This window comes from Nipponia nippon, unplaced genomic scaffold (assembly GCF_047370975.1).
Source record: "Nipponia nippon isolate SJK-2023a ecotype South Korea unplaced genomic scaffold, ASM4737097v1 scaffold_1, whole genome shotgun sequence".
Taxonomy (NCBI): Eukaryota; Metazoa; Chordata; class Aves; order Pelecaniformes; family Threskiornithidae; genus Nipponia; species Nipponia nippon.
In genome coordinates this window covers 15,960,922-16,105,100 of record NW_028262290.1, presented here as the reverse complement: position 1 = coordinate 16,105,100, position 144,179 = coordinate 15,960,922, and the positions used below count along the sequence as shown (strand labels likewise).

The 144,179-nt window shown below is 40.1% G+C and overlaps 2 protein-coding genes across 2 annotated transcripts; one reads left to right on the top strand and one right to left on the bottom strand.

Annotated features, from left to right (window-relative positions):
• Positions 1–26,658: 26,658 nt before the first annotated feature.
• EIF3H (eukaryotic translation initiation factor 3 subunit H) lies at positions 26,659–117,552 on the bottom strand. Its single transcript, XM_087747272.1, has 8 exons — positions 117,396–117,552; positions 95,849–96,005; positions 45,194–45,361; positions 43,594–43,693; positions 42,042–42,191; positions 32,104–32,224; positions 29,382–29,514; positions 26,659–26,915 (listed from the first exon to the last, which is right to left on the bottom strand). Exons 1-8 carry the CDS (start codon positions 117,513–117,515, stop codon positions 26,818–26,820), a joined length of 1,047 nt encoding a protein of 348 aa, XP_087603398.1. The 5' UTR covers positions 117,516–117,552; the 3' UTR covers positions 26,659–26,817.
• Positions 117,553–128,046: 10,494 nt separating this feature from the next.
• UTP23 (UTP23 small subunit processome component) lies at positions 128,047–131,926 on the top strand. Its single transcript, XM_087734805.1, has 3 exons — positions 128,047–128,454; positions 130,352–130,526; positions 131,430–131,926. The coding sequence occupies exons 1-3, from the start codon at positions 128,267–128,269 to the stop codon at positions 131,811–131,813; spliced, it is 747 nt and encodes a 248-aa protein (XP_087590931.1). The 5' UTR covers positions 128,047–128,266; the 3' UTR covers positions 131,814–131,926.
• Positions 131,927–144,179: the final 12,253 nt, after the last annotated feature.

Below are 144,179 nucleotides of genomic sequence, written 5' to 3'. Positions count from 1 at the left end.
CAAAAGGGAGAAACCAGGGAAGAGGAGGGAGGATTCAGACAACTTTCTGGTTTTGTGGATATGTGTTTGCCTTGACTCAGCTTGCAGCAGGTTTCCGTCTGGAGCCCCTCAGATAACCTGGGCTCTGCACCCAGCGTGCTCTTGCACATATCAGAAGGGCTGCTAGACAGGGCGTCCATGCTGCAGGCAGCCTGAACTCTTGCCACTAGCTCTAATGCAACAGGGAGACCTCTCTGCAGGCAGAACAACACCCTTCCACCATTAGGTAGCATTGGCTGGACAAATGACTCTTGTATCTTAGCCCAGATCCAGAGCAAGGACACATCATCCATTGCCTTCATCTGCCAGTTGCCCATCAACCCACTTTGCAGATGGGGCATTGCAAGACCATGGGAGTACTAGCTACCAAACCACATCCCTCTGCTCTCCAAGTGAACCAAGAGTTTCCATGAGTTGCCACCCATGGTTTCATTTTTCTTGTGGGCCAAATATTTGTCCGTGTAACAGGATCCCGTACCTCAGCCAATGCATTATTCTGTTCAGCGGGAGAGGGGGGTGTCCGTGCAGGGGGTACAGACCTCTCCTGAGGATGAACCATGGAGGGGTAATGTATCTAGCCCTCTCCATAATGACCAGACTGAACATAACACAGCTCTGCCAAAATAATCACCCCCATGTAAGCCACTCTCTCATGCTCTGTCCAAGTCATTAGGCTTAACTTATGTGGCAGAACTGTTCAGCAAAATGGGAATTATATAGCAATTTATGGGGGCTAGGATGCATATTCTGTCTAATAACTTCCTCCTCATGGAAATTGCCCTGTAGGTATTTCTCCCCCTGCCCCAGCCCTGTCCCTCTGCTGCTGATGGTCTTACCCCTGTTCAGCCTTACTCTCGTGCCCCTTGCTAGGAGTCTGCAGAGATGGCCCCCTCTCCACAGCCTTCAGGATTCATTGCTCCCCCTCTTTGAGAGCTACTCCAGGGAAGCTTGGGACAGATCGTGTGGCAGGACTCTTATTTTTTTTTCCCTTAGTTTCCCATTCTGGCCTTTCCAGAGACAGCTGAACAACCGTAAATAGACCAAACTCTTGGAAGGGAGGAAAAATAAAGAAGAAAGGCAGGCAAGTAAGATGATGACGTGAAGTTATACAGCGTGACCGGGAAGCTGACAAAGAGGTAAATTATATGGCCTTTTGCAGGCATGGCTAACGGCGGTGTGCACACAGCGCCCTGCCTTCAGCTTTGAAACAGCCAACAAGCAGGAGACCTGTCGTCTGCAGTGAGCCGGGCTGAGTCTCCTGTATGCCAGGGGACACCGGCACCACCGTGCCCACTAGCAGGCCAACCTGGGGTTTCCTCGTCTTGCGGCCACAGGTATGCTTCACCACCGTCTGGCTGGCTGCTGCTATTTATTCCACGATTTTCTAAAAATGTGCCTCGACCTAGAAGCCCAGACTGTTGCCAACCTCCTTCTTTAATAAAAGTAACAACAGCAAGGTATTGAAAATCATGAGGCTTTTAGAAATATACAGACTCCTTTATGGGTGAAATAATCTAATAGACAAGCTGTTGTTAATTTACAGCCTCAATTTTCAGACACACTTCTTGAGTCAAAAGTACTTCCTGCTCCATAATTCCTACAGGGACACAGGTGGCCCAAATTGCAGTATACATCTACTGTACATTAAAATGTATTTCGGACTTAGCTTAAACATTTCTGAAATCTCAAGTTTATGTCTAGACTATTTTAATCAGCTAAATGTCATAATAAGCCATATGTTGGGCTTGATAGGTTACATATACCAGCCCTGCTCATAAAGTATCAAAAGGTGTTTTTAAAAAGGAGTCTGTGTTTGTTTTACCAGGAAAATGGTGCTTTTAGTCAGTCGTATCAAACCTACTGGCGAAGTGCACAGGGTCTGACGTAACTGCTGGGAAAGAGGGAGGCCGGGGTGGCCGCGGCGTGGGGGAACAGAGATCGCTCAGTCTGCCCCACCGCCCTGCTCCGGCTCCACTGGCGAGGAGCCGCTCTCCTCCCACCGCCCGCTCGGGGCAGGCGGCTTCACCCCTACTGCAAACAGCTGCCGGCACGGTTGCCCGCATGCTCCATGACCTGCTTCTTGTTGCAGTGTGCTCCTGGGCTTTTTTGTTTTCTGCTGGACCCCTCTACGTAAGAGTGGAGGGCACCAGCCAGATCCTGAGCACCCCTTCGCATCAGGTCTTACCTGCGTAGGAGAGAGCAGCACAGACAGGTTCTCTGGGTTACACCAGAAAGACAGCTTTCACAAATAAAGCTCTGCTATTACTGAATTAAATTAATTAAGCATAACAGCACAAAATCAACCATTCTTTCTCCAGAGCTTTTGCTAGTATAAAACAGCAAAAATCAAAGTCTCTTTCCGCAGCATTGTTAAGCCAAAATACCCAGCTTGGGAAACAACCCATGACCCAGGGATGCCTCGTGCCAAGAGGACAGTTCCCCACCACGTAGGCTGAAAGGGATCCTCTGTTTGCTCTGAGCCGCAGAGGGCCTATGGCACACAGACACGTAACTTGGACTGCCTCCAGCAGCGAGCGGGGATATACATGCACACAAATTCATCACACTGTCGTACGAGATGATTTCCTTATGCAAAGCTGGCTCCCTTCTGGATGCAGAAATTCCCCCTCCGCTTCCAGATGCTGCCACAGGGAGGTCTTGCAGCCCCTCCTCAGGCACCCTGACCACCAGAAAGACTTGGTGGCTATGGGCCATGCCATGCCCGGCATCCCCACAGGGCAGTGTGCCTGTCCCCCTTATCCCATCCCTCTGACAGCCCCGGCTCAGACCACTTTATACTGGAAAAACCACATATGGCCCTGGAAGAAATATGTGCACATGGCCCAGTGGAGGAAATCCCAGGAGTTTTACGGCCAGGCACTTGTCTCTGGAGGTTCCCCTGGGACTCAAGGTACATACAGGAGAGCTTAAGGAGTATTTTAATTATAGACTTTCCTTAGGAAAAAACAGTCCATTCAGTGCACAAGGATCCCCAGGGGCAATACCTGAATTGTGACTAAAAGCAGAGTATCTGTCTGGTTACCCCATCGTAACTCCATGGGATGAGCGATTTGAGATATTAGCTAGAGTAACCCACAAACTGTACCGTAACCCACACACACATTCCCAGTTCTTTGGCTCCTGGGTGATTTTGCCAGTCAGATGGCACTTACTCTTCCTCCTTTTAACAAGCCTCCGGGGCAGAGGATGAGAGGAAAGTCGTCACGCTCTCATTCTGCAAAGAAAGTGTAGTGCCTCTGCAGAGAGTGTGAAATAACGGTCCAGCAGGGTGAAACCATGAAGAAGCAGAGCCTGCCCATGGTATCAGGTAAGAATACCGGCTTTTTTAAAAATATATTTTACTGTCAGTGTCTACACCACAAAACATAAATCCTTACGTGATCCTTTTTTTCAGGATTCCCCTGTTTGCCAGCAGTAAACATCTGAGAGCTGTTTTTATTCCCACAGCAGTTTATTGCTATGCAAATACCATAATTTTCAGTCTTTACAAACAGAGAGAGATCCTCATCCACCCAGTTTGTTACTATACTTGCTGGGCAGAAGGATGTAGTAAAAGTCATGATTCCCCTCGATGTCCAAAGTGGAGTTCCAGATTTTAACTCTTTGCCTGCCTATTCAGACTTAAGGTTATTCTCCCTAATGCTGACTAGTCAATTTGAACTCCAATCTGAAAATCCACCCCACTTTCTCCCTCCCATGTTGACCATCTGCAGAGAAAGTAGTAGCCACACAGTTACTGACCTACATTGTCAGACCACAGAAATTGGTATGACTTCATTGAAGGTGCCGTGCTGAACATATGCAACACCAGGGCGTATCGCCTTAGTTCCAAAATAGCAATTAGTCCATGTTCATGAGCCACAGTTGGTCGTTTCCCTTTCTTGCCTCTCAGTTTTGGTTGCATAAATCCAAGGCCCTGTATCACTGCAGCATGGGTCTGCTCAGCATCTTCCAGTCTGTCTGTTTATGCCTGGCCATGAGGAGCGAGTTTGCTTGCCCCAATGAGCATCATTGGCATGTACCACCGCAGGAAGCGGCGAGTCAAGCTGGATTTAGGTGGCCTCTCAGGGCGTTATTGGTATAGATGGGTCAGCTCCTGCAACACAGGGTACAGAAGCAAATGCTGTAGTTCTGCAGCTCTAGGTGACTTTGATTCCTAATCTGGGCAACCATGAAGCAAGAAGAGAAAGCAGGAAGCAACTAGGAATAAACTGCAAAGAGTAAACAGTATCAACTGAATCAGTTTTCTCAAACACATGGTTCAGCTGGGCTGGGGACATCTAGTTCCCCGTGGAAGCAAATGGTGATATCAAATCAAGGATAAAGAAAGGGATGTGTATCAAAATGCCATAATTTTGTCAATAAATAGAGGCCAAATTCTGTTGTCAAGTCAGCATATATACTGAGTTGTGCCATTGCAATCACTAGGATTATGCACAAGTTTTCAGTCCCTGCTACCTGATAATGCTCTTTCTTGCTTAAACAGTGGCACTGAGGTGAAGATTGGTCCAGGTGGGATCAAATCCACTTAATTAAGACTCCTCAAATGGTTAATGCTATGGTTCTCCTAATTCCTTATATATTCATTATGGAAATGAAGTGCCTTCAGAGACCTCCAGAGTGTGAGTCCTGGCTATATCCATAACAGGGGCCGAGGAAAAGCTTCCAGGTCCAGACACGTAACTCAGCCACAGCCTTTTCTTTCTGTGGGAAGGAAACCCGGGTGTGTAGGTTGGAAGGAGGCTAGCAGTGTCCCCTCTCACCTAGCCAAAGGGAAAACTGGGGCTGTGAGGCACCTGCTTTTTCTACCTAAATTCAGCTCTATGGAGAAATCAGACACTTATTTAGGGAGACCCAGATCCCATTAGCAAATACATTCATCTTTCCTGTCAATTAGATGTACCGCTTTGCTGCCAGCTGAAGGGAGTTGAGCACAGCCATTACCTTGAAGATCAAACTCAGAGTTCAGTCTTGCACCTGAACAGGCAAAGGACACCTCTCGATGCAATCCTACAATTATACTGAGACATCTTCATCTAAACATTTTAATGCACTTTCTTGACAGAAAACATTTTCATAAGAACGTACATTTCTTTTATCATTGAAATGCTCTACATGGGTTGTTAGGGTTTTTTTTCAATTCAAATCCTTGTGTAAAATGTTCCCATTTTTAATCTCTTTCTCATTAAAAGTTTTTTTCTAAAAGTAGCTTTGCTTCCATTTTTTGAGGGTCTTTTGAGATTTCCTTTTTTAAACTTCCAACGAAGATGATATTTTTAACAAGCAGTAATTATAAAACACAATACCTGATAGCTTCCCAGACAGATGGATCACAAGAGAGTGTAATTGGAAGTGGGTAGGAAATTACACCCCTACCATTCACAGATGCCTCTGTTCCTTAGACAGAGACACGTCTTCTGATCCTTGAGAGCTCTTTAATCTAACAAGCACACGGGGAAGAAAATATCCTGCTTATTTCTACATTGAATGTTGTTGACTACAGCTCCGTCAATCAGTGCAACCCATTTCAATTAGGTTTTAGACAGTGGATTTTGACAAATCACTGTCTGTTAGAATAAAGTTGCTATTGGAACAAGTTGCTAAATGGTGTGATGCATTTTCCATTATTTATCCAGTCCTGACTCAAAGTCTCTATCTTTCTGAAATATGTGCTGCAGTTTCATCATAAATTGTTATGTTGGGAGCAGTTTTCATAGTATAAAATCTATGGCTTGTACAACACTAGTCAAAACAGGAGTAAATATTGTAGAGAAAAGCCCCCTGTTTGGAAGCAACTTGGGACCACAAACAGCAACCATTTTTTGATGAGTTTTATGTTCCTAAGTATCAAGGAGGGACACGAGGCTGCTAAGTCACTCAGGCATTTCTGAACATGCCTAAGTCGCATCTGACCTAGGGGTAATCATCTCTAGTGTTTCTGGACATTTTCTTGTTCCAGAAATAACCTGTGAAGTTATATGATAAAAGGCTCACCCACACCCACACCAAAGAGCACAGAGGCACCAGGGAAGCCCCAGGCAGAGACACGAAACCCTGTCCCAGCCCCTCCAGGGCTGTCCCAGGAGAGCATCAGCCCCATGGGCTGCGTGAGACCCAGCACCGCGCGCCACTGCAGGCAGCTTTCTGAGGCACTGCACAGACTGGAGGGTCCCTGCCCTGGAGGACAGGACTCGTTATGGGCTGTGGGGGAAGAGCATTCTGGAATTGTGCAAGACCTATTATAGGATGTTTTGGGGAGGAATCAAAGGCTGGGAAAGGGAGGGACTGATGTGATTTGGGGAGCAATAAATGTGGGAAAATAGAAGGAAAAAGACATAAAAGGGGCCAGCTGCACATAAAAAGGTGTCTGGTCAATACGTTTGTCTGGCCATGCAACAGTCTGTCCTATCTTCTTAAACAGCCCCATTTCTAACTCTTTTCTGGGAGTGGGTCTCTCTTCTGTGTGCATGTGTGCACAAGGGCATCTGAACGCAGCAACTGGAGTGGGGCTGTGGCCTTGGGACCTCACTTGTGTGAGTGCAAGCAACTGGGGAGACTGAAAACCAGTCTGAGCCCAGCTGCTGGAGGGATCCACCTTGTAGATATGAACATCTATATATTCCTACTAATGGACTGCCATCCTGCTGAGCCAGAGAAGAGGACAAGATTAGGTCATTTGTGCCATCTGTGTTTGCATATTTCTATCTGCTTTACTTTGTGTTACGTTTAGGCTGTGCACATAGTGTGCACTCGTGCCTACTGGGAACACATGCTCAGTGTCACTGCTGGCTGGGCCGGGGGACGTGGAGCTGCAGCAGCCTCCCCTCTATCAGGCTACTGGTTTTGGCAACTCCTAACATAAGCCTTGTGGATGTTTTCAGGCAAAGTTTGAAATTAAGAGCCCATTATTCTTAAATGAATTGTCAAACGTCAGACTGAAATAAAACATGAGCTGTGATGGCCATTAGTATAGGAACCTTGGGGAAAGTAAATAACAATACCAGAGCCTCTTAATAAAGCCACAGTATCTCAATTTCCAACTCAGTCTTGAGCTCTTCTAGCAGTGAAAGAGATAGACATGGTATGGAAAATGATGGAGGGAAAGCCAAAAAGCAGGGGAGGTGACATCCTGGGAGGTCTGAAGGGGCAGAAGACAATTAGATCGACGTAAGACGTATTTGTAAGTGTCCTGACCAAGCAGATCAGCCTTATGAGGACCTGGCACCCTCCCAGGCTGCTGACAGCCACTGACCCAGAACAGACGCAATCAGGGAGGCACAAAGCACGGCCGGCAAGCAAGAAACGTGCATGGAAAAACACAACCAAGACCAGAGTGGATCCGATGATGGCATTTCTCCTGATTTCTCCCTTCACCAACACCAAACACATCCAAGAAGAAGCATTTATAAAAATATAATTCACAAAATTAGAAGACAAGGTGGGGGGAGGAGGAATAGAGGGAGTACTGACATCAGTATGACAGACAGACGTGCACAGCACTGCCAGCCCCAATCAGAAACTGGGTCAGACGATCTTTTTTGTTGGGTTGGTTGGTTGGCTTGTTCGTTTGTCTTAATAATAATACCCTGTGGGTTTCCTCTTGTTCACCTTCTGGGTTTAGAGCCTTGAAGTTTTTCACTCAAGTTTTTCTTCAACAAACTTAAAGCATTGCTTAGAAAATTACCTTTTTCTAATACAAAATGAAACCTGAGATTCTTCTACACTCACAGCAAATTACACTTAAAGAAAATAATCAGCATCAAGAGCCACACAAGAAAATTGCTGTACCATCACTTTCCCAAGTGACTACAGGAGAGTCCGTGTTCCTACAAGGCAGGTGAGGAGGTTTCCCCTCCCCATCCCCTCCCTTGGCCAAAAAAATCCTAATTGCTCAGCTGTGAGGGAAGATGTAGTTTTCCTTAGGTATGGGACAGGCAGGGTATGAGGACAGCACAGAGGTCCAATGCTGCCTGCACCAACTCCGCTGCGAGTCATGTACTTGGCAGGGCAGAAGGGTATTGCTCTTTGAGTAGATTTGCTGTTGTTATAACCAGCAATGGGCTGCAAAGTGCCTGAGGCAAAATAGCAGGATCCCTCTATTTTAAGGAATGCGTGTGTACACTGAGTATATAAACCAGATCTGACATCCAAAGCGGCAGACAAAATTAAAAGAAAATGAAAAGAATGCTATTTATGACTGAAAAAAGTCACTTTAAGATTAGGAACAAGCAAAAGAGAGCTGGAGAACTATATAATCCTGTTGCCTTGTCTCTTCCAGTGTTTCAAAACAGCAACAAAAACAGCCACGACATCAATGTTTAAAATGCAGCACATGCCCCAAATGTTTTTACAGTGGCTGTTCACAAGTGGGGTTAAGCTCTACTGCAGTGTAGCCAGATTTATCACTTCAGCCAGTTACCCACAGAACGAGATGTATGTACCCGAGAGATCATGCACTACAGCCGATCAGCCACTCCTGAAAAAATTGGCCTGACCAAACAGATTAAAAGCTCAGCTGCTAAGTGGTAACCTGCTCGCTAATTACCCTTTTCACACACAATAATTGATTTACCTTTTCATTATCATTATCATATCATTGCCCACCTTTCCTGGGCTACCTGCACCCTCTGTTTCTCCAGGAGCTGCCCCACATGGAGGTGGATGCAGGGAGTGGGAACCCACCACTGCTACAGGACTGCCAGGTCTCCACCCGAAGCCACGAGCTGTGCATTAAACACAGGTATACGATGCCTTTCGGAGTCAAGAGCAGCTTTTTCTTACCATTTGCCCGAGGCCTTCCTCACAGGAATTAACGGCAGTTAATGCAGTGATGAAAATTGGGCACTTCCCGCTCCCTGCCCCAGCCATGCATCCTCCTACCAGACCCCCGGTGCATCTGCTGACTCCTCCTTGGAGAAAGATGGGATTTTCAGTTTAAGCTGGTGACCACCAGCTAACACCTACTGACTCCAATGTCCACAGGCTCTCACTGATTTGATGCAACAGAAACAAATGTCCCCCAGCTAACGGGGGGACAGGGCAGCAGCAGCACACAGCTCTCAGCAGGGCAAAGGCACGCAGACACACTTGCCAGTCTCCTGCCAGAGTTTCACCCATCCCCAGGAAGGACCTTGCATTCCTCGTGAAGCAGCAAGCTCAGCAAGCTAAGACCACACTCAGCTGGCCTTGAAGTCCAGCTCCTGTGAAACTTTATTTTTATGTTCACATGGGCTAAAAAGAGAGCATCCATCTTCCAATTTCCTGTCTGCAGCCACTTTGAAGCTGGCCCATATTATTTAAGCGTATTTTTTTAATGTTAAATTAAAAAATTCCTTCATTTAATACATAAAAATTATTACAGATGCTGGAAGGTTTCTAATGTTTCACCTGAAATGCACACGCTAGATTAAACCCTTGGACGCAATGTCTGAACTAATGTAGATCATTGCAAAGAAATAATTGCTAAATTTAAGCTTATACAAGGAAACTGTTCAATGAAGGTGGGTAATTGCAAAACAAGGCATGTAGGACTAGATAGGAACACAGATTCTACCTCAGTCACTTATCAGTATCAAAGTACTTGAGGCAGAGGTGATTATTTCAGGGAATGTATGTAACAGCACATAAATCCTTCATCTATAATGCCTCCGGTGCAGCCAAAGTTCGTAAGTAAGAGTCATTCAGCTCAGTATTGCTCCATGGGGCCCACGGGCAATCCGCAGTCCGTAAGGCATCAGAAGGTGGTCTGTGAACTGATTGCAGAAAAATAATTAAGAAACTAAATGAAAACACACACACGCCATCCCACGCAGTTGGCAGGTGCTTATGGCAGTGCCTGCCCACAGGCATCATTTGCTCCCTGGCTGCTGGTGCTCAGATCAAAAAGGCTTGTTGGTCCTCTGATTTTAGAAGATTGAGAAATGCTCATTTAGCTTCTGTGAAATAGGACAGAGCTGTGACTTCAGCTCCCAGAGCTTGCACCTTCTCCCACTGCAGTTGGGAACGTGCCACGTCCTCCCCACTGTCCCTCCATCACGCAGAAATTACCAGCAGGATTTTCTCTGGCTGGCAACAGAAGTAGGTCCAAGCTGCAAAATCTGCATCTTGAGTCAAATTTCCTCAAAACTCTTCCCCACCCTGCTCCAAAACCCCCTGGTCAGCAACGTTAGCAGGGGGCAGGACTGGACCCTGTTGTGCTGAGCCGCCTGATGGGCAGTGTTACCGCTTCGGCTGTGATGCTGCTTCATCTACCCTCTGCGGGACCAACCCACCCACTGTCCCCTGCCCGGGAGCAGGACAAGAAATGCCCCAGCATTTCCAGTGCAATGGAGTTAAATTATAGCTGGGAGGCTGCAGCCAGAGGGACACGGCTTATCCAGTAGTTGAATAAAAGGTGAAAGTACCCCATTATTTATAAATTTGGCATCCTGACATCTCCAAATGAAAATAAAGATTGAGAAATAACAACATATAAAAGATATTTTAAAGTACTACAGAGCCCACAGTTTTTCAGTGAGCAGTTAGCATGCCCTGCTAGGAGTTATTGGATATGCATGTTTAGCTGATTGATAGATTTTATCAGTAAAGCAGATTTTTCTGTTTCAAGATCTGTTCCAGTCTGCAATTAGGGGCATGAGAATGTTGTTTCCCCCCCAACAAAGAAACCAGCGTCTTATGATTGCTCAGACAGAAGAAAAATGCAGTTCAAGGATTATTTTTTTTTTTAAAATGATCCTTTATTTAAAGAAAAGATGTGCTTTTTTCCCCACCATTTGTGTGCAGAACCAGTCCCTGTTTCTCCTTGCTTGGGGCTAACATCAAAAAATTGCCTGACAGTTTTTCTAAGAGCCAAGAAAGTCAGCTAGTAATCATGTGGGGTTGTGTGGCCAAAGGTACATAAACTGACTTCACATGGGACCCACAGTAGATCAGATTGCATTGGGCGGAATGAAATAAAAAATCCCAGAAGTCTAGTTTCTTTGGAAATGTACCAAAACTGTCTCACTATACCAACCTGGCACATCATATGTAAGAAAGTGACTATTTCCTAGTACAGTATATGGGGTGTTTTATAGAAGTCAAAAAATCAGAATGGCCTTAGTTTGACATCGTAAACACAATATACTTGTAATGTCATTGAGAGACTACTTGTTAACCTACTTGTCCCAAGATTAAATGCTGAAATTGAACACACAGACCTACCTACAGTTTCCCTCCGAGCACAGACATGCCGGAAAAATTTCTTTGCCATACAGCTTGGAAATAATTATAATAACTACATAATAGTAGAAACCACTTCTGTTTAACTCACTGATATTATTTACATCGGCCCAGAGAGTTTACAATGCTGGAAAGGGACCATAAAAGAATGACACCTTCCTGCGCAGCAAATCTTCTCCCTATCTGCATCTCCAGCTATTCTCCTGCTTGCTTTGAAAGCAAGGCTATGTTTGTAGCTACAGCTTATTCTTCCTCCCAGGGGGCTGCTCCCCGCAAGGGGCCTGGGGGAACGCAGCGGGAACGGGAGCCCACCGCTGCCGGGGTAGGACAACGAGGTCTGCAACGAGGCACCTCTTCAGCTTGGGCTGGCATACCTGATGCCATCCAAGATTATTTTTTTTTTTTCCCTTACTCAAGACCAGGCCTGCTACGGCAGGTCTGTAGGTAAAAGGATTGCAGAGGATTAACAGGTGTCTCTATGCAGCTGATACAGTTTTAGCTTCTGGTGATAATGAACCGAAGCAATCTGCTGTGCATTGGGTGCAGTTGTAGGCTTGGCAACAGGGCAGGAGAGAGCGAGCTGTCACTGAAGCCCATGAGCCCAGAGCCACAAACTTGACAAATTCTTAACCTATTCATATATTTAGCAAGATTAGATTATCTTTTTTAACAGGCTGCACCGGGTATTGAAGTTAGTGCATCATTCTTGCTGAATTAGATATACTGTCTCCAGCATAACTCACAGATCACCAACAGCCTGGAGGCAGGGATTATTTCACTTTCAAGAATAAGAAACAATGATAATTAAAAGATGTTGCAGACAAAAAGCTAATATGATTTTATACAAATCAAGTTTTTTTGAATGTAAACCAGTATTTGTTAGGGTTATTTTCTCATAGATTAGCTTGTGAACTCCCAAAGAAAAACACGATGGCTTCACCTCTCATGTGAGACGGCTAGCCTGTTAGAGCTATAAAATATAAAATGAAACAACAGCAGTTAGATGTGATGACGCTTGCTCTAACTCCAGATATTAATCTCCAGGTGTCCATAGGCATGTAGATAGCAAAAAGAATGAGAAAGCACTAGGAAGCCAATAGAAACGGCTGACTTCCTAAGCAGCACAGGACCTAAGCCTAGAAGTTTCTGCCCCCGGCTCCTGCATGCCTAGCTTTCGAAATAACTTTCTGTACCTGCATCCAAGTGAGGGCAAATCAGTCATGCTTGTAGGAGAGTTGCTCCTACAGTCAACGGTTAATAGATGTATGTAATAAAGGTAGCCTTCCTTGCAAAAGTGATCCATGCAACGAAGAGTCTGACTTCTACTTATGACACTTGCTTCTAAAGTCCAAAGGTATTTCCAAAAATGGGAGTCAGACGCAAAGATTTGCAAGCCCTTTTTTTTGCCTTGTATGGTTATTAACATGTAGCAATTAACTCAGTCGCGTTCTCGTTGCTGCCGACTATCCCCAGCAAGCATTACTGGGTCTCGGTTTGTTCTCATCGCTGCATTCCTCAGCTGTACCAGATGTCAGTCCCTTCCTTTCGGAAGGGCTGAAAGCTTATTCCAAGAGAGAGAAAGTCCTCAGCCCCTTTTAACCTCCCCCCATCTGTCTTGGGGTTTTTTCTTTCTCTTCTTATGAAAGGCCAGAGCACTGAGAAGCTTAACCTAGTACAAGGTTATTCAAGTTATCTGCTTGCCATTAGGTATCACTGCGCAGCACTGAATTATTTATTCCAGCTTCCTAGGCAGGTGTGTGGCAAATTTCCATACAGCTTTAATGGGAATCAGATTGCCAGCTTCAAACCCAAATTCTTCATCTGCACCACAGCATGACTGTGAAGTGTTGCTGAGCAAGGGCGGGGTGAACAGCTATGTAGGAACAGACCGCACGGTCACAGCTGGAAGAAGTATGTGGGTCTCACTTAATAAAACTTGATAGAAAATATTTGTAGCTATACAAAAATATCGACAAAGCCGGCAACATGATATGCTTCATGTAACCAACACGATTCTCTCCCTAGGATGGGCACGTACCATATTTTAAAGCTTGATTATCAGTGGGGACTTGCTTTTTGGAGCACGCAGGAGTGCACACACAAGCACCTGCTGGTAGATGCAGCTGGGGGTGGCACAGCTCAGTGAGGATTCTCCTTGCATGCAGACTTGCTCTATTCCCATTTTCAGGTGGAAATTCAGAGTAGCACATGCCCAGGATGAGGAGATGGATCTCATCTGCACATAAAGAGCATACAGAAGATATGGGTGAGCCAGGACAAACCAGGTGGCACCCTCAACTCTAACGTGATCTTGTTGGAGGTACAAGAGGCTATATTCATTTGACTGAAGGTCTGTCTACACCAGAGCAGGTAACCCTGTGCTTCCTCTGTAGTCAGCAGACCTCAGGGCACAAACATCTCATTCGAAAGTAGGTGCTGACGTCTGGTCCCCTGACCGTCGCACACTTCACTGAGAGGTGCCCAGACGACCAGGTCCAACACAGGCAGCAGAAGCCAGCTGAGCTGAATCGCACCATGGGCAAGCAATACACAAGAGCCCTTTGCAGGTGGTAGCCTCTAGATGAAAGCCAGCTTGTGTGGCCTCATCAAAGGGCTTGCCCAGGCCAGCAACCCAGGTGGCATGGCAGCCAGGATCTCGGTGGTACCGGTACTGCTGGATCAGGTCGAGCAGTAGGTGGTTGAGTGCTCCCTGGGTGGAGGCTCCCAGCAACACTTCCCCTGCCAAGGCAATTGCTAAACATTTTTCCTACCCGGTGCACAGCTAGGAAAGTTTTGTGAGGAACTATGGGATGCACTTTCTGCAGAGCACAGCACACACCTAAATGCCCAGAAAAAAAAAAATCTCATTTCACAGGGAAACAACAGAATGGCTTTATTTCTTCCCTGTCAATGTCAAACACGACTCAAAGCCAGATGTTAAAATAAAATAGCCTGATTTTTACTGCCACTACTACTTTGTGCCAATTTGGTAAAAATAAAAACCCCTTAAAAACAACAAAAAACTGCATAGCTCTAGAACCACAAACCAGATCAGCACAGAAGAACAAAAAGTTGGTACAAACTGACAGTGTCTGAATTTGTTTCTTTTAATAGATAAATGTCTGTAATTATCACAAAAGGGGTAGAGCCAGCAGTTTCACTGAAGAGTCCTCGACTGAAGGGTCCTCACTCTCTCCCTAGGCTTGCACAAATTGAATGACTGCAAGGCCAGCGTAGCTGCTTGCCTTGCCAGTGGGGCACCGAGGGATGGCTGAGAAGTGATGGTCTGAGTTATGGATGGGGAGAAAGAGAGCTGGGCCTGGACGCTAGCTGAGTTTGTGATGCCGTAGCTTGAACATGTGCAGGCATACCTTTATCACAGTGGAACAGACAAAAACATTCAGTACAACTGAAATCGCAAAGCTGTCTCAAATAACCAAGTCTTTAAATGAATTTAAAGTACCTCTAAGGTGACTTCTGTGGGTCCAGTTGCCCAGGGTACCATGCACCCTCAGGTGAATCAGGTACTTGGGGGCAACCTGCACCGTAATTACTCACTTAAATGAATAAGAAAATAAAATGGAAATTGAAAGAACAAGGTAAAGTTCTGTTTTGTTTATTATTTCAATGCACAACACGGAATTCAATACCTGCTGCTATCTCATCTGGATCCCTCTCCAAATGAGGTGCTTCAAACCATAACTACCCTTGTGAATTAACTCAGTGAGTTGCATATTGAAAATCGAGTCCAAAAGTGAAGTAGAAGCTCTGCAATGCCATTAAAGCTTATTCAGAAAGAGACTCGCACACAAGAACAGAAACAGCAATCACTGGACAACACAGGATGGTCCTGGGGGATGCGATGAACACGGGGGGTCCTGGTGAAGGGGTTGGGCTCTGGTTTTGCAGATTTAACTGGCAAGGACACACTCTGATTCTTCAGAAGAAAGTGTCATCTGTGAACCAAATTACCACCTGGGAAAAAGTTTCCTATTCCACCAATTTCATTTCCATTTAGCATCACCTCTGCTCAAATCTCTACTTTCTCTCCCCAGCTCACCAACATTGTCCAACTGCTTGCAGTGGACTGCTTATCACTGGCTCCAGTCTGTTCACATTTGTGATTTTTCTACCTAGTTTCAGCTTCCTCCATGCAGCACTCTTCCCACTCAACAACATGAAAATCCACATTTGCATCTGCCTTTAATGTCTTCCTCACATATGGGTATTTCTTCAAGTCCGCTAATTTGCTAGGGCAAGTAAATAGCTCTGCGCCTTTCTCATTCCTCCCCTTTCCTCTACCCCACCAAAAGACTGTCCTAAATGATCCACCCTTTGCTTATCCTCTAAATGATCACCTTTCTACCTGTGCTTTTGAAACATAACCTGTTTCCCAGCTGGCCCCTGCACCCCCATCTCCACGGCCCTCCAACATACTGGGCTGGCCAATGTGCAGGCGCTTGCTTCCCCCCAGTCCTCCCTGTAACCTCTGTGCCCAAAGCACAACACTCACAAAAATCCAAATCTAGAAACATGGGCCTGAAGCAGGTTTTTCAACCCTTCCATGTCAGAAAAGACCAATATTCTCAACTAACTGTTAACCTTGTTATACCCCCTTTATAGAGTTCAGACTTCACTTCATGTTTTTAGCAAACCAGACTTTTTAAGACAACCTGTGATGGGCACTCAGCTTATTAACCACTGTAGGAAGTCTTGGCTCAGAGGTGGCAAAGCTTTTCATGACCAGTATGGACAAAATCGCCTTTGCTGGAAAAAAATAAGAAGTTCAAAAGAAAGGCCATTAGAATAAAACGTCCTCTTTTTTTGTCATCTGCTGTTTGTGATGGATTAGAAAAGGCCCTGTTATTCCTGTATATATCGCCCTTCAGAGACAAACAGGACTCAGGGCTGAAAAGACCACAAGACAGAAGAGCAAGGCAGCCATCCTCATAAGATGGATAGAAGAGACAAGGTACTTGTCGGAGGTTTCTTTTTCCCATGGGACCGGAGCAGACTTCTCTGCCCAGTGCCCCTTGTAGGCTGCTTGCCGTGAGCACACTCCATCCCTTCAGAAACCACCCTCTTTTATAGACTGCCAGACGAGTCCTCTCCTGGCTTTCCCTTCTTCACTCTTCACCCTGCTTGTATTTAAGAGCTTTTTCCCCAAGTGCCACAGCAGTTCATTCCCCGATGTGCAGACGCACCTTCTCCAGCACGAGCCCAGCTTCTGCTGCAGCCAGCTTCCCACCGCACTCGCTGCCCGTAGGGAAGTGCTGAGGACAGCTGGATTTCCAAAAGCAGTGGTAAATTGTGCTGAGAAACAGCATAGCCTAGCAGCAGTTTCCAGCACTTCTAATGAAAAACAATACAGAAATTGGTGAGGCCTAAAAGATTAAAAAAGAAAAATATTTCTCTGTATCAGCCTCCCAATAACTCTCGGGAGATGGGTCCTGGCTTTTTTTGCCATGCTGAGCAATAGAGATGGAGAAAAGTATGAGTGGTCATCTCAGGGCATGGCACAAAAGAGGCAGTTATGATCTTGAGATGAGGATACCTCATTCAAAGGGACAAATAAAGTAATGAATTAAGGTATCCTGGTGGCAAAAGGGCTATTACACATGAAATAAACAACTTTAATGAGGTTGTAACCCTAGATTTATAGTCTCATCTCCATGTGCAGGACTTCAGGTGCGTAACTCCATTAGCACTAATGGGACGTGCACAATTAAAGCCCCACACACCAAGATGAGAGTGCTGCTATTAAAATCAGCCACGAACAAGCTTCAGAGAGGTTCTCCTGTTTAGCTCAGCAGAGCGCTCCAAAAGAGAGATGCTCATTTGTAGCTGATCTGATTGCTTTGCAGGGTGGTGAAGTACGAGCACTCGCCGTGAATTCTCTGTACGATGGATATGAGTGTGTGGATAGTCTGTCTGTTGGGGGTTAGATGTTACTCCTGTCCCTGCATGTTTCCTGGGACATCAGCTCTCCTCTGCCAGGAACAGGCTCTGTCTCTCCAGGCATGGTCAGTAAAAGTCGACTTCAGTCACCGCCACCTCTCGCTTTCAAATTGGGGAGGAGGAGGCACAGACTTCCCACCCCAGACGTACCAAAACCTCTCGCCCCCCCCTCTACTCCCCGGCACATTGTGGGGAACGAAGCACAGGCTGAGCAGAGCAGCTCAGCTCACAGATACAGCCTGTTTTGCCTGCAGGGATCTCAGAGTGAAGGCTGTCTGTAGACGTGCCATGCATGTCTCTGCATGGCAGAGCAGCGTCAAGATACTCCAGCTAGTTAGGATATCACAGCAGTTCAGCAAGGTGAGTTATCTCCGGCAAAGATTCATCCCACTGAACTACTTGCTCCCAAAGCTAGCTCTTGTCTGGCCCATGCCCTGGCATGGCAGGATTTAGCTCTGAAAAAAACCTCTGGGAACTCAAAACCAACATGAAACAGCATTGTATCTTCAATTCTAGACTTTCACAGGGACAAAAAAATTGCCTTAGCACAAACAAAATACAGCACTAAATAGCTCAGTATTTTAAATCTGTAAATGTCTCACCTGTATTTAGGAGTACAGCACGTATTACTACGCCCGAGTGGCAATGTGCCAGCTGAGCCCCTGGGACGCTGCTTGTTTACCTGCTATTTAATAGTGGCACCAGGCAACGATCCCCAGTTGAAAAGGGCAGCAGCTTATATTATCAGGTTTTTTAGCAAGCAAAGCAGACAATATTCTTGGAACAGCTTTCTTGCCAGTGAGCGGTAAAAGCTATTTAAATCTGAATAACGCCACAGCACATCTGAGGGTGATGGAATAAGGTGCAGAGGCTGCAAGCAGAACTACAATGATAAAACATTAAATACCAATATGACTTTAGATATTATATTATGCTCTCCGGAGAGCTGTAATTCTTCAGATATATGAAGCATTCAGAAAAATGGAATTGAACCCTTCATCACACAGGGTTTTTCTTCTACAATATCAAAAATGTAATTTTACCAGAAGCCATGGGGACTCCTATGTTCTTAATATACTTAGATTTTTACAAGCTAACATTAAAATTGACTGAAATGCCATACACATTCTTGTTCACACTTAAGTCTGGTCTGAAAGCTATCCACTTTAGTTTTGCATTGTAATGTCTATATTCTTATATTCTTAATACTCACAGATTTCAACAGTACAAAATTCTGACATGATTCCTGAAAAGTCCATGTTCACACAGAATCCAACAGTTTTACCACCAGCTTTAGTGGCAGCAAGCTTAAGCCCAGAAGTCTTAAATCTGATAGACATTAAAGATGGAGAAAATTTACTGGTTAATCTAATTTAGCTAGCACAAGAACATTCTCTACAAGGCCAAGGTTATTAATGGCAGCACAAGTAGCCGCATTTATGCGGAGGCTACTTAACATTTTCCATTGTAATACTCTGCTTCAGGATAACTTTGAACAATTCAGGGTAAACATTCCTGATGTTAGCTGTCTGACTAATAGGATCTTTTTTGGGAAGTTTTTGCTCAAGGGATTCAGCTATTTCCAAGACTGAGGTTACAGAAAAGAAGAAAAAAAAAGGGGGGGGGGGGGGAGCAGGGGGAGAAAAACTACAGTTTTACATGAAAAGCTCTGGTGCTTCCATAAAGCAGAACAAGAGTTTTGATCATCACCCTGCTCAAAATTCAAAGAATGACCGAGGAGTAAGGCTGAAAAAGAGCACCGAGTACGTCTGAAAAGAAATAACGTGATGAGCTAATTACAGAATTAAGAGACATAAGAAATTAAAAGCAGGTGTTAAGAAGAGGCTAGGCAGAACAACCTTGTCTGGCTGGTAGGGTTACGAGGCTAGGAGCGTTCATCACATCTACGCATTTTGGCCTCAACACTGCTTTGCTGTTTGGCAAGTAGCACAGAAACCCATTAGCACCTCTCTGTGTCAGGTACATGTAGCAGGCAATTGCATTGTGCTGCTGCTTTCCACTCTCTTAGCTCTGAGAGAAGCTAACTGTGCTTTCTATGCAGCCTCAAAACACAGCCGGCACAGCAGTCTGCACAGATTCATGCAATAAAATCTGCTTTACTAAACTTTGGAAATTTGAGCCCTCAAGAGACAGGAAAAACTTGAATTGTCAGTGCAATCTTCATTCAGTTACTCAGCACACAGCCTTTTAATGGCCTAATCATGTACTATTTTCTCCGTAAGATATAACAATCAGGCAATTATACTTAGATTCTCCAAATGATATCAAGGACCTGCTGAGCATGGGCTGGATTGAGCACATGAAGCACTTTAAATGCGTATGACAGACATGGCATCTGTCTTAAGGAGCTTACACTCTGAAAATACAAAAGAGAGAGAATTGCTGCTTATTGCACTGGAGGATTGAAGCGCAGGGACTCAAGGACCGGCTCAGGGCATTTACCCAGATCTACGGAGCCCAGGTTTAGACAGAGGATTCCCCGCTAGGCTCATCTCTGCATTGCCAGGCTGCTGTGAATGACGAAGCAGCTCATATGTTTCCTGTCAAGAAGAGCTGCCTTTTACATAAGGAAATTGTTCACCTATGCCTACCAACACCACTACTTATGCTCTAGTAACAGGAGCGGCAAGTTCACAGCTATTACTTGGGTGGCAGGCAGGGATGGAGACAAGGAGAGCTTGTGGCAGTGGGACACAAGACAGGGACAAGCTGCTTCTCTCCAGGAGTGGTGGTTTCTTCCTTTGGGAATGCTCAGCCCATAGCCCAAGTCCCCTTTCGCCTCCTTCAATGAGGAAAGCCCTCCTACGTTATGTAGGAGAAAAGCAAAGCTTTGGTTGTCCCAAGAGAGGGAGCAGCAGCCGCCTACGATGGGGATGAGAAATTTCAGATAGATGTCTGATTTTTATCACTTTAGTCATTTATTCTAAGATAGCTGAAAGTACCATAAATATACAAAAGAAGTTTCTTCTAATAATGTTGTGATCTAATGAAAATTCCTGTGACTTAAGAAATATTCACACCAATAAATGCTGTAGGATTTTACTTTTATGCCAACACGTGTAATTTGCAGACAGCCACAATCCAGTCACTTCGTGACCATGTAACTGATTTAGTGCTCAATTCAGAAGCCTCTTTTCATCTCATAGATCACTTTATTTCCCTTCTACAGATACATAGAATTCAAATGTCTGGGTATCCTTCCCAAGTAGCAAATTTTCCTTTCAGAGTAGGGATTCATTAAGACGCATTGAAGTTTTATGAAAATCAATTAGCAAACAGGAGAGTTTTTCATTTCCAACTAGCTTGTTCAACTGCAATCTGTGTTATCCACCCCAGGACGGATGCTGGTGGTCCATGCGGACCCAGATCTGCGCAGCTTCCTCTTCACACGCACACCCTGCCATGCACAGCCCTTGATATCAGCATAAGTAAAGGGTTCTGTTGATCTTTTCTAAGGAAACAGGGCTTATGTGGCTACACTGTTGCTTGGACTCCACTCTGATAACTTCTAAACTCATTGGCCAAGTTCAACGGGATGATAGATGGGTGGGCTGAGCCGCTGAGGTCCCCGGGCAGACCTGCATGACACGCAGCCCAAGGGGCTGGGAGCAGGCGGCGATGGAGAGCCACTCGTGAGGCCGGAGCAGAGCTCTGGAGCAGCACACGCTCCGAAGGGGGAGAGCAAGAAACTCCTGGAGGGAGCTAAAGATGTAATGTGGCAGTTGTGTGTAGGAGTCATTGTGAACAGCTATTTGTGGTTGAACTAAAAAGACCAAAAAGCCACAAGAAACCAAGTCCATGACTGCTTGTGCTCACATACATAACTGTAGAAAGTGCTCTTCTATTAACTGAAAGTTGTTGGGTTTTATCCCTGATTGAAAGCCTAATTGCACTAGAAGCCTAGATAGTGCTAGAACATGACTTCAGGAGTCACATTAAAAATGATTAAATTGAATATGACCTTGTAGTCCATGTAAACAACTTGTTAACGTTGTTGAAGCTTGTAATTGCTAATCCTTTTGGAACTAGTTTTTCCATAGCTAGTAACAACGGATTTGCTTGACTACTGTGTTACGTTAAATGTTACGGCAATTAATAAGACCACACTTTTTGCTTAAGGTAACCTAATAAATAAATAAAGATCGATCCGCGTGGAAGTCACACATTTAGTCCAAAGCAGAAACTGCACAAGTGTCACAATCTGTTGTAAGACAGACCAGCCTTGACCATCGTATTGTTTACTACTTCTCCTAAAATATCTAAATGTCACTATTAGACTTCACTTGCAGGCATATTTATTACCACAGCCTGAAACAGGCAAACCTGTTCCCACTGGTGCATTCCAGTTATATGTTTTTCTGCCTTAGATGCAATCTGCAAGTTAATTATTAAATCACTAATGTTAAAGAAGCCAAGTGAAAGATTTGGGAACAAAAAAATTAACCAATTCTGTGACAGACAAAACCTACTTTAAATCCTTCAGCGATTTGTTTTCAAATGTCAGGATATGCAAGCAAGCAAATGCTGCGCGTGGGATGAGACCCCGAACCTTCAATCAGCTGTCAACCTTCTAACCTCTTGGGTATGACTCTCCATCAGTTTTACTGAGATATGAACGATGAAATCACACACTGAATGAGGAAAACAGGACACATTTTTGCATATAAGCCTGAATTTTTATTGCTCAAATTCAGAAGAAGAAAAAGATTAAATTTTGATGCATTGTATGATATGTATAGAACACCACCCTCAGTAATGGTGACAGATTAATAAATTGATCATTTAAACCAGAATGGAAATCCTTGTTGCACACATTCTTCTCATCTTACAAAGCTTTTGAAGTCTTTAGCTGCGTTTCTACTGGATAAATACATTGCTACCCTTCCTTATTTATTTTACTGACACCCTAATGCCTTTTAATATCATTGTAAAATGGATCTGGCCATTTTTCCTCACATATAAATGTTTGCTTTAATTGAAATAAGACCTTAACTTTTGTCTCACTAAGGAGCCTTTTGCCAAAGCTGTTGTTTTTAAAGACATCCTCTACAGCTCTGCGCAATTTGCTACTGCTCAGCGTATGATGAGTTGTGTCAACAGCAATCTGGTCTGTCAATTAAAAGATCAAAAAATAAAACAGGCCCAACCCTGTGTAAACCTCTTTCCAGTTGTAAAGTTGGTATGAAAAGCTTTTGAATCACTCCTTCTGGACTAGTCCCAAGGAGCAGCACCACCGTCTCCTGAGCAGTGCCCAGGCATTCAGTCCCCTGCAGCTGAAGACCAGGGGCATGCGAAAGTGGAGCTCAGGGCCGTACCTGACACCTGAGCAACCGAAACTTCCACCATGAATCTGATGTTCAGCTCACAAAATTTAAAACATCTTTCCAGTTGGAGACAAAGTTTTCCAGAGGAATTCATGGGAAAGTAAAGCACATAATGACAGAAGGCATTGGATTTAAAGCAGCATGCTCTTTTTGCTTAAAAGTCAACAAGCTGTGGGTAAAACCTGAAGAAAATTAAAAGGAAGTATGAAATCCAGGGGAAGAAAATGCACAGGCATGGAAAATCATGAGGGACATATCTTTCACCCCAGGGCTGGCAAACTGGATGAGAAGCAGTTCTACAGAGAGCAATTAAATTCCTCTTACTGCACACATTGCACATATTTTGGCTGGTGATATTATTTGCATCACCAGCTCCTAACGACTTCTTAACAGAGCACCAGGAGTCCTTTGACTTCCAAGTGAGAACCGTTAAATAGTGCTTGCTTCTAAAAGATGTCTCAGATTGTCACCAGTGATTTGGCGCATCAGAGATTCATCAGAAGGCAAAAAAACAGGCAATACTGACCAACAAGATGAACGAATGACTCTGTGCTCAGAAATTTGCAAAGCATAAACACAAAGACATCAGATGTTCTTTACAAGCGTTATTGGTTGCCACTGCCAATCCCATCCAATGTCTTCGTTACCACCAAACAGGACATCTGCAACCTCGCCCAGACCTTCTCTACTCTGCACTCCCTGCAGTTGTTTGCACCTGGACAAGCGCTACCCATTCTCACCTGGCAGTACCTTAGACTCACGCTGTTCAGCTCTGCACACAAGTCCAAACTTTGACAGGATGCTGTGGAGTAGAAATTCAGCCTCTAAAATGCTTAAGTATTTGGGGGAACATCATGTGGCGCTGAGAAGAAAAAGGATGCGATAACCTGTGTAGAAGGGGGGAAAGCCCCCCAGGTTTCCTCCATGTAGGCAGCCAGCAGCAGAACGCTTATAGTTTGGATGGAGTTTGGTCCAACTTTGAGAACAGCGAAAGGAGAATGGAAATAGCGCATCGTATCTTCGTGTCAAGATAAGGGCACACCAAGTATGTTTGGGTCACAGAAAAGCTCTCCCATTTAGTTTCATTTTCATTAAATATTAAGGATTATTCTCTGACAACAACTGTGGCAGTTAACTATATCTGAGGAATTACACTTATTTTTTTAGTTAAGCAAGTAGATGGTCCAAAGTTTAGCATCCTTTCCTATTGCCTGTCCTGAAGATAACCTCAGAGCTGTCAGTATAACCAGACACATTTCAGACTGTTAGAAAGGCTCAGAGACAAACCTATTCCACTTTGCGTTGTGATCGAGTAGGAGCATGCACCATCCATTCCCATGACTCCTCAGCGACGGTGTTACCTTGAACTACAGGAGCACTAACTTTCTAACTATTTCTGCAACACCAAGTTGCATCCACCTACCTTACACCAGCAAAGCCCTTATGCTTTGTCTACAGGTGAAAAGGGAGTTGGTGTAAGTACTCCTGTAAGTAGGCAGTCATGGCACGATGACCAAGGTAGTGCCATGATTACGGGAGGTGGCACCTCACATCCCACACAGGCTCACATTATCAGTACAATCAGTGCGTTTCACAAGTAGCAGTGGAACAGAGGCAGTAAATGTTACAGCAAAACTAGAGCTATACTGGTGAAGATCCCAAGTATTGACCAACTAGAAGACATACCGTTTTGCTTCAGCATCAAAACTAAAATAATCATCCCCTTTTTTCTCCTTTCAAACCTCACTTTTGAAAGATTTGCACATCTAGCTTAGAAGAGTGGCCTGTAAGACTCATGCCAATTAGAGCTGGATTCCAAAGTAACATGTTCTCTTACAAGGATTATAGTTCTGCACAAATAAAAAACAACTACAGAACAGTTAGCACAGTCCTGGATGGTTAGGAGCGTGACAGGAGAGACGATGGCTAGATGTGGACTATGTGTATAACTAACAACTGCAGGGAAGGTTTTCCCTTACGTGCACGTTTTGTCTCCTGTGTCCACAGGCATTACCTGTGGACACACGATGGAGATGGCACCACGGGCAGAGGCCTTGCTTGCCTCTGCAATGACAACAGGCTCGCTGACCAAAAAAGTTCTACCTTCTTTACACGTGATTCTTAAAGACTCTAATGTCACTACATTTTTATTAGCATACAGAAAAGCCTTTCACAGTCAAGAAAGGAGAAAATATGAGTAGTGCTATGGTAATTAGAAATGGAAAGGACACGTCTTATGGTGAATGAGCTTCCAGCTCACTCACATCAGGAAGAAAACATGTAAAAGTGAAGTTCCAGGAATACAGAGGTAGTGAGGAAAGCTCACATCGAACCCAGCATGGAGACGCAGCCCCACACCTTTTAATTCCTAATCTCCACAGCCGTTGATTCTCATTTCTAGACCAACAGCTTCAACATACTCCACCTCCCTTGCTCACGGAGGCTTCCTCTAATTATTTCCACCATGACAGAAGGCCAAAGTGTGATTCAGAACAGAATAGTCAAATCGCCTCCAAAATCTACTTACACCTCACCACCTTTTATATCTCATTCCCCTGTCTGACACAGATCCATACCTTTAGAAGCCACAAACCTCTGCTGAAGTCTTCCATATTTCTTCATGGATTTTAATCGACATTTAGCACACTGGACCTAGCTAAATTCACCGATCTCGTTACAACTCCAGCACAGTAGAATATTACTGCCCTCTTTCTCACATTTACATCATCTATCTTAAAGAACTAATTCAAAACACACAGCTTGTTTTTAACCCTTCCAAGTATTTATTTTGCTAACACCGCCTTTACAGACCTTCTAGTATGTGTAGTGTTACTACTGCTTCCTTCTATATACAGTCACTACAGTCTTCTATTCCCAGTTATCCAGAAGATTGTTTTTTTCTATCTCAAATATCTCATCTTAGTCTAATTATCTGCTCCTACTTCTGTTCCCTGGTGGTTATTTTGGTCTTTCAGAAAACTAGAAAATTAACACAGTTTGAATATTATTTGTATAGGAAATGAAACTCAATCATGTGGCACTGTAGCAGGATACTTAACTAATCTTTGATTTCAGAGAAGTTCACTGTATGAAAGCTAACACAAAGGTACCCAAAGTTTCCAAGGCAAAAGATCAGACCGGCAGTTTGCCAGATATGTGAGGGCTGAACAAAATTTGCATCCATATTTACATAAACACTGCAATCACTATAGCTTAGACTGGAAAAAAAAAAAAGTTTTTCGTCTAACCTCCAGTTTTCACACACTTCTGACTTTCCAAAACATTCACCTTAGAGGCTGAAATATTCCATGCTAGGTCTGTATTTAGAGGATGTTATTTATTTTAAAAGACCAAACCACACTCCTTCAGCCATTTTAGGCTCCCAGAACTCATCACACAATGACATGCAAGAAAAAAATCAAGAAAAAAAAAATAAATCAATGACAGTAACATGTGTGAGCTGCCACTAAACCTTTAAATTAACATTCTTGTTAAAAAGATAAGTAGCCTGAGTTCAGGAATAAAGGCACATCCAGATGGCAAAGTTAATGCAGAGTACGTATGGTGTCCATTTACACCACACTAGCCGCTCCAGGTTAGCTACTTCTACGGTTTCTGTCATGAAGACTTCAGTAGCATCACTGGATTTCAATCCAGTTGGTGGTGGCAACAGAAAATAGGAACACAGCTTAGCATGAGATGGTGGGGATCGGTCTCCACATAATGCTAGTTTTGTATGTTCCAAATGTGAGGCCTATGAAATATTTGTGATACGGAAGGCCCATTGCACCAGACTGTCCAAACAGATTAAAATAAAAACAAGCAACTGCTCCAAGTGAGTAGCACATTATGGTTGTAAGTTCTCAACCAAAACTGGGAAATCTTAAATTTCTTCTGTGAAGTCAGCTATACTGAACATTTGTAATAATTTGTTTTTATTTGAGATTCCAAGTTAAATAAAACCTGTATTATTTGCTATGACTAAACATGAATAACTGCCAAACATTTAGAAAACCTGAGTGACCACAGAAAATTCCAGTCCGATAGGGCCAACAAATAAGGAAATACTAAAACATCGTTAAAATTTGCCTTTATTTTTCTTACAGGAGAATTCTACACAAACCAAGGTGACACTGTTTTACAAGACTCTCTTTCCAATATACTAAATTTTCAAGAGGATCATGAACAGTATAGAACTGAAAGTCTTCCTGTTGAGGGCTACAGCAAAATTTCTTCAGTTGTTGTAATCTTGGAGAGCCTGAGCCATGAAAAGCTTGCCCAGGTTCTGTGCATTGAACTCCTTAATATTCTGGCAGTAGGTATTAATTTGACCTGTCAATAGCAAAGAAGAGTAAACCCTTGTCAGTTTCAAAATTCAGAAAGACATCCTAGAACATCACTTTTCAAAAGCCAAATGTGCATGAATTATTCAGGATTTACAGAGAAAAGCAACCAGAACAGCTCAACTACTCTACACTTAGGAATTTTACATTTTCAGTATTCCCAAATAGGTTTGGGAAGAAGAATAAACTAAACTAGCAGAATAGGTAAACTGGTATGCTCAAAATACCCTTAAGTTTCCTACAATTCTATTATGTACAATTTCTGAAAATATGTATGACAATAAAAAAAAATAAACAATTCTTGCTGCTGTACTGGAAGCTTAATAACATTAATTGTTCAAGTTAGTTGCTCTAAAAATACTACAAGACTGAATTTCAGTTCTGTTCTTATGCATCTGCTGTCCCTATTAAAATACGTGTAACAAATATTTTTCAGTAGCAGATTGAAAATTGTGGTACTCCTGTTTGACATTTTGCTAGCCTTTTTTTCCACCTAATATTTCACTTTCTTAGCTATTTCAAAAATTATCAGAGCATGAAGGCTTGTCAGTGCTTTACAAATCAAACGTGCCCATCAAAACATTTTTATACATGCACTGCTACAAGTTATTTCCCTTGTTAGCTAGGAATAGCAAAACATGAAGCCAGTTTAATCAAAATTAAGACTGTTTAGAAGGCCAATAAACTCTCAATTTAATGCTCTATTTGAAAAGTTTTTAAATGCCTCAGAGACAAAAGAGCTAAGTTTTATTCTTTATCCACAAACTTTACTTCATCTAAGTTGAAGTGGATGCTTTCAATTCTTCCCCTGACTATGGTAAAAGAACAAACAAAGAGAGCGCTTTGGCTGAAAACTGTTTTTTTCCTTTAAGTATAATAGTTTTCAATTCCTCCTCTTGTAAGAGATGATTCATCCTAAGCTATCACTTTCATAAAACATACGTGTACACACCTACACACTTTTGTTGCATTCTTAAGCCATGCTAAAGCTGAACGTTTAAATACTTTAATGCTGCTAGGATTCACTAACTGGTAAAAGCTATCAAAACAATAGTTTTTTAAAGACTCTGGAAGGAATAATAAATCAAGAACATTATTTCTTCTAAAAGCAGCACTTATTAGCAGTGTGAAACACTATTAATATTAAAATAATAACCTCTTGGTCACTCCAAAATTTAAGAGTGGTAGTTCAAATTAACTTTTTTTATGTCAAAAGCATTCTTTTCTGTACCCTGAATTACCAGGACTTTGGTTTAATTTTCTCTCAGTACAAAACAAGGTGACAGCTAACTGATCCAAAAAGCCTGCTATAGTTAAACAATTAGCTTTCTCATTACATGTTCCAAATTTAGATTACTTAGCAGGGCATCTAGGTTTTCTGCTCTCTGTTGCCACTGTAAGGTCCCAGATATTTTTACCCTTCCAGGAGGCAAAGGACAGGCACTGACTTTTGTCCCAAACTGTGGCTACGTACTGCAGCATACCAGTAAACTCAAGAAATTGGGGGGAGGGAGGGTGGGGACCTATACCTATGCTTTGTTCCCATTTACGTTTTCATTCACCTTGAGGTGCAGGAAGATGGGGATAGTTTCCCTAAAACTCTAGCCGTAGAAATCAAAGAAAATATCCCAATTCAGTGCGAAATAAAAAGTAAAATCTTCCCAGCTGCTGCAACAGCCAGTTCAACACCTAGGGATGTTATCAGTAACTTAGGGCTGCAGGCAACTGCTCTGAATCAGTAGTTCCAGCCCAAACAGCTTATTCCTGCCTCTTGTCTGTACAGCCCCCGAATTTCTGCAGTTGAGGGAGGAGCTGGGGTATGAGTGCAGAGAGCAGCTTACTGACTGCAGTAGTCACTACATCCATTTGTGCAGAAAGTCTGCTCCGTGGGGCATTCCTCCAGGTCTCCTTTAAAATCCCATTTCACCCTCTCAGAATGGAGCCAGGAAGAGGCTCTGGCTGCTGCTCCTGCCCTTTCCCATCAACCCAGGAGGCACAGACAGTCAAGCAGGAGCTAGGTACCATGGGAAAATAAGAAATAAAGGGAGAAAGTCTCCATACATCAAGATTAAAGCTTTATGCAGCCATTCTGCATTCTGCCGTTAAACACAGTGGCTTGCTTTCAAAAAATTACATATGTTCGTATCTGCAGGGGTAACATGCCTCTGTTACTTACCTAGATGGTTTAAAATTCTTCTATGTGTGGAAACTTACTTTCTAACAGAGGCAGGGACTGCCTACTAGCAATAAGATTGTTTTTCTTGGCTACTTTTTTTTTTTAAAAACACTTCAGACACGAGGGACAGTATTTAGAATACTACCAATGCCAAAATATCACACCATAATAGCAAAGCTAATGAAAAATTAAGATTCTTTCTAAGGTAACAACTGCACTTTTTCCCAAGGTAACATTCATATATGAAAAGATGAGTTGAAGAGGCTGCTAGAACATTACCTGCAATAAGGAGTGACTCCATTCTTGGAGGTGGCTGCGGTGGTTTGAAAAGTTTATTGATGTCCTCCTCAGGAAGAGGGGCTTCTCCTCGGCTTTGACGCTGTATATTTTCTTGCTGACGTCTCTGCTGGTACTGAAAATAAAGCAACAGAAACAGAATGCAAGAGGACTTCCAAAGCAGCAAAAAGTTTTTGTTTTCAGATGCTCTTTACCTAACCAGCAAGTATGTTTTAAAAATTATACCTATTCAATGCAATCCAGTTTATTTCAAATAATGCAAGTGCAATTCACAGTTTATTTCAGTTCACTGGTAACAAGCATTTCCTCCCCAAGTTGGCACCTTAAGTAAGTGAGGCACTGGAAAATTATGTGGTATTGAGGTGGTGGGGTTAATTTTTAAATTTTTTTCATAGAGATAAATACTGTATCTGATAGAAAGAATACAGCATGGTAGATAAAGGCCTCCATTTCCCCATGCAAAAAAGGAAAACAAGGTTGGAATATGTAGGTATGAGAAGCCATTACCTCAAATAGCTGTACAAACCAGAAATATTCAATTTTATGCAAGTTAAAAGGTCAAAACAATATTAATGTGAAAGGGGAAGAGAACTTGATTAAACAAGGTATTTTAAGCCAAAAAATATTAACTCTAAACTGAGAACAAAGTGGTGGCTGAAACAAAGCACAATGGTTCATTTTGCCATTCCAGTTATTTAGATATTCTGCCACTTTGATGCCATTTCTTTGTAGGTTACCAGAGCATATACTAGAGTAGCAGTTTGTAGAAATTATTCTGCTATAAAAAAAATCAGATTTGTTTTCAGTGCTTCCCTTTGCCATGCAGATTGCTCAAACTTTATAAAAATTAAGGCAGACCATTTGTTCAGCTATTGGATAAACATTTGTTCTTGCAGAAGTACATGCATTCAAAAACACATATGTGAGATTTCATACTGTATGTCACAGCCAGGAATTAGTTGTAAGGTTTGTCTATTGAAGTCCTCATATTCAACAACAACAACAAAATATCTTTAAAAGAAACAGACCAAAGAGTACAGGGTGTTTTCTCTCACTTACTTAAATGTATCTGTGCATAAGAGCCTGAAAACAGTTCATACTTGGTGGCATACTCAAATGAAGTAATTTTTTTTCCAGTAGTAGTGACAAATACATGTTTTTGGACAATGTTAAAAATAAAATTTTAAATGCCCATATTTGTATGTGAATTGCATGTAGTTTCTTCTTTCTTTGCATTACCCCATTCACTTCTCAGCAGTCTGCCTATTATTCTCTATTGAAACGGCTTGCTCTTAATCACAATTGCTCTGTTTTAAAAATGAAGTTAAGACCACTAACTATGCTACAATGAGCCACTACTAAAGCAGCTATAGTTAGTAAAGAAATTAAGTGAGACAGCATGGAACCTACTTTGCTCTGCTTTTCAAAATAAATAGATCCCCTTTTTATTAACAAAAACCTTTGAAGTGGATGCCATCTTTCTATTCAAATTAGGCAGCAAAGGAAAATACATTTTCTGAAGATAACATGCATGAAGCTTCTATGTCCTCAGGAATTACAAAGCCAGGAGAAACCACTGATCATGTGCTGCCTCCCTAAAGTACTCCTTGTTCAAGCTACACTTCACTTAAGTGAAAAAAGCCAATTTTGATTTTAAAAAAAGTCAGTGATGAAGAATGTCACATGGACCACAGGTGCTCTTTTTAATAATTAGCTACTTTGTGTAGCAATACCTGCAATATTTTATCTTTAAAGTGGCCTGGCCCATTTTCAGTTGGCCGATATTGAATCTTGTCATCTCTCTCCCTGCTAGATTAAAGAGTTCAAATTTATTTTTCATGCAGGTACTTCTTGAGTAAGCAAGTCACTCGTTAACTTAATTTATCACATTAAGTGTGTTGCGTTCACCAAGATCTGCAGGCTTCCAGGCTTTTAAATCATTCTCGTAGTGCTTTTTTCCAATTTACCAGCATTCTTCTATAATTAGACACAGTATTGCTTTATCAAATGCAGCAACAGCAAATAAAATAATACCATCTCCAAATCACAGATTGGTTGAGGCTGGAAGGGACCTCTGGAGGTTGAGGTTGGAAGGGACCTTTGTCCAACCCCTCTGCTCAAGCAGGGCCACCTAGAGCCAGTCTCCATATTCAGTATTCTCTAATCAGACTATTTTGGATTTTAAAGAGGCCCTTTGGCATCAGGAATTAAAAGTCGGCATCACCTGATCAGTATCACTATCTACTAATACAAAACATTATTAAAATGTCATTTCCGATCAGAGAACAGTCCACTGTCTCTTAAATATGGACTATGTTTCTTTATTTCTAGATGCATGACTACCTGTGATGGTATTAAAACGCAGGTTTTTTTGGAACAGTTCACTTGTAGTTTCAGCTCTTTCATTTCATTTACTAAACCTCTAATCCCTGTGTCCACAGCATATTTATCAATGATTTTGGTTCATCATAAATCACTAAGAAACATGTAAAAAAAGCAAAGAAAGACCAATCCACACTACATGTCAGCAGAAGTGAATTTGGTAATTCCCCACTGACTAGCACATTTATAAATCTACTTAATGGATATGTTTCTGTAAGAATTTTATCTTGTTTAGATCCAAATTCATCTGTCTTGGATAACACCACCCAAACCATAATTTGTGGAAAAAAATCCTCTCATTCAGGTTTTCCATGTTACCAACCTGGTGTTTCTGCTGCTGCTGTTTGCTCACATTCCTCAAGTAGGTATTGTATTTAACAATGTCTTGGCTCATCTCATCCACTCTGTCCATCAGCAGCTGCAGACTCTTCCCTAGGTGATTACTGAAATACAAGAAACATTCATGAAAGATTGAATTTATTTTAAAAAAAAAATTTAAAATTCAAAATTCATTTCAAGTCACTTGACCACCATTTCTGCACTAATGGAACAGTTTGCAAATTTTTAAGTTCCTAGTTATCTTTGTTCATATATTTATTTGATGATACTTGACATGGCATCTCCTCCTCTAGCATCTTTGCCACATTGCAAACATCATATTTAAGTGTTTTGGTTTTTGCAGGGAACCTCATAGTTACCAAAAAAAAAAACAAAAAACAAACAATGCCTTGTGTGAATTTACTGATATTCCAGATGCAGGTCAAAGGTTTAAAAGAAAGAGTCTGATGCTTTTGTGACATGCAACCCCGAACAACATTCCAGGAGATGTGTTCGAAGAGTTTGGTTTCAAGTTGCTGCTAGCTTTTTCACAAATATTTAACTATCCCTTTGCAGGGATAGTTAAATATTCTTCAGAACTCCATCTCATTAACTAGTCTATCAAACCATGCCTGGAAGTTCAGCAGACACCGCTTGATCTTCGCTGTTGAGAGCGAGTGTTGCATCCAGTGCAGCCAGCTCCACATTCCATACCATAGGCAACATGGAAGCAGCTAGGCTGGGCGCGTCCAGCTCCAGTTATGCGATCTACTGCCTTGGCCAGACAAATGCAGTCTGTTAAACAACTTTTATTGTAACCATTTTTAGCAATGGATTTGGTATTTTGCAGGAACGTTCAACTTAAGGTATAGCTTCCAAGTTAAAGTTTTGGAAGTTTTTAGGTTGGTGCCCATGGAGACGGTACTCATCCTAAATTGTGTTTACAGGGTAGTACAGTCAAAGAAGGATACTTACTGCTCTCTGGTGATCCCTTTGATCAGAAGCTAGTTTGCTGGCTCTGATCTAAGCCTCACCCAGTCCTACCTGGCCGAAAACCAATGATCAAAAAGCTAAACTCCATCCTTCTCAACTGAAATCCACTACTACTCATGAGAGTTTATTTCAAAGAAAAAGTTTGGTGCACTTCTATGTCAGAATCATATCCTTCAGCCACTGTTTCTCCATGTTATCTGAAATTCTTTCTGCGTTTTACAATGCATTCCCACCATCCTAGAGCCTATGTTCTAGGGAAACTCTAACTGGAAGAAACAAGCATAAAGTGAAAAGGGAATCATACATGTAATACTATGCATATCGCTTTTTTAAGTGTAAATTATTCCCCAAATCCATAGAACTCCTAGCTGGACACAGAAGCTGGTAACGTACTGACGCGCTTGAGGATACCTGCTGAGAATGTAGCTAAAGACACACTTATCTCCGAGTACTAGGACAGCTATTTCATAGCTGAGCTGCCTGCTCACTGAACAAAAGGCTGTATCAGTAACTTCAGACCACAATTTATTTACAAGCCAGGGTTTTAAATTTCAGTTACATACAGGAGCAGATGGTGAGGAGGACTTCAGCTATGCAGCAGCAAGAAAGGCGCCACTATAATAATTATTTTTAAACTTCTTGGGGTTTTTTTGGTTGAGCATTTCAAGCACATGATATTTAGAACTGTGGAACATTGCCATGGCTAGGGGTGTGCATATTTTCAGTTTTTTATAGAGTTTATATTATACAGAGTTAGTGTTAGAACTGGATATTATCAGAAATGCCTATGTAGGTACACACTAATAGCCTTGTAGGGTATGTGGACATCAGGAATACATAATTATTTTACAGATAGTGTCCATATGAAATATAGCTGGTTACAAAGAATGATTTTATGTGAATCTCTTTGGGACCAGCTTAGTACAGCAGAATACAGAAACAGAGAGTTATTGTTAGAAGTTGCAGTAATATAGTGTTTGCTCTCATTGCCAGGGAAACAAAAAGCTAAAAACAGATAACTTAAACAGATGTGAACTGAGACATGAAGTGATAAGTACGCTGCAAATACAGGACCAGCTTTTTCCTCAGTTCTCATGTGGCTGATAACCTTTTTTGCTCCATCTCTTAAAAAACAGAAAGACCAATAGGAAGTAATTTGTAAGAATGTATATAATACAATGTTTAAGCAAGTTTTTTTTCAGCTGAAGTTTATTCTGGTGAGATTTAGGAAGTTAAATCGCATTGCTCCAGCCCATAAGACTGATCATACACTTATTTAGCCCAAAGGCTCTTTTAGGAACCTCCTTACCTTGTGCACTCCCCTACAGCAGATCTCAAATATCACACTGCTAGGTACCTAAATGCCCCCTATGCATCAATGCGGCTAAAAAAACTAAAAACAACAACAACAACAAAAATGGGGGGGGGGGGCGGGGGGGCAGTAAATGCTGCTCACATCCCCATCAAGGCTCACTTTCCTACAAGGCTCTGCAACAGTCAAACATAGACAACATGGAGCTCAGCACTTGCATTTGTTGTTGTTCTGAGGGCATCAGCAGTAACAAAGAAACTGCATTTTTAATGGATGCATTTCAGTCAGCTGATTCAGCAAAAAAGTCAATTAAATTGACTTCACATTTAGATTAGCGAGTAGTGTAGACCAACAGGAACAGATCTATAAAGCAAAACAGCTGGTGCTGAGAAACCAATGTCCACGCTACATGTGTTCCAGGGGAGTTTCTTGTCACTAGTTCTGACGTGGTCCAGTGATCTGAAGCCCATTAGTGGCTGAAGCACAGTAGGTAGCCTCCTGAAGCCTGTTTTCGGCTTAGTTTCATCTGAAACAAGTCAGGTCTGAGATCACTCAGTGGTGATGATCTGCACACACTCTTGAATTGAACTAAAAGGCATAGCTCCACCTTAAGATAGCACCAGGAGACCACCACACCTCAGGTATTGTCGTGGGAGAAAAATATCAGCTGCAGAATTGCTATCATACTAAGCAGCAGAAAGAATCATAGAATCATCAAGGTTGGAGAAGACCCTTAAGATTATCGAGTCCAACCGTTAACCTAGCACTGCCAAGTCCACCACTAAACCATGTCCTCAAGCACCACATCTGCCCATCTTTTAAATACCTCCAGGGATGGAGACTCAACCACTTCCCTGGGCAGCCTGTTCCAGTGCCTGACTACCATTTCCGTGAAGAAGTTTCCCTAATATCCAACTTAAACTTCCCCTGGCACAGCTTGAGGCCATTTCCTCTCATCCTATCGCTTGTTATTTGGGAGAAAAGACTGATCCCCACCTCGCTACAACCTCCTTCCAGGTAGTTGCAGAGAGCAATGAGGTCTCCCCTCAGCCTCCTCTTCTCCAGATTAAACAACCCCAGCTCCCTCAGCCACTCCTCGTAAGACTTGTGCTCTAGACCCTTCACCAACTTCGTTGCCCTTCTTTGGACAACGCTGCAGCACCTCAATGCCCTTCTTGTAGTGAGGGGCCCAAAACTGAACACAGGACTCGAAGTGCGGCCTCACCAATGCCAAGGACAGGGGCACTATCACCTCCCTGGTCCTGCAGGCCACACTATTCCTGATACAAGCCAGGATGCCATTGGCCCTCTTGGCCACCTGAGCACACTGATGGCTCATGTTCAGCTGGCTGTCAACCAACACCCCCAGGTCCTTTTCTGCCAGGCAGCTCTCCAGCCACTCCTCCCCAAGCCTGTAGTGTTGCATGGGGTTGTTGTGACCCAAGTGCAGGACCCGGCACTGAGCCTTGTTGAACCTCATACAGCTGGCCCCAGCCCAACGATCCAGCCTGTCCAGATCCCTCTGTAGGGCCTTCCTACCCTCCAGCAGATTGACGCTTCCACCCAACTCGGTGTCATCTGCAGACTTACTGAGGGTGCACTCAATCCCCTCATCCAGATCATCAATGAAGAGGTGGAACAGGACCAGCCCCAACACTGAGCCCTGGGGAACGCCACTTGTGACCAGCCGCCAACTGGATTTAAACTCCATTCACCACCACTCTCTGGGCTCGGCCGTCCAGCCAGTTTTTAACCCAGAGCAGAGTGCGCTTATCCAAGCCGTGAGCAGCCAGTTTCTCCAGGAGAATGCTGTGGGAGACTGTGTCAAAGGCCTTACTAAAGTCCAAGTAGACAACATCCACAGCCTTCCCCTCATCCACTAAGTGGGTCACCTTGTCATAGAAGGAGACCAGGTTAGTGAAACAGGATCTCCCTTTCATAAACCCATGCTGGCTGAGCCTGATCCCCCAGTTGTCCCACACGTGCCATGAAATGGCACTCAAGATGATCTGCTCCATGACCTTTCCCGGCACCAAAGTCAGGCTGACAGGCCTGTAGTTTCCCGGATCTACACATGGGGACTGTGCTCTCTTTTGGGAAGAAATATAGATAATAAAAGGGGAAAAAACAGAATGGAGCTTCTCCTGCAGTCAGGACAGTCAAAAAATATCTGTCATGTGGATTCTTACACATCTAATGAAGAAATAAGCTAATGTGAGAGCACTCCTTCACCAGAATTGTTATTAGGATCACTCACCTGTAGTTAGTGACCTGTAAAACTTCCAGAAATTTATCATTTGAGACTTATCTGTGTAGCTTGGATAACATAATCGAAAATGCCAGAAAAGGACAAAACACACACAAACTTTCAAAGGGAAACTGTCAAAGTCTGTTTAGAAAAAAAACAGACTAGAAAGTATAGCCTGCAAAGCAATTTCTCATGCTGTGCATTTTTGCCGTAACAGCCTTATACTTGATAGTGTATAATCCTTCACCCAAAAGGGCAGATATGAAATCAAGTCCTTGACACATGGATTACTTCTGATTCCTTGTTTAACAATTATCAAATACAAAGGTCAAATAATTCTGAGGGTAAGAAGTAGAAACCTGTGAACAGAGTAGCCTAATCTGCAGATAAGAGTCATGGTCCTTTGTCTTGTTCTTCCCACTGGTGAGCCTTGCATTTGGCGATGTGATGGTCTAGCACTGACAGAAGGAGAAAGCAATAACTACACATTAAATAAACTCATGGATCCCTCACTACATGAGGGCATCCCGCTAGGATACGGATCTGGCTAAGAGACCCGAATGCAAGCCTCCCTCTTCCTGAGGGAATGCTCGCACCACCAGGCCCTCCCTTTGTGGATATATTTTAAGGAGAGCAAAGGTGTAGTTTGCTCTGGCCAGCAAAGCCAGTTTAAGAGGTTCCAGCCCCAGCATCTTCCTGCCTCTCCCTCCCCCTTTGCCCAAGGATTACAGCACTCTCAGCTGTATGGATTCAGCTGTTTGCGTGGGCACACTTCAAACTCTTTCAGTGAAATAGCCTACTGTAAATGCAAAAACACCCTCTGTTGGGGTTTCTTTTTTTTAAGGGAGGCTGAGGGAAAGGCTGGAAGGGAAGAGTGGCAGCCTGACTTTTTCCACCAGACTATTCCACAAAGCTATTTGTACAGCCATATTCTGAAACAGATGATGGAATAAAAATCTTTGAGGGTGGGAAGGGTGCAGAGATGAAATGGGGGTAGTGGGGAGGAATGATGCAAGCAGCTGGGGCTGGAACCTCAAACTGGCTCTGCTTCTGTAAGATTCATAATGGGGAACTACACATGAAGCCCACATTTACTTCAGCATCTTTAATCAGGACAGGACTCCAGACACACACTCGCTAAAGGTCTCAAACACCCAAAATGGAGCATCGAGTCAGACACCAAAGCTCCAAAGAGAGGCAGCAATTCGCATCATTCTCAGCTCATGTCCTGCTCATTAGTTTTAACTGTCTCTACACACAGCTCGTGGGCCTCTGCTTGCACTTTTGGAGAAGCCCATCTGCCTGCGCTGCCCCAGGAGGGAGCAGAGGCACCCAGCCTCCAAGATCTGAATCACTGTGCTGTACCCAGCCACCTCATTTTTGTGTATAACAATTCTGAAGCTGGAGGTGTCCAAAAAAGACAGCCCCCTAAAGTTGCCTACCATCACTATAAATGGATCCCCTCACTTACTTCATTTCATTTTGCTTGCAGCCTGGCTAAGGAAGACGAGAAAAGGAAGCAGCAAAAGCAAGCGTAAGAAAATGCTCTATCTGCTGCCCTGTTTCTCCACTTTCCATCAGCTCTGCTGAGGTCCCTCTCTCAGAGTCACTGGTTTTTGGGAAAGGTGCCACCCTGCGCAGCGTTCCTCCTCCTGGTGGGAACAGCTTTGGGTGGATTAGAGAGGCACTGCTGGGCAAAGCACATCTTTTTGATTAAATATCTCTAAGGAACGTTCCCACTGCTTAGCAGAACTTGTTTACATCTCAGCATTTCAGCCCGAGTTCAACCTGTGCTCTTTTTAAGAGGATTTTGTTTGAATGAGATATGTAAGTCAGGAGTCTTGAGCTCCATTCCCTTTTCTACTCTGACTTTGATGTGTGCCTTTGGGCAACACATTTACCCTCTCTGTGTCAGCTTCCCCCATCTGCAAATTAGAGATTTTCATAATTATCTTAATAATCCATTGAGCACACTGAGATTTCTGAATAAGCAGTACAATGTATAAAGGTTAATATTGTTTTCAAGAGCCAGAGTAACCCTCCTTATGTCACTTTTGCAAAAATACTGCATCTGATGTTTGAAAAATATATCTGCCAAGTAGATGTTACTGCAGTAAATGTTCAGCACATGTTTGCTTCTACTGACGCACACTATTAGAAAAATTGCTTGAGACAAATTGAGATATTATAGAACAACCCTATTATGAAGCTAAACCACAAAAAAGCTTTTTTTAATTTAAACTAGATCATCAATAGAATAGGGAAGAGATGGATGAGAATGGGAAAGTTGGTTGTAATTATTTCTCTGAAGATCTGGAACATTATCTGACAGGATTTTAATTCTTGAGTCTCTATCAAAAGACTGGCAGTACTCCAAGGTCTTCAAGACATTTTGGTCCTTAAGGGTAGCAGGAGGATAACAGTTTGAGCAAAAGGCCTTTACTTGCTATTACTTGCTAGCCTTGTGCTATTCTGCCTTCAACTTCTTTCCCTAGAATATTCCAGTCAATTCAGATTTCACAAGAGAAATACAAATTTATGCCCAAAAAAGTAAACTACTCTATACAATCATCACAAATGTACTTCAAAAGGAGAAAGGTATTAAGGTGCAAAGTACCTCAAGTAGGTACAGCTTCAAACTCAGACAAGGTGGGTGGCTGAACATGTGAGAATCTTGATGAAACAAACTCTCCAGAGGAGAGCTACTATGGGTAAATAATTTCATTGCCAAAACCATTGCTTCAGAAGATTAAAAAAGGTTCAGGGATGCTCCCAAAGGACCAAAAAAACCCACCCAAAACACTCCCCACCCCCCAAAAAAGTAGACTTAAAGTTACTGCCAACTAATTCTACAATAGTAAAGTTAAGTGAGGAGGATATGCACCAAAATTAGAAGTTGATACTTGAGATGTTTTAGCCACAACTATTCAAAGACAAAAATAAGGAAATGCAAAACGAAAGTAAAACTCCAGAATAGTGTGGGTTTGAACTCCCCTACTTCAGGCAATATATTCTTTGACAGAGTAATCTTAGTTGTTGAGTTCAAGTAAAAACTAGTTAAATACTTCAGCAGGCAGTATAAGTCACCCTACCTTGAATAAATGAGCATCAAAATGTTTTAATTTGCCAGCTGAGTTATACCAATGTAAGATATCACTGAATGACCTGCCTCGTAGCTAAAAACGGCTATCAAATATTTAAAAAAAAAAAAAAAGAAGACATAAAAAGCCCTGCAAATAAACCCATTGGGGTAATTTCCAACACTTTACTCTGCTTCAAACAAAACTAAGCACCTTAAGTTCCTCAAATAGACCAGGTGAGCCAGAAGAATGCTGCCAGGAAAGTCAGTTCAGGAGACACTAATTCAGAAATACCTCTGAAAACTGTTGAATCTGTTGAATTAATTCCCCATTAGTGGGAAATTCTAGACTTCAGTAAGCTCAAGAAATTACTGCCAGTATATAGGATAGTAACTGTGTAAGTTCAAAGAAACACACTTAATTGAAAAGGCACTTTTAACCAGGTTTAGCAAGAATCCAGTTCCACCTGTGTCACTATCAAGAACAGCACTGCACTGCTCCAAGAAAACACCCACTGAAAAGGAACTTAGTGAATCAAAGACAAAAGTTCTCCTTTTTTCCTGTTGTGAAGGATTCCTAAACACAAACGATGGCGTTTCCTTTTTCTTTTGGGCTCACGTTTTTCTTGTTCTCTTCTCATCTCATTTACTGATGTGAGGACAAACACAAACGCCTGTCTTGCACCAGACTATTAACACCATCATTCCAGAAAGGAAATTAATTTGTACAGTTCTTATCTTTTATCTTGAGTCAGGGCAATGGTATGGAACAGTTACTACGTAAGATGTAAAGCTGATGAAAAACTTCAACTGTGATTTGTGATCTGTTCAAATTAATTTCCATTTCCAGAATTGTATCGCATGACTGGCAGCAACCTGCGCTAGGATCCAGAGTGCTGGGTAATCCCAACCCTTTTTATAGGAGCAAACCCACAGAAACAATCAAGGACAATGCTGTTAGGTCACCTGGAAACTTGCTGTATCCTCAGCACGGTCCTCCTTTTCACAGTAAAGTGGCAGAACTCATGAGGAATCACTGTCATCTCCTACATCCAGTGCCCACCCTTGCCTCAGATGGTAAAAGCTTTGACCAAGGAAAGAGCCTAACAGAAAGCCTGCAAAGTCAAGCAGACTGAACATCTCGGCAAAAATTCTTCACTTTGTTAATTCCAAGGTGCAAACTCGTAACTTTACTGGACAAAATTATTGACTAAGTATCTCTTGTGACATTTGTAAATTCCCTGGCAGAGTTCAACCCTATACCTGTTCTCTCTTGACCAATTTCTCTAAAAGCTATCAGATCCCTCAATACATCCACATAAGCTCAAGTAAAGAAAACAGTGGAAAATTTCTGCTAACTCAAGCAACATATGGACCACTAGCAATAGGGATCCATTAACGACAGCCTTACATGATGGGGGGGAGAGAGGAAAAAAGGAAAAAGAAAAGAGGCCACTAGTATTCAGCTAACTTGGTTGTCAGAGGGGATCAGAATCTTGGCGGACAGTATCTTGACGTAAAAAGAAAGTGTTACGCCCCAAAAACCTATTAGTGAATACATCCCAGTTTCTACGTGCAACAAGATACTGCATCATTTTGTGTATCTCGTTATTTTGGTCAGCCCAATAATAATCCAATTAACTGTACTGTCTTGCATAAGATTTAAGCACCACCAAATTTCTGATCATACTGCTAGAGGTCATGCCCACTTTGTTATCATAAATGTATTTTCAAGGCAGAGTGCTACAAGAACAAAAAGTTATTCTTAGATGAAGTTCTAAGAAGATCATTCTAGAAACTCTTCAACAATTTCTGACATCATGAATGCTGGCTGTCCTGACAATCAGTCTGAGCATTTTTGCCAGTTTCTCAGATACAGGCTTTATAATTTTATTTCATTTTCAAATGTATCCTGCTACCAAAGTAGAACAAATGTGATTTATTTTTTATTAAAATAATTTATAGAATTACTTAAGGAATATTTAACAAAACAAATTGTTGGTTTTGGATCTATTTGTCTGAATGCCAGTATTTTCTTGAAGAAACACACACTACTGAAAAGATTTTATGCTTCAAGCAGTACAGATATACGCATATTACAGATTGAATTTAGTCCTTGAATCTAATGCTATAGTTTTACCATGCAGTTTTTCCTTTAGCAAAAGAACATGAAGGGTAAAGTCTTAACCCCATTAAAAGTCAAGGCAAAGCTTCCATGGACTGTAATGAGACTGGGATTTCACCCAAGGTGTTAAACTGTGGTTTGGGAAAGCGAATAAAAATACATCCATTATTGTAACAAGTACTTACCTGCTAGCCAGACTGAGCAATTCATGTCTATCGGCTACTGCGGATTTCTTTTCCAGTTCCCACAACATCACATTGATCAGGTATGAATTCTTAATTACAATGGGCACTTCTTCAAACATGTTTTCATAAGCAATATTTGCTTTTTTCAAGCTGTGAAAAAAGTTTAAAAAATATTAATATAATCAGTAACTCTCTTATTCTTTTTGTTGAATTGTTGCTCCAACAACAATTGGCAATTTTGTAAAAACTCTTGATTTTCATAGTTCCACAATCAAACAAGAGTCAAGTTTTGGTAAGAGAGCATTTGCATGGCAAAACCTCACGTTTACAAAGACTAGGAAAAGCTGCTCTAGGAAAAACTCTCAGAAGTCAAGCAGCCGCTTTGCTTGCTAATACATTAGCCTCCAGCAAAAGACTGTACTGACAGGATTAACTCTGCCCCTTCCAAGTAATTTTACTGTTTTCCCTGCCATCGGGGTTTCTTAAATAGAACTGAACGGTTAGTTACCACATGACACTGAAATACCTTTAAAATCATAACTACTACAATGAAAAACAATTTCCCCAATAGCTGAACAATTAGAATTTTTACTGGCCAAAAATTAGATTGACAAAATAGTGTGTGTGTTGGAATAACTAAATTCCATGGTGGATATTAAAATATAAATTTCAAGTGTATGTTTTTGTTTTACAATATAAACACTATTGTTATTGCTTTGTAATAAAGTAGACAGTAATACCTTTCATAAAACCTGGAAATAAAGGCATGATTTTAAGTTTCTGTGGAAACATATCTTTAACTTCTTTGTATGCATATTGGATTTTGGAATAAAAACACTTGCTTTTTGCCTCCCTCACCCCCCCCCCCCCTTTTTTTTTTGGTCTAAGCACAGATTTGTTTGTTCATCATGGAAATGTTACGTTTAGACACCAAGCAATGAAATTATTCCATTTTTCCTCAGCGAAGAAAATTTAACAAGTGCTTGTGCTTTTGCCCTTGAACACCAAGCTGTTTGAGGAAAAAGATGACAGCTAAGGCCTACATCTATTGCAAGCGGCTAATCTTTTGAAACAGAGTAATTATCCTACTTTACTCCAGAAGATTGTGTCCGCACAGGGGAGTTAATTTGGAATAAATACAGAAGAACAGCTATTCCAGAATACCTGTTCAATTTTCCTTCTGGAAAAAAGAAGCTTAAAGACAGACCAGCTATTTCCCATTCTCCATTTTTTTTTTTTTTTTATATTTTTGACTCTGTTCCCAGATACAGCTATCTTCACCATGGTCCTTGCAGCCAGCCTGTTGCCCGTCTCCAAAATCAGTTCAGGTTCCCCCACTTCAGCCCTTATTTAGGTGCCCAAAGACAGACTTTCATGCCTTCTCAGCCCACTGTATCTGTGCACGTCTATCACTACTCATATATAACCAGTTTCCCCAGCACACACTATTACATGAGATTTTAAAGTACAGTATTTCATCATCCCATGTACCCTTCTGCCTCCCAAAGAATCCGGCAAAACCTATGAGAAAACATTCTTTTAAGTTACTTACGCTTCTGGAGAGAAGTCTTTTTCTTTGCAAACTTCCATCAGTTTGGGAGTCAGCCTATATGCCTTTAGTGACAGAGACCCTTGGGCAGTCTTAATGGGATCTATAATTAAAAATGGAGAAAGTGTATTATTACTAACCCCAGATTGCCTTTTTTTTTTTTTAATATCTGAATGACAAACAGGAGGAAAATAACTAAGTAGTCATATTAAAAAAAATTAAGACAACCAACACAGAGAAGACACTTTATGGAAGTAAACCTATTGTACTGAAATGTAAAATACATCCAACTATACACAGTGAAGCAAATTAATAAACTTAACTTGGAGAACATGGGGGGATCTAGACCCATTCTACTCACAACATTATTTCTCCATTAAAGGTTTAATTCACATTTTCTTTTCTTTTGTATGAACTATCCACAGAACTTATGTAAGAGCTACCTCATTTAAATAAAGATTTTTCCCTCCAGTCATTATGCAGTAAATTAAAATATTCCTTAAACTACATTTTACACAAAGAAATTGTAGTTTTAGAGTAGCAATAAGCTAATTCAGATCAAGTTGCCCTGCTGCTTTGTGCATAATAATGTAACTGGTATATAAAAACATTAGTTTTGCCTTGACATACTCTACTGAATTTAGGGGGAAATTTTCTAAACACACTGTTACATTCCTAGGACAAAGAAGCTTAACACTTGCAGCATGATAACGGCTGAAGCATGCCAACATGAGAATAAAAGCTGTGTTAACATTCATGTTGTCTGAAACTTAACACAGTAAAACTTTTACCAATCGGTGATAAAATGAAAACCAAAATAGACTGAAACAAGTGGAAAATTCATCAAGGTCTGATGATGCAATGTTTCCAGCCAATATAAGTATACTTTAACAACTTGTTCTTTACTGTAATCCAATTGTTAACATACTGAAACAATTTTGGGGCAGCTCATAAGATTGATCGTATTCATTAGTATTTTTTCTGACAGATACTCAGGACGTTACATTTACTTCTCAGCTGGAAACTATATGCAAGTCTGCCAGATATGGCAAACTGTGAGTGTTTGGGGAGGGGGAGGCTATAAAGCTGTTAAATTGCCTACGGTTCTGATACAGCACAGAACATCTGGTCTGGAGAGCTTGAGGAAACACCATTAAATAGGCAGAAAAGAAAAAAATCTTTGTGCTAAGAAACAGTCCAGGTTTTGTATGCTTCTGTCAGAGGTATAAAAAAAACTTGGCAATTCGTGCGATGATTGGTCAGTCACGTACAGAGCCAGACACGCTAGCAAGCGGGGTTTGTTAGACATCTGGTCGGGTTCCACCAGCCCCTTCGACGAGGGAGGGGAGATGAAGGAATAAAAATGAAGCAGCTACTCCAGCATTCCAAAACGTACACATCAGGGCTCTGATAGCAAGAAAAATAAACAGAAAGAAGGAAACCCTGTCTAGACTTAGCTGCTGCTGAGGCTGCCGTAGACACAGGGTTGGTATTTACTCGAAAAGGCCTGCCAGGCTACTCTTACAGGCAAAAGACAGAATACAAAAATAGTAGTAATAATATTAAGAGGGGAAAAGAATAATAAAGGAAACCTCATACTAACCGTAAATGAGAACTACAGACTCCTCAATTGCGTGCTGGTAACTGAACTGGGAGTCCAGGAGGGCACGAGTGACAAAAGAGCCATAGTATGTGGACTGGTACCAGCCAACATGAAGATGATCAATGTTTACGTGGCGAAGGCTTCGCATCATTTCCATCTGGTATTGAACTAGATTAAATAAAAAGTATGGTTAAAAAGTAACCTTACACAATCTGCACTATTTAGAGAGAGAGCTTGATATTAAATGAGTAACTTTTATTTTATTTTATTTTCATTTTTGCAACTGTGTAGAAGTTTGTTTATTCACTGCTGGACTTTCTTCATTAAAATCCAGAGCTTCCTCAGAGAATGAGAGTAAGGCTAGCCTAAGTAAGCAGACTTTTTGCAGCTGCAGTTAATTGCTAAAGTGATCAACAAACTGTTACACGTCATTTACAGTGCGTATTACCTTGCTCATTCATAAAAAAAATTTCTGATACTGGGTTTCATTAAGCAGTAACATTTTACCATCTAGTAACAAAGAAATATTGTGATTTAAGTTGTAATACTGTCCGGAATTTGGAATCAAAAGGAGAATTATTTAATGAGTATATGAAATAGAAGACAAACTATTTATGTCTTTGTCACAACATAAAACTGTATTTTCAGTATTAGAGTGTGGGGGACCAGCCATAGCTGTCAGATTTGATTGCATTTATCTTCAATTTTTCAACACTCTTTCTTCTTTTTGGATGTATATAAATGCATAAGTATGCATGTATGGATATATTATACATAATATACACACGTATTTATATACAGTAAGTTACCTTAGACAGTAGAGAACATTTTTTGTCAGGCTTTTTACAACAACAGCTGTAATATTTCATTGTACCAACGCATAAATTCTGTTTCTACTAAATGCTTCATTCAAACAGATTGCCTTGATGGAACAGAATTCTGTTCAGGAATGTTTAACATAATCCCATCGAGCAGATCAACACACCTTATCACTTATCAGACCTTTTAAACAGACAGACACCGTGCCTGCTGGTTAAATTTAAGGAAACAGATTTCAGTGTAATTATCAGATGAACCAACACTCACAGCCCACTGATAGGAGAACAAATGCAACAATGCTACACAATTCTTAAGTTTTGTCTGCAGCTGCAAAATTTACAAAGATAAAAACCAACCCCCTCCTATGCATTCATTTTTGTTAATTTTTTTTCAAGGCTTCTACTTGCACAGATGAAAATATGATATTCATTATAAAAGAAAGCAACATAAATTAATTAGAGGACAGAATGTGCTATGTTTTCAGACCCCACTTCATATCCTTTCAAGAGAGAAAAAAAATCCAACCATATTCTTTAAAGATATGAGATGTTTTTCAAGATTGGACAAATATTTTTCCAACTTATCCACCCTTACAGCACAAACTACATTCTGCAGTCTGCTGGCCCTTTCCATTGAATTGCCATCTTACTGATTGTATTTTGAAAGTAATCTACGTACACTTATATAAACCCTTGCAGACTTCTTCCATCAGCATATGTTGGCGCTTGCATTCTATTTCATAATATCTTAATAGAAATGACTCGCAATTTGTGTTTCATCCAGGACACCATGATAATACAGTACCCCAAAACTAACAGAGCAAAACCATCCAGGCTACAGTCTGAAATCTCATAATACACTGTAAGAAAAGAAAAGGCCTGCACCATTGGGCTGTCTCTAAGCCAAGGCAAATCTAAAGATGCCACTACACTCTCCAGGACAGACAGCCAGTAGAAATGATCAAGCAGCTACTTTAAAGTCCGTATGAAAACCTTCCTCCTTGCCAGATCAAAAGAAATTTTAATCCTGCTTTCATTGCACAACCTCCAGAAATAGTGGCCAGTTTCAAGCATACTCCTTATACAGCAGCCCCGACGCTTTAGCAGGTAGCATCTCAACGTTTCTCACAAAAGCAAAGCTAAAATCTAGCTTGTCAAAGAAGCTCGGTCCTTAAACTTAAAAGGCTTTTTGGGGGAAGATGTTAAGTTTCTAAATTTTACATTGAAAACATAAAGAACATAGACCTCCCCCAGAACAAACTAAAAGACTCCTGCTGTGACCATGATTTTGAATTGAAAAAGTATATGATCCATTTATTAAATGTAGCTAGAATAAACTATTTTGGTTAAAAGAAGCTATTCAAAGATATATGTGTGTGGAAAGCAAGTAAGATTTGCTTTTGACATGATGTCCTACAACATGCTAAAACATGAAATTATGATTAGATCCTTTCTAGCCAAATGAAGTCATGAAAAGGAAAAACTAGAAAGGGATTTTCAAAAACAGCTGAAAGAGAGAAAACTTTTTTTGAGAATGAAATTAATGTGGATTTTTAGATAGCTGAGCTAAACTGCTCCTTGCAGTGGCAATTCTCTTGTAATTGAGAACATTGTCAAAGCAGAGGTGTCATGTAACGATGGGAAAAAGATACTTATATATAGATTCCTATGAAATCATGTGATTGACCCATTCAGAGAATTTCTCCCTTAAGAGGTGTAATGTTAAAGAGTGGGAATACCCTAAGAAAACATCCACATCTTTTACAAACTCGAATAAAGGTCTATCATGCTCTTAAAAGTGTTCATCCGAGAGGTAACAGGTAACCAAGTTCCAAGACAACTTATTTTCTTAAACATGGTATAACCAGCAATATGTAACTGAACTTAAGTGTAAACCATGTCGTCTAGAAGAAAAAGGACTCACTGAAAACCATCCAGATCTCAAGTCAGCAATTCCTCCTCTCATGACTGTTAGCAGTTAGATGATAATGAAGGCAATAGCGGAAAAATCTCAAAGAACCAATAAAGCATCAATAGCTAACATCTCTGCCTTGGGAAAACAACTGCAGAAATTAAAACATGATGCAGTCCCCACCAGGGAGAAATGGAAACTCTTTTAACCAAACATATATATTTTATAACATGTATTAGTAGCTAAATAGCTCCAACAAGCTGCCAACTTGCACAAATGGATAACAGCCCCCAAGTTGCTTTTGTTGATATCGTTACCACTGTTTCTTTACATCTTTTGCCCAGTTTACAGAACATCATCTTTTTACCTAGAAGTTTAGCAGAGACTAGGCAAGAGCTCTCTCCTTCTACCCAGTCCTCAATCTGCTAGGACTTGGGATGGTCATGCACTTCTAGTGATGTTTCAAGTCACAGTCCCTCCCAAGCCATGCTGCAAAGGTGCCACTAAAAAGTGCCACTAAGACCGAGAGTGCCCAGAACTCAGGTGAACAAGGAAAAGGGCAGGGGAGCAGCCAGACCAGGATGCTTCCCCCCTCTCCCCCCCATTTAAACAGTGTACCTATATTTTTAAGCAAATTATTTCTTCAGGAGTGTCCTTACGATGAGAAAAGCCAACCGTCATGCTTGCACTTCTCGGTGTGCTTCTCACATTGAGAACACACAGCCTGTGTCTCCTGAGCCATCGTGCACCTCCTGAGCACCTCTCTGGGGTAGATATTTTTTTTAGCAGAAGATTCTCTCTTTTGCTATTATTTTAAACCCCCTCCTTTCTCTAAAAGGACAATTTTTTTGTTAGTTTGCAAACAACTAGGGGGGGAGGGGGGAATTAGTGCAGCTAGAAAGTGTTACTATAATTTGTCTAAAGCAGAAAAAGTGCAAAACTATACAGTATAGGTGTTCTGCTTGAACGTGACTGACTTGTGTGAATTTGTACTAACAAAATCCCTTGACTGAAAACAGTAAACCCTATTACAGTAGTTTGGTGGGTGTTTTTTTACCCTGAATTCAACTACATTTTAACAAACTTGTTGTAAAAGATTAAAGAAAATAGTAAAATAAACACTTTTTGCTTTTCTAAAATGTACTGGCAACATTAGAAACTTTATCTGGGCTTTAACATATAGGAGGTATATACCCTACCTTATCAATAAAAAAAATAACATACGCTAAATTAAATAATAAATCAGAGACAAGGCCAAGAACTGAATACTAATGTGATGACCCTGGTCAACACTAGGACAACTCGGCCACGTTCTCTCAATACCTTAAAATATCCTTGGTCAATAACTTCACTATTTGAAAACCTAATTTAAGAATAGGTCAAATCAATGAAGGCACTGAAAAAAGGAAAAAAAAAAAAAAGGTCCATCTGATAATTTTAAAATGCAAACAAGTCTAAGACACCAGAGTTTACAAGTAACTGGCAAATTCACATCCTTCTTGAAATAACAGCTTATTTATAAAACGCTTCCAAAACAAGCGTTCTGGTAGCAAACTGATCCATGATGCGAGTTTATTTATCGCTAAAACTGTGTTCTTTTTATTTCTTTATAAACAATTCATTAAAATCCAGCTCTCAGGAGGTCACATATCAATGTACGTGTTGCCAAAATGTAGTCCCTAAATAGTTATCATTACCATCAGACGAGATGCATTTCAGCCTGGCCACATTCAGACTGCCGGTAAATATTATGACATGTGAAACTCTGATCAAAGATGGCCTGGAGGCAATACATTTGATGGCACCTCAGATGCTCAAGGCCTTAATTTCCAAAACATATTTCAAGTTGATACGCCTTTAGAAATCTGGTTTTAAGAGCAGCAACCAACACGTCTCCTAAAAAGCCAAGCCCCACCAAAGTGGAAGAATGTCGTACCCGGTATCACGTGCCGTAGACTGGACAAAGGCAGCAGGACCAAAGGGGGTAACAACCAACTCTATGTTACGAACCACTAACATCTGCATAGCCTTCAGTCTGGATTTCACAATTAAGTGTTTGCCTTGACTTGCGTTTCACACATTTGTCCTTAAACTATGAGCTCAAACAAGCAGAAGTTCCACATGTCTTCATGAGGACAGGTCACTGGTTCAAGAACAAGGCAGACCTTTACTGCTCCCGCACTCACAACAGCCTCCTCAAAAAGACTCTCTGGAGCATCTGAGGACAAAGACTGTTTCCTCGCAGAATCTTGGGCATCCAGAAGACAGATGAACTAGGTGTGTCACTAAAATTTAGTCAAGACTGGGCATACTTTCCAAGGGACACAAGGGTCCTTCAGAAGAAACAGCATCCAACCGCTGCGCTAACACTGCTCTGAATTTAACTGGCAACATGAACATGGCAAATTTTGGTTATTCTGGCCAAACTATATTGAAAAACAGCTAAAGTATTCCTTTTATAGCACCGCTGCTAATGTGGATAGTATTTTTAAGGCAATAATTTGTCTCTTTTGAAGTGCTACCATGTGGTAGCATGCGTACTGAACAAGTGCTATACACTACATGGTACTTTTTAGCAGCACAAAAAATTCTGTTTTTTCTATACATATTAAGCTTTGCCAAACCACATGTATGCTTCAGACAGTATCTTCAATGACTAAAACAAGTTAGCAGATGCTAGTTCAAGGAACCAGCGTATGCATTTGAAAAGAAGGAAAATTGATTTATTTAATTTAATTAAGCACAGAGAATTATGGAGACAACAGATTAATTCGTTTCCCTCCACACACACAATCTCAATTAATTGTCTAAAAAACTATGAATCACAATGACTGCATCTATTGATAACAATTCCATTTGCGAAGATACAATTAGTACCACAACCAACTTCTTCTGGTTAAAAAATACAAATAAAAAGGATGGGCAAAGAAAAACAAGAATTCACAGTTAATCCCGGCAAAGGCAATGTTTTATCTGAAAAAGCCTTTAGATGCTGCTGAAATGTATTTCTTAAGCTTAACTGTGCAACACATATGCATGCACATATTTGCAGATTTTTATCTATATCCAACCCCCTACACACTTCTCCCAAGACAAATGCACAAGCTCAGTAACTCAACAATTCTCCTATTCAGGGAGAAAAAAATTAAAAGTAAATATTGCCTTCCTCAATAATATTCATTTCCTCCTCTGAAATATCAAGTCAGTGTTACAAAACAGTACTCTATTTTATGCACTTTTGCTATACTGGGCTGAAAGCACCTGATCTCCTCTAAACTTGGAAGCTAAGCAGACCAGGGCCTGTGAGTAGCTGGATGGGAAAAAATCACCTGAAAATAGGCAAAAGTCCAAGAGTCATAGTCAATCATAAGACCACAAAAACAAAAGTGAGTCAAAAGACTTAATTCAACTCCATTTTAATTGCTAAATTCAAGGATGAAAAAAAGGGCAGAACATATTTGTCCAAAGTGGATTAAATTTTTCTTAAGGAATTGTGGTATTTTAGTAAGTTATTTAGTAAGTATTTTAGTAAGCAACTGTGGTGGAAAAACGGCACACCATCTGAAACGTATGCTTTACAAATCTGCATTTTCTTTATAGACTATGGGATAAATTGAAAGCAAATCTGTAGCAATCACCTCCATCTATGCCACCGATGCTACTGCTCTAGTAAGAGCAAGCCCAACTCTCTTCCGTGAGTAGATGCTCATTACAGCAACTGAGACTTTGCTAGTGTCTTAACACTTTCTAAAGCAAAAAGTCCTTCATTTTTTGCGAAAGTAAGGAAGAAACAGAAGAGGGAAAACTCTAAAGTAACTATTCATTGTGTATGCTCAGTGAACTCATTAATTTTTAACCTTCATCACAATTCAATGTTAGTTTTACTACAGCACTGTGTGATACTGTGCTCTACAGAAAGAGGACGGGATACCCAGAGGAGGTATCACAATCAGTAGGTGAACAGTGAAAAGTAACAGGAACATAATAAAAATAAAACAACACGTTTGGAGTGCTTCTGTCTGGAGATACTTACCTAAGATGTAAGCATGTATCTCCAGACCGTCATTTATTAGCAGTTTAGACAGCAGTTCCCCATGCGTAGTCTCCGCCGGAGTTGATGATGAGAGGCTTGGTGGCACGGGCAGAAGTAACTGTCCTGGAGTGTGGGACACCTCAGCAATGCAGGCAGTGAAAGCCCGTCACTACCTGTTGCTTTACAAAAGTGGCTCCAAGACACGGGCCAGCACAAGGACATACCTCCTACCAAAGCAGGGCAAGATAGGAAAGGGTAGCTCTGTCGCTGGTGGGAATAAAGGAGGATGAGGACAAGTTTTCAGAGAAAAGGGGTAAAACAAGGGAATGGGGAGGCACGGGGATGTGCGTGACGGGACAACGGGAAAGCAGCAAATGGAAGCACACCACTTCCTGCACATGTGCTGGCACTCGCCCAGCGTGTTCTGACAGCAAGCTTGGGGCTCTGGTCTAAGCACACAACCACGGAATTAGGAGACAATCAAACCCATCAAGCTATCATATCATTTTATTAACACAGGAGCAAACACTCAGATAAGCCTTTGGACAAACTCAAGATGATGGAAACTTGTGCTGTTTTTAAATAAACACACCCAAGCCTCAAGAATAGTCTAAAGAAGATGGGCAAGACTGTCAAGATAACTTGCAAAATTTTCTTCTAAGGTATGCAACATTATTCCAAAAGACAAAAGCATTATAGTAGTATCTTCCAGAAATATTAAGAGACTTGAGTCTTCTAAAAAAATTTTTAATTCAGAAATCCATTTTAAACTAGCATCTTGAAATTAAAGTTGAAATCAAGCAATATAATTTCACTATTTTGCTGACGATGATCTTTAAGAAGCAATTACCAGAAGAAAATGCAACGTATCTTGCATGTTTTCTGCCATATATTTGGAGTAGTTTTCTTGGCATTTATATAGAAAGTTGCATCTTTACAGTATCTTACAAACACTCACCACTGAATCCTCAATCTCCTCCTATATGGCAGGTAAACATTATCCATATTTAAGCATCCATTTGGCTGACTACACTACTATTTTTATGTTGACTGAAGATGGATTTGATACAAGATTAAAATCTTTATCAAGAAAAAAGTTTCAGTAAGCCTACATTATCATGACAGCAGTAAATTATACTACTAAAAATGCCATCTGGGCAACTTAATTCTTGCTTTCCTTGTAAAACAGCAAGAAGATGCTATCTCATTTCCTAATAAACATCAAACGCCTAATGAAAGCAGCAAATGTTTTCTACTAGGAACGTATTCCCATGAACTTCAGCACCTTGAAGCCTTTACTGATACAATTTTTGTCCAATGAGTATCATTCTAGCCACTAAAATGCAAAGTAGGATTAAAGGCATGAAAAAGAATCAGCACAATCAAAAACCAACTGTATGTTGAAGTAACCTCATATCCGAGTAAGCGCTTCCTTTAAAAAAAGGAAAAAAAATTAAAAATTTTAATAAGATTTCTTGAAGTTTCTTTATTGGCCATTGATTTTTGCGTGTTTACTCTAGTGAGGCTACACTAACAGCTAAAAGCTCTTTCTTCACAAAATATTATCAACATATCTACCTCAATGCTACAAGTTACAGAGCAATTAAGCACACAATAACACAAGAATGTGTGGTGAAAATCTAATTCCTTTCCTACATAAATGTCAATCAGATTAATGTATTTTTATGAAATTTTATAGTACGTAAATACATAGAGAGGTTATTAAATTATCTGGAAAAAAATTGGAAATGTTTAAAGATTAATGAATTACACGGTCATTTTTACTCACTTAATTTAACACAGACTTTCATATTCAACAATTTGAAAGCAGAATGGGGACAGACACTGAAATGGAAACAGCTTAGCAATCACTGCACTTTGAAAATCAGTAATGTCATACAGTATGCATCACAAGAAAGTCAGTCTCATTTTGTTCATAACTTGTCAGTAAGTGAAGAAAAACAATAATGACTTCACATAAGGGGTTTGGGGGCTTTTAAATCCCCCATCTCCCCTTGAAAAGCAGAAAAAGATTTTTCGTTTTTTGTAAAGCTTCCAAGTTTGGCTATCTTGTACCACTCCTAGTGTTTGCTTTGCAAAAATTCAAAGGCCAAGGGAAGAAGAGGGACATCTTCAACAGCTTACTTAAGGCCAAAACACCTACCTTGTCTTACCAGATACAATGAAGGAAGCGGTTTTCTGACGCCTTGGTATTAAGTATCCACACGTCTGTTTTGCAGAATCTCTCACACCATTCTTAAGTTTCAAGCTCACAAAATGTGGTCCAAACACTGAAGCAGACACAGCCCCCATACAACAATTTTCCTGAATTGTCCTTATAGTACATCAGGATTCATTAAAAGAAAAATCATTGCTACAGACTGTTTCTGTAGTTGAAAATTACACAAACTATTTGTTTTCTGTGACCTCCATCAGACCATTATGTGGGGATAACACTGTTAAACATTTGGCAGGGAGAATCCGTCAAGAAAAGTTCTAATTTTTGGCAAAACAGAAGGACAACACAGTAGCTACCCCCATAAACACATATCTTTTGCATCAAAATTAACACAAGTATCTAGCTTTAAAATGTGTTAAGTGCACTTGGAAAAAAAAAAAAAAAAAAGACAAGCGTGTCTTCAGCCTCAGGCTTACAGCTTCTTCCATCAGGGGCCTACTTGTGCAGAGCAAGATCTCCCTGTGCACCAGTGTCGTGGTTTAACCCCAGCCAGCAACTAAGCACCACACAGCCGCTCGCTCACTCCCTCCCGGTGGGGTGGGGGAGAGAATTGGAAGAGTGAAAGTCAGAAAACTCATGGGTTGAGATAAAGACAGTTTACTAATTGAAGTAAAATGAAATAGAATGGTGGCGGTAGTAGTAGTAATAATAATAATATAATACAATAATAATATACAAAGCAAGTGATACACGACACAATTGCTCACCACCCACTGACAGATGCCCAGCCCGTTCCCGAGCAGCGATCGCTCCCCTCCCCCGGCCAACTCGCCCCAGTTTATATAGTGAGCATGACGTCATATGGTATGGAACAGCCCTGTGGCCAGTCTGGGTCAGCTGTCCTGGCTGTGCCCCCTCCCAGCTTCTTGTGCACCGGGCAGAGCATGGGAAGCTGAAAAGTCCTTGACCAGTGTAAGCACTACTTAGCAACAACTAAAACATCAGTGTGTTATCAACTTTATTCTCATACTAAATCCAAAACACAGCACTATACCAGCTACTAAGAAGAAAATTAACTCTATCCCAGCTGAAACCAGGACAGCCAGGAAGGCTTGAAGCAGTTAACATCTACTGCTCCTTTAAGGAAGAAAGGACGACTCCACACAACCCCCAAAATTCACATTAGTTTTACAAAGTCTACCAGTTTTATCTAGCCCAGGTGCTGTTACTCACTGATCAAACAGCACTAAAATGCTGTATTAACTTTCTTTTCAGTAAGAATAGCACTTAACTCTCACCCCTCATTTAAAGCAATAACTAGGAGCTTTGTATAACACCTAGATGAACACAATGTCACAAGGACATTTCAGCATACCTCTTTACAACACTCTTAAAACACGACCTCACACCTCTCCGTAACACATCCCATTGAGCAGGTAGCCATTTAACTGTCCATGACACAAAGAAAGACTGAGACATCCCATCCAACTAGCTTAGAGAGCAATGATTAAACCGTATGAAAGCTCCAACCAAGGGTAGCTTCATTTGGATCTCTGCTGTACTACCATTTATGTGCACTCCTCATTGCTATCAGCCAAGTCCTCAAGGCATGAGCAACATAACTAATTCACACAAGGTACGAGTAAGTCAGAATCCAGGCGAAGTCCTACCCAGCAGATAGATGAGAAAACATCTCTCCACTACAAGACACGCGGTCAGCTCAAATGCTTTGCCAAGCATTGACTTTCAGATGAAATGAACCAAGTCCTCCTGCTTGCAGCCCCTGCCACAATAAAAATCTTTACCCTTCTTTAGCTTGCAGACAGAAAGATCTGAGATCGACAGGCTCCTTGCTGGTTTAGTTCTCGAGCTACAGATCCAACCACTACGTGGCAGACAGACATATTCAACATCACTTATTATCACTGGGCAACTCTTTAAAAGAGAGGGAAAAATCAAATTTCGTTATGCTAGTACTGACACAAAAAAAAAAAATCTTAACATGCAGGTTTCTGAAAGGATAACTAAACAACTGCTCCATCTAAACATTTCTATAGATGAAGTGAAAGGCTTGTGTTGCACATGTGGAGGCTGTGAATCCATACTTAGCTGATGCCTAGTGAGAGCCAGAACAGAGTGTCTGAAATAATTAGGGCTGTTTTTCAATATATTAAAATATTATAAGGGATACACATTATACTAGTATTTTATTGTAGCATGTTAGTTACCAAGAGCTGTTCTCAATTCTCTCTTAGGATAGTTTAGAGTTTGTGAAACAACATGAAGAAAACTGATCATAGGGGGGCTCAAGAGTGGAAGACCCTGATTAACATTTTCTAGGGAGCCTGAAGAACAATATTCAATTTTGGAGGAAGAGTAGGAGCAGTGGTTCAAACCTTGTGAAAGAATTTGCCTGCAAGACTCCTAAATTATTGCCATTAGATGACAAGACATTTTCACATCTCATGAAAACCTATGCCTTTTTATTAAGTCCTCCCTCCCAATGGCCATGGCACAATCATTTTGGAAGCTGCTGGCTGCACCAAGAAACAGCAAGTTAAATCAAATGCCGATAGAGGCAGTCCCTTCCCGCATGTGAAAACCAGCCTCCTTTGATTCCTGAAGCCAAATAATATTATGTAAATGTCAACATGACAGGCAATAGCATTAGCAGGGTACTGGAGATGCAAAAAGTTATTTAGTGGCCATGGATGCTGGCAGACAGCAAGAGCTTACAGTGATGACAGACATGACATTCTGACCAGAAAATAGTCATCCAGAACTGATGGCATCCAAATTTTCAACACATCTCATCCCACACAGCTAAGCACCAATGTTAGAAGAAAAACTACGTGTTAAGAATTTTGGAGCTAATCAAATGAGGAAGTATGTTATGCTCCAGTAGGTGAATCCTTGGTTTTAAGCCAATTCCAACAGAGATGTTCAAGAACATCACTACTACATCATTGTACTGTTTCTTTACATGACTGCTGCCACAACAGCTATCGATAAAGTGGCATGTGCAACATTTAATTAGTGAAACAGTATTAAGGTACTTAACATTTTAAAAGCATACGGTTTCAGGCATAACAGTACCTATTTCTAAATAACTCCAATACAATGCTTTAACACAGGGTTAGCAACTTACAACACAGGTGCCCTGGAAAGCCAGCAGGGAGAGTTTGGAAAGGCTCACTGGCAGCAGCTACACCATTTTGACACAAGAACCATGAAAGCCTTTTTTTTTTTTCCAGTTCCCACTACCTTTCTACCAGACTGCTCACTCATTACTCTGGGGAAGAGAAATACAACTTAGCATGCCACACTTTGGGGAGTGGGGGAGGACGACACACGTGTCACCTTGTTTTAACACACAAGAATATTGAAGTACCTAAACAAGCATTGTTTAGTCTTCAGAGGCTTTCCACACAGATGTGAAGAAAGTAAAACCTAGTACAACTAAATGACATTTCAACTGGCCAAGACAGATGCAGTCCAATTGTGCTGCTGCATTAACATTCCCCAAATCCCCAAACCATTTCTATATCAGACTTCCAACCTTGTCTTGGACAACCTGAATAGTTAGCTATTGCAGGTCCCATTTTCTTCCCAGGGAAATCAGATTTCTCCTCATCACTTACTGCTTCCTTGTTTTCACTTATGTGTGTATGTATATGTACATATACACACACATACGGGGGGGCGGAAGGAAGGGGAGGGGAAGAAAGAGAATACACACATCCCCCCTATATTTAAATAAGCATTTAACCAAGAAGAAAGGTGGATACCGTGGTAAATGTTAATGCACATGGCTATACTTTTATATACATGGGAAAAGGGTGTTATAAAGCAAATTCAACAATAAGTAATGGAAAGGCAACTTCTCAGCAACAAACAAGGCACAGAAGCCTGACAGCATGTGTTTGTTCGCAGTATTACAAGGTTCACCTCTACCCACCCCCCAGGAGAAAAAAAAAAAAAAAAAATCCAGCTTATGATTTCATGCCACTGCCCAGATAATAACCTGGCAGTTAGGGAATTCAGACCAAGGTAACTCAAAACAGAAATCCCCATTTCATGGTGCGCTAGTATTGCAGTTAGGAGCTATAACACTGCAAGGTATCTACTGAATGGCATTATCATTGGTATCACTCAGTAGAGTTTCTAAAGCCCAGGCTAACGATAGCAACGCTTGTTGTTAGTATAACTTCTTCAGTGTGTCCTCAAAGAAACGATGAATTCAGGCCAGCTTCAAAAAGTCTGTTCCATATCACAGCAAGAGAAACAATAAAAACGGGAGTGGTTAGATATTTGAGGCGAAAGACAGTCATGCGTTCTCACAAGCAGTCTCTGGCATCTAACAACTTGAGATCATGCACTACGTTCACATGCTAAAGGTATAAAATAATTTAAACAAAACTAAAACCCTCAGCAGCTTAAGAATATCAAATTTAGAATAAAAACCTCGTGGCTTTTAGATCAAGCTACACAAGATAGAGTTAGGGTGAATTTCTCCCCTTTCTACGGCTTGTAACATCATATGGCAGGATTCTGCAAGCCAAAGCTAATATATTTCAGCAACATAGCACTTGAAACTTTTATATCTAAGTGTGGCTTGTTCTTTTAAAGTAGCCAAGAACTAAACTCACACCCTGTTTGAACAGGCAGAAAAAGCACTCTGTGCCAAGGAGGAAGTTATAAACTTAAAGTAGGTTTTGTACACGGGAAACAAGTTGGGAAGCAGGGGACAGATCCACGGCAATCAATTCTCTAATGAGTAAGAGAAAAAGCACAGTGTGATGTGCAGTACATCGGAGCTGGAGGCAGGAGGCTGCGGTTCCACTGCTTGCTCAGCTGAAGGACTCCCTGATGGGGGCTGGACAAGCCAATTCTTTCCATTCCTGCTTCTTCTCTGAAGATTATAAACTCTTGGGACACCATTTACACTGAACACAGCCCCAAAGCAAAACAGCTCCATTTGAGGAAAAGATGAATCATTGAATCACTTGGTGGTACCTATATTTCACTGACTGCCAAAATGCCTTCATAACTAAGTTATATTTACAAACCCAAGTTATAGCTGGAGGAAAAAGGTTCATCAAGATTAATACTACCCAAACAGACTCCAGATAAAAGACACAGTGACGATGAGGCATGCAGGATCAGCAGCACAAAGTCCATCCGGAGGCCAGTCACTAGTGGTATGCCCCAGGGGTCAATACTGGGTCCAATATTCTTCTCTCATCTTCCTTTATGACCTGGGTGATGGACAGAGTGCACCCTCAGCAAGTTTGCAATGATACATAACTGGGAGGAGTGGTTGATACACCAGAGGTTTGTGCTGACATCCAGAGGGACTTCAACGGGCTGGAGAAAAGGACTGACAGGAATCTCAAAGTTCAGCAAAGGGAAATGCAAAGTCCTGCCACTGGGGAGGAGTAACCCTCGGCACCAGCACATGCTGGGGCTGACTGGCTGGAAAGAAACTCTGCGGAAAAGACCCTGGGGGACCTGGTGGACACCAAGTTGACCATGAGCCAGCAACGCACCCTTGCAGCAAAGAAGGTCAACAGCCTCCTGGGTGCATTAGGCAGAGCGTTACCAGTAGGTTGAGGGGCAGTGGTGGGACACATCTGAGGTGCTATGTCTTGTACTGGGCTCCCGAGTACAAGAGAGACATGGACTTACTGGAGAGAGTTCAAGGACAGGCTATGAAGATGACTGGGGGCATCTGTCGTACGAGGAGAGGCTGAGAGAGCTGGGGCTGTTCAGCCTGGAGAAGGCTCAGGGGATCTTATCCACGTGCATAAACACTTAAGCAGGGAGGGGCAGGGATATCAAGAAGGAAGAACAAGACTCTTCTCAGTGATGCCCAATGACAGGATGAGAGGTAACAGGCACAGGAATTCAATTTAAACATAAGACAAAATAAATTTTTTTATTTTTTTTTTTTTTTTAAGAAAAGCTGTGAGGATGGACATACCCCAGATCAGGCTGTCCAGAGAAGCTGTGGAGCCTCCATCCTTGCAGATGATCAAAATCCAAATGTACGAAGCCCTAAGCAACGTGTTCTAGTTGACCCTGCTTTGAGCAGGCGGACTGGACCAGAAAACTCTAGACATCCCTTCTAACCTCAGCTATTCAGTGATTCTATGACTGGAAAAGATGGCTTAGTAAGTTAGAACATGGTAAAGAAACAAATAACTAAAAAAACCACCAAACCTTAATTAAAGTCACACAAAATATTATTGTTCGATTTTTTTTTTTTAAAGGGGCCAAGATCCCAAAAGTTCTGCTACATACTAAAGAAAAATTATGGTGATCTAAGTAATCCAAGTTTAGTTTGAGTAAAATACAGGCTTTTTTTTTTAGAAACAACCAACCATAGTGTGAAATTTCAAAGGAGACTTTTTGTGTTTCAAAAGCAGTTATTTTCATTCTGCATTCATCTTTTTGTTAGTTATTGAAAACGTTAAAAGCAATTATGCAGAGCACTATATAGTTCTCAAAGGATTCAGGCTAAATACTTTTTCAAATGCAAACAAGACACTCGTCACAATAGGTACAAAATCTTTGGTTAACAGCCACAGACTATATTTATTTTAGCCACTCACTGAATGTCAAAAACGCAACAGAAATGGTTTCAAAAAATTACCATGGGTAAGCCAGTCCGAAAATATTTTGTTTCACGAACTGTGCTTAGATTTGCAACTGCAGTTCAATATGGTAAGCAAACATGAAAATACAAAACTGTCAAAGGACAGAAAGGAAACAAAGCCAAGGACTGAATAACACTGAACTGCAGTCAAGAGGACTTGAAAGGAGAGGCCTAGAGAATTCATTTTGTTCAACAGATGGGGAAACATGGCAGACAGAAATACAAATTAAAAAACATCTTAGTACACTGACCATGATCTCCTCTGTTTAAAATTGCATTTAAATAAAAAAAATTGAGAAATACTGTTGCAGCCATCAACCACAAAGTCAGTAAATTATCTTGAATAGTAATATAACCAGAATAAAATCTAGATGAACTGTTGAAGATCCTTTCTCTGCAAGATACTACAAAGAATGTTATTTTCTGAAGTATTTCACTGAAAAACAAAAATTTACATGTGCCACAGATACACATTCATACCAGAAAACAGTTCAGAATAACAAAAGTTTAATGAGCTGAACAGTGGCAACTTTTAGGTATCTGGAAAGGTGATAATTCAGTAAGAATAAGCTCAACTTCTGTTTACTTAAAATAATTAAACTTCCCAATTTATTGTATTTTTATGTATCACAATCACAGTATCAGGTGCCAGCAGGAAATACTGCAAACTTTGTCAAAAGTTCTCTCTGCCTCAGAAGAAAGATGTTTATACCATTCTCAGAGTCTCCAAACAACGACTTATAAACTGCAATTTATGTTTCTAACAATATACTCTAGCAATATACTCAAGGGGACTGAAAAAATAAATTAAAAAATCCTTCTTTCTGTAGGAAGACTGTGAGCCACAGCACTGCTTACTAGAGAGCATTAATGTGTCCACGTAGACACAGAGCTTGTGGTGCGGGCGCACAGAGTCCTTAGCCATAAAACACCAACAAGACTATGTTGGGTGGTAGCATAATAAAAAAAGATTTTTTCTTCTGCAGAGTAAATCATTTCAGTTACTGTTTAGCTTATGAGTCTAAGACACTTTTTCTACAAATAATCTTTCTTGAGTTTTTACACTTAAGAGTTGACAGGTCTTGGAAACCGTGTCCCACTCCTTCAGCGGGTGGAAAAGAAGATTCCATGTGGAAAAGAAGATTCCATGTGGAAAAGAAGATTCCATGTGGAAAATAGCCTCGGCAGAGTCCTGTGAGTTAAAAACACTTGACAAACTGACAATTGTACTACCAAAACCTCAGTGTGGGAGAGCTGAGTCCACAATGGTTTCACAAATCCAGACTTCCACTAGGGACTCGGCATAACCCAGTCCATGGTAAACTATACCATTTCTGCAATGGACAACCCTTCAGTGAGATTTTTAGGCAACTGGCTCAATTAGCTATATGATCACTCCAACACAACTGAAACTTTGCCCATTCCACTGTCGTCTTTTAAAGGAGAAGGCGAGCCCAGGCTGTTCTCTCTTCTCTGCTCCTCTATCCCCAGAAGGCCATGTGGCAATGAAAGTCTATCCTCAAGGCCTCCCTTCTTAGGCGTTACTTTGGAAGCATGAGGAGGAACAGAAATACTACCCTGGACTTAAAGATATGCCAGTTAGCTTTTAAAATAGACTTCCAAATTCTGTTTGGGAGAGCAATTGCTGATCACATCACGCTGGCTCTGGTAGCCAGCTGTTGTTTTAAAAGATAGCTATAAATATATGAAATACTCTCCTGATATTACTTTTCTATGTAAGCAATTGTAGCTGTTACAAGGAGGCTATGTAATTAAGTCCCAAAGGGGAGAGACGTTTGCACAGCCACAAAGGAGAGAGCCACAAACGGAAGAGTATGTACACAGAACAGTCTTTGTTAAGACCCGCGCCGTGTTACACAAGAGTTCACAAACTCTCGATCCGAACTGTTTTTAAAATGACTATCTCTTCTGCTTCTCCTTTCAAGGACAAGAGCAATAAAGAACTTGTTTTCCAATGCTGCGTTTCAAGTGCAAGAACTGTATTCGATCTTTACTTGATTTTGCTAAGTCTGACAACTTTTTCTCCAGAACTCAAGTGTAATATTCTGATCTACAGAACAGAGTCAGATTTAAGTGTTTACTTGGTTCCTACTCCCCTTCTAGTTGAAGTTGACTAATAATTCACCCTAGGGTTTTTAGTAAATTTGTGAATGGGGTACTTCTTTTTCATGGAACCAATACGGTGATGAAAGACAGAAGGTACAGGCAGTGCCTGATGAGCAACACCATTAAATGTGCTTGATGAACAAAACCACTAAACAGACTTTATAGACATTTCACTTGCTGTCCCCTACAATTATCGCTGGTAAAACTTTCCAAAACGCAGATTTGTGATACTCCTGAGCCGTGAGTCACAAGTATTTTTTTTATTTTTATTTTTTTTTTGACAGATACCAAACACACACCAGCTTTAGGACAATCTTGTAACTCAAACATGGCAAGGATAGGGCATGGTTTTAGGCACGTGAGCAGGGTCAGGAGCACAGCAGCTGAATTTCTGACCTCCTATCCTGCACAGAGGCGATGGCCGCTCTGCAAAGACAAAGACAGCGAGCCATGGAAGTGTCCCAAAGATCAATTTCCTTCCACAACTAAAAACTGAATCACCCTCTCCGAGGGATCTTTTCTTGAGATTCACAATTATTACTGGAAATGCTGGGGCTTCTTCAACCAAAAACGATTATTTTAAGCTGTAAACAAAGATAATAAATCGCATGAACTATTAATAAAGAAATATAAAAATAGACAATGAGCTTACATAAACAAACAAAACTTGCTCAGTTTAAGGGTTACATTATCTTTACAAGCAAGCTTAGTGTAAATCAAATTGGATCAATACATGAAATTATAAAGTATCTTGTTGAAATACAGTTTAAAAGAAAAATACATTTAATATGAGACATTACAACGCTTCTTCAGGTTATAAAAGGGTTCCTTTATCTCCAAATACCCATAACATGTTTAAAATACATTCCAAATTTTGATTTCTCACAGTGTTTGATATAAAAAACAAACCAGAAGGTTGCCCTAAAGATAAATGAAACATCTGGTGAAACATGTAATAAGCTTCAGGCTCACATCTGCTACTGAAGTTAGTATTCCCGCACCATAGCTACAAGCTCTATGCAAAGCTCTATAAGAATAACTGAGAACAGGGAGGATTATAGGGAACACATTCCTCAATCTAAATTGATATTTCCTCTTCCATCTGAATCAACATTGTGCTTCCATATGTATGCATTAATGTCCAGTGCTAACCCTCAGTGGAAAGTAATTTCTAAAAGTAAAGTTATTTCATTTAAAACCTATCCTATTATTTTATATCATGAGGGGTTTTAGGCAGCTTTATGCATATGCAACCATTTATCTAGGCATATTTATATACACACATATATATGTATGTATATCTAGATAAAACTAGATATACATACACATAGTTTTCACTAGTCTTAGACCACAAGTAAACTTAAAACAATTAATTCATCCATATGTCATTGCATTTGACAAAACTTATTTGTAAAAAACAAGAGTCGACAGTAAAAGGCATAGTTGCTGTAATTATATAAAAGTGAAGCCCCAAGTATTTTCAAGCAGTAACTGATAAAACTGAATGTAAGATATTTCCTAAAGAATAAACTATGTGTAACTCCTGTTTCTATAAGAAGGTTGCTCAGTATTTATCTTTTTTTACCCATTCACTCCTAAACTTTCAATTTCTTCCATAAACAATGGCAGCAAAATGTTTACATTTAATGCCAACATAAATTGCTTTGTATTTGTGACATTTTAAAAAGACCCTTTTGTGCCACGGAGAGTTTAGAAAAAGGCAGATATCTGCACAGCAGGGAAAAAACCCACTTACATTTTGCAACAGCTGTGAAAGATCAGTCCTCCAGAGTAACTGAAATCAACGGCAAACTGAGAAGTGTTTAGGAAATAAAATGTTTCCATCACCTCATACTATCATTCACTTCCATTAGTACTGATGAAAGAGAGACTGGATTTTACACAGTGTTATAAATGGTAGGAACATTACTGACAGTGGAAACAGAGCTTGGTCACTAAACAATTCTAACATCAAACCTGGGACAAAAATCAGAAGAATAAATACCCTAGTGGGCATTTGGTTAGTCAAACTTGGAAGATGAAGAAGTGATATCCAGACCCAAACTTATTTTTCCTGGATAAAAATTTCATAGTAGAACTGAAAGCGATTAAAACATTTAATGCCATCACAGAAACACTGAAACTTTTCCACCGAATAGACCCCACGTTAACACAAACTGCGTTGCAGAGAACTCTCTCAGTACGGGGCCCTTTTCTCCCACTTACCTTTGCATAATAGACTTTATTATAATAATCGAAGAAGTTTTATATGTACTTAATGCAAGACATGAGACAAAAACAGGGAACAGATTCATGTAATGTGGTCAACTAGGGAAAACAGAGATTAAGAACTGGCCATGGAAAACGTGGTTAAGCCAGTAGTGTCATGATATAAATCATGCACGATACCAAGAATCTATCACGCAGAAACAGAATTGCGATACCAAGCATACCAAATTATTAGGTGTTGATATTAGGCTTGTGTCCTGCTCCTTGACACCCCGCAGAAAAGTGATGAAAGGTTCCAGGAGAAGAATGGATTAAGGAAGGGACCACCTCTGACACAATGAAAACAGAGAGGCAGAGGGGGCACTTGCGTTTTTCGGTTTTAAGAAAAAGCAACAAGCTCCAATTTCTGTTCCAAATAACTGTTGCAAATAGTCTACCTTGCAATGTAACTTCAAAATAGTTTGAAGACAAGTGTGATGCAAAAGCTTTTCGTAACTCAAATCAGCTGGGGGCGGGGGGGGGGGGGGGGGGGACGGGGGACGACACACGACCAACAACAACAAAACAACAGCCAAAAAAAACCCCCAAAACCCAACCAAACAAGTACAAATGAACAAAACATTATTCTGACATGGACAGCCCTATGAAATTTGTATGCTAGGGTCTATAAATCGTTATCTGTTTACACTACCATGTCCATGTACAGCAGTTCGGAGGAATCTCAAGCAAAGTATCATTTAAAGATAAACACTCAGCTAACCTGTCTTCGTGAGCTCAAATTTAGTTCTTCCCTTAATGAGAAACACAACAGTTGCTCGGCTTTCCTACATGATTTGACAAGTAAATCTACAGCTGTAATACAGATAATATTTTGCTCAGGCTTATTTCAGAATTACTGTAGCTGACATGTTATCTAGCTATTTAGCTAAGAGTAAAACAAGTCACCCCAATAAAGTTTACAGCTCTTGATCATTTTATGATAAACTCTCCACTGTGTTAACAGAAAACAGAAAAAAGTAAAAATGGGAACAAAAATTATATTGTTTCATGTTACACTCAATCCTTTACCCCGAATTGCTGCTGAAATGGGTGGTCCCTACTCATTCCTCCTCCTCCTCTTCCTCCAGCTACGTGAGCTGCATCAACTTGTTGGATTCACTCTCCAGCGGATCAACAAACTAATCTGACTCACTTTGTGGTCATGCAATCGCTAGATCCTACGCAAGGGAGGAGGCAGGAACATGCAGCCGAGTGCACAGAGGAGCAGTCAGGCCCCCTCCCATCCCTGGGCTGTTAGATTAGATTACATGTATTTTGAAAGTTCACCTGCAGACAACAAATCACTCCTTCTAGAATGAACAGTATCATAACTAGAAACACACAATCAATTTTTTTTTGTTATACATCATTCAAAAATCCTGTCCTACTAAAATAACAAAGAAGGGGTAAATTACATGTTACAGTTAATTTACCCTTCTTGAAACCATCCAACTTAATCAATACAGTGCTGCTTCCAGGCCACAATATAAATGCCTCTGTTACCTAAGATTTGCTTTGCCAGGGAGTGAGCTCTGAATGACAGATCCTTGAATTACAAAATTTAACAGCCAAGAGGCTGCTGTAAGAACCTATTTAAATTAAACACTACCTGCAAAGGTCTCCCTGTAACAACAATCATTTGCTTCAGAAACGGCAGTGCAATGACATGGTCTGCTCCTAATGTGCGTCTTAAGAAGAGCTATAATTAATTACGAGAATCACAAGAAACTTAAATAGCATTAAAATGATTGAAAGTCATCCAGAATTTACAGAATTCATCAAATAATACATATGTACAACCTTACTTTGTTTTTCACATATGAGAAACTGAAAAAAGATTGTAAAACTCAAAGCAAGAGTCCAGTGACATTAACTGGAAACTTTAATTCACTCAAGTTTAGAATGTGAAATTCGTATTCAAGAGTGCCCTACATACGGATACAGGATTTATGCAGGGAATGATTAAAAAGGAGTGTCAGAATTCCAAAATAATAAATCTTTTCTTAAAAAAAAAAAAAAGTCTTCTGTGTAAAAAGCTGTGTAAAGGTTAGGCATTTGCTTTGTCAACTAAAACAGATATTTTGAGGGAAGCATGTATCAATGCAAGAAGTACTCTAATGATAAAGGAAAGCTCCAAAACAGTTTGAAATAGAAACACATGCAATACAAGACTGCATTAATACTCAAGGTCTCCTGGCTGCTTGGAGTTAGAATTACTGATTTGAGTATTTTTATATAAAATTAAATTATTAGGAAATAGTTGCTCTGAAAAGTTATAGAGCCAACTAGAGTTACGGGGCTTGGAAATGTTGACATATCTTGCTTTAAGTTATTCTGCATTCTTCTCCCCATCCCACAGTGCATGCAAACCACTCCCCCCCATACACATAGCTTTGTGGTGCTGTCGGCAGGTCAAGTAGGATCAAATTATGCAGAGGAAATAATAGTACATATTGTATTTCATTCCATGACCAATTAACATCTACATGAAATAAGTCAAGACAGGAATCAAAGAAAATGTCTTCCCCTCTGCAGAACTCTATACGGACAAGATGGATCACAGAGAATATTATTCAAACTCCAACTGTGAATTGCATTTCTTGTGAGAAAGAGAGAATAGAGATTTCTATTCTTGGGAGACTGGTAAAATAGCAGAACAATTAAAAGGATTGAAGCATATGTTTAATTTTGCAGCAAATGCAGGATCAAGTCCCCAAACTGAGTTTGATCCTTCAGACAGATCACAACAGCATGAGTTCTCCCATAGCACCAGCTAACACCTCCATGCCCTTTCTAAAGAGTGACATCTTTGAGCATCTTCCTATTAAATGACCGCTACTTCACCAGCTCAGGCTTTATACCAACAGTCTGAATCACCTTTTCCCCATTTCTCAAAACCTCTCAGTTTCCTCTCTAAATAGGACAGTTGATAAAAACTAGCCAGTATATTTTCTTCTTCCCAGTTGGCCTTCCTCCTTAGTTTGACATTCCCTACAGTTCATTTTCTTGTTAATCCAAGCAAGCTTTACTTTACATGAAAAATTCCACCTTTGAATACATCCGCTTGTATTGATAGTAAAGCTCACTAAATCTACTGCTTACAGTCAGTACATGGGGATCCTCTCAAGTTCTGTCCTAGACCCATCCCTTAGAGAAGTCATTCACAACTTAAAACACTGCCATTCCGATGTACAGGAACAACAAATAGACAATTAATTGATCCAGTCTCTTGATTATATTTTCTTTATTATAAATCTGACATTTGCTTTCCTTTGGTTTTGACCAGTATACTAATAATTTCTTCACATCAATTCACAAAGCTGATACAGATGGTTCTCCTATACAACCGCTCTAATAGAGTATTAGGAAGACTGGGGTGGAAGGGAAGAGGTGTTATAATTACAAAAATGTAAGTTGATTTGTCCACTTTTGACCTTTGCCTGCCTTTCCATTTTCTGCATGTAAATCCTCACTCGTTACTGACAGAAAGGCTCATTTCCTTTTTGCTATTCCCACACCCCTTATACCCATCCCCATTACCTTTTCATGGTATTTCAACTCAACTTACAAAGAAAAGCACAAACGCTGCCCTTTTTGCTTATGAAGAGTTGTCCAAAACCAGCTGCAAATCTTTCTCATTATTCTTTCAGAAACCGCTCCTCTGTCAGGATGCTTAAGAAAGCTTGATAAAAGTCTATTAATTTTATCAGGCCTATTTTTATACCCATGCTCAAGTTGCTAACACTTCCAAGCAAGGAAACACGGCAGTTGGGGTATCGCACAAATGCAACGTGACCACATTTTAAATATATTAACACAAATAAACAACCTTATAGCAATCCCTTTGGGCCCACCTTTCTAATACAGGTTTTAACTGCTACACCACTGAATGGACACTGCAGGGAGGAGGACGCTTTCCTATACATTTAGGAACTGAAGGACCCATTTACAACTTCTGAGTCACTCCAATGTAATTTACAGGAAAAAGACTGAATTCCGTGAAAAATTAGTGAGCAGTTTTTGAATGACTCTCAAAATCCTCCGAGACACCCAGCTTTTAGGCATGTAAGAAACAGCAGAGAAAAACATTCTTGTGTTTGAACGGAGACAGTTCATTAAACTGGATACTAGGAAGGCTGAGCTACCATAAGGACACAAACAGTAGAATATTTTTTAAAAACTGTTTTAGCATATAACTAAAAAATAAAAAACTAAACCCACACTCACAGATACAGTGCCCTCCATCTCACCAGAACATTAAGTGCAATTACAGTTTAAAACATGCTTAAACAAAGAACTCATGAGGTGTTTTGCAAAAAATCAAAATGCATCAGCTGAAGCACAGTAAAATCTTGATTAAAAGCTAGTAGCTTATTTTAAAGCAAATGGTGTTACACTGAAAGTTTGTTATACCTTGAAAAATAATTCCTGTCTCTAATAAAATAAAAGATATCTCACTTTACCTGCTCTTCGCTTGCATGTTTCTGTGAGGGTGTAACATAGTACTGCCTTATAAACTTGGAACAAAAAATTACCATCTCCTTCAGTAAATACGTTCAACATTTAACAGGTTAGTTATGCACCGCTTTAAATATTTATTTTTACCATTTGTTGCTTAATTCCATTCAGTGGTGTGCCTTTATTGTGGCCAGATCACAGATACTCACCTTCTCATTCTGGGATGAAATGTCAGTTGAGATCGTCCCTACCACCAAATTAGCTACTCTCTTTGAGTTTCTCCCTCTCATAAATAGAAAGCAAGCCTAGGGAGATCTGTCTCGATAGAATAAATTTGGCCTCTGAGATATTGTCAAGGGACATTCACAAGCTACTACCCCATCCTTCCTCCACCTTTGTAAACCGCTCCTTTTGTCTGCAATTGCTTGCCACTTCTGCAGCAGCTATAGCTACCAAGACACCCAAAAGACTACCAGAAAAACCTACGTGTTACTTTAATTTAAAAAAGTCAAAAAAGGAGTCTGAAAAACAGTAGGATTTCTTCTGAACACAGCGTTGAGTGTTGAGTGTGACTCTATTAGGGTTAACTCAATTTATCCCTGTCCTTTCCCTCAATTATCTGAGACTAGTAAAATTTTCAGAACTGGGTAGGTAGCTGTCTTTTTCTAAAGAAATGCTTAAAAATCCTGCTTCAATCTGTCCACTGCAAGGAACAGTGCAGTTACCAGACTTCGTTCACCATCTTTTGTGGAATTTTATACAAAATAACTGAAAATCTGTTGGTTTTTTTTTTTTCTCTCCCCATTAGTCATAATGGACTTACACAAACTACGTGGAAAAAAACCTTAGGAGTCATTAATTAATTACACTTAGAAAAACAACATGTTAAAATATTTCTAAAGATTTTCTTTCCCCCCCTTCAGTATCACAGTAAGAACCACAAGCTTTATTTATTTTGGAATGACTTATAGCCCGTTTTCCTCTAGCTGGTTATAATATTGTGCACTGTCTTCTAATAGCTGTGAAGTATCCTTTTTTTCAGTAACAAATTACACATTCTATTAGCAGGTTAGCTGTTTTTCTTTCTTTTTCAACTTCCTTGAAGGCCATCCAGCTATAGTAATTTACTGCAATTTATTTTCTTCTTACTTGTAAAGAAAATAAAATATTCCTAACAAAAAACAGCTGACAGAACAAACTTCAAATACTGTGACTCTCATATCTGTTCAGGTCTTGTTCTCCAGTTGGTTTTACAACAACATAGTTAAACACCTCGGACAAAATTTTATAAAAACGTGTTTCTGTTGGGGGGAGAGAGCGCACTATTTACATGCCCAGTTTTCATATAAATTATGTTGAAAATAAAATCTGGCCTGAAACATCAGAATACTAGTAAATGTGGTGTGCCAAAAACGCATACCACCATCTGATGGCACCTCAAACAGATTCATCTAGTCATTAACTTCATATGTATCCTGAAGTGACAATATTTTGTATAAACAGCTCTCTTGCTTAAGAAAATAATCTGGTTTTGTTGAGTAGAAGCAAACATCTTCCCTAGCATGTAGGCAGATCACCTTCCAAAACATTTATACAGTACACTAGGTTTTGTAATCTGTACCTTATATGTGTTTATCATGAACTACGGTCTACCACGATGGAGCTCACAATGATGAAATATTTTTGGTAATTTCTAAAAAGCATACAAAGCATGCTCCTCTGAAAAAAAGGGAGGGGGCTGGTATGCTTTAGCTCTTCACATGAAGAACTATTTAATGCTCAAGAAAATAGACATTTCACAGCTATTTCCTTCATTTTTAGAAAAGGAAAGCCATGGTTTAATATGAAGGGAGAGGATTAGTCCATGAAAGCCTGCGGAAAAAAAATTAAAGATCTTTTTTAACAGAAGACACACACTGAAAACAGAAATTGCTATTAAAAAAGAAATCACCAAGTGTTCTAGAACAGATGCCCACATTTTGATTTTGTAGTGTTTATGTAACTGAAGAACTGAAAATCAGATTAGGGGACACAAAGCAAAAGATTGCTATCCTCTTCTCATCCAAAACCCAGATTATTACCAATTTATGGTGAAATACATTCATTGCTGTCAGATGTTCAGCTATTGTGTTACTGGGAGCCACAGAAAAGCCTACATGAAACACCATATCTGCATTTCTGACGTAGTGACTAAGGGAACACAGGTATTAGGTTTTCATATGAAAGTTCTCTCTTTACTTCGGTTAGCAGCAGGAGTTATTTTAAAGAATTACACATTTCTCTCAGTGTCAAAAACTTGCAGGTCCTCAGGGTCTCTCGTGGAGGTAAAACGATCACTTAGCACACGGTTCATCAAATTTCTCAAATGCTGTTCTTAGGCACTGAATCAAATCCCTCCATTTCTAAAATGTAGGAAATAAACTTACCCGTTTTAGTCTTATCTTTACGAAAAGAGAGACTATGCTCAAAAAGAAAGACCAATACTTTGCCTTATAACTTCTACTTCCCATCATCATTTCATTACCAGTAACGCCAAATTACAACTCACACCACCATAAATACATTATTTCTTTGTGTATAAATTCTCCTCTCCTCTCTCTCCACTTCTTATTGCTGTGATCTCTCTTAGCCAATTTAGTGCCCATACTTCTTTCCATTGTCCCTGCTGCTTAAGCTTTGCCTGTTCACTTATGCAACTCTGAGTAAATACAAAAGTAGTAAATTATCATCCTGTAAACATAAAAGTAGTAAGCTATCATCTTCTGCATTTCTCGTAAGCGTTACTCTTTGATATGTCTTGCCAATCCTCTGCCTTTCTATTTACCGGTAGGGACCAGGGTTAATCTATCTAAAATTCTCTCCAAAAGCCTATTAAAGACATTCTTTTTCCCAGTATAAATTGTAGGTAAACATTATCTAGTAGCCCATTTACTACTTAAAATTAATAACCTACTTGGCCTGTTCAAATCCCAGTGTGTAACTGTTTGGCATGTCTCTATTCCTCAGCAGAATGGACTTGTAATACTATTTGACTGCTATAATATCAACTAATTACCACATAAAGTCTTCATGATATAGAATCATATAACTTCCATTACATTATATAAAAATTATTTATTATCAATAAAAATAAGAACATCTACTTCTAACAGCAATGTTTTTAAAATAATGAAACTGCATTTATTTTTAAAGTATAAATTAATAAAATATGATCTTCAAATCAATATTGAGCAGCAGTGAGACTACTACTGTCTTACTCTTCTTGGGAGTGAAATCTAATTAACTTGCACTAAAAGTAGCCAGTTCAGTTAAAAAAAAAAAATCTCCTCCAGGGCTGAATCGTTAAATACTAAAAACTTCATTTCCAGCCCACTGTGAAGGGAAACAGCAAATATGTGTTTCAAATAGGTCAGCTGGATTATTTTCTGTAAAGACAACAAAACTACCTGCAAAGAGGTACGTTTTTGTGGCCATTATTACGATGTGAACTCTTTTGTAGAATAGGCAAAGCAAATAAATCTGTCCTTCAAATGAGCCATCCAAGCTTTTAAAAGAAGTCTCTTCATATTTCTGGGGTTTTCTCCATCTTTTAAAAAGAATTGTGTAAAGCATTTGGAAGGCCCTACTACTTAGCATGATACCAATTTAAAAGAAGGAAACAACATGTTCTTTTGCCAGATTCCAAATCAACTTGATGTCCAGGCCAGGAACAAAGAACAACCATGCTCTCAGATAACAATTTAATAAAATTTGTGGCATCTGAAGTAGCAATCTTTACCTCAGCATGATACTCGCAGGCATCAAATTTAATAAAATGACCCCAATAAAAGTTAATCAGAAGTGTTTAAATGTATTGGCAATAAAACAAATTTTATGGCCAGCAGAGTCAGTTATCTTCTGTGTGACAAATTAACTGAGCACTGAAAATGGGCGATGTATCAGTACCATTTCAAAAATGAAAAACACATGCAAGTCAGTCGGGAGAGAAGCCCCACGCAGAAGGAGCGCACAAATGAATAAAACCCCCACACCATACATTTTGTACTATACAAAAGAGAAAAACAACCAAAGGTATTCATTTTTCTTCAAGACGACCATAACTTTACTGAGGCTACAGCAACAGGTACTCCAGTAACACTTGCTCTTTAATTACGTCCCAAATGCAGAACAAATACCATTAAACACTAGAAGAAAACAGCCACGGTCAGAAGGTTTGCAGGTATACTTACAAGACAACGGATTCATTCTGCTCAGCTACCTATCATGCAAGTTTGAACGCTTACCAATATGAACCTCTGAAATTTGTAACATACCTAATGTGACCCTAATTAACTTTCTTGGAGTTAGGATGATAAGCTAGACTGAGATGGTTAATATTACGTGTAAGCGACACATTACAGCAGTAAAAGCATCATTTTTAAAAACGGCATCACCAGATGCATCTAGCTCAAAACCACTCAACTTGTTGTTTTTTGAACTTAAAGCTGGTAAGTTTTCTCCCTGGAAACAATCCATTACCTTTCCCATCACAACAGTCATCCTTGTGCCATATAAAAAGTTTCTAAAAATTGTACCCTGTAACAAGGACAAGCTTTGTACTTAGTTTCAAAAGACCTCTCTTTAAGAAAATACTTGAATTATGTTCAGCTCTAGTTGCTCTGATTTTAAGGAAGAAGTACTGTATAGCTTTGCTAAATGAGATGCAGATCAGAAAAGTAGAACAATTAAACAGTAGGTTTGGGGTAAAAAAAAAAAAATATGTAAATAACAAAAAATTTGTCTATCTTGAACACTTGACCTTATCATTTTGCCTTGCAGCATGAGATGCATTATTGCCTATTAAGAAGCAGTAGAAAAAAATATCTTGTGAGGCAACAGCAGCTGAAATGAAAGATTAAAACCAATTATCAGTCTTGTCAAGCCTGCAGTATCTTAAGGGAAAGTCCTGTTTGCTTTTTTCTTTTTCTTCTCCGAAGCCGAGGTCAAAAAATGTGTTTTGCTTATTGAGCACATGGCTAATACCAGCTGTCTTTCACCACCTCTCACTGTCCAGCATCTTAAAACCAGAAGAAAGTCGCTACTAACAAGAACTGGTACATGTCATAAGGAAATCACATCTCATGAAGTTGGGGGTGCGTAGGCAGTGTCCATTTTTATCCATGTGCACGTCAAACCAGAATATAAATTGTCATAGTTCCAAAAATATTTGAAGTACTTTTCTATCTTAAGAATTACTACTCTCAGTTGCCCTTCTAAAGGTGGCTTTTTATATATACTAATACAAAGGATGCAGCCTGTAGCACTGTTCCCTAAAAGATAAATCTAATTTTCATATTCCAGCACTTCTTCAACCAAATACTAACATATCCTTTCTTAGCACATACTAAATTCTACTTACTCCTGTCTTCATAACCAGTATAGACAAGCAGGAATTTTATACAGACATGGTTAAAACAATTAAAAACATAGCTCTGATAATTTTATTCCTAACATGAAATAAGGTCGATTAGGAATAAATTATCTGTGAAAGTTTTCTTTGGGCCACAGAGAGGTGCGTTCATACACTAAAACAGAAATGCAATTTTATTTAACACTTCTAAGTTCTAACAGAGAGAAAGCCATGCCTTAACCTGAGCATTACTAGTTAGCAGTGTCTAGCTCACCTAGCATTGCCAGACCGTCACCAGCAATACACACGTTTAGCGAATGAGCGTGGTAACTCGGGCACTACAGGGTTACTGGTTTATGATTTCTCTACGTGACAACAGGGAACATGTATGTTGAAGAGAATGGGAAGAAAGTCAAAAGACTTCAATTCTTTTCATGGTAAAACTCTGCTCTTCAGCATCTAAAAAAGACGGACAAGTTGCAGTGCTTATAACTCACAGTTAAAAGAGCACTTCGTTTCCCTTTCCAACAGTTCCCTACAGCTGCCACCTGTAAGACCACAGTTCAAAGGACCACAGGGAAAAAAAAACACAGGAAAGGAACCCACACAACTGGAGGAGCAAGACAGAGCGAGAATCAGTTACTGCCTTTTGTTTGGGGAAGTTAAGTTTTGTGAAGTTAGACACTCCAAAATTAGCACGAGACAAACTTCACAGGTTTCTCCCACAACTACCCAGGCATCCCAAAGAAGTTACTTAAATTCTTCTATGCATCAGTTTCTTTAACTGTAAACTAGTGATAGTTTACCTCACAGAGAGGTTATGAGGCAATTAACTGATCATAAAGCGTGCCAAGATCCTCAAATGAAAGGTGCTATGCAAGTGCAGGGTATTAATCTCGCACTCCAGGTACAAATCATTCTCTTATCCCACCTTCTACCTAGTGTTGGCAGCTTTACAACCATTTAAACTCTCTACTACATACGTTGGCTAGGTTCCCCACAGCAGACATCTTAGACACAGTGCACTTTTGTGGTTCAGCTACCTACACTTTCCTGCATAAAACAGGGCATTTGGTTCAAGACATCTGCAGCTTCAGGTAGGCTGCCCAAATACACAGCCTGCGAGCTGCATACAGACACCGAGCTTTTGGCGGCGGTACTACGAGATCCATGAAACTTCTGTCAGCTGCATGTAACAGATATGTTGCCGGATACCATCTAACTTGCATAAAAGCTGTAGCGTAGGAGGAGCAAAAGGATCACTGGCCATCTTTACAAGTTTAACTTTTAATTGCATACTTTTCAAAACGTGCATTGGGTCTATAATCAGTTTTAACGCTTAACGCTTCATTCATCATGTTATTTAAATAATATATTAGATGAAGATTTCCCTCTAAATTAATAAAACAATCTTAACTTTGGAGCATGCAGTAACATAAACACTGGAAAATCCGCAGTCATGATTCACTGGTGATATGGATCCAGCAGACCTAGCAAAAAGGAGGGTGCAGCAAAGAGATCGCGCTTTCATCAGCCTGGTCGGCGGGTCAGAGGATCAAGCAGAGAAAGGGTTTCAAAGCGGGAAGCGCAGGGGAAGGAGCAGCGGTGCAAGCAAGGGCAGATCTGCTCTGTGTTAACAGGACAAGCTGGGGGAAGGAAAGAGGAAGATCACGAGAGAGACGAAGAGAGTCGTAAATCAACCGTTAGCCTAATGCCATAATCTGGATGGGAGATGAGAGAGACTTTAGAAAAGAGGTGACAGTAAAAATTAATTTACCATAAAGTGATATTCCATACAAAAGATGGAAGAAAAAGCAAAACGCTTTAGAAAGTTAAAGGAAATACAGCATTTGCAAGGTGCCAGATAGGACGGAAGAACAGCCGTTTCGGAGTCTGCACGTGTGGATGACATGATGACAACAAAGCCGACTCAAAGACAGCCTGGTGGGACACTACGAAGGAAATGCAAAACAAACCATAACGGTGATCAAAGTTACACAACACTGACTAAATCCACTTTAGTTCTGCATTCACTATAGCTTCTAGTTATGATTTACTAGTATAAACAAAGCCTTTTTTTTTTTTTTTTTTTTTTTAATTCCAGCAGCTCAGAAGCGCTTTGCAGTTCCCCAGGCCTGAAACCAAGGTCTTTTTTTCCAAGTCTCCTTTGAATATTTTTCCCTTTTCACAGAGCCAACAGCAATAGCATTTTATAGATGTTCAGTGCGCTATACACCTTTCTGTTATACCAAGACAAAAAGAAGCACGCATATACATTTACAGAAGTCCTGACTGGAGAAGAAAAGTGTTCTGGGAAGAAAAATACCAACGGCACTTCTAAGTATTTAATACTTTTTAAATTAAAAGACTGCTGAAGTGTTTAAAAACACCCGATCAATTATGTTGCTCATGCCACGATATATTAATTCTATTCTTACATAACAAAAATGGGGCTTTTTGTTAACTTTGAAGAGTTTGAATGGATTTATAGACAAAATACAGTTAGTATTAGTAAATAACTTTAGTGAAAGCTTCAGTTATTCAACCACATATACTTTTAGTATTAACACTTTTAGCCATCTCTTGATAAAACCAGAACTGTGATCTCGTTTTTATCAAGATATGACAGTGATCTATGAGAGTGGAAGTTGTATTACTTTAGTCCCATAACAGTTTCCTGTAATTTTCAAAAAAATGGGGGTGGGCCTTTAACTGAGCCAAAGATCTGCAGGGCCTTACTAAGAAACAAAACCAAAAAAGCCTACCTGAGCTGAAGGCCCAGAATTCAGCAGCACATTTCCTAACAACGGCTTATACAAAAGTGTGCTGTTAAAAGTAACTACCACAATTTTTATCCAAACTTATAATAAACAAATCATTTGATCAACTAGTTTCCATACTTAAACATTTGGCAGAAAGACTTAGAGTATCATGGAAGTTGTGTCACTATTTTAGCTAACTTTAAAAAAGAGTTAATGGGGATTGGAAGTGTACATTAAAATTATGCTTTGACACTTGAATATAAAAACTGACTGCTATCGTTTGCTTTATTTGGCCAACACCTTTTTAACATTAAGTGTAGTACCACATTTGAGAACTGATCCAGATAGAAACAGACTCATTGTGTAAGATACTTGGAAGTCTCTTAACTACATGGGCTAGGTCCAGATAACCACAGGCAGTCACAGATCTACCCCATTTACATGGCACTTTCCAGTTCACGCATGCACAAACGAGAGCTCGGCTACAGATCTCGCCAGAACAACTGCTCAGGACCACGCAGCAGCACTAACTACAAACCAGCCAGAGCCCACTACAAACCAGCCAGAGCCCTCGCTGCTAATCACAGAAGCACAACTGGCAGGAGTTACAGGACTCAGGTCCATATAACTCAGTCCAGCATCTCCTATGGACACATTTTAAGAGGTTTGCTTAAGCTTTGAAGCGAGTTGAAGGACAGTGGCGTAATGATGAGAACTTCTGAAGAAAGGAGATGTGAAATAAGCAAGAAGGGTATACATATGCTGCATGCATATGACCTGAAAATACAGACCTGCTGCTATTTTAACTAAGATCATAGCATTTCTTTGAATATAAAAAAGTCAACATTAAAAATAATTAAATATTTAGCTTAATAATTAAACTTTATTTGTTCTGAAAGAGAAAACATGGATTAATGAAATAGTTGCTTGCATATGCTTAATGAACTTTAAATTTTACACTCAAATTCCTAAAAAAAATGTCAAGGAGAAATTAGATTTTACAGGAAAAAAAAAATATATAAGGTGGCTTTTGGGTAATCTGGAAACAAGGAAAAAAAAAATCAAAAGTAGGGAGGATTTGTCCTGTTTCCCATCCCCACCCCCCCATCCTCCCCAAATGATACGTTCTCCTTTTATCATGTACTGGATCTCAAAGACATTTGGACATTACACTGTGCTTACCGCGTTCACATCAACTACCTTCCTCTGTCAAAAGCAGAAAAACTGCAACATATACAACTGAGTAAAATGCCAAATAATGAAAACTAAAACATTATTTCTCCTTTATACTATTCTGAGATACTTGAACTACAACATTTGAGATGTTTTCATACAAAGACCAGTTTTCCATTTCATAACTCTAAATATTTTCAGTAAAATCAAACCACCTTCACATCAATCCCTTCACAAATGAAAACTTCCACATACAGGGGGTGGGGGATGTGTGCATGGAAAATATTACCACACAAGTTGATCACATTACAGACGTTGAAATGCATAGATTTTGGTAATTTAAAAGTCTCTTTCGAATTCAGGATAAAGAGGATATCAAAGTCATAGGGACAGAGCTAGAAGTCATTTGATAGGTGTTTCCTCCTCTTACACATTGTTTGTAGCGAGCGTTTGGCTACCGTATCCTTTGAGACCGCCCCAGACTTCCCCTCAACCTGCCACAGCGTACCACTGCCCTCACGGCGTTTCTCTTCTGACTAACCTAACCCTCCCTCGACAGAAATTAAACCCACTGCTGCTTCTTGCACCCATCTTGGACACAGAAACAAACAAACAAAAAAAAATGGTGGTGGTGTTCTTTTGCAGAAACCTTTTTCTGAAAGGAAACTTAATCAAATGTCCCTTCACACTGTCTACTCTGAAGAACTCCAAAACACGCAAGAGAAATGAAGAAAATCCCAATTGAGAACTATTGTCATCCTTATTATTAAACATAAACATTAAACATTTAGTATATAACATCCTGTTGTATACTAAAAATAAAAAGGGGGGGGTGGGGACGGGAAGTGTTATTTCCAGCAGCAGAGTGCTGAGTACCTGATAAACTCAGCAAGGAAAGTGTTGTTAGAGGCTGAATAATACGCTTGAAGTATCCACGACCAAACCAAACACACAGATGCTATCAAGCAAGTAGTTCTCCTAGCTCTGCCAATCAGCAAAGCCTCAAAAAGTTACAACCTAGGCATTTTGTATATAGTGATAGGTTTATTTGATCTCTGCAAAACTGCATCATAGGATCATAGAATCGTTTAGGTTGGAAAGGACCTTTAAGATCATCAAGTCCGACCATTAACCTAGCACTGCCAAGTCCACCACATCTTAAATACCTCCAGGGATGGAGACTCAACCACTTACCTGGGCTGCCTGTTCCAATGCTTGACAACCCCTTTGGTGAAGACATTTTTCCTAATATCCAACCTAAACCTCTCCTGGTGCAACTTCAGGCCATTTCCTCTCGTCCCATCACTTGTTACTTGGGAGAAGAGACCGACCCCCACCTCGCTACAACCTCCTGTCAGGTAGTTGTAGAGAGCGATAAGGTCTCCCCTCAGCCTCCTCTTCTCCAGGCTAAACAACCCCAGCTCCCTCAGCCGCTCCTCATAAGACTTGTGCTCTAGACCCTTCACCAGCTTTGTTGCTCTTCTTTGGACACATCAAAATTTTATTAAGAGAAAGAATAAAGACAGATACTTCCCATATTCAAGTTACTAAGATGGATTAGATTTTATTGGTTTATTAGCAAGAATGAGCAGGATCGGAGGACAGACCTCAGTGTTCCTTCTTTCATGTTAAAGTGCCACTCAAATGCATGAAAGGAAAGCAAAGGAAAACCCTAAGGAGCATGTCTGCATCGTACAGAGGGCAGCGCTGGGAACCCGAAGCTGGACCAGAACCCAGCTCTTTCACAGCGCGGTGCAGAGCCGTGCACATGGCGCTGCAGCCATGCTGACTCGTGACACTAGCTCCACAGCTGCAACACAGACAGGGCTGCCAACATGCCAACATATGCACGTCCCTAGTAATGCCCACCCTTATCCCTCCACCCGAGATGGCAGCGCACCGCTCCATGCGAGCTCCTCCGGCTGCTCCCAGCAAGCATCAGTGATTACCATTGCTCTCCATGGCACGATGCAGATGGGTCCCACATCTGCTGAAAATCATCTACTGCTCTACTTCCAGATTACAGGTCTTGCTTAACAGGTGCTTTTGTTCCAAGGTTGACAAGTTGAACTAGCATCTCTCCCATACCAATTTCTGATTTGAGTAGTCTTGGTTTTTGCAATTCCTCTTTGTATTGTGTCAGATTAAAACCTAAATCACAGCGATGACAAGGAACACTATAAACAGACAACCATTTAAATACAGTTGTGATCAAAGCATCAAGTAGCCTAATAAAACCCCGGTGGCTCTAGCTTATCATATACCATACTCATTATTTCAACTGGCCCATTTAATAGATTTCCAGGTAACAACAAAAGAAGTTTTGTTGCCAGTTCTTTTATTTCTGGCTCTGCTTATGCATCTGGTGCCTTTTGATAAGAAGGTCTAATTAGAAAAATAAAAAAAAGTTAAAAAATACTTTTTAAGAGTCAGGTTTTTTGCCACAGTTGGCAAAACCACAGAAACCAATGTGGCTTTGTATTATTCACTATCTACATAAAGCTTAGCTAATTACAAAGGAGATACCAAATGACTCATGTTTGCCATAGTTTTCTGTGGGCCAATGTGTTTGTTCTGGAAAGTCCAAAAAAATTTAATAGCAACTTTAAGAGACTTAACCTGCAAGTTTCAATTAAAAACACAGTCAATATTTTTAACTACTTTTGAAAGTTTTTACCTTTAAAGGGAGTATAAGCTCTGACAGCAGGCAGACAAAAAAAAGATTATTTGACATTTATTATTCATTTTAACTTGGTGCTTTATGCATCCAAATAAATAAATTAATTTTTCACTTGAAAGTTCATTATAAGAAAAGTGGCTTGGAAGATTCAGTCAAACGTCACAGAATGGAGCACTGTGAATAACAGAACCAGTTTTCAAATGTCATTTTAAAAAGTAAACCTGAGTTCAAATTTCTACATTTGAGGATGGAGGGACTTTTTGGTTTTAATTCTATACCATTGCATCAAAGCAGAATTTTACAAGGAACTCTGTCGTCCCTCACCCTGCCATTCATTATTTCAAGTAGTGTCTTGCTTCCCCCCCCCCCCCCCAAGCACATTTTAATTTCTGACCCACTATTTCAATTCCTTTTCAAACAAAAGGGTGGATAAAAAAATTTTGCATGGAAATCAGGTTTAGGAGTCTAACATTTTTAAAGTGCTATGGCATTTAGCCTTCCAAACCCCCATTGCCTTTCAGTTATAACTGAAATTTCAGTTTCCAAATTAGCCAGGTAGAGATGCCAATATTCCACTGAAAGCCATTAAGAGCTGGACACCTAAACTCCTGTGCCGTTTCTAAGATGTTTGAGCAAGTATGTGTTTGTACAATGTTTAGGACACCCAGACCCAGCTGACACCTCCAGGCATGGGCACAGTAAAGAATAAATCACGTTGTGCTTCCTAGTTTGAGAGCTACACAGCTTTCAGGATGGGAGCACTAACCTTGTTCCAATTTATATCTAAACACTTCTTACTCCCACTCCTCACTCCATCTCCTCGGCATTCCTCTCATCTTCAGCACTTGGTACCTATTAGAAACCATCACTATATGCCTCCAATTCTAGTTTCTGTAAGTTGATCAATCCCAAACCGAACCTCAATTATCTTTTCATCTAGTCTTCCATCAGTAACGCAGCACTCGATTTCTGACACTGTACTATTCTAACAAGCACATGACCAAAAGACCAAAAAAACCAAAACCAACCAACCAAAAAAAAAAACCAAACCTGAAAAGCCCCGAACTTCCAAGGTGACATTTCATTCCTATTTTTTTTGTTTTGAAGTTATTCTTCCTATGCTATCTATAGGAAAATTGCCATGTTTGGTCTAGTTCCTAAATACATGGCGCTGTGACCTTATCTTTCTTGTATATGATGAGAGCTATGTAACCAGAGAACACCACATCAAGTCTAGAAAATCATCCTCAGTAGAATTAAAATATTAAAAAGAAAAAAAAATCCTGCCCTTGTAGCTTTAGCTACTCCTTGTAGGACTCAGGAATATGTTTTTCCAACTAGAAGAACCACTTGGCTCAGGGGACGAAGACCTTCAGAATTTCCTGAGTAACAAAGACCTCCATTTTTAAGAGTGCTTGTTGTTCCACTGCGTGAGAAAGGCTGTCGAGTCTCAGTATGTACCAGGAGTGGCACCCAGTGTCCAAACTGCATCCTTACAACAGCGTCTTCAATTCCCTTCTCAAACGGTCTTCCCTCATTCCTCTCTCCCAGGCTGCAGCCACAGAAAATCAGCAGCTCTATGCTTAAACTGTACATTTCATAAAGTATACTTTAAGCAAAGCAGTTTACATAAAGCTTTTGCCAAACTGTTTTAAACAACAGTGCATAGATGAATTAAATTTTCAACTATTTAATGTGGAGAACAACTATGAAGCCTGATAAAATTATTAAATTAAGCCATACAGCTACAGATTTAAACTCCGAATGAAATCAACGTTTGCATAGACTATGGTCTTTCAACTGTACTCAACAACTGACTTAACAGTCAGAAGCTAGTTTATTCCCGATCATTGGTATTGCTTTAATAGCCCAAACCCATTTTCCTAAACACGCTTTGTTAGAGCAGAACTAAAAAATCAGTTAAAGAATTAGAAAAAAAAAAAAAAAACTATTTTCATGTTTTGCAGCTATGCGGGATTTTAAAGATCGTCTATTGTGCTTGGCTAAGACAACTGAGTAAAAATGAGAGTAACAAATCTAGCAAATAAAGTCCTTTTGTTTCCTCCCAAAACTGATCAGAGGGATAAGACTTTGGTTTAAACAAGATTCAACACCTGGAGTAAGCTATAAAGAAAGCTTCCCCCAACCTGCTGCAAAAGCTACAATTTTTACTTTTTTTTTTTCTTTCACTATCACAAACAGTTCAGAGTTGCACAAACTGGATTAAGACAAAACACTTAATGATTAGAACAATTATCCGAAAGCATTAAACAGCTATTACTGTATCGGTAGGTGAGAACACAGTATGGAGCAATACAAAATGCTAAAAACAAGCAAACAAAAAAACCCACCCACCCCCCCCCCCCCCAAAAAAAAAACACCAAAAAACCAAACATGCTGGGGTGGGGGTGGATCTATTTACATCTACATGTGGAAGTCAAATTGCAAATACCCCTTTCAGTAATTTTGCCAGACTTCAGCTGGTCAGTTTTCCTGTTTCACCAACACCAAAACCTAAAACCCACCATAACCTCTCTCCCCTCAAACCACGAAGCCTAGCGTTACCCATCTTACCATCTGCGTCGCTTGTGCTAGTTCGAGGAACATTACGTGCACCTCTTCAGGAGTCAAACGCCTTACAGCTAACTGAAATTCTGAGTTCATGAGAACGTAGAAGATTAGATCTCAGTTACACTGCAAATATCTCTGAACCAGCTTTTCTTTCTAAACCAAAGGCACAAAACTCGCACTATATAACAGTTTATCGAGAACTCCAAAATCCTGACGTTCAGTGTCTGTAGTGCCTCCCTAACTTACCCCTCTAATTTCTCTGCTGCATAAGTGCATGCTATAAAAGCTCCAAGATACATCGCACGGATTAGGTTTTTATATATATAAAAATATATATATGCTCATGTATAAATATAAATATATATTTTAATATATGTACATATTCACACACATATATTGAATAGCATGTTCAAATCTTGTTGAATTATTTCCCCGTTAAGATTTATTTTCTTTCAACGAGACTTCCACTTGCAAAAACATGCACACATTGCCCAGCGAACATATCTCTGTTAGGTGCCTAATATGGCCAGGGAAACCATTTTGATTATTCTGTGCCCGCTTATGCATTGTCCTACAAAACAATAAGATAGAACAGCAAGAAACTAGCAATTAAGAGAGTCTGAATGCACATCGGGAATCACTAAAATCCACACTAGCCAAGTCAGGAACAATATGACTGATGAATAGGCCATATTATATTAGAATTGTTAGCAAGTGTTAAAAAATTATCCTTAGCAGATGTCCCTTATGACCTAAATATATCACACAAAGAACATGCCTGTCTTGTTTTCTAAAGAAGTTTTAAGAAATCTTTCCATTTCTATTATTGACTAAAACTCCACAATGCTGCATGTTGGCTATAAATATGTGCATCGAGGATTTATCACACTAAACCTACAAAAAAGTATGAGTTTTTACTGAAGAGTAAACAATCTCTTTTAATGTGTATTTTTCTACTGCATGAATTTACGCTGAACTGAAGCATGTAATCCAATAAAAGAAATCAAACTGTGTATTCAGCAAACAGTGAAACAAAAGACAAGCTGCATACTACAGCAACTTCTTGACCAACATACCACAAACCAAAATATAGTAAATGTCTTGAAGTTAGATGGGTGGCAACAACCTTATCAGCAATAAATACATTTTGTAGATACGATCGATAAGGAATTATATAAATTTAAGCTACTATTTATTACACGTGTATGCACTATTACATGTGCAGCTACGCACACTCAGCTCATTTTCAGCAGAGCTTTAAAGAAGTTTTTTATTTCCTTAAATTTTGCTGTTATTAAGATTCTGTACACTGGTTCACCACCCTACAGCAAAATGCAAGATTTGCTCATTTGAGCTTTTTCAGTTTACCAATATGTTTTTGACTGCATCACTGGATTTAATAACATATATTAATTATAAATAAATAATGTTAAAATATAGATCTAAACTTAAACTACTAAGGATTTTTCTCTTTGATAGAAAAGACTAGTATTTCTCTAGAAAATCTTTTAAGTTTAGTGATCCTTGTGAATCAATTTCTTATCCCTTCAACTCCACTGCTGCAGTAGGTTTCCTGTTAGCAAAATGGATTTTAAGTCTGTTCCTCAAGTATTCAATTCAATATTCAGTACTGAACCTTGGGCCAGAAACGTGTCTCTGTCTTTCTATCAATAAAATGAACATAAACGCTATAAACAAAAAAGGTGCGACTTGGGTTTAACGTGTTCTATACCTCGAGTATCTGTAATTTTGTTCTAGAAGAGAATAACGCTACATAATTTTTCCAGATTATGCAGTTGAGAAATCCATAAAACATTACGGAGCAAGAAACAACAAGCAAAAATATTTTTCTTAATTTACTACCACCTCTTATTTCAATCAAGTTTCTATTATTTTTTCACCCAGATGTACTGATTTGAATTGTTGTTCAACAAAAGTATAGGCATTTCCTTCATTTTGGCTCTCAGAATAAAATATTAGCACGTGGCATTTGTTCATTTTGCCGTGCTTTTCTTCAGCCCCCTCAAGTTTACTGCGGCATTCTTCAGGGAAGGAAATGGCTAAATACTTGCATTAGCAAAAAAGGAAAGGAGGGGGAATGGAAAGAGGCAATAAGGTGGTGTTAAAAGAACACTCTCTTCCTCTTGGTCCAGTCATACTGGGAGAAGTGTTACCAAAAGAACAAACAAGCGTAGAGTCAAAATATCTGGCCAAAGCTACAGGGGAACGCAGGGACTCCAAGCAATCGGTCTCTTAAGAAAGGGCATGATACAGACCAAAACAAAACATGCAGAAAGCACAGAGTGATCCAGGCAGTCCAATGGAAGTGTCCACTCCTGTAGCCCACTGTCTAAGACTGAAGAGTCATAATCAAGGATGAAGAACTAGAAAGTTTTTACCAGAATTGCCAACACCGTCTTCACACGGTCTGGGTTTCCTTCTGGATGAAGCTTTACTTCCTCCCAAAACAGAGGTAGCCTAATGCTACTACTTTTCTAACTTTTAGGCACCCAAGGCGGCACCTACCTCAGCTGGGTAAGGCGAATACAGGATCTACCAGGATGTCAATTATATGTTCTAGCAATTCCCTGAAAAGAACTCTGTTTCCTTAAAATACAAATGGTTATATCCAGGCTTTTTTCCTGAATTGCAGTACAGCAAAATTCAAATGTTCAGTACGTGATAGAGTACATTGGGGGAAAAAAAGCCAGCAAGTTTCACCTCTGCCATATGTTCACAGCAATATCATTTCATAAACTAATCTGTGTAGAACAGCTAAAAGAATTATTTGGGAGTCTCTGCTTTTAGTAGGAACTAGCACATTACATATTGTTTACCATAATATTTCCACAAGTTAATGATAAAATATAAACACGAGGTTGTTTGCATTTGTGTGATTTAAAATGTGGAGGGATATAAAGTATTTTCGTATTTCAGAGTTCTTGCATATTCCCAAAACTGAACAAATAATACATTAAATGAATTTGTAAAAATCAATTAACCTTTAGATTCTTTGTAACTCGTCAAAAATTATTTTAAAAACTTTTGAGTACTCAGGGTAAATAACCTGTACATTTTCTCTCCCCTAATAAACAGTAAGCATAAGGCTTAATGTTTTTAAATCACTAGCACAAACTACAATATAGGCATAAAATTCAAAGATTGATACCTGAAATCAAAGAACAGATCTTAAACATTTTTATTATTTAATTGGTTATCCTCTTCTGTGCACTTTAATGTCTTTAGTCAGAGTTGAGCTGATTATACTAGTAAGAAAAATCAAATTCAGAATAGCTAATTCGTAATATTTTACCTAAATTGCAGAAAATAAAAAAAAAAAAAGAAATTGGACTTTTATATTGCTGATTACATAAAAATTAATGAGTTTCTACAAGTGTTACAAAACCATATGAAATATCCATATAGCAAACTAAATGATCACATATCATGATTATAAGTAAGGAATACATTTAAGATAGAACACAAACTATGAAGTAAAAATCTCCTGGCTTCAAGTTCAAAACTTGCATATAGTGAAATGGTTGAATGCAAAAATGAGCTGGATACAGTCTTCCAGCTCGTTCTAATGCTGCTAAAAGACAGTTACATACAGCAAGCTACCTACCGCTTAAAACAGATGCTTCTTTAACTTCATTTTTAAGATTACTAAATGATCATTCTTAAGCACAATTTTCAGAAATGTTCAGCATGAAAGTTTATTAGAGATGTTAATATCCATTGCAATTGTGATTAAAAAAAAAAATCAAACAAACTATGACTGAATTTTTCAGAATTTAGGCAACCACAAGGTTTTTATGTTTAAAATTACTCAAGGAAAAATGCCATGAAATAAGTTTTCTTTAAAAAAAAAAAAAGATAAAAGCTATTACAGCATTTCCGTGTTTAAAAGTAAATTACACTAACTTCTTTTGCAGCAAAATCTTAATGGAACTGGATTTAAATAAGACTTTAATATGCCTGGTGCTTTAAAGAGCAAAATTATTTCTCTTTTTTAATTCAAAATTAGACGTTGAACAAAAGGATTTGCCTACCACTTTAAAGCATTGCCTCTACGGTAAAAATCAACTTGAAAATCCAGAAATGCAATAAACAAAGTATTTCAGGCATTTCACGCAATACTATCAGAAAAAGAATAGCTTATGTGCAGTTTTTAAGTCTAGCAGTATAAACCTGCTGAAATAAGCTAAGAAGATCCATCACAAGGGCTATCTCCTCTTTCTTGGTTACACGTGGTAGAATTGGGAAGTGAAGAGAACCTGCGAGTCAAGAAAGCTCCTGCTCTGCTTTTAGGATACACGGACGCACGGAAAGGTCTCTGAATCAAAGCCTACCAATCTACGCTCATACCAATCCTTAGAACACGCAGCACATTTAGGCTGATTGAAGAAACGAAAAAAACATTGAGTCGTTAGAGCTGTATTTAACTCAATGCCCGTTGTAACGTATTTTCGGAATTCATTTGTCTGAAAGACGGTCTGAACCTCATCAGAGGACGCCCGTTTTTACCCCGCTCCCGCCTGGAAGCCGCCGGCTGGGCGAGGGGCGAGGGGCCGCGGCCGGGTGCCCGTGCGCTGGGCTCGGGCGCCCTCTAACGGCGCCGCGCCGCCCGAACGAGCGTCACCGCCGGGACGGGGGCACGCACGCGTACGCGTCAGGTAAGGTAATGGACAGCACTTTCTCCGAGGGCTTCATGCTACAAAAACATACTTTGCGGTACGCCGCTGTATCGCATACGGACAAGTCCACGTATCCGCACACTTCAGACTATGCCGTGGAAAGTAGCCTGTTATCTGAATTTCTTCTTCTGTGCCCGATAAAGACAAGAACCTCCAGTAGAGGTAAGTCTGCACAGTATGAAAACCTAGGCAAAACATTTAACGTGCTGCATGTCTGCTACTCCACCGAACCATTACAATTAGTCGAACAGTGTCAATATTAGTTTCCTTTTAGGAAACAACTCAAGAACTCACAGCAGTGACAGGTAAAGTACAAAATAACGCCGGTGTGATTAGCAGCTGTATTGAAGAACCTTGATTATGTCATACAGCTTATTACATGACAATCAAACACACCTAATAACCGATCTCTCTGTCAACTGGTGTGTTCCAATATCAGTTCTGACAACCCACAAAAAACTCCAAAACACAGAAGACTAGACAAGACTGTTTGCGTGCTCCACAAGTGACTATCCACCCTCTGGAATAATCATCTGAATTCCTTACATAAATTAATCCTTACCAAGTCTATGGACTATTTCATGATTTCTTTACACCAAAATGATAAAGAAAAAAAAAATCCGACTTACAGTTCTATATTCTTTTTACATAGAGCACAAAGTGAAACTTCATAAACGCACGCACAAACCTGATGGGCTTTTGCCAGCACTTAGTAATTGAAAAGTCAACATTTACATAGTATAGCTTTCTTCCTAAATTGCTATAGGAACTTATGAAAAACACGGTTGAGGAATTCAGATAAATGGACTACAACTGGAGCCAGAACAAAGGCTGGGATTTAGGAGCTTTTGGGTCATCTGTTCATGTCCTTAGTGAAATGAAACTTAAATTTCATATAACTGGATTTCTGCATTTCATAAACATTCCATTTTCTTACAGTAAAAGACAATACACTTGGCCTTCTCTATGTTTGCCAACTGTTATAAAGAGAATAAACCTAAACAAAAAAAAAACAGAAAAAAAAAATTGTCAGCTAAAATTGCATCTGCCTACTCAGAACATAGTTACAGCATGCTCAAGTTCTGTCCTGCCACAATACAAGAGAAATAAAAGATAGGCCTACAATGATAAACCTTTTAATTATAATACTAGCAGATTTTAAATGGGAATAACTGGAAGTTGTTTTCACAAGAAAATTGACAAAATTTACCCTTGACAGAAATCTTTACAGAAAGATGAATCAACACAGCAAGGGGGCTGTGATTTAATGGCACCACGACTTCTACAGCAATACTAGCAAAAGAAATCAACCTTCACATAGTCCATTTGGCCCCTATAGGTATACACATACTCTCTGGGAGATTCTGGTTTGACCATACAGGGGTTTCAAGCACCTTAGGGGTTCACACTGCCTCTCCAATTGTACTCACAAGGCTGTTTGAGAAGCTACACTATTAACTTAACAAAAGAAAAAAATTATAATTCTAGAGGACAGTAGCCTTTTTTATTAAGATGCTTTTTAAAAAGCCAAAACAGTCCACCAAACTCCACCGCACCTATGCACTGAGACACAGCATGCTGGAAAGCGTAAGAACTCATGTGATTTTGGTTTTTAAGCCCCTATAACGTCCAACCGGTGTAGCAGACCATAAGCTTCACTTCAAGAAATGCAACCTCAAGAACAAGTCCTCCAATAAAACAGGAAGGGCCTTAACACAGCCAACACTCACTTCATTCTCACTGCAGTAGGCAACAGTTCAAAAGCACGCATTCAGTTCGTTGCTTTATCTTAAATTAACTTTTCTAAGCATGTTCCTTTTAGCTACCTGAAGCCTCTGCTTCTGCAAGGATCGCATACCGCAGGTCACTGTACTGGCAACACTGGAGGTAAGGCTCAGCAGGATGAACTGCTCCTACCCCTGGCCAATTAAAACCCTGAAAAAGTACTATATAGGAGCTATGCCATGTTTCTCCATATGCCGCTGCATTCATTTGAGGCAAAATAGAAGCTACAACCACAGAAAATGGTGGGAATGTTACACTATATTATTTCTAGTTGTTACTGACTGATGATACAACTATCTAACAACCTACAGCACAGAAGCATACAGGTATTAGAATCTTTAATCATCTAGATACTTCTAACCTGAAAATTGAAAAACAAAATTAACCTTCTCAGGTAAGAAAGTAAAAATCATGTCGGGGGCAGGGGGGAAGAAAAGGCAGCATCACCTTTTCATCTGAAGCCTTTCAGAGGGAATCTAATGAAAACTCTGCATAGTTATAAAAGAAGAAAAAGTTACAACCTTCTAGAAATGATTTTGATGTATAATTATATAACTGTCTTGAAGTTTCTATTGGCATAATTACCACAGCACTTAATTTATTATCTCAGCTTTGTAAGTAAGATACTAAAATATATCAGGTTGAAATAAAATCTGTTTCAAAATAACTTATCAAAATAATGTCTCACAAGATCTATAATGAATTACAAGATGTATACTACATTTTTAACTGTTCCTTTCCATGAAAGGAATACAAATTTCCTTTAAACAGGGAGAAGAGCTACTTAATGAATACACTGAAGATAAAACAATAAAGTGCAAAGGACTGAACTCAACATGTCGCTTACAGACACAATTTATAGTCAAGAGTAATACATTTATTTCTTAGGAAGAAAATACACCTCATGCATTACACCTTTTTAGTAAACCTTAACTGAAAGAAAGCAAAACTATGCTCAGACAAAAGCTCGGAAGTGCCCTAAAGTGAAAGTAATTCCTAGAAAACTATCCTCACAAAGACAAGCTAGGGTACTGCATCATTGCACAGAAGCGCCTAAGCCAAAAATCCTTACAGCAGAAATCTGATTTTCCCTAAACAAGAGTTGAATCCATCGGGTGGAGGATGGGGCCGGGGGGGTGGAGCACACGGGAACAGGGGTTGTACGTGTAGATAACTGAAAGTATCTTCCTGAATTTTAAGATCTGTGTTTTGAGAAATAAATTCAATACCTATGAGGATTTAAGTGCCCTAGTAACAAGGAAACAGAGTTATCTGAAAAGTAAAGGCCTGCCCAAAAGTCCAGAGTGCAGCCCCAAAATATCAAACATTTGTGTTGAAGCATCTTTTGCTGCAGACTCAACAACATACCCCTGTTCTGCAGTTTTCCTCCATTAGCTCACACATCATCAACTAAACTTCACCTACAGATTTCTAACACAGAGGTGAGTTAAACCCTCCCGCCCCCTCCAAAAATCTTGTGCTACAGCAGGCCAACCTAGGTGTTTAAGACTTCCCTGACAGAAAAATCTTACTACAAAAAAAAAAATTACACTTTGTAAAAAGAATCGTAGGAAGACGACACTGTAGGAGAAACTTTCCAAGATGAAAAACACCTGTGGATTCATAAATGGTAGACAATCCTCCCAGATTTATAATAAGAATTACTTGAATCTAAAAAAACCTCTCATGTTTTCTGTAGTTTCTAGAAATAGCCCAATTCAAACTGCACTAAAAAGTGTTCTTGCACTAAAAGAACAAGTTTGGGTATTTTTTTTAAAATGAAAAATTTCATTTTTGAAGGAATTCTGTTGCAGCAAATAGTCAAAGCTTAATAATGTCAGGCATTGGCAGCAAGAGACAAAATGGCACCATGTCAAAAGCATATCTGAAGAAATAGTGTTGCTAACAAGTTAGAAATACGTCTTTATCAAATTAATTCTTAAGTGTCATGCATACCTATTTCAAGTTCAAATTAAGGATATTTTCTTAGCACCCTCAAAAATGTGTTTTATATTAGATTTGCTCAATTTAAAAAAAGGAAAACATTAGCTTAAATGTCTCTTGCCAATTATCCAACAGTTTGTTTGCTCAAGTATCAAGCTTAATTCTCTTAACAACAATCACCTTGAGACCGCAAGGCAAATGAGTATTTTTCAGGTGACCTGTTCCTCAAGCTCCTGCAAAATGATACAGGAGAAATTATTTTTTGGGTGTATTCATTCAATTTTCAGCATAGCAGACTAGGAGTTTGCCAACAGATAACATGGTTGCTCCCCATCTCCTCCCCTCAGGAGAAGGGCAGCTGGGGTAGTGTGGCCCTTCAGCCAGTGCAACAGTCCCTGCATTAACACAAGATCAAGTATGACCAAAGTCCACCAAGAAATGCTTTCTGCAGGCCCAGAAGCTTGGAATCTCCATAGGATTGTTCCTATTCCAGAACCTTAAATTTACCCTTGGGTAAAAAAAAAAATAAATAAAAAATATATATATACACACACACCCACACCCCCTAAGCAAGAAGAAAAGACAATACAATGTTATTCTGACCAAAGAGAACAACATTAAGTATCATTCTGGGTGATGGAGGAACTGAAGTCCCAAGACCCTTATTCTTTCCTTCCTTATCTCTGGGCCTGAATTTGTGCAAATATATAAAGCCAGTTATAATACTGATGTAACATACAAGTCTTAGGGGGAGGGAGGTGCCCTGTTTAGTTTTTAGCATCCTGAATTTAAGGTTCTGGCATATAGCAAGATATTTCTCTGCTGGAGTATCTGTATCTAGAAGAAAAAAGAATCTTTTGAAAATCTGGCAGGATGCTTGCATAGGGAAACATAGCTCCAGGGAAAACAAACAAGGAGTATTTACAAAACATTACTGTTTTTCACATTGGCAAGACAGAAGACAACTCTACGTAGAGCCTAAAAGGTACCTAATGCTCAGCTGGCAACCTCAAGAGCCATTTTGTTTGGGTTTTCATCTTCACTAGCCTCTACCACATAGGTCAAAGGGCTGAACAGGCCCTAAGTAAAGGGTATGCAGAATGAACATGAGCACTCTGCGTTTCCTGAATGGTTCAGTCTATTTAACTGTATTTCACTGAGAAGAATACAGAGAGAACCTCTCTGTCACCCACACGGTAGAGGCTAGGGAAGATGAAAACCAATACAAAATGGCTCTTGAGGTTGGCTAATAGGGTTCAACTACCTGACAGGAGGTTGTAGCAAGGTGGGTGTCAGTCTCTTCTCCCAAGTAACAAGCAATAGGATGAGAGGAAATGGCCTCAAGTTGCGCCAGGGGAGGTTTAGATTGGATATTAGGAAACATTTATTCACCAAAAGGGTCGTCAGGCAGTGGAACAGGCTGCCCAGGGAAGTGGTTGAGTCCCCATCCCTGGAGGTGTTTAAAAGATGTGTAGACGTGGTGCTTAGGGACATGGTTTAGTGGTGGACTTGGCAGTGCTAGGTTAATGGTTGGACTTGATGATCTTAAAGGTCTTTTCCAACCTAAATGATTCTATGATTCAGCACAGGCAAGCTCCCCTGACCTGGCTGCAAATTCCCTTTCCCTGCATCAGCATCACTGTGATAGGTTCACTTTCCACTCTGGCTAGAGTTTGCTCTTCTTTCTGTGCCTGCAGCATGGGAACAGGTTGACAAGTGAAGACATCCAGGTGAGAGAACCTCCACGAGCATTGTCTTCTGCACCTTACTTAATGCCACGATTATTGCCTACTTGCTAAAAAGGCAAAAAGAAAGACTGGTGACAAGAGTCACTTTCTTGGAATAAAGTTTCTCCCAAACAGAAACAGTTGAACCTTGCATACAAGATCACAGGCTTGCAGCTTCAGCATGGTAGTCATCATATGGTGAGATGAATCCATCTCAGAAACTAAGAAATTTATTTCACTCCTTGTCTGCCTATCAGCTACATGGAAACAATTCAGCCATTTTCTACAGGAATAACTGAAGCATGAGCTCCAAGTAAAAATTTAAATTACTCCAGTCCTTTGAAGAGCTCCAGAAGAGAAGGAATCTTTAAAACATCTTTTAGGGTTTAATAAAATATAGTTCTGACTCAAGCACCATATTAATGTAGGACAATTAAGATTCCCCTGTGTTTTGCCTTTTTTTTTTTTTTTTCATATAGCAAATTGTATAATCCCACAACAGAAGCAATAAGCAGCTAAGGAACCTTACCAAGTTGCAAAGAATTCTTAAAGTGATTCCCGTTTTAAAGGCAGAGTCTAAGATTCTTTTATAATAAGATAAAATATTAATTTAATAATAACTAACCTCATTATAAGCAAGAAAAAGCAGTTTATACTTTAAGTAATCTTGCTCATACTGAATTACAAAATTAGATAAATGAAGCTTCCAACTGCAACTGCTTTGACTATATTGCCTCTTTAGTTACTCTTGAAGTTAAACCGTCTCTCTTTAAGCCCTAACAAAGAAGCATTTCTACTAGTATCATTAAACACACACACATATACATGTATATAACCAAGATTAGAATTCTAAGCCTTTCAAGTTTACTTTATAGATTTTATACCATTCTGTGGCAAGCCAATTATACTGGCTTACAGTGGCAATAATAAAACATTAGTAGGACCAGCAAGGAAAAACCAAGACAGACAGAAACCACCGATGCACTTCTAGCTCACTTGGAAAAGCAAAAATATCACCCAGATTTCAAGTTAACCAGTGCCTCTTAAACTTACAAAGCTCTGCTCTTCAGGCTTTCAATGAGTACTTAACACATACAAATACATCTACAGAGAGGCAATCTATATGCCTGACTATATGCATATGTACATGTACGGATACATACACATAATACACACACAGCCATCTTCATAAAAAGCTTTGAAGTCTATATGAATTACAGACTGGAAGCTTATGTAATTTCCTGTGTGGACAGTCTTACTCTAAAATAAGTGTGTCCATATAATACAGTATTTATCCCTATAACTTTCCTTACATAGACAAGATTTCAGTTGGATATGCAGGATGGCCTTGTGAGTGACCCATTGATACCTCAAATCAAATAAAAACTCTCTGATCACATACAAGCTTCTGGTCTTTTGCACATCTGGATTTTTTTTTTTTTTACCTCAAGTTTTGCAAAACTGTAACCGTTACCTTCATCGAAGTCTGCATCATCTTCTGTATGCTGAGGAAAAGGGAAGCAATTCGTAATTTCAAGTCTGTCGTCCACCACAAGACCCAGCAGCACTCCCTGGACCACTTCATTCCCCTGTCCTTCTTCTTGGTAATGTTTAATGATCTTTAACACAACCTAGAACACAAAGACAAGAAAATCATGTTATGCTATTGGTTTTTTTGTCCTCAAACTATATATTTGGAATTTTTGAATTGTTGAAGTGTTGCGTAAATTAGACCTCCAAACTGAGTGAGCTACTGGCTTAAATACCAGCAATTTTAATCCAGGTTGAAGAACTGGAGGCCATCGTAATATTGCAGGAGAATAAAAAAGACCATTAAATGAACAGTCAAAATGCAGTTCTAAACCAATTTTCTGAAACACCCTTCTAAAATGAAATATTGATCTTTTTCACTTTACCTTGTTGCTATAACTGTTAAAAGCTATCTTGTAGGGGCAATAACCTCCCTCCTGAGGGAAACATTGCACACGAAACTATCAAAACACCTTAGAAGTAACTATGCAGAAACTGGTAGGAAATTCTTATAAAGGCACAAAATGCATCAAATTTCAGTTGCATTAACCTTCAAAATTATATCTCATTGCAATTTTACTTCAGATGATAATATAATTTATATTTTATAAACTACGTGTCATAGGATATTTAAGAATAATGAATGATAAAAGAAAGAAAAAAAGGAGCACAAATTACTCATATTTTTAATAATATAATTTTCACTTCCTTCCCTAAATCTGAACTCCACAATGAAGAAGTCTCATGAGATGATACTGTAAATTGGAACAGTGTGAACAAAACCACTCAAAAATAGTCAATCATTTGCCAGAAACACTTTACAGTTAAGTAAAATTTTATGCTTAACAACAAGAACCAGAACAAGATAAGAAACTAACCACAATCACAGACTTGAAAGAACTTATACTTTGTCCAGCACAAGTGGGTTTTATTTCACTAAATCCTAATCCATCCAAGCAAAATACACCACAAAATGTCTGATGACTATGTTGTCTTTAAAGCAATACCACTTTAAGGTCTGTTGGCAAACAAACTAGTGCAATGAATTACAGCTCAATCACCCTAAGAACAGATTTTGTACAAATACTGGTATTTAGTGAACATTCTACAGGGGGAAAAAAGCAAAAAGTTAAGCTCATATTTAGCCATAAGGAACATATATTTGCCCCTAGCTTTCTCCTTGGCTGTTTAGTAGAACTTTATGTCACAATTTTAAGAACACCCTTAATGAATTCAAGTGCCACAATATAGGGTAAATGGAAGAAAAAGGTGACTAGAAAAGAAATTCTTTACAAACACATTGCCTTCTTGGGCTAAAATGGGAAAACAAGAGCTTCATATACAGCCTGCTTGTGAGGTGGAAGGAGAATGGAAAATAAATACCTTCTTCCAACTAAGTTGGATATAAGTATCTAACAGGACTACCTCTGATTCTTTCTTTATTCACAATACCACTCACTTCTGCTTTCTCTTGCATCCAGATATGCTCGCACTGAAGCCTCCCAGTCACAGGTAGGTAACACTTTCACCCCAACACACATTCACATCTGTCCCTCAAGTCCTTCGAAGCCATACCTTTTTATCCAATTTGTTAAAAGAGGTCTACAGAGCAGAGAGATGAAGAGATACTTTGGCTATATAAATCTCCTTTCATGGGAAAACAGTAAGGAAATTAAGATCAGTGGGCAGTGAAGTAGAATTTAACAACGCTGAAAGAAGTACAGCAAACACCAGTTTGAGATCACCTAGATGTAGAAGAAGGATGCCTTCTACCACAGAGCCAGCATGTAAATAATATTCAACTTGCATTTAGTGTGAAGTTAAGGTTTATCATATATTTGCCATAAGTTCTGTCTTCCACAGTCAAGGAATCCATAACTAACTGGACAGATTACAGAATGCTCTCTGCCTACAGCATAACTGTTCTCAACACCTTTACAGTCTTATAACCTTCACCTTTTCCAGTATTTTTCTCCTCATTTGCTCTTGAGTTTTCTACGCACATTGGCTGTCCCTGTTACTGTGAATCCTGTTTGCCTGTTGAGTCCGTTCTAGAAGCATTTGTGATATGATGCCGATTTTATCACAGCATTTCTGATAATTGCTCCCAGAAAGCAGCAGCAAATTAAAAGAGCATGGGCTGTCACAGAGTACCACCGATTTTTCAAGGAGATAAAACTAGGAGTTCAAAACTCTTAAATGGTTACCAAACACCCCAGTACACAATGAAGTTATTACACAAGTCTGCAGTTTTCAATCTCCAGCCTGAAGACCACAGCAGATATTATCCAGGGAGATACAGACCCCAGTTTAGGCCTACCTGCAAGCTTGTTTTCTAACCGAGTCTGAGAAAGGTGGCAGAGAAGGTCATGAACTCACTACTCTAAATTTCACACCCGTTAGCAAGCTGCAGAAGTTCAGGTTTATGACTGCGCTGGAAAGCTCATTAGCTACCAAAATAATTTATAAAAAGATAAATGAACAAGTTGAGAAATGCATCCAATGACACATGATTCTTGTTTTCATTTTGTTCTTTGTTCTGGAGAGTTTTATTTAGCACATAAGACAGAAGTCTTTAGTATAGCAGGCTCTTAAAACTTGGATTGAAAAACCTGCCATCAAAATACTACCATATGACCAAGAGGGAAACATGCACTGGAACTTGTGTTTCAGTACTATAAATAGACCTACAAGTGTGAAGTAGAACTATTTCTCTAGTGATAACAAGACCAGTTTCAAACATTAAAAATGTCATTTCCATTTGTTTGCTAGTCTAGATACAGCAGAAAGAGCTGATCACTATACAAACAACAATGCCACGACATTTCCTGATTTGACTGTGCAAACCAATACTTCATATTGAGTAAACCACAGACACCAAAAAAAAAAAAACACACCTCTAACTTGTATCTAGACATTTCCCAGAAAAGATGTTATGTTTATGAAGCATCAGAACAGAATCAGAATAGTTTTATTGGCCTGAAAATAAATGTAAGAAGTGTTAACATAAATAATGCAAGTAACACAACACACTGAGAAATACAAATCAATTTTTCCAAATGACACAGAAAAAAATATCCCAAAGAAATCTAAATGAACACCAGTATAACCCATCTTTCATCCAATGCTGATTCACTTTCCAAACACTATCTACAATTCCCATCTTCCTATTCATCTACGAAGAGATATTGCCTCTTTGTACAAACTATCATTGTTTTTAAGTACCCTTAGACCCTTCACTGCTACACCACTGTGTTGTGAAATGAACAGTAACCAAACCACATGTCAACTGTTATTTAAGTAATGCAGCTGGTCAACCAGGAAAGGCTATGTACTCAAGTAGAAAATGTATCAAGTAATTTGACTTACTGTTAAAAAAAAAGTCAGATTTCTAAATTCTGATACCTCTGGACACACAAGTCAATAATGATACGCAGATTGATTTAGTAAATACAGTCAATATGTAAGAAATATTCAGGTACACAAAGACTCTTTAGAAAAGGATAGACAAATAACCCCTAAATAAATCTCAAGAGTCCCCCAGACTTGTAAATTCAGTGTTCAAAATATCAAAGCAATTTAATCACTTGGAGTAGCCACTTGTCAGATTTTAATGGCCATTAATCCTCAATTAACAAAAAAAAAAAAAAGCAGCGTGCAGTTCAGCAGTGCTTCTAATCTTCAAATCTTCAAAGCACTGCTCAAACATTAAGAATGAAGTCATACTACAGAAAAGAACCATTCTGAAACTATTAAAAACTTCAAAGATACATATTTTAGCTGTAGGAGCATAATGCCAAATTTTAACTTTCACTACATCCCAACATCACAGTTATTAATTTCAAAAGTTTGTATCTCATTACAGAAATACCTATAACATGAGCTGAAGTATTGTAAGCCTTTGGGGGACGCTGGGAAGATTCTGTTGTACGGACATGAATATGCTAAGATGCATATTTCTGTATTTCTCTAAAGAGAGACAACAGCAAATCAAAGCACTGAACATTCATTTATGATTGCGTTCCAGAGAGCTGAAAGTCACCACATTGAAACCACATTTCCAGTACCTGTGCTGTGTCTTACAGACACAATATCAAACAAGAGAGAGCCTATGTTAGCCCACTGGATACATCATGTAACAAGCTGATTCATTCTTAAATCAAGTATTTACATCTTTTTGAATGGTTAACATTTTTTCCCACCCAAGAAATTTGTGCTTTGTCGGCACAACCACTAGCACCAATTGCCAGCATCTGGGGAGAGGATGAGAATAGAGTGTAAATAACGCTGTTCTGTAGCTGTTTTCAAACCAACCATAACTGACATGGGCATCAAATGTGGAAGGTGCCACAACGCCCACTTCCTCTCAATATTTAAGACTAGTGAAACTGTGATCAATATTTAACTTGGCAAAAGAGTCTTGAAAGCCATTACTGCTAATCATGTCTGATATATCCATCACATATGGAACCTTCTCCATAGGAATTCTTAAAACTCAAACCATGAACTTTGACATTTAAGCATTACAGTATGAGCAATTTTACTTAAAATCCTAGCACAGACAAAGTTCAAGAGAGAATCGTTGACGTATTTTTGTAAATGGATAGATCTCAACTATCATGACTAACAGCTCACGTAATTGAGTTTGAATTGTGCTAAAATCAGAGATGCCTAAAATTAAGACATCTACCTGACACACATAACATGCATATATGGCACCTCTGGAAAAAGAGAGTTAGTTCACCTGTTTAATAATATCCAAATGAAGACATACCAAATTTTACACTAATTTAGTGGCCCTGCCTGCTTCCCCAGCACACACAACACCAAAAGCAAATCTACAGCCTGCGTTGTACTGAAACTTAACCAATTAGCTACACAGAAAGTAAATTTAATTAAACAGTTCTGAAATCCTCAGGTATGCACGGAATGGCTTTTTTTTTTTAAACAAAGACTTGAAAAAAAATAAGAGAAAACTAGAGCAAGACATAGTGAAACATAGGCAATGTTAACATTTTTCAATAGTTCCAGATGAGGTTTTTCACACACTACAGATAAGTGCTTATCCTACATTTAAAAAAGGCAAGTTCTGGAAGCTGACCAAACAAAAACTTGCCTTGAGCTGATTTGTCTCCTGGCTATAGCATCACTTGATAAGATGGTAACAAAGTCTTTCAACTTCCCTGCCAGGAGAAAAGGAACGCTGAAGTAAATTAAAGATACCACTGCAACAGTTAAGAGTAAGAAAACATATGTCTAATACACATAACACTCTCCTCTGGATGATTAAGGAGACAGATATTTACAGACACACATAAAAAATTCCAACTTGATCAGTGCAGTCCACAGAAACATGTTCTAGAAAGCATCGTCTGACAGATACCGTGTGAAAAGCACAAAATCGAGATGTTGATAGCCTAATCTTTTAGGTGTTGGATATGAAGCTTCATGGCACCAGACTGCCACTACATAAAGTCATGCCGTGAGGTGAACTGAAGATTAGAGGTGACACTGAATTTTCCACGTTATACTAATTTCGAGAAATATGACAATCTCTACAAAAAAAGCAAACCCCGAATTCACCGAAATGCCTATTCTAGATCACCTGCAGAGATTTTTTAATTTTTCTAGATTCTCTTATTCAACAGTGCTGATTTTCTGACCATTCCTCACATGATCAGTGTCTAAACATTTATTCTTTTCTTCCCCATGCTTCACTTTGAAATAAAAGCTCTTACAACTGTTAGACCAATTTTATCTCAAGAGAAGTGAAAAAAAAAAATGTTGTTTTCCATTAAGACCTTCAACATCTTAAAGTAATTGTTTTGACAGATATCTTCAATCCTAACTATGATTGGTGGCCAAGAAAAAAAGGCATTTTAATTCCCTGGCAAGTAATCAGAAAGATACTTAATCTGAACATATTGTACAAAATCTAAGGCCAAAAGGACAAGACTGAGTAGACCTGAAAACCAAGGTGATGTTAAAAAAAAATGTTGTTTCTGAACAGCAAGTTCAGAAATAACGAGTCTTAGCCCTCACCACTCTGTCCAGCAAGCATAATAGCTATCCTTTGGACAGAAGGCCTCAAACGCCCCCCAATGTTTTACCTTTGTCTTGACTGGCTAGAGCCCTAACACCAACATTTACAAAGCCTTTGAAAATACAGTTCTTGGAATACTAAGCTTACATTTTACGTCACTCAACAGCTAATAAACACCAGATGTTAAAATCTTATTTCTGAACTTGACAGAAATTTGGGGCTTAAAAACAATAATTATATAGGAGGCATAACAGAATGATGCGTGCCATTTCATACCATCTCAATCAGGTACAAATATCAAAATCCCTCTTTGACATGAGAGTGGAAGTTTCCTGGAGCTGAGCCTGAATTCAACTATTATGAACACTGCATATTGATCTGAGGTGGTCTTCAAGCAGGGAATACTACATATATTTTCACACAAACTATAAATCATAGGATTCTGTTGGGTTTGTCTCATGTAGGTCCTCAGTACCAAATCATTTCGGAAATCCATGTTAAATTGAACGGAAAGTATTCCATCTTGAACCGTAGGGCTTTGGGGGCAGGGGAATGTTTTTTTTCTTCCAACAGGACAAAGAAGGTGATAACATCCATACATAGCATTAAGCTGGGCAGAATATACCTTGCCACTTTATCTCAGTAAGCAGCTGACTCAAAGCTCAATTCAAAGTCAGCAACAGGCCAAGCAGCATTTTATCACTCCTTCCCGAATATTAACTGCTTATGCGCACTCTTTGGGGCATGGCTGGAAAAGCTGTACCTTGCTTATCCTGAAGCTCGGTCTAGAAAAAGTAGATATTCAGTTCATTTTTCATTTTCTGTAACTCTTACACAGATTATGTGTATCTCAGCAATACATTCAATGAAAACTGAATGCAAAGCTTAAACCACTGCCATTCAGATGGGTAATGCCCCATATAAAATACTTCATAGGTATCTCCTCTTTCAGCTGTTTTGTTACTTCTCTTTTTAAGAGCAACTACTTCCAAACTGCTGCAATTCAAAAGCTCCAGAATTTCCCTTCAAGCAAGAGAGAAACCCACTCTAACAAGAAGAGGGCTTTCCTCTACGGCCATACGGCCTGCCTGCACCTTCCAACAGCCCCAGCCTTCCAGCGAAGGTGGTTGCTCACACAGTGCAAGGCCAGGCTCGCTATGGACACTGACAAGTGATTGACACAGACATTGCATTTACTGGAAGCACACCCAGCTGCTGTACACATGTAGCTTCTCACTCATTCTATTACTGGACCACTTCAAAAGCTGTAGGGATTTAAAAAAAAATAAAATAAAGCCTATTAAAAAAAGCTACTTCAAATAATAAAAACCACCGATTTTATATAAAACCAGACATAGAACATGAAACAAACCATTAGTTAATACCTAGAACTAAAACTGGTAAATATCTTACCTAATATATAAAACGAAAAAGCTTTTGCTACTGACATAAATAGGTAGGTGGAATTCAACCTGAAGAACTGAAATAGTACAGACGCTAAGCCCATTTCTGTACAAATACAACATTAGAAGGGGAGATTACTGGGTTTTGGTTAAAGGTCTGTTGGTTTTTCATAGGCTGTGGTTTTCCTCGACTCTGTCGGGAACTTACGATAATCAGCTGATGTCTTGTAGGTACCATGAAACATCTGTTTAAGGCATTTATTTACTCATGTCCAAGTGAGCTGCTTGTTCTTGCAAAGGGAAGAAGTTAAATGCAAACTGCAGTGCACCAAAGGAAAAAGTCATTAAACAGTGGAGAAAAGCAAAGTTTATTAAAACATAGAAACACAGAAAAATATCTAATGTTAAACAAGGTGTGTTTTACCAAACAGACCAATCTCTTCCTTATTTTTGTCCTGCTACATTTTCATTTCTTTTTTTTAAACTGCACAACAGTTCAGGTTAACAACCATCTCCATGGTTGTTCACAAGCCATTAGTACATTTTAAATACTGCCTCAACGTAAGTAAAAATGCACCATTACATTTGTGTATTTAAACTCTCCGTTGCCCTGTTCACACACTGGTATAATGTATTTCTCCACAATACAAAGTTTCAGAACACATTTCACAGTACATGGATTCATACTTATTCCCATGGAAACCATCAGGGCCACAGGCACTGCAGAATCACTTCCCTGTAGAAACGTTTCTGTAAGGCAGCCCCAGGATTTCAATCGTGCGAGCAGCAGGGCATTAGATGTTATTAGCACACTGTTAGGAAGCAGCGACAGGGCTGCAATAAGATTAATGTCCAAAATTCTGCTAGTTATAAGTGGGACGGAGCATTTCCCAAGGACTACTTAGTGCATTATTTCTCCTATTTCATAAATCTCACCGAACTCAAATCTTTTGAAAACATTCAGTACTTTGGGCAATTTTTGTAAATTGCCACCACAATTTATATTTATTATTTTTAATGAATTCAATACCTAACCATCATTTCAAGAATTAAAGTTGATGAATATACTCCTTTAGAGCACAACATATGGAAATTATATAGAAGCAGTAAAGGCAGGCACAGTTTCAACATTTTCCACTCGATATACCAGAGCCTTACGCTTATACTTCAACATACAGTCCATACGTATGTTCTGTGTATTAGTGAATCACCATCGTTCAAATATTCAGTGCTCATTGAGCTAGTAGTGTATTTGCAAGTAAAAGGTTTTCTCTTCAGCATCTACTTGTAGCAGCTTCCTACAAAAAGATTTAAAGACGACAGCCAAAAGCAGCGGCAGCAAATTTTGTTTAACAGTCTATTTTTTTAATCAGATTGTGCTAAACTGTTATCATTTTGAAGCTGCAGAAAAACTGCAAGACAGTTATCCTTATCTATTTGACCTTCAAAAATTAGTAAAATAAGGCAGAGCTAGATGGGGAGGAGGCAGTGGGGGCTGATCTAAGACTACTGATCTTTTTCAAAGACCATACCCTGCACAAGAGAACTGGAATACATATACTATTTAAGGGTGTGTCTTAAAATCATGACTTCCATATGCATTCAACAGATGCTTCCAAGTAACCAATAAAATCCCTACTGGACATGACTTCCATGTCATTTTAATAATTTATAACCTTTTGTGCAACAATTTTTTCCACATTGAAGCACTTATCCTTTCTGGCAAATGCCTGGTTATGTGTTAAGGGGCTGTGACAGAGATATCCTCCTAGCAACAGGTAGCGCAATCCAGAGAACAGAGCCTGGACTGAGTCTCAGTTTTCCTGCTCACTTAAAGCATAAAAATGAGGGGGGAAAAAAAAAATATGTAAGTCAGTTAGTGCTGGTAAGCTTCAGCTTCCCCATCTTTCAAACAGAGATAAGACTTGCCTTTGTATCACCATCTATCTGAACACGGCCATGTGAAAACCATTTCCAGAAGAGCTCCACTTCTAATAATAGCTACTGTGACAGTGAGATTAAAAACAACCCTTCTAACTTATCACTGAGCGCGCCAATGGATAAGGCAGTACGGCTTTCAGATTGTTCCCAAAAAGTGATATGATAGTTGCAGTAAATACTTTATGTCTTCTAAAAAGCTTTAAAACAGTTAATTTTTTGCATTGATAATAAGGTAATAGTAAAAAATACTGAGTCTTAAGTGCTCAAAACTCTGTTAATGAAGAATTTTGTCAGTGAGGTTGCTTATTTTCCTGAGATATGCATAAAACCCCCAAATGTTAACAAGAAGTGACTTATACCTCCAACTAAAATCCTAAACACGAAATGGGCACGATGCTTGCTTAATACAAATAGGTATGTACATTGCCTATTGCACAGATATGGGGTCCATGGAGCAGGAAGGATGTGCAGCAAATGAACTGCAAAGCAGGATAAAATGTTAAAGCAGAACAAAGGCAGACACTGACGAGCCTTATATGCTCACAGCAGCATCCTAACCCTCCTTTTCCAGTAGAAGACCAAATATTTATAAAAGAGAATTAGCCTGTTATTGCATGGACACAGCAAAATTCAGGTGCATCTTCAAACTCCAGTGAGTAAATAAGCCTCTCTATTAACCTTAAAATTAGATTAAGCCAAAAAAAAAAAGTGAATAAAATGCTGATCTTAAATAAGCATCCACATACAAGTCATTCTAGAATATTTCCACCTTTATTCCTAAATAACCTTGTGTATGCATGCTACAAAAGACATTATCCAAGTTAAACCAGTTACATTGTCTTTGTTTTGCATTCTTCATTTTAGACTATTGGATAATCTTACAAAATACTAACAAGACTTCTTACTATACAGGCATATAATTTTTCAATTTATTACATTAACAATGTATTTACCTTCCATTAAGATGCTACCATTTAACATGCAGTAACATAATGTAACTGCTAAGCATTGCTGTTAAAGCAGGTATCACATCTCTGCAATCTTAACACTGCCTGAAGATTAAAAAAAATTATGAAAGAACAGCATGGTCAAAACTCTACCATCATTGAGAATGTATTTTGAGCATGTGTGTAGATATGGAAAAATAACACACAAAGTAATCATATCCAAAAAATGTCTCTGGCAAAGAAAGATTAATAAGAAGACTACAGCAACAATAAGTTGAAAATACATTCTCTTCTTTCAAAGACTAGAAAAAAACAAAAGACTTGTTCCTCTTCTTACAAGGCCTCTCATAAGGTCTGTAAGATTTATCTGAAAGGTAGAAGAAGTCCTAAGACATAATAGGGCATAAAAGATGTTCATTTTATACATACCACAAAGGGCCTTTCAGTATCTGTACCTGGTGTTTTACTGCCTGTAGCCTGCTGTATTTTGTGTGCTTCCCTCAACTATACCATGCCACATGTCAGCTGCAAAGGTCTAATTTTTTTACAATAAACTGAAAACCAAAGGAGAATATTTAATAATGTTTCAGCGTGCAAGAGAACATAATGCATTGTCTCAAAGCCAGCAACTGTCACCTCCCCACTCGTAGATACCCAAGTCAAATTTAACACCTAAATAAGACACAAAGGTAATGCTTATTATCTCATTTGTTTCTGATATAACATTTTAATCACTAAAATGTAGTAAATTATTTGAAAGATATTTGGTGGAAATATTCTTTTCCTTGGTATTAACACAGCGAAACAGATATCACAAGAGCACGATTTACTGTTTTCAACAGCTACGCATACATAATTACAAGGCAAGAGACCAGTTTGATATGCACATAACAGGAACAAAAAATAATGAGAAGTTTAACTGTTAATGACAGTAGTGTAGAGGGCAACACATTATTTCTCCTTGCACAGAACAAGAAAAAAAAAGGTGTTTTGAAACAATCTTTTCCCCTTGAAGTCTTGAAGTATAACACTGCTCAACACATTTAAGCCACCTTCACATTTAGATTAACTCCTTTTGTCAGCACACTAGTTTCACGGTATGAAGTGATACCAGATGTTCTAGTTTTAAATGCCTCGCTAGAGTATACTTACCGTGACACTTAGTAGATGCTGAGTGCACCAATGTAGTCTTAGAAATCATTTAAAGTTTGTGCTCTGTTAGCAACTATACCTGCTAGCCATTGACAAGACACACTGCAGCTTTAATCCTCAGACCACCGTGATACTACTTCACCTGTTTCAGGTTAAGAAATCTCAAAGGGGATAGTGTCTATATTTAAGAATGAAATCAATAGCAAGAATAAGAGTTTACAATTTAAAAAAACAAATGTCTCTTCCTTGCTGGAAGAAACCACTCACAGATCCAGAACTGAAGGAACCCTAGGTTAGCAAAACAACAAAAAAAGAAAAACCAACAAATGGATTTTTTTTATTTTGCTTTAAATAGAAACATGCCAGAGTAAAGAGAGGCATAAAGAACACAGAAAACAGATAATATTCTTGGCACACTTCATTCGACTCTTTACCACTCTGATTTGTACCACTGTTACTCTGGTAACAGACAAAGCTAACTCATAAAATCCAGCAGGTCAGACACTGTGGGACATTTGCCATAGAGTGCTATTAACTGTCCTGCTGAAGTGTTACGAACGAGGTAGCCAGCCGGGGGAAGAAGTGGTGAGAAAGCCAGCACAGTGTGACACCTGAGAACTTCACTGGCACTTCACCAAGCCTGAAAAATGGGAAGTCTTATACTCCAAGGAGGTTCTTCCCCTTTCAACTTGCTAGTACACATCAATGCTTTCTCTTCTGAGTGTAAGCACGGATTATGTGTCAGAAGTTCCCCTCTGGGTTAGATTCATGCAAGTCATTTTCCCTGAAGATTAATAGAAAGTATATACATTCACCCAACTAATACAAAATGCTTCTGTCTTCTCCATGGTTCAAGGTATCCATGAACACATCAAGCTAGTATTCAATTCACGCACTAACTCTCAGTGCCAGCATAATCTGATCTAAATTTTTAGGGAAACAGGTCAAGGAAAAGTCAAAGAGATTAAACTTCAACTTAAAATTCGATTTGCACTCCTTTGGAGGACACACAAAACACAATACAGCCTGAAGGACGTTGTATCTTAAAATCCCGTTCTACAGCTCTGCAATGTCAAGAAACTCTACAGAGAACAGCAGGCAGAACACACAGTCTGGGCATTCTCGCAACGTCTTCAAAAAGCGTAAAGGAGAAGGGAAGAAACCACAAGAAAAGCTAGGAAAAGCACAATCTTCACAACTTAAGAAATGTCAAAGATTTTTAGCCCGTTCAATACAGGCTTCACTATTATTACCAGTTACTCAAATACTACGGAAATTTATTCCTTTCTTCCCAAGAGTGTCCCAAGTTGTCATTTAAAAAATTACTTAAACATTTGCAAGATGAGTCTCAAAAACTGATTTTCAGTAAACATGGTACCTTTTCCCATTTACTATGATCAAACATATCGTCCTAAAGAGCTCCTCACCCAAGAAGCCAACGAGGCTTTCCCTATTAACAGCTGGGGATACAATCCTCTCTCTCATATGCCTTTAGGACAAAAATGGCTGGTAATAAGAAAACAAGGCACAAGCAACTTAATAGCACAACTGTGAGTAGAGTAACTATTGAAAAACAATTCAACAATGTTAGAGTGTTTTTAAAAAGGTAAACTCACATGTTTTTATCTATGTTAAAAAAAACGCTCTACATACCATAGATGAGAACACAAACCATTAGGCACACTACACCATCGCCAAATCAGGGATGATGTAATGAAGCTTAAAGTAACAATCTTTGATTAATCAGTCATATCTGACACAAGAAACATCTACACTATAGCCACACCGGTGCACATACAAATGCAGACAAAGCCTACAACTTCTAACCATCTTCTTGATGTATTTATGTTTTAGCTGATGTTTGTATTTAATATAAATAAACTGACAAGGATATCTTAAGGTTTAGCTTAAGTTCTATACAAACTTTAAGAAGTACACTTAAATATATATTCAAAGACCCACAGAATTAGGTAGCTTGAACAAATATTACCTAGCATTAGAAGACCACTTTGAGTATTAACATGGCCTCTAACCCTCATCTCAGAGTTTGATGGCCTAAAGATTCAGGTATGCCTCACCCATTGCTTTCCATAAAGGCTTCTGTTGAAAGCTCTGGCAATATTCATTACCTACAAAATGGCAATTCGTTGCCAGTATTAAGGCTTTTCACATTAGCAGCTATGAAGATAAGTAATAGAAACCTATAGTTTTTTTGAGAAACCTACGTAGCTTTTGCTACTTTCTACAATACATAAAATTTGCGTGCAATGGGCATAAATGTAAAAAGAATTAATACTCAGCGGTTTAATAAAAAAGGAAACATCATTCCCATTAATGAAATAATAAGAGCAATGCCCGTATTAATGCTTTAGCATGTTGTTAAAGCTCCAATTAGGTTGTTATGCAAGAGCAATGTCTAAGAACATTTTATTCAGTCAACACTGTATTCTCCAAAAGCATTACTAGATATAAATCGTATTTATGCATAAATTCAAGAGGTTAGGATTTTAAAAAGAAAAAAATAAAGTCATATATTGGTGCTTAAGGATTTAGTTGGATGAGTAATTATTTTCCTTTACTTTTACTCTCTTTCCTAGAATATCCTCCTGCAGAGGATTCGCAAAGAATGAAACAGCTTCCCAGTAACAACATACTTCCTTGTGACTACTCTGAAGGCAAACTTGATTAATAAAAAACATTTATTTGGCCTAGCAGCCAGCACGCTTGCCATGCTAAAAGATCCCCATCTCCCAACCCACAGCTATATTATTCTCCCAGAAGAAAGTTTCCATATACCCATTATCCACATACTAGTGGTCAGATACGGCCCGCAATCCACCACATAAAGCAACTCTGGTTTTGAATATTAGTTCAATTTCTATATTACATAAGCTTTCATGCTCATCTAGTAAAAATGTTACTCATCCTACCTGATCTTATGGCTCTCAGTGATATACCAGTTCATCTCTGCTTTCACAGTTCTATATTTTGCCCAATATCACTACTAAAATTGCAAGAACTGCAGAAATATGCAGAGGAGGCCCTTGGTAAGTGCAATTTTAAACAGTTGAGTAGGGTTAGAAGTTTCACTAAAAAAGCATTCTAGAAAAGTCTCCACACTCTGATGGAAATTCAGAATCTCTTATTAGGACTACACCGTTTCCTGGTACTTTCGACAGCAGAAAATTTAAAAACTGGAGAATCTGCATGCTGCTTCCTTATACAAAACTAAACTTTCGGGTATCCCTGGAATAAGCTTACCCAAGAGTCCAAGTTTGCAAGATTAAGCTACATAGCAATGGGAAACCAGCCTGTAAATGAAAAACAACCAAAGTCTCGCAACACCCTACAGCCATCAACCTGCTACTTCCAGTAAAGCAGTATTATACTGAGCCTAAATAATATTCATATGATTATTTTGTTGAAAAGAACACTAGTATTGCAAAAGCAAATGCTGAAGAGTTACTACAAACATGAAACAAGGTTACCCTGCAAACTTCCATTGTAATAATACAGCAAATGGGAAGACAAGACTTTTTAATGACAACAAACTAACTTGTTTTATTTGCTCTCATGGTCACAGTGCAGTTACTTCAGTACCAGAGCTTCTCTGTCCTCTTTGCCTCATTTATTCACATTGCTGTGTGAGAGAAAGGACACGAAGGTACTATGAAGCAAAGAGTTGGCACTCATACAGTTAAAGGCTATAATCCAGTGCATATGTAAAAGAGGTCAAATAAAAATTGCAACAGCAGAATAGTAATTTTGAAAAAAAACCTTACAATTTAAGAGATAATAAATATCAGGAAATGCAGCTGATCAGAATTGTTCATTACACTCTCCTCCATGGTTGCAATGGTTCTTATTTAAAATCGCAGATGCAAGAAATCCAAGCACCTTTATCATCAATCCAATAAGCACAAAATGAAGACAGTATTTCCTTTTCATCCTCTCTCATTTCAAATTTTCCACTGGCAAACAAGTAAACAACAGTGTTCTGAAGAAAATGGCAATATTCCACAAGTGGGTTTATATCTGAAACCCTGTACAACAGAGTAGTGTTTTATGACACAGCCATAACACCATACAAAAACAGAATTATTTTTTGCTACATTATCTCCATGGTGTACTGCAGATCCTAAATGAGCATAGGACAAAGAATGAAAAAGAGGAAAGATGGTGTTTGTTAGCTTTAAGGAAAAAGACACCAAGCTATGAAAAATGAAGCAGTTGTTAATGTGATTGCATGAAAAGGTTATTTTCAATATAGCTATGCGGATAAATCAACAATACTGACCCACTAACCACACTCCCAGAAAAATATGTGTTTTTTAGAGGCAGCTACAAGTTTTAGGTATGCAATTGAAGTTTGAACTCCAGACTTAAGATCAGTTTTGTAGAAATAAGGAAAATTAATATTTATACCCAACTTTACAAATTCAGACTAATAAGTGTAAGTACAAGAGTCTTGTAAAAGTTCCAGCAGATTTATGGACATTTTGCATTTTGACATCACTAAATGCAATCATTTGGTAACCTAACCTTCTCCCTTGCTTTCTTGCAAGAAACAGAAGCACACAAGTATCTTTCCTTTTTGTAGATTAATACAGAAGGTCACTGGACTGCACAGGTACGCACCATAAGAGAAAACTGCCACATCTATTCAGCTAACCTGAAAACTTATTTCCATTCAAAGGAATAAACTACTGCTTATGTTCTAAAATCCATCAACTTAGAGTTTGAAATTTATTGCACCTTACTGAAGGAAAAGAATATAATGTCAGTGAACTGAATCTGATTAATTTCAGAAGCTGAATTCCAAAAAACTTCAGCCCCCACTGAAGGACTTCTAGAAGTACAACAAACAAGAGTCCATCAACACCTCTAGCAAAAAAAGAAAAATGTAAGCAAATTATGGCACTGCTTTACATTTATTTCAGACAGCGTGTGATGATTAGTACCCCTTTGGGGAAGATCCCGAGAATGGCTTTTGAGTTCCTTGCTATGAAGGGTCATACAACTGTGAAACTGAAAATCTAGCAAGCTTATAAGCTTTGAAGAAATGGCTCACAAAGTCACACACAACCTAGTCTAAACTACACCCATGAAATTTGTCAGAAATATATAAGTGTTCAAGCTATAATAATCTTACATACCTGGACCCCACTAGCTACACAAAAAGTCAGAAAGGCCTCCAGCAAGTGCAGTAAAAGCTACAAATTACAACATTTGTTGTATCTGTTGCTACTTCCCCATTCAGCAGAAAAAAGGGATCGGACAATCTGCTGCACAAGAGCAACTGGGAAAAAAGCCTTTGTTCTTTCCTTCTGTGTATTCCTCGCACACACACACCCCAGAGTGGTGGTACCCTTTCTCCTCCCTATGTGAAGCTTAGAAAAAGCATATGTTCTATATCCTTTCTTCCAAAGAAAAAGTGAACAGAGACAAAATGTAGTTATCTACAAGGGACTCCTAGATGTCTGGTCACAACCACAACTTTTCCAATCTCTGAGTGGCCTGCCTGCAATTAAACACAGTTGCAATCAACTGTGAATGCAGCTGGTACATCTGGAACGAGCTGCCCTGATCTACCACCAGGCAGGTGAGACTATGCAGAAGCCCCAGAACTAATAATAAACCAAAGTAATTTTTAGTCTTCATATGTCTGAATTCTGTTTAAATTCACATTCTCAAATAGCAAAAAAATAATCATAAGGTAATCTTAACCCTGTACTACTTTTAAAACACAACTACAAAACAGTTTGGGGTGACCACATCAGATACACGTTCCAATAACATAAGACACTGAGTCATTAGAATTATTAGTCTAGTTCCCTATAGAAGGAAAACTTACATGATTTCCATGCTCATATATGTTCTTCCACCTATACTTCCAAAGTTGCTGGTGATTTTACTAAACTTAAAAAACTAAACTTACTTCTTCAAGAGAGCTCTCTTTCTTAGGGACTCCGTGCAAGTAGATAGCTGAGCAGAGTAAAGAGACTGAAGAATAAACTCACTTACCTTCTAAAAATGCCTTTAGAAAGCTTACAAGGTAAAGCTTATGGTACTCCAAATGGATGAACAGTTTTAAGAAGGTATGAGCTCTAATTAGGTCCAAAAGCCAACTGCAAACCAAGATGCAAAATCCCAGTCATGCTTTTTTACTTTTCAATTCTTATATTAAAAGCATCAGTTGTTCTTCTGTGATTATTGCAGATGGACACTCACTATAAAATTTATAGTTACTGTTTCCACAAACTCCAGCAGGCATTTAAGAGTCTTCATAAAGCTCCTTGTAGTCATAATCATCACAAATCTGAGTGATCGGGTAAGTGCTAATCTCTCAGAAAAGCAGAAACATGAAAAGGCTGTTTACCCACAGCCATACAGAAAGAAAGCAAGCACATTATAAATGTGAGTTTCTGGAGGGTTATTTTTTACCCTGCGATTTCTAATTTCTTAGAAAGACTAGACCACCTACATTGGAAACTGCTTTCACTACAGGTTTATTCATTAAGCATATAATTTTTCTGACACACTGCTATAAGTTTTTACATGGAGCTTTTGTTGATAAACACATGGAATACTTTGTTTGCTGAACCAATACAAGCTGAATCAGCACAAGCACTTTATGATGGCATAAATCAGTGACATATTAGGACTTTCCATAATATGCAACTAAAACCGTGTTATCCCTTAGAGCTGTGCAAATTCTTACATAGACTACACACCCCTACTCGCTAGGGATGAGTTAAGCACAGTCATCTGTAGAACAAGCATAGGCTGCCACCAGTAATCTTTATTACTAAATAAATCCAAAGTAGATCACAATATTGTCTTAAAAGGAATAACAGAAATCTCGTATTTCTGTTCATCACATAGTCTAAACTGCAATACCCATTCAATTCAATAATTCAGAGGATGACCAGTTCCAAGAAGAGAGCACCTCAGAGATGCCTTATTTAACAAACCTCCTCAACACCAATGGCTCTGAATCCACATGCAATCAGTGTCTTTTTCTGTGTTGTAAAAGAAACTGGATAGAGCCAATTTTCTTTGATACTGTGGTTGTTCCTTGTATTCCTGAGCTGGATGAAGGATACCACCCACTTTTGCTTATTGCGCCTTACAAAAGACATTCCTAATTCGAAATTGCCAATATAACTGTATACATAGATAATTTCTGTCTGCTACAGATCTCTCAAAAATGAATCAGAAAACAAAACCATGTTCAAGCTATCAAATATAGAACAAAATACTTGGAATCCCATTATCGTGCTGATACATTAGCTAGCCATATGTATCATTTGATGACTGAGACCTTAATTATCTAGCAGAAAAGCCCATAGGAAAAGGTACAGACTTGTATTTTTCCCCTCCTTTCTGTCAAACTGTGAAGACTGGAAATCTGTGTTCACATTTAATTTCAGAAGCATTTTATAAACAAGCATTCAGGTACTTCAATCAAGTTATCAAGTGTCTACAATGTGACACAGTTCTCCCTCAATCTTCCTAAATTTTGGTGCTATGATTTTTGCAGAATACTCTAATAGTACTAACATTTTAACAAGCTATGCGAATTTCACCTATCTTATTAGTTAGGGTTTCATTGTTAGCTTTTATTCCTGCCACGGCAGTGCTTTTTAATTTACTATTGTGTTACCTGAAACAAAACCGCACTTGATCGAAATCCAGATTACACCATTATGTAATAAAATAAGGAATTAATCACATTAAATAAGAAAGAAGTTAACTATAGGATGCTTTACTTGTACCAAATTTAAAAGGAGGCCAGAAAAGTAAGTATTGCTGCATCATTTTGTATTATGTTTTAAGGTAACATACTGACATTTAGAACTTCTTCCCTTCATTACTAATATTATTTTCTTTTACTTTACTGTTCCTCTGAAATAACAAGCTTTCTAAAAGTACTTTCACATTCTCACATATACAGAAGACTGAAGCATCTTCTATTTTGCATACACAGACCCAAAAGCAACGTACATAGCGTGTCTTTGCTTTCAAAGCAGTCCCATTTGAAAGGACTACTTATGCTGCTGCCAAGAGATGAGGCACCAGTAGAGAAAAAGAGATCGCTAACTTCCCTGACGCCCACCAAAATTTGTCTCCACTTTTGGCACATAATCACCCTGGTCATCATCAAGTTGACTGACGAAGTCTTGTTACTTTGTGAGAGCACAGATGAGACATTTAAATCGGTAAGATATTAGAAACGTTTTAGCAGAATTTCAGTAAGACATTCTGAGGACTTGCAATGGGAGCCACTTTGTTTACAAAGCAAGTAAATTTATGCCAACACTTCTCTTTACCACAGGTGTCATTGAAGTTTGTGAATCACACTGCTAGTGTCCTGAGAACGCTTTGCGTAAGATACATTGGGAGACATCTTCAGCAGGTGAAAAGGTGAAAGCTTTCCACTGTTTTCAGTAAGTTACCTTCCTCTGTACAGACTCCATGCAAGAGGCACCACTGTGCTGTACCAGAAGAATAGACAAGGACAAGGGGGGAAAAAAAAAAAGCATAAAGCAAAAAGTATTCATAGGTATTTGTTGGACTGCCAGAAGCAGACCATCAGGGCCACTCACAGTCAATTTGAATGAACAGTAGTTCATAAAGCAGACTGCACATCTGATAGAGAACAGTTCTGAAACATCTGTTCTCTTTATTTCATTAAAGCAGGAACAAAAGAAATCAAATCTAACAGTTATTATTAAGTCCAAAACTGATAAAACAGCTTTTACACCCACAGAAATGGAAAGGGGCCAACCTGTATCCTGCTCTTAACTATTCCCTCTTTCGTTGTTCCCTCAAACTTGCTAATAAAAAAAACACACAGACACCTGTCCATCTGGCTCCAGCCTGCTTACAACAGCAGCAGTCTGCTGTCACCTGCTATATTTTTAGGGCTACATTTCATGACCGGTCAGTTTTCAGCACTCCTTGAAAATGCTATGTGCACCAAAGCCACAGATACACACGGTTGAACAGAATACTGCAGAAATACTCGAATTAATTCAAATTTTCTCCTTCATAAGAACCACTATACACAAATAAGTTATTCTTCCTCTTCCCAAACATTTACTATACTGTGTAACTCCAGAATAATGACTGAAGACTATCACTAATAAATGCCAAGCAGGCTTCAAAGCTTGCCCTAAAATTATGGTCTCCGTTCTCATTACTGGTATACTGATTCTCCTTCACACTTCAGCTGTACCGTGTTGTGAAGACACTTGGGAAAAATAATGAAGAAGTAACAAACAATGCTTCTATACTTTAGAAGTTTAAACAACTATTTTTTCCGCACTGTATGTCGTTGTGGGTAATATTGATTGTATGAGACACAAACTGACACAAAAACATCCAGCAGCAAAGCCAAGAACCAACTTCAGTAGACACTCTTCCACTTAAGGTCTGCAAGGACTGCCTCTATTAGGATGGCTTCATTCTCTGCTAAACCCTTCCAATCCGTTGTTTTCTTTTACTTCTTATTAATAAAACACAGTAGGCGTTAGCAGTCCTAACAGAGAAGGCAAGACGCACAAGGGGTGAGGGAAAAACCCACTGTGTTCACCATCTCTTACACCTGTGTAGTTTTCAGCAGTCTGAGCTATGAAAGGTGGAAACAGAAAACCCGGGCACCAGGGCAGCGCAGCTGAAGGAAGAAAGGGAATATTGAAAAGCAGTTAGTTCCTGCCCTGTCCCGGCCTTCGCTTACACAAGGGAGGGGGTCGCTCCCCTCCCCAGGGATGGGCACAGGGGGAGCCCGGCCGCGGAGCTCGGGAGGAAAATGGAACCGCTCCGGCCCCCTCGGGCGACCCCGGCCCCGCGGCGGACACCGGCCCCGGGACAGACACCGGCCCCCGGCCGCGGCACCGCCCCACAGACGGGGCCAGCCCCGCCGCCGGCTCCACGCCGCCGGCTCCACGCGGCCGCCCCACCCGCCCCTCCGCCAGCGGCGGCCCCGGCCCCCGCGCTCACCAGCCCGTCGATCTGCACTTGCTTGACGGCCGAGTCGCCCGTGGCGGCGGCTTTGCCTTTGCCTTTCGAGGCGCCGAAGCCGCTGCCGGCAGCCCCGGAGCCTTCCTTGCGCGACGCCATCTTTCCCCTCGCACCGACCGGAAAGAGAGAAACGAAACACCGGAAGCGGCGGCGAGGCGGGGGCGGCGCGCAGGGAAACGGCTCCGGGTGGAAACGCGCGGGGACCGAGGCGCATGCGCGCTGGCGCAGCGGGCTGCCGTGGCGGCCGTGCCATGGCGGCGCTCCCTCACGGCCCCGGTCGCGGCGGGCCGGCCCTCGCTCGGCCTTGCCAGCCGGCACGGCGGTCCCAGGCGCAGGATCCACGCCTGGAGCAGGAGGAACCCTGTGCCTTGTGCAAAGCGCCGGTGGCCGTCCCAACTCACCCGATCTGGGAGGGCCGAGGGGCCCTTCCTCACCGCCTTCCCCCCCACATGCCGGTTGGCGCCTGGCAAACCGTTTCTGACAACCGGGGAACCTCAGGCCGTGCGTTTCCACGCTCCCTTGGCCGATTCTGATGCTAACAGTCACGTAAAGCTACAGCCATGCCACTGGGGCAGACTTGGCCCAGGCCGCGGCGAGGGCTCCCCAGCAGGACTGCGGGCGCCTCTGCTCTTGGGGAGCACTCACCCCTAATAACCCAGCTTGATACCGAGGGAGAAGCACTTCCAAGAGATAACAGATTTGAAAGCTTTGGATTTTAGCTTTAAAAAAAGCAGACTGCTATGGAGTTACGTATCTGTCTTGAGGATGAATAATGAGTGCACTGAGAGGGGATACAAAATCTTAACATTAGATACAAACAAAACCCTGAACTGTCAGCTACTCTTGTGGTTCCCAGGAAAGGGTTTAAGTGTTGTATTAAAAGTTAACTGTTGGGTTTGCTTTGCTGCTCTTTTTTGGTTTGGTTGGTTGGGGTTTTTTTCCAAGTATTTCAAACCCTACACATTCTTCTGAAAAATGGAGTGGGCTGTGAAAAGTAGACGTACCAAACACTCCAAAGCTCTCTAGAGGCTATGCCAAATATGTGACCTCATAAAAATTCACCATTAACCTTTTCAACAATGTAGTTAAACTGCTTTCTAACTGGGGGAGGGAAACATACCTACGTATGGGAAACACCAATACGAAGATGTATCTGCATTTTCTAGCAGACACAGACGCATTTGCCTGTTCCTATAAAACAGCCTTAACATCACAAGAACATTCCCTACCAGCTGCCTGCATCTGGGCTGGAACAAATTCAAGCAAAGAATCTAGTATAATAATCATCCCCACCAGGCAAACCTAAGCGCCACTGATATCACTGACCAGATCTGCATTGACTAACAAGAGACCCAGATACCCAGCTTAGCTAAGAACACCTCGCTTTACATGTCTAAAGCTAGGTGTGATGAATCCCACTTTGGATCTCCCTTTGGGAAAAATCTGTTAAATGGAGATTAAGGGTGAAGTTTAGAACTGCAGCATCACTGAGGTCAAATGTGCCTTGTGCCCCAAAGAATCTGAAGTGTGCATGTGCAGCGGGATTAGGGCGTTGTTCTAAAAAATAGGTTTGTAGAGAGGCTGATGCAATAACGACCCAGAGTTTCAAGGCAGTATGCTGCGGCCAATGAGCTCAACCATCACGTAGGTGTTGCAAATTTGAGTCCTACCCTTCACAGGTTTCCATGACTGAATGTTGCGCTCCCACTGGCATTGCCTTTTGAAGTTTTTCTAGAGAACAAAGTTGGTTGATTCAATATTAATATTTCACTTTGCTGTTACATACACATGCATATCCAGTTTTAATTTACAAATATGATCAAATAGCTTTAATTAAAGAAAACTAAGATTAGGAAACAGTATTATGGTAATATAGTGGTTTTCAACTCCAGTCCATGGATTGCTGGAGATCTGTGGGCTGCTTCAAAGATGCTGGTGAAAGGTATTTAAATAGAAAAAACATGCCTTCTGTCAGTAAATGCACAGTGCTTTACCACTGGCAAATTCTCAGGGATCTGAAAAGGAATGAAAACGCCTGGGATAAGACAAATGTGATACATTATTCCTGCCGATCAGTTTTTGAACAGAAACTCAATGTAATTTAAAAAGATGGAAAAAAAACCAAAACCCCAAACCAACAAGTAGCTACAGCACAGAACATCAGCACGTTCAAAGAGGTTGCTGTGGGCACCCAAAATAGCCCTATTCGAGGGACTGGCATAGGGCTCACATTACTTAATGCACTGCCAGAATAATTCAGTCAATTTGGTTAATTATGATTAACATGAAAAATGAAACACAAATATCAACTTTCTACTTTACAGAACTCAGCAGATCACTGGAGGCAAGAGGCCATAGAAAATTTCACCATTGAAAATACTGAATTCTTGAAAAGGAGGCCATAAAAAGGATGTCAGACTGAAAAGTTTTAGTAACATTGCCCAAGCTACTCAGGAAAACCACAAAACAGAAGACTTCCATCACAAAATATTTTAGAAAATTCAAGTAGTGCACAAACTCCATTAATCATTTTTAAATGATACTCTAAATCAAAAGACATCTGGAACCAAACAAAACCCTTTTATTCCCCAGTCCTGCTTAAGTAAAATCCTTGGTAGAATTCAGATGTGTCATTTATCTCTACAGCACTGCTGCACTGTAGCAATGCTATGAGCAGAAGTAGTGTTGCTAAATGGAAATTATCTGATTAAGGGTTCAAAGATGGAATCCCTTCCAAATTGTCAGACCGACTTTACCTTAAGGGCTAAACCAACTTGAATTACGTTTGTGTACGCTGCAGGCTAAGACCATGCACATGAGTAGTTACCAGAGATCGGCTAACCTGCAATGACTTGTTACCACTTGGTAAATGGGTCATGTCTGAATTCTGTGTTTTTCCTCCCTACCCTCTCAGCAATTCCAAATATTTCTAAGCATAATGAACACCTTCATTTCATTATCACAAAGTACAGAGGAATAGGAAAGAATCACTTTGGATACACATATAGCAGTCTGTACTTGTACTGAGACACAACAGCACCCCAAATACAAAGTTGCACTAATAACTACAATTGCCTAAAACAACATTAATTATCTACAAAAAGAAATTGTTTCCAGTAAAATAATCTCCAAAACTTGGTGGATTCACCTAACACAGACTTAAAATTACCTTGTAATATCTCGCACACTTACAGAAGTTTCAAGTTCAGAAAAGCTCGGTTTTCTCAAAGAGATGAGGTATTCAGGCTTAAACTTTCAAACATCAAGAAACACAGGCACTTGGCACATCTCCATATGAATGTATCGCTGACCTTTTTCAGCGTGCCATTATATGTAACGTACCTACTCTGCCTTAGCAGGTGGGTGCATCGCTTGAAAATGAAGTATCTAACATCTTTTGTTTGTAAAGCAAGGCTTGTATTTGGGAGAACTGTAGTGAATATAAGGCTGTACTTAATCCCTACGTTCAAGTACAAGGGTTATTCCACGTAATTCTACACACGGCATGGTCTCTTTGCTGGTTTTGAAATCTGTTTTTTATTCACAGCATGCCTTTTGATAGTAGCCTCTCGCTCACATACCACTTTCATATCCCGTAGGGAGAGTGAAAATCCTTATGATGAGAAGGTTCCTCTGTGTCAGTAGTACCTGTGGTGGGTTGACCCCGGCCAACAGCCAAACACCCACCCAGCCTCTCGCTCACTCCCCTCTCCCACAGGATGGGGAGAAAACAGAAGGAAGGCAAGAAGACTTACGAATCGAGTTTCAGAAGCCATGGGACAGGCAAGATCTCTTAAATGCTCATTCTTTTCTTTCCTTCATTTCCAAAAAAAACAAAAGGGGTCGGGAGACGATGTAACAGGGACCCTCAGGTCTCTCCAGTAGATGCAGTTTTGCCAAATGCATACTTGTATAACTATATATAACTGTATAACTGCAATTATATCCAGTAGCGCTGCATGCCATGTGAAGGCAATTCCAAACACCAACTACAGCTTCAGGAAGCAGCATTGTGCATGAATCCTGTGTAATTCAGGGTTTTCAGCCATTTGTGTTCTGCTGACCGCAGCATTTTAGTCTAAAGGAAATGAAATATCCCCTGGCCTATCACCTCCGTGTTAAAAAGGTTCTCCCTGATGAATAAGGTAGCACTCTACACCCACTTTGTTCAGATACCACTGATCACTTCACAAGAAGTCAGGCCCTTTGTATACTTATGTCTACAGCATCTACAGGATTCTGTTTCACTGATAAGTAATAATCTTCAGTGTCAGATATTCCAGTGCTTACTACTTTACACAGTAAAGTAGTAAAGTAAAGTAAAGTAAAGCAAAGCTCAATGTGAAAATTTAAGATCAAGCTACATAACTGCACTTGCATTTTGTGCCAAAGAATTTTTAAGTACTAGTATTTGTCATGAGGCTGATTGTGATTTTAGAAGTTGTTGGTGCCAATACTGAAGTCCATTCCACAATTTTTTCTTAATTTTCTTCAAGAGAATCAAAGTGAAGAAATTGGTTTTATTGGATTTTGTATTTGAAATAGGAAATGGAAAGTAATAAGGTGAGGGAGTGATAGAAAAGTGGTAAAGGTGGGAGCTGCAACAGCATAGAAACCCCCAGGGACAAACATCAAATGCAATAAAGGAACTACAGGACCAGAATGTGAGCTTTGAAAACTCAATTTCTTTTCTGTAAGAATGGAGGTTTCAGAGGCCATGCGTGGTTTCAGCCATGCTCTTAGACAGGCAACCTTTTAGCATTTGCTTGACTAAATGTAAAAGCATTATATTAAAAAAAGTGCAGCAGCTATCCTAGGCAGTAGCATAATAAGGTATTTCTGCGCATGAAGGAAATATTTAAAAATATAAGCTCTTCTCTTGGGGAAGGTTTTTTTTTCACTGTTCAACTTCCTCTCTGCTTTTTTCAATAACTGTTTTCCAATAAATGTTTTCAGTTACCTTCTATTCTTATCCTCTCTTTTTACATTCCAGGTGTTTATAGCTATTTTTTATTATTAATGGATCATTTAGTATAGCACCTCAAAACCTGTAGCATACAAGTAACAAGAATTAAAAAAATGACATAGGAATTAACAATAAAATTACCTAATTGAAAACGTAGTTGATGAAAAAGACTGCGACATTTTAAGTGCTAATTTTGGCCTGTAAAACAAAGACAAGTTATTTGCAAAGTTATTATATGTTTCTAAGCAGAGCCAGACTCTTGCTATAGTATCAAGTTAGAAAATTATGTAAGCATAGAGAGTAATATCATTTATCACCACAATGTAAAGATTCTACTTCTCTGTTCCCAGTTAACTGATTTCTCCCTGAAATTAATGAAAGGGTGAAAAGACACATGTAGTATCTCAGGCAACTGAAGTGAATTCTCTTGCACAAATCAGAATTTTGGCCATAAAGTTAATTTCTTGTCTGAGATAGGCTTCCCACGTAATTTCTCTTCTGATGTCAATTTGTTCTGCCTTCTCTTCGTAATCAACTAATGCACCTTCTGATTCTTGATGACACGCAAGCTATCACATGCCGAAGATAACAACCTTTTCTAAGGAGAACAAGAAATGAGGAAACAAATGGAAGTAAGCACACGAAAAATCCAAAATGTTTTATGTCTTCCAGCTTCCTGTACCTTTCCAAAGTAAAACCGTGTAGTTGTTTAAAAGAACTAACTAAAATTTCTATCAGAAATACTAAAAGGGCAAGGGGGATATTCTGCTCAAAATGAAGCAATGGATACTTTCATAGGCACAACAGGAGACAAGATACAAAGCATCACTGCGTTCTTCCCCTCTGTCTACCTAGCACGTCGGCTATCACATAATCAGTGTTTGGCAAGATGTCTTCCTGTCTTCTGCATTCTTCCTGCTCCCAAAATTGAAGTTACAATTCCAGTCCTGGGTACTCCACGAAGACTTCCTACTTTTCTAGATTATGGCACATTTACATCACTCTTAAGCACTTCTACAAGCACTGCGAGTATAGAGGAAGCAGAATGGCAACTAACTCGTGCAGATCTCGACAGGCAGTGCAGGGAGGAAAGGGTGCTCCGAAAGGATGCCCTTGTGTCTCCTTCAAGCAGCATGAAACCAGTTGTTTAACATGTGCATCCCAGAGAGCTGCACCAACCAAAAAGGCTGCATAAACTAAATGGTGTGTATCAGTGATGTGTATCTATTCAGAAAGACAAAAGATTTAGTTAAATTAGATAAGATCTGATTTTGTTCATCATTCATGTGAATTTGGTTCAAGGTCAAAAAAAGAGAAAAAAGCTGGTATAATTTGGCAAGCTGTCAAGAATCCCACTGATGAGTTGCAGCTCTATAATTTCTTCCTGCTCGAGGAAGAAAGCTAAAGTTGCCTGCAAAACCTTTGTCCTCCAGAACATTCTCGAAGTATTTTGCTACTATAAGCAGTCACTTAAAAGCCTGTATAGATATCTGCGGTATAGATACTCTTTTGCTTACCTACGGAAGTCACTAGTATGTAGTGAAACTAAATATCCTGACCTCTACTTTAAATGTGTACCTCTTATGATACACAACTTACAAGATAGTTAATGTGGGACATACTGTGATGGGCAGTTACGGTATTTAAGCCAGAAGTAATTTTCTAACTAAGGGTTATGGTAACAGTAGAGCCAGAGAGGTGCAGAAAGCTTTACCATATACAAAATCCTCATCTGCTGAGTTCGTACCAATCCATAAAGAAAAACCAGGGCTTGTCACAGCCATGTTTATTATAAATCCAGATGCTGCATTCCCATGAGGTAATAGAAAAATGGGTACTGTAAAAGATGAATGTACATGATGAAGGCTAAAATTCAAAAGCTCAAAACCAGCCCCGAGGCAATGAAAGGAGGAGCCAGCCATGAATAATAAACATTCTGACAAATATAATTTAGCGTATTAAATGCTGCTGAATCTTATTCTGTGGCCTATACATACCTCAGAAAAATTCAAAAATACACCTAGGAAAATATTTTCAGACACACTCCAACAATGTTTTACTGTCCTGTGTTTATTTATTACAGTTTTATTTCCAAATGTTCTAATTGAAAACCCTACCCTTTCCTTTTTTGTAAATCAGTTAATTTTTCGTATTTAAGCATGTCTGGTGGTAAGACTTACTGGAGATAACCACAGAGCACAACATTTGCCCAAAAGCAATACATTCAAATTAAAAAGGTCTGACACAGGACGAGTTTGGGATCTCAGGAGCTGAGATCTTTTTCTCGCCAAGCTACAAGCATTTGCCAAGTGCCACCTATTAAGGGAAATCTTTGTTACTAGGTCTACATCAAAGCTCTTCTGATAAAGAACAGCTTTCACTTCAAGTAATCCACATGTCACTGCAATTTTATGTTCTTTAATTCTACTACTGCATTACCTAGCATCTCAAAACCGGAGCTGAACTCATATGCCAAGAGATGGTCTTCTCTGCAAAGAGCTAATACTCTGCTGGAGCAAGTTTTGTGTGCAGAGCAATGGGTGAAGCCGGGTTGCCTATGATGCCTGTCATTGCTCAGATTTGGTAAGTTCAGTATGAACTTACTTTGGATATATAGAAGGCCTCCTTCAGTGTGACACCTTATTTTCATAAATACTGTATATTTACCCACAAGGTATTCATATTATTGATAAAGTCACAGGAACTGTTTTGTTAGATCAGAACTGTACCCTAGACCAGTATCCTGTCTGGCAGCGATCAGGAACTTGTGTTTCAGAAAAAGAAGTTCCTCATTTCAAATTCTGTTTCCTGTCTTTGGAAAAACAAGTCATGTTAACAAAGGTAGCGCTTCAACACCTTCCACCTCCTCCTCAGGTTCACTACCACAGTGATACTGCTGGTAGGCAGATACTGCAAGTGGTTTGTTAGTTCTTTGATAAAATGGTCACTTAAAAAACTCCCCCTCGAAGTCTTTCAGTGGCGCAGCCAGATAACCGATGAAGCTTCTCAATTAAAAATATAACAGAAACTAATTTCAAAAAAGATATCTTCCTCTGAGCTTTATGACAAGCTTTGCTGTGGCTCTGTGCTACAGACACAGACAGTTTCTCTAAGGGTATGTGAAATGTGAGATAATTTGGTTCATCTGATTAAGGATTATTCAGTATAAAAGAAATAAGAAGGAAAGTGATGTATTAAACAGACACAGGCACACAAAAATTGCCGAATGAGCAGGTGGCAACAAAGACAACAGTGAAGAGCAGAACTCTTCGGGCCATTAAAGGAGCTACCGAGGAAGCCACCCTGAAGACAATCAACCTGAGCTTTGTCACGGGTAAGATGGGGGAAACATGAGTATCATGAGTTTTACAACATATTTGGGGGGGTGCATGGGACTGTGCAAAACTTTTTATGGGATATCAGCAGGGGCTCGTGGGATTGTGCAAAACTTACTATGGGATGTTCACCAAATTGGCCAAAGGCAGGGAAAGGAAGGATCAGGGTGGATCTAGGGGGACATGTAGGAAAATGGGGAGATGGGGGGCTCACATGTGAGCGGTCCACTTCACTCTCTGTACTTACATTATATATGCCCTCTGCGTGTGTGTGTGTACGCATGCATAAGCTCGTCCAGGATACATGCGAGCCTAAGACCCCTCCCAGGTCCAGAGCGTACATGGATGGGCTTCAGCAGCCAGGAGCAGCAATCCCCAGGTCCCAGAGACCACTGGATTCAGCAGCTCCCATAAGATCCTTAGGCTTATTTTTAAAAATCCACTCTACGTATTGCTCATGGGAATAGTAAAATAATTGAACTTGAAAGGAAAATGGTGAATTTTATTATATGTAAAATACTGTCAAAACATCAAAGAAAATGTTGAAAAAATTATACTTCTCTGCACTGCTATAGTATTCTTAAGACATTATTTTAACATTTAAAATTTATTAAAAAGAAACTTTAAAAGAATTGCATACAAGTGAAATACAATTTACAGATTTGGTACTGCAAGTAGTTTCTAATACAATTAATGCTATCTTCTCCACAATGAAGAAGGGGAAATCTGTGCTGCTGTTTTGCCTGCTAGCCAGCCTTCTAAACACATTTTACCATACTGATCGCATTACAACTTGTCTGTGATGCTGCTATTGAATGAACAGTGAAGGAGTATCTCAGCACAATGGTATTTAACACCCTACTCTGAAATATATCTTACTTTGTATTTAGTTAAAAATGGTGACTAGTTCAAGCTCTCATTTCCTTGCTTCTCCTTTTTATCTCCTTTCTGTAATAGCAGCTGTTACCATTGCAGATTCCACATTCTAGCTGACAGTTCCACTGTGAGATGTGCTGGCAGTGTTCTTGATATGGAATAACTGCCTGTCTTTGGGCAGCTAATTTTGAAAAAAAGAAAAACAGAAAAAAAATCTAATCGGGTTTTACTTTGGAGTCTTGCCGAGTGTTTTTGTCTAACTTTTTAAATAATGAAAGTATGAAGTTATATAGCGGAACTGAGACACCATGCCGGTATGGGAATACGTCGGCCACAGGACTGAAGTTTAATAAAGACCAATGAATTCAACGTATCACTTAGCTCATAGAATAAGGCATGTATCCTTGTATGTCCATGATACTCATGAGCACGTGCAACTGTGCCCTGAAGACAGCTGGAAAGAAGGATTTAATGACAGAAAAATACTGTCAACAGCACAGTCACATCCCATGGCAACTCCTCTCAATCACCCGTTCTTCCCACTTTTCATCCTGTAGCCACTTTAAAATATCGTCCCATTTAAACATTGCAATTTCTACAACAGTAATTAAATGCATTATTATTCACTTTCTCTTAACACTAACTAACCTGCTTGGAAGCAGATGTTTCCCATCTCTATTTGGTAGCAAAAAGACCGATATGACAGGTGGGTGCTTCCTTAAATGACCTTAGAGCAGTCTGACTGATTACAGTGAGCTAACTGGCAGGTAGCTGCAAATTTTACTTGCAATACAGTTGTCCCTGGCAGAAGGATGTCTGCCGTTGTACCTGCACAGCGAGACAGATGTCTCCAATTATCATTTTTATGGTGTTAAGATATCACATCCCTTTGCCGGCCTAAAATACAGACATTAAGTTGAGTTTCTTAACTGCCAGATGTCTGGTGTACTCGGGCTTTCTGATGAACACGGAGGAGTTGTGCGATCTAGCTTTCTGAATGGCAGCTACTATTAGTTTAATAGAAATTAATTTTTTTATTTGTCATGGAGAAAAAGCAGTATTAAAATGTAGAATACATGCTAATTCATTTTGAAATTTGTGCATACAGAGGTTAAGTTGATGTACCTAGTACAGGCAAACAGTAAAAGCAGGCATTGAATGAGCCTTCCTAAGGAAAGTACAGTGGTGGATGATTAAACTACACTGATGAAGCCTCTGGGACAGTAATGGTAATTTAATCATTATACTGAGTTAGGAAAAAAATACCGTGTGTATTTCTGATCTTAGCGAACGGCAAGAGCTAGCACAGCGCCACAACACACACGGTCATCACTCGTTTTCAGGTAGCGGGTGTGCAGTACTGATGAGCGCGGGCCGCTGCCCTCGGGGACAGCGCGGCCGCAGGCCCGGCGGCCTCCCCCGGGCCCGGCTCCCCCGGGCCCGGCTCCCCCGGGCCCGGCTCCCCCGGGCCCGGCTCCCCCGGGCCCGGCTCCCCCGGGCCCGGCTCCCCCGGGCCCGGCTCCCCCGGGCCCGGCTCCCCCGGGCCGCGGAGGGCGGGGGGCCGCGGCAGGCCCCGCCCTCGCCCCGCTCCGCTCCGCTCCGCTCCGCTCCGCCGCGGCGCCCGGGTCCGGCGCAGTTTCCGGGGAAGCCGCTGCGGGCGGGCGGGCGGCGCCATGAAGGTGCGGCGTCAGAAGCACGCCAAGAAGAACATGGGCTTCTACAAGCACAACTTCCAGTTCCGCGAGCCCTTCCAGGTGCTGCTGGACGGCACCTTCTGCCAGGCCGCGCTGCGCAACAAGATCCAGATCCGGGAGCAGCTGCCCGGGTACCTCGACGGGGCCACGCAGCTCTGCACCACCCGGTAGGCGCGGGGGGAGGCCGCGCGGGGCCCGCCGCCGTGCGCATGCCCGGGCGGCCGGGGTCGGAGTGCGCGGGGCCGGGCGGGGAAGGCCGCCGTCCCTCGGCCCCTCCTGGGCCTCTCCTCGGCCTCCCCTCAGCCCCTTCGGGGCCCCTCCTCGGCCCCAGCGCGGCTCTGGGCTCCCCAGGTTACGGGGCCGAGGGCGGTAGCCGCGGTGAGGAGGTAGCGCTGTGGGCTGTAGTTAACTTGCAGAAGGACAGGAGCTTCTTCCCGAAGCTGCCTTTCCGAAGATGGCGGAGACTGTTGAGGGATGTGGTGGGGCCAGGGGTAACGCCGGGGTGTGAGGGGCCCCTTCCCACCCCCAGCGTCTTCTTGGTGCAGTGAGAACAGAGGCGAGCTCAGGTCTCTTGGGTGGGGAGGCAGTTACTGCGTGTCTGGAGCTTCAGCCTGCCGGTAAGGGGCTGTTCCCAGAGTAGCTGCTCTCAAGGGAGAACAAGGATGCGCTAGACAAAGGTGTGGAAGTAAATAAAGCGTGCACGCTAAATACCCAAGTTGCCTTGAGGTTGCCTTTGTTTTTACTTGGCTTTGTATGTTGGGTATGATAACATCTTCCTCACTCAGATTTCTGCAGTGACAGAATAGCCAACTGCCCATCCTGGAGGCAAGTACTGAAAATATCGGGAAGATGTATACCCTAGGCTACAAAAATTAAACACTGAGCCATCCTGGAAAGCATACGGAACTGGCCCGTACTTCTAAACAGCAGAAGGTATCAAGTCATGACCTTAGCTGTGAAAGGTTCAGGAATCACTTTGATCCACACTGTATTCCAGTCATGTCTAAATGTCCCTTCTGGCTTCCTTCTTTCAGCACTATTGGTCTTTTTGACCTGTTTTCACTTAGGGAAGCTGAATGGACTCGTTTTCTCTGCTGTCAGAATGCTAAGTTGGTGGGGCAGCACCTCACTGGCATGACCGGAGCTTCCCTGAGGAAGTGAGCTGGCCCGCTGTGAGAGTCAAAGAACAGGCTCAAGTCTCCACAAAGACTGTCCTCAAAGGCTAAACTTTCTTCTCTGGAAAGAAAAATAGTTTTATTTAATATCTTGCAGTTATTTTGGAGATAAATGTAAACTAAATACAAGTTCCAAAGAGGTTTTTGGCATGCTGGCTTCTTCCGATTAATCACCGTGCTACCATATCCTTGAACCTGTATTTTAAGCCCATACATTCCTACCACTGTCTCCATTTAAGAGTATGGCTCAGTGGCCAAAGTAAGTTAGGTTTCATCTCCTGTTCTTTTCTGAGTATAAGCAAGCATCCTCATAGACTGCTACTCTGTCATGTGTGAACGTCTGCTCTAACTGCTGCTAAGAGGAGGATTTTAGATTTGCGTTTTATTGTCTAGTTGAAACGTTGGGGAGCCGTAAACTTCCAGATTTTTAATCACATGGACAACCTTCTTTCTTCTTTTGCTTTAGTCAGTTGGATTCTGATAGCAAGTTTGAAGCAAGATGATGGATGCCAATACAGAGTTTAACTTGCATGTGATTAATCAGTTTGTGCTAATTCAAGTAATTTTATTTGTTAAGTAGAAGTTGCTATGCTAGGTGATATCTGAACCTAAATGTAAGGACTTAGCATTGTCACCAATACAAAATATTTTTGAATCATTAAATATAACTTAATGTTGTTACTGGTTAATCTTGTTTGGAACCGGGGAAATCTTGCTGACATCTTGAGATGGGCTACTGCTTTGAAGTTACTGGGTGCCATTTACAAATCGTAGAGCCTGAACAACTGGATATTGCTTGTTCCTAATGAACTCATGTCAACCTTTTGCTGTTGTAAGAAGTGTGTAGTTATTTTCTCATTTAGAAATCACTGTTGGTCTTGGTTTTCAGATGTGTTCTAAAAGAACTGGAATCACTGGGGAAAGCACTGTATGGAGCAAAATTAATTGCCCAAAGATTTCAAGTTCGAAACTGTTCTCACCACAAGGATCCTGTGAGTGGTTCGGCCTGTTTACTTTCCATGATTGAAGAAGGCAACCCTCATCACTTCTTTATTGCTACACAGGTAAATGCTCATGGGAAACATAACTCCATTTCATTTGAAGCGATCCTTTGATACCTAAGGATAAGGAAATCTACAGAAACCTCAATTATGAGATTTTTAAATAGCGTGTGGAAATTAATCTTGTAAAGCCTTACTCGCTCTTAAATGTATTTGCTAATTATGAAGTAGGGAATCTTTTGTCTTACTTGAGCAACTAGGTATTTTTACTCTAGAAGGATATTGCTTAGTTTAGCAGAAAGTGTAGAGAACGTGCTGACTACCTATTGACGTGTAAGAAAACAACTGATGAATGTTAATTTGCATATTGCTTGTGTGTGCATCCCCTGCCCTGAACTGTTTTGCACATTAGTCTGGAAAGTGAAATTAAGTGTTAAATGACCATATAACTTCAATTTTAAGAAATTTTGGAGGTTTTAACTAAAGAATAAAGGTAGAACTTGTGTACAAATAAAAAAGGCAGGTTTTTTTCTTGGGTCTGTTATTGGGACTGTATGTGTGAATTGTATACACTGTATATAAAATGGATTACAGTAAAATTCTGCATACTTATGTAAGATACAAGGAATTTAAAATGACTTGTCATAGAAGAACTTATCTTACTTCTTGTGGTGTACTACATACCAATGAACTGGGACTTTTTCCTCAAAAAATGCACGTATGCTTATACGTGCATGAAAAAAGGAAACATTAATACATTTTCCATCAGAAGTACAGCTAATCAGAAGGAGAGAAATTGAAAATTAAATTGCTCTGAACGGCACTGCCAGGTATATCTGCTAGATTAAGTTTCTTATCTTTTTCCTAATGTAATTTATCTTCATAGTTTTGTATTGAAAGTAGGTGCATTTGAATTGCAAATATTGTTTAATCTCAAAATATTGACTAAAGTATTTAATTTTACAGGACCAGGATTTAGCAAACAAAGTGAAAAAGAAGGCTGGTGTTCCTCTCCTCTTTATTATTCAGAACACTATGGTGCTAGACAAACCTTCTCCTAAATCTTTGGCGTTTGTCCAAAAGTTGCAGACAGATCAGCTTGTTCCAGAGCACCAAAAACAAAGTATTGTGCAGCTTAAAGAAAAAGAAGGACTAGCAAAGCAAGCAGGTGAAAAGAGAAGAAAACGTAAAAGGGCAGGCGGCCCCAATCCTCTCAGCTGTCTGAAGAAGAAAAAGAAAACACAGGAGGGTCAGGAGCCTTCTGCTGAAAAGAAGAAAAGAAGAAAAAGAAAGCGAAATAGGGCTAAAGCAGAAGCTGTGCAGTCAGTGCAGAAGAATGAAGAAGAATAAACCCATCTTCTTAAAAAATGCAAGACTTGAACATTGTTTGAACTCCGTGAAAAGAAAGATTAATATGCAATCATGTGAAATCAAGTTGTTAATATTAAAACTTATTTTTATGAGTTGGTGCTGCTTATTACTGCATCTCAACATTTGCAAGTTATTGTCCTAGTAATTTATTGGGTTGTTTAGTGATTGGGTTTGTGACAAAATATTTAGGAACCTTCGTGTTTCATTATTCTCTCCAGCATCTTGATTCCTGCCAGAGATTTCACATGACCGGTAGCAATCTTTTAGAAATGCTTCTTGGGTTTCATATGGGTTTTGGTGGGATACTAGTCTTCTTTCTAAATCTTGGTTGCTATTCTTACTAAAACTAATTCTGACAGTTGTTCTGTCACAGAATGTGGGATTGACCTAAAAGAGCATAGTATCTTATTTAGCTGTACTGTTTGAATAGAAAAGTTAACTCTTTTGCAAAGTGACCGGATGCCCTCAAGAAGTCCCTTCCAGCCGAAATCACTCTGTAAACTCCATGAGAACTGACACGTCTGTTGTTCAGGATCTTTATTTATTAAGAAGATCCTGGAGGGTGTGTGATTGTGTTGATATTTGTGACATCATAATGGCTTCTCTAGTGTGTCTAGTTTATCTCTAGTTTATTCGTCCTTTTTAAATAGGAAGAATGCAACTTGAAAATGCTGAATCAAAGCCCTGGCTAACACCTAATGCCGTCGCAGTATAGCACGGCTGTGGAGGAGTCCTGAAATACAGCCAGCTGGCCGCGATGGGACTCGGCCCCTGTTGCGCTTGTTTCACTGTTCGGTGAGGTTATGAACAGAATAGAACTGGGCTGGAGGAGGGAGCTGCCAAAATTATTTCAAGTACCTGATTTTCTTCAGTCGCTCTTTCCTGTACCTTGCGTGTTTGGTGGCATTGGGAGGCAGAGTGAGTGACTGAGGTGACACAATGCAGGGGTGTGCAGCAGAGTACATGCTGTGGCATGCGTGTGCCATAACAGTGTTCCCCGTCATCTCTTACAGATTCTTAACTTTTCTCGGTGCATTTCTACTTAACCGAGATGTAATTCTTAAAAGGAAAGCTTTCTGTTTCTTCACCTACATGAGTTTAAGCCATGGTTTTTAAAGACTTCTTCAACCTATGTATCATACGTTTGCAAAGTAGTTCTCATAGTGCATTATCTGCACAGGTTCTTGCATGTCTGGAGTATGTACACAGCTATAATGTATGATGCTTTCTGTTGGCTTTGCAAACTGTAAGGACAGTTGTTTCATGGAGTTTGAGAAATCAGCTTGAGTGGTGGGAGTTGGCCAGTCCTAGTGGAAACTGCGGAGATCTCCTCCGGCCGGCGCAGGAGAGGTAGGTCCGGGCGCCCTGCGCTTGCAGCACACTACGCTGCTGCTGTAGCCCCAGGTCGAAGCTGTTCACAGCAGCACAGCTGTTAGGAGCGGGCTGTGCCTTTCTTTTCCCATGTGAGAGACCACGTGCACCTTGGGAACTGACCACGAGAGACGGAAGCAGCAAGGAAGGGTGCTATACTCGAGGTGAAAGCTTTAATTAAAAAGTAAAAACAATCACGCTCATCATGGTATTGTTTCTGCATTGATTGCTAATAGCGAGTCCTGAGGAGAAATTTAATAACTAACTCCTGGGAATTCCTTAATGCAGCATATTTATTTAATGTATATCACCTTTGTCAAGCCGTCCTATTCCATTCTCGTTCACTTATTTGGGCACAGTGCCATGTTAATGTAGTTTTGCATCCCATTCCGCCTTAAATATTGCTTGTATTTCTTCCCCCTCCCCAAACCCACATGCAGAAAGCACTGCTGTAAGTAAAGCTTGGAGCAGGCAGCAGAGATGGTTCATCTTCGAAATCTCATTCTGAGTCAAATGTATATTAAAATCCAGTAATTTTACTATAAATATAGTTTTTAAAAAAACTGAGCAGAAAACACACCCTAATTATTTACAACAGTCCCTTTCAGTGCAGTTGAAACACAAAGCTTAATTATACCTTTTTTGAAGACTATAGACAGACAAAAACATAATTACTGCAAAAAAGGCTATTTTAACAAAATCATCGAATGACTCCCACCTTAAGGAATTTAAAATAATATTTATCTGTGTTTCCTTAGTATTTTGCTAACGCAAACTGAGTCATGGTGTTGCCATTGGGAAGAACTGGAATGAAAAGGGAGTGAGCTCTTAGGAGAAAAGCTGTAAAATTTGTCTGCAGCTCTCCTCCAGCGAGGTAAATAACTTGCCTTTCAGTTTTGGAAGAGAGCTCCTGCCCAGGCAACAAGCAGAGGCAATCAGGCCATGTGTTGTTACCATTTTGAAAATTGAAAAAAAAAAAAACCAAACCACCCTAGTTTCCAAGTAAAACAAGTCTGCCAGGCCAAAGCTGACAGCGTTACTGATTTAACGGTGTAAATACAGCCTAAGAGCAGCCTGTAACAGCGAGCCCGGCTGGCGCGGGCTGGCTCTGTCCAGGCTGGGCGCTGGCCGTGCCCACCGCGTGGCTGCCTGCGGACGGCCCCGTGCGGATGCTCTCCGGCTGCTGCCTCTGCCTGCCAGGGTTTGGTGGAGGTTTAGCTGGCCTGGGCTAGAAACGATGCTGAGGTCCCTGAATTACTAAATTCAGCAACGTCCCTCGGCGTTGTGTAATGCACCGCTGTGGAAGTACCCGTAGAGCTAACTAACTCTGCTGTTGTAGGTGTGGAGCTCCACGGTCTGCCCAAAGCCGTGGTGGCCAGTCCCGCTCCCTTATTCATCAGTAAATGGTCTGGAGATCTGGCCACATCTCTAGTATAGATGGGGTCTCCAATGTGACTTTTCTAATAAAGTTTAGGATCGTTTTGCTGTAGCGTGTCGGAAGGACTGGTTTCGTTCTTGGAACTACAGAAAACCAGAGGTAAATTAAAAGGAGCTTGAGCGAAAACTTCTTTGGGGCTATTGATTTCCTCTGTTCTCAGACAGGATAAATATATCCCCGAATCCTGTGCAGTATCTCACTAAATCTTTTTTTTTAAAAAAGAGGGAAATAACCAGTGTTGTACAGTACAATGTATGCTACATGTGCAGAGTAATACAAGAAGAAAATAATAATGTGTCAGCCACAGTCTGCAGGGCATTAATGCTGAATTTAGGACAGAGTCTCATCTACCATCAGCAGAAGATATTTACCCAGACTGCCTGCCAATTCAATTGGCTGGATTTATATGTTGGTGTGATCTGGTGTTGTACAATAAATCACTCCCTGAGCATCTGTTAACGACACTAAATAGGTGAGTTAATTAGAAGGTTCTGGAACCTAGGATGTTTATGAATCATTAAAGTAAATATGAATATGGTAAGACTTGAAGAATAAATACATTCTGGTGGTGAAAGGAAAATAGGATGTCCAGAGCAGTCCTGCACATTTGTTTTCAGCTACACTGATACGGTGTGAATGACTTCTCCATCAGCTTTAGAGTGTTCCTGGAGTTTCTTGAACATGTTCTGTCAGATACAAGATGAAGAACATCGGAACAATACCATTATTTATACTCATTGCATCTCTCATATAGAAGTTTCACAAGCAGCTACTGTATATTTCATGCCTCTGTGTGGGCGTAATATCTCACACAGGGAGCAGCCGGAGATAGGGGGAATGAACAAATAAGAGCCTCAGCAGGTGTTATCATTTATAATTTTGTGGAGGAAGATTGCAGTGTACCGAGAGAGAATGACAGAAAGCAAAAGTTTTCGTACCCAGAGAGTCAGGAGTGAGAGAGAGAGACTGCATCTTGTGATTTAGGAATGGCCTAACTAATGCCAGGAGAGGAGGTTGTGATGTATTTCTGGTAATTATTATGTCTGTGCACTCTGAGCCCCAAATTTGTCTCAGAGAGCTCAGCTGTCTGCCCACGGAGGCAGTCATTTCGCAAAAGTTGCTTCGGCTTGTTACAGAAGAGACAGGCTGGGCTCTCTCGGGGGAACTTTATTTTCTGATTTCTCCTGCGGTTGAGAGGGAGAGCATGCAGCTACGCTCTGCGTATATAGGGAAACAACGAAGCTGTTAACAAGGGTCCAATCAAAAACAACCCAGAGCCAAGAGCTGGGAGGAAGAAAAGAGACAGTAGATAGTCACTGGGATTTAAAAGAAACCACGGAAAAGAGAAAAATACATATGAGGGTTTCTGGGTGTTAACCAGAGGAAAGAATTGCTCAGTAGTGAAAGGTGAACCAGAAATGGCTTAGCTGTCAAGGAGAGTAGGCAACGGAGTAATAAACCATAAACAAATTTTTAAAAAGTCTCTCTAATTACCTTAAGAAAACTTCATTGCCCTTTCTGACTCAGTTTCTGCCTCTTCAAAACAGGGGGCTGGACTGACTAACCCGCTCACAGATCCTGCATTGATAGCCCAAGACTTCCCGCAGAATGTAGGTCTCAGGGTGCCAAACACTCCTTGTCTTTATGTTTTTTCAATATTACACACTTTGCAGCACTGGCAGGTTTGCAGCCAAATCCTTCTTCTGTAGAGCTCGCCTGACATTGCGCATGGCTCACTGCCCAGCACGCAGATATTACATCCAGGAGCAACCTTATTCATGCCGTTGTTGATAGGGCGAATCCATGTAGTTAATTGCTCCCAAGTGTACTCGCAGCAATAGCCTGGGACAGAGTGAGGCTCTTCTGCCTGTGGAAATCATGACCCAAAGCATGGTATGGGGTTTTTTTCTAAGTCTAATCTCCTTCCAGGAACTCATTAGGGGACTTCAAAGTTTCTTGTTGCAGTCTTGACTTCTAGTTGATCCAGAATGATCTTTTTGCCATGTTCTTTCCTCTGGGGCCAAAGATGCTACTGATTTGACTCATCGGGGCGGTTACTCTTTCAGACTGTCTTGGAGAAACACTGAGGAAATTTTTCACTTTGTGAATTGGCACCCGTTTCAACAGGCAGGTTTTCAGAAAAAATGAAGAAAGCAGTTTTCTAGAATTCCTGGCTCCCTCTTTCCACCCCTGACCTCTCCGTCAGCTCCCAAGAATACAAGCAGGGCTGTTCCGGGATGGTCCAAAAATCTGTCTAGCCCAGCATCACGCCTCCAATAGTGGCCAAAAGCTGTTCCTCAGGAATAGGATGAAAATAGATGAAATATTTTTTTGGTACTTCCCCAGATGACTTTCCAACTTTCTGACAATTTGTTAAGGAGTTCCTGACCCAGGAAAAATATTTTTTTTTAACAGCACACAATGAATTTCTGTTTCACTAATTTGTCCAGTCTCTCCTTGAGACCATGTAAACTTTAAGCCTCTAATTTTCTGTGGTAAGGAGTTGCACAATTTGAACACATCTTATGAAAAATACTTTCACGTGTCTGTTTTGAATGTACTACTTACCAGCTAGCCCTTGTAATGGATGAAACATTAAGCAGTCATTCCTTAGTCATCCTTCCCATGCCACTCCTGACTGCATAGACCTCTGTGATATTTCTACTTATTCATCTCTTTTCCAGGTTGAAGTGTCTTCTGCAGCACCTAACAGGAAACCAGATTTCAACTTATTCAAGCCCACGTGAGAAGACCAGAATGTCTCTGCTTTCCATTGGATGTTCTTCATGGAAGAGTGTGGACAAGAAGAGCCTTGTGAGAAAAGGCACAGGACAGGAACTCTGCATTCAGCTCTTGGTTTGCCACCCACTCCCCATGTGCCAGAGCTGAATGACATTGCCCTTGGACATGTCTTGGCTTATTAGCAGTGGAATGATGGTGTAAGTATTTCCCTGAGCTCCCAAGATCTTCAGAGGTTGGGAACGCTATCATGCACAAGTCAACTGGCTACTGCACTGATGCTGTTGTAAGAGCCTAGTCTTTGCCCAATACGTGATAACTCCTAAATAAAACTCAGCCGTACACTAGACTTAACGATTATAACCTTGTACCCTAAAATTAATGATAATTTGAATAGAATAGAATCATAGAACAGCCCAGGTTGGAAAGCACCTTGAAAGATCATCTGGTCCAATCTTTCATGGGAAAGGGAGCTGAGATGAGATTATCTAGCACCCTGTTCCATCACACCTTGAAAACCTCCAGTGATGGGGACTCCATGACGTCCCTGGGGAGATTGTTCCACTGAATGATTGTTCTTACTGTAAAAAATTTATTTCTTATGTGAATATGAAACCTCTGCCAGTGCAACTTGTTCCTGTTGCCCCTTGTCTTCTCCATGTGGCTCCTTGTGAAGAGAGTCTCTCTTCTCTTTGTAGCCACCCTTTAAATACCGGAATACAGTGATGAGGTCCCCCTGAACCTTCTCTTCTCCAAGGAGAAAAGACCTAACTCCTTCAGTCTTTCCTCATAGCGCAGGTTCTCCAGTCCCCTGATCATCTTTGTGGCCTTTCTTTGGACCCTCCCCAGTCTCACCACATCTTTCTTGAATTGGGGGGGCCAGAACGGGACACAGTACTCTGGGTGCGGCCTGACAAGCACTGAGTAGAGTGGGATGATCACGCCTCTACCATGGCTAGTCATGCTTCTGCGGATGCAGAATCTGTGCTGGCTTTTCCCAATCACCTGCTTCATTTGATTAATGATACTTTTTAGGAGGACTCATTCCATGACTTTCCCAGGGACTGAAGTAAGACTAATGGGCCTGTAGTTTCCTGGGTCTTCTTTTGGGTCTTTCTTGTAGATGGATATGACAGTTGCCCTCTTTCAGTCATCAGGGACATCTCCTGATCTCCATGACTTTTCAAACAGTATAGACAGTGGCCTTGCACTGAGAAGTAACTAGTTTCTCTGCCCTGTTTGGCAGCAGTCCTATGTCTTCCGTGTGCTTCTGCTTACTGCTCACATATCTGAAGCACCATTTCTTGTTGCTCTTGACATCTTTGGCCAATTTTGGCTCTAGCCGAGCTTTAGCCTTCCTGACTGCCTCTCTGCATGCCCTAGCAAGGTTCTTGTAGTCCTCAATGGCTATATGGCCACATTTCCATAGCCAGAATCTTCCCTCAAGTCCTGTGACTGTATTTCTATCCCACTTTTAGACCTCGCCTGTCAGTATCCACAATGAGTTTTCAGAATGAGAGTTGCTTGTTTATATTAGGGGTTTTTTTATTAATCAACCTGGATATTAAAAAATTATATAAAGTTTCTTCATCATCATTAGAATGCTTACAGAATTGCAGCATTTCCTTTTGCATTGTGTAGAAGTCAGATTTATTGTTGCCCTAAACAAGAACAATACTGTTGGTGTCAAGCTTGAGTCAGAGAGAAATTTGCACCAAAAATGCAGGATAGGTGCTATCAGAACCCGGGCAGGCCTGCCAAGCTTCTGAGCTGAAGATAGTAAAATTAAAGTGGGGATACAGTATTCATACAAATCACTCCTCTATGCCAATCACTGGACTTTTTTTCCATCTGTCTGGCTTTTTGTGATGTCTGGGGGACTTGATTTCAAGTCTGCATTTATTTCTTAATGCTAGTGAGAACTAGAACATTGTTATTACATATGCTTGACCATATCAGAATGGCAGACAATTAGCTTCAGTTATGTAGAATATCTGAGGGATGTTTAATTTATTAGATTTTTAATTGGTCTCTGTGTGTAATAGACAAGGAAAAGGTAAGAAATAAGGCTGTATAATGAATCTGAAAAAAATCTTGTTTCCTCACCTCATTCCTTCCCTTTCAACTATTGAGATTTTTTTTTATTATTATTTATAACTTATTTAATTATCTGCTTTGGAATAATTTTTGGTGGATCCTTGCCAGTTTACTAATATTCACTGCCCACTACCTGATGGTGTCACAAACACACCATCTGTTCACTTGTGCCTTCCAAAAGTCTCTGAAGTAGCTAGCTGACTCAAGCTGCAGGTGGTAGGATTGCTCAAAATACATAATCACCAAAGTTCTAAATAACAAAACTTTTCTTTCATGTACACTTTTTTAAAACTACATTTAATTAAGGCTTTCTCAGCTATCCTCCTGTTATACACAACCTTACCTCCACCACAAACAAATCTGGTACCATTATGCTGAAGAAGACTAATGTCCTGCTTTCATATCTTTTTTTTTTTTCCCTGCAGGATTTCTCAGCATTTTTTCCCATGAATGGGCCAAAGCTGTGTGTCCCAGTCCCTGTACATGTTTCTCTTGATATCCTACTCACCTGCCTAGTGGCAAGCACCACTTGTTTGATATATTTGAGAGTGACGTGAATACCATTTATCTTCAGCTGTACCCCTGCATCAGCGTCTCTGCATTAAAGCCAGATCCCACCAGCCTTTGCATCTCCTTTCCCTTCTTCTCCTCTCACTCCTCCATCTCTTTCCAAGTTCTCTCCTCTCTCAAAGCCACAGAAAAACCTGGGGCATTTAGGTGCATCGGTCTTCTGCATGGGCATACGAGGTGTCTGGACAGTGAACTGAACAGAGCTGCCACTTACCAGGTGGCAAACAAGAGTGTGGGGAAGGCACTGGATGCATTTATGTGTATAGGTACATTGGGCCCAGAAAAGAAAATCTAATCTAAAAAAGGAACTGATAACACTAATAGTTACTAAGTTTAAGTAAGTTTATCTAAATTACTAAGTTTACTTTAAGTAAAAGCTTAAGACTGGAAATTCTGCTCTTCAGTTGAGAGCAGAAGGAACAACTGAAAAATGTATAGCATAGTCCTGAAAACATTTACTCTTCGCTCATGCCCTTGGCTTTATGACTGTCCTTATCTGACTGTCTTGCTGGTAAACTTTTGCAGGAATGGGTTTATAATTAGCATCTCCTCGTAGAATCACATGAGAGTTTCCCAGTTGCCCTTGGGAAGTGACCCGTTATATTATCTAGAACGAGCTCCCCAACGGAGTTGGGCAACTAACTCACCCCAGAGTACTTAGGCACGTTAAATGACTGTGAAACTCAGTCTTGTGTCATCCTTCTATTGGATTATGACTGGGAGAGAGGATCTGAAAGCTAGGAACACTGGCTCAGCCCCCTGGTTGTGCAGGACAGTGCTTGTGGCTTGGCTGTTTTGTGGCTGCTGTGCCCTTTCCTTCAGTTACTAATGAATGAATCCCTGTTAAAACATTTTCAAATAAGAAATCTCAGTAGGTTACAAGAATAATAATATAATTCTTTTAAAAGGGAAAATAAAGCAATATTTTTGGTGGGATAGTGGATATCTCTACAGGCTTTTACTTAAACTCCATGAAACAGCCAGTGTTATTTCTGCGAATGAAGATTAATTTCTGTGCCATTATCAAATGTAACCCTTGAGGAATTAATTGCATTTGTATCTCATATCGAAGTCCTATTTATATAATCAAGCAATCTGGAACAGATAAGCCCCTTCTTGGGAAACCTCTGCTGCTCAACAATATTTGACTTTGCCTCAGACAGGTTATGGCCCGCTGGGAACCGAGGAGCTCACTAAAACACCATTTGTAATGCAATGCGACAAGTCCCGGAGCCAGGGCGATAATCTCTGCAAACTCTGTACAAACAGTCCCTCTGTCTCAGCAAAAGTGATTAATGGGCTCTGCAGAATCAGCATACGGCCCTCTGTATTAATTACTTCAGAGGGCTGCTAAATGGAAACCCAAAGCCTGCAAAGGCTCCGGGGAAGGCTGGGGGATTTGCGAGGCCAGGCTGGACTCCGGGCCCTGCGCTCTGGCTGCGAAGGGGAAGGGGTGCGAGGCAGCCTGATCTCCCCCCGGGAGCCCCGGGGACGGCTGCAGAGGTGGCGTGGGGTCCCCAGGGTGCAGCTCTGCAGGGAGCCTTAACTTTGCCTCTGCTCAGCGCAGCGAGCGGGGTCACGCCGGCTTCTCCGGGGCGGGCAGACGGGCACTGAGCTGCTTCTGGCTGCAGATCTGCTCCTTCAGGCACTTCTTGTCCCCAGGACAGAACCGGGGTCCTGATGGAAGAGAAAACCTCCGCCGAGCCTGGCTTTAAGGTGGAGACGAGGAGAGCAGTCAAGTGGGGAGCAGGAGCTGGGGATGTGGTCATTCAGAAGGGACCGTGGTTTGCAACATTCCCTCTGTCTCTGCCATAACTGATGTGATTTAAAATGCATAGACCCTTCGTAAGTTATTGCAGCTCTGCTGCAACGAGTGAAACCGTGCCAATTTATCTCCAGGGAAGATCTAAGCCTAAATGTTTTACAGAGAAAGAAAGAAGATGAGGAGAGAAGTGTGCATTTATCTTTCCAGTACATTCTCTGGGCCTCATCCAAGGGGAAAACTTCTACATCTTGTCTCAGGACCTTTAAATCCCAGCTGTGGGATTCTGGTTAGAGACCCCCACGGAAAAGTCTTAATGAATTTAACATGGATCTTTTCTAATTCATTAAAAATATGTCAAATCCAGTAAAGCACGCTAGCTTGCCTGTGTATTTTTCACTTGTCCCATAGAAGTCTATGGCAGGGATAGCATTGCCTGCCCAGCCCTCTGGAGTTACCTGGTGATGGCACAACCCCAACGGCTCTGCCAGATGTGATGTGTTTATGCCCAGCAGGCTGAACTCCCTGTCGTTACACCGTAAAAGTGATCTCAACTGGAAGAAATCATATGGTTATTCTGACTGTTCAGTGCGATTCGGTGACCACACAGGACTTCGCTGTGCCCAGCCAGGAATTATATTGATTATTGATGGTACTACATCAGGTGTGGAGCCACCCTGGCTAAGAAAGATTTGACCTTCTCTCTGGTGTAATAGCCTGTGCCTGTGACGATGGACCTCAGCAAAGGAGGGGCACAGTTCCCAGCCCTGTGTTGTACACAAGGAAACAAAGGCAGAAATAACTTTTCTGGTTTACATGCGAGGGGTAAAAATTACAGCCTTTTGGCTTCCTTGTCTTGTGCTTATCATAATGTGCTAATCAATTCTTAAAGAGTGTGTTCATCTGGCAGTTGCAATCTTAATTGAAGCAATACACCAAAATGGATAAACATAGGAAAAGGTACCTACCGGGACACTTTGCACGGTAGGGTGCTTACTACCAGGGTTTTTTTTTAAGCATAGGGAAATGAATAGGGCAATTTTGCACTTGCTCAAAGCACCCACTCATTAGCCATTACACCTGATTTCTAAAGGCACTGATCTGAGTGAGAGTTAGAAACTCAAAAGCTTACAAATCAGCTGTAAGGACAGTACCAAAAATCCTACAAGTTGTCTGTCAGGATCTTCAAGCATCTTTAAAAATTTGGATCTCAAAACTTCACCAATGAAGCCTGAACTAAATCTCCACAGGTAAAAGCTCACTATTTTCCTTGCAATACTCTGTCTTGAGAAGAAAATGCATGAAATGGTTGGAAAATAGCACAGCATTTGGCTTTACAGAGCATGTTCCCCTGAAATTGCCTGGATAAAGGTAGGGCAGCAAGAAAGCCACAGCCACAGCAAGGAGGCTGAGGTCTCTCTTCTGAGAAATAAGACAGCTTGAATTTTAAAGGGACTTTAAATAAACCAAGCAATAAAATAAAATAATGATTCCAAACTGTTCTGAAGTCTTGTGACTTCTTTGGCTGATGAGTGGGCAGGGAGGGCAGGGAGGGCAGTCCGTGTAGGGGCACTTAGGCCAGAAGGTGTGGAGGGAGGATGCAGCGTGACATCTGCATGAGGGGCTTTCTGTGTGCCACAAACAATTTGATGGACATTTTATACTGGAATAACAAATTCAGAGTTGTGGATATATTAAAAAGAAAAGTGACTTGTGGAATAGTGGAATAGCCTCTCCCCAAGCCAGGCAGGTCAGAAGAGCACTGCCTGGCAGTTTGCTGATGGGAACAAGTGCCTGGGGAGGGGAGAGAGCAGTTGGTCTGGGAGCAGTGGGCTCCTCTTTGTATCACTTCTTTTGCGCCTCATGGAAGGAGTCTTTATTCTTCTCTGGGAAGTTTCTAGCTTTTGTGGTATTTGGAGAGAACAGTTAACCCGTAACCGCTGGCAGCAGACAAGCACGAAGAGGCCATGTTAAAGAGGAACCGCGGAGAACTCTCTAAATTGCATTTCCTCAAAATGAAACAGGATGGGATTACAACGTCTCCGTGGCATGGGCCTAAAACCAAAATGATTCTTCACTGGCTAAATAATTTCATGCACTGGTTAGACTACAGCCTGCAGCCTGAGATGGAAAGAAAGCTGGCTTTTCCTTAAATTCTGCCCCTTGCTCTCACGAGAGCTTGAAACAGGACTAACACAAAGTAATTCCTTCCATTCCCGACCTCGGACTCCAGTTTGATTACTTGCTGCATTAATTTAGTGATTGCGTGATTTGAACCCATTGGTTTATTGATTTAGTCTTAATAGGAACCCTGATGCAATCACGGGATTGTTCCATTTTTAATTAACTTAGCACAATTGTAGCAGAT

Excerpts from the sequence above, each read along its gene's own strand:
- EIF3H (XM_087747272.1), bottom strand. The coding sequence starts at position 117,515 with ATGGCGTCGCGCAAGGAAGGCTCCGGGGCTGCCGGCAGCGGCTTCGGC. Across the intron at positions 96,006-117,395 it reads AAGTGCAGATCGACGGGCTG|GTTGTGTTAAAGATCATTAA; the intron begins GTGAGCGCGGGG and ends TTTGTGTTCTAG. Across the intron at positions 29,515-32,103 it reads AGCAGCAGCAGAAACACCAG|TACCAGCAGAGACGTCAGCA; the intron begins GTTGGTAACATG and ends CTTTATTTTCAG.
- UTP23 (XM_087734805.1), top strand. The coding sequence starts at position 128,267 with ATGAAGGTGCGGCGTCAGAAGCACGCCAAGAAGAACATGGGCTTCTAC. Across the intron at positions 128,455-130,351 it reads ACGCAGCTCTGCACCACCCG|ATGTGTTCTAAAAGAACTGG; the intron begins GTAGGCGCGGGG and ends CTTGGTTTTCAG. Across the intron at positions 130,527-131,429 it reads ACTTCTTTATTGCTACACAG|GACCAGGATTTAGCAAACAA; the intron begins GTAAATGCTCAT and ends TTAATTTTACAG.